Source organism: Hippopotamus amphibius, chromosome 7, assembly GCF_030028045.1.
Source record: "Hippopotamus amphibius kiboko isolate mHipAmp2 chromosome 7, mHipAmp2.hap2, whole genome shotgun sequence".
NCBI classification, from domain to species: Eukaryota; Metazoa; Chordata; class Mammalia; order Artiodactyla; family Hippopotamidae; genus Hippopotamus; species Hippopotamus amphibius.
In genome coordinates this window covers 73,936,746-74,073,354 of record NC_080192.1, presented here as the reverse complement: position 1 = coordinate 74,073,354, position 136,609 = coordinate 73,936,746, and the positions used below count along the sequence as shown (strand labels likewise).

At 43.3% G+C, this 136,609-nt stretch overlaps 2 protein-coding genes across 2 annotated transcripts; one reads left to right on the top strand and one right to left on the bottom strand.

Annotated features, from left to right (window-relative positions):
* Positions 1-6,936: 6,936 nt before the first annotated feature.
* Positions 6,937-43,209, bottom strand: BUB1 (BUB1 mitotic checkpoint serine/threonine kinase). Its single transcript, XM_057743444.1, has 25 exons — positions 43,121-43,209; positions 39,728-39,787; positions 39,510-39,648; positions 38,470-38,666; positions 36,592-36,635; positions 35,819-35,919; positions 34,305-34,357; positions 34,030-34,214; positions 32,603-32,754; positions 30,586-30,842; positions 27,794-27,852; positions 26,167-26,295; positions 25,958-26,068; positions 25,118-25,217; positions 24,151-24,232; positions 23,365-23,539; positions 18,921-19,008; positions 14,895-15,130; positions 13,607-13,750; positions 9,417-9,532; positions 8,959-9,120; positions 8,625-8,782; positions 8,345-8,519; positions 7,525-7,631; positions 6,937-7,152 (listed from the first exon to the last, which is right to left on the bottom strand). The coding sequence occupies exons 1-25, from the start codon at positions 43,144-43,146 to the stop codon at positions 6,957-6,959; spliced, it is 3,252 nt and encodes a 1,083-aa protein (XP_057599427.1). The 5' UTR covers positions 43,147-43,209; the 3' UTR covers positions 6,937-6,956.
* Positions 43,210-69,884: 26,675 nt separating this feature from the next.
* Positions 69,885-135,960, top strand: LOC130857636 (acyl-coenzyme A oxidase-like protein). The gene is made up of 11 exons (XM_057743364.1): positions 69,885-70,104; positions 97,396-97,492; positions 110,134-110,217; positions 119,228-119,314; positions 119,654-119,750; positions 123,452-123,462; positions 126,556-126,670; positions 126,980-127,066; positions 128,927-128,999; positions 133,469-133,601; positions 135,754-135,960. The coding sequence occupies exons 1-11, from the start codon at positions 69,980-69,982 to the stop codon at positions 135,958-135,960; spliced, it is 1,116 nt and encodes a 371-aa protein (XP_057599347.1). The 5' UTR covers positions 69,885-69,979.
* Positions 135,961-136,609: the final 649 nt, after the last annotated feature.

Below are 136,609 nucleotides of genomic sequence, written 5' to 3'. Positions count from 1 at the left end.
TTGTAGACAGCATATATATGGGTCTTGTTTTTGTATCCATTCAGCCAGTCTGTGTCTTTTGGTTGGAGCACTTAGTCCATTTACATTCAAGGTAATTATTGATATGTATGTCCCTATTACCATTTTCTTAATTGTTTTGTTGTTGTTTTTGTAGGTCCTTTCCTTCTCTTGTGTTTCCCACTTAGAGAAGTTCCTTTAACATTTGTTGTAGGGCTGGCTTGGTGGTGCTGAATTCTCTTAGCTGTTGCTTATCTGTAAAGCTTTTGATTTCTCCGTTGAATCTGAATGAGATCCTTGCTGGGTAGAGTATTCTTGGTTGTAGGTTATTCCCTTTCGTCACTTTAAATTTATCATGCTACTCCCTTCTGGCTTGCAGAGTTTCCGCTGAGAAATCAGCTGTTAACCTGATGGGAGTTCCCTTGTATGTTATTTGTCGTTTTTCCCTTGTTGCTTTTAATAATATTTCTCTGTCTTTAATTGTTGTCAATTTGACTACTATGTGTCTTGGCGTGTTTGCCCCAGTCCTGTGGAGGCCCTGCAATCAAATCCTGCTGGCCTTCAAAGTCTGGTTCTCTGGGGATCCCATTGCAAGCCCCCCAGGTTGGAAAGCCTGACATGGGGCTTAGAACCCTCACTCCAGTGAGTAGACTTCTGTGGTATAACTGTTCTCCAGTTTGTGAGTCGCCCATCTAGCGGTTATGGGATTTGATTTTATCGCGATTGCGCCCCTCCTACCGTCTCATTGTGGCTTCTCCTTTGTCTCTGGATGTGGGGTGTCTTTTTTGGCGAGTTCCAGTGTCTTCCGGTCTATGATGGCTCAGCAGTTAGTTATGATTCTGGTGCTCTCGCAGGAGGGAGTGAGCGCACATCCTTCTACTCCACCATCTTGAGCCAATCTCTCAATATTTTGCTATTTTAGTAAATGAATACTGTGCTACAATGTTACATGAATGCATTTAAAATATCTAAATATGCTAAAGGAACGCGTCCTAGAACAGTAGCTTTTAGATGCAGTGTTTATTCGAAATGAAGAAAAGTACCAATGTGAAGATCAAATTCTGTCACAATTGCTTCTTTTTCAAGGGAGGCTGTCAAAGTTTCTTTAATTCAGTTACAGTTATAACAAGATTTTGAGCAAGTTGCTCCCTGAGGTCACTTTCCCCAGCTGAAAATCTCTCAGTACAGCAACCTACTCCTTCTGGGAAATTAAAGGGATTTATTTTATTTTATTTATTTAAAACATGTTTAATTGTGGTAAAATATACAACAGAGAATTTGCCATCGTAACTATTTCCAAGTGTACAGTTTAGTAAGTTTACGTATACTCACATTTTAAGTATACTCAACAGACCTCCAGAACTTTTCATCACCCCGAATGACGCTCTGAACCATTAAACAGTAACTCCCTAACCCCTCCTCCCTAGCTCCTGGCAGCCACCGCTCTACTTTCTGTCTCTATGAATCTGGCTGTACCTGATCACAACTGCATTTTTGGCAAGTGAATCCTTTCCAGAGTTGTCAGGGTAGGACTCCTCGTTCCCCTGCACCCTGTCACTGGCCCTGCTCTGAGCAGAGGAATCGGGGAGAGCGCAGCTTCCTGTCCTGAGGTCTCTGAGGGCAGTGAGGCCTGAGTCACGCGTCATGTCATGTGCCACATGTCAAGGTGGCAACTGAACCTGGCCTTGGAGGGACCTTTGCTTGGTCTGAGGGTAACCTCTGGTGTAGGAGCAAAACAAAGGCTTCAGGGCTGGGACTCTGGGGTCAGGCTGGTGTCGTGCCCGGCTCCCCACTGACCATGCCACCTAACCTCTCTGCACACTCGGGGCAGATGGCACCTTCCTTCCAAGATCGTGGGGACTGGGGAGGAGGAGGGTTGATGAAATGCTGACCGTGCTGTTCCAGATGGCGCCTCCTGGTTTAAAACCACACCTGGTGTTTGGTGTCCATTGGTGTTTGGGATTCCATTACCACCACAATTCCCAGGAGGCGGGGGCCTTGCTGACCCATCTGATGGGATTTGTGGAGTCCTGCCATCCTTCCAGATCTCTCTTGTTTCTTTGTATATTTAACATTGATCATTATGTAAAGGATTAGGCTAAATGTGCTGAGTGGCAACTTACTGCTTTTAATTTGAAAATATGCTGGGCATTTATTGTTTAATTTGAAACCATGCAGTTACTGTAAAACATTCAATACAGAAATGCAGTAAAAAGTCAAAAATTGCTCTTTAGTCTTCATTCCCTTCACCCCTCCCCCTTCCATTCTTCCTCTCATGATCTGACACCCTCTTTCCGGTGGTAACTGCTGAGTTTCTTGTTTTTCCTTTTGGAACTAAATGACTACCATGCATATTAATAGTATATAGAATCATATTTTTTATCGTAAGTGGGATGACATTTATCATATATAGTTCAAGAACTTGTTTTTTTCATTTACTAGTAATTGTTTCACGTTGAGATAGAGATATGGATACAGAAACATAGATACACACACACTGCTGCCAAGAGTTCCATACCATCGATGTTTCTGGATTTATTGAAGAATTCACCTCTTCGTGGACCTATACATTGTTCCCCGTGTTCAGTGTTAAACAGTAGTGGAGGGAACTTTGTTATGTAATTTTTTTTTCAGGTGTGAGCCGGTCAGTAGGAGCGTCTCAGGGTCAGACTCCTGGGATCCAGTTACTACTCTCCTGCAGCAGCCCCGTGGCCACCAGGGGGCGCCCCCACCTCAGCCGCTGCACACAGTCTGAGGAGTGGCAGGAGCTGTGGCAGGATTGCTATCTTTCTCCAGGACTTCTGCTTTTTAGGGGACTGTTCGCCCCCATGATTTATTTTGGCACGTGGGCTCCCAGCTGGACACTTCATTCCTCAGTCTCCCTGGCAGGGGGATGGGGCAACGTGATGGTGTCTGGCCCGTGGGCTCGGAGCCCAAGCGGGGTCCGCACCTCCCAGGTCTTGCCGGTGGGAACGATGTCCACCTCTGCCGGAAATGGCAACAGTCAGAAGATCCTGGAAGCCTTCTGTTGAGGAGGGCGGGGTGGGCGCCAGCACAGGATTGCCCACCCCAGACTGTAACGGGAGATCGAAGCCACTTGTCTTCCCTGAGCTGCCCTGGGTGGGTTCTGTTCCTGGAGCTTAGCCTACCTGCAGCCTGACTAAGCCAGAAATTGGTTCATCTGAACCGTGTGGAAGGGAACCAACGGGACAGATGGATTTAGGGATGAGGGAAAAGGAGGACCAAGGATGCTGACTCCTGGGAGCAGTGGCAGAGAAGGTGTGGAGGAACAGCTCTGCAGGTGTATTTGCATGTCGTGCTGAGGCTCAACCACCTCGGAGTGCTATTTCTGACACAGCTGCTGCCATACTTGTGGTTTCTCACGTGCGTCTTGGGAAAAAATACATTTTAGAACCATTGCCTTAGACACAGATATAATCCAGGGTGAAAAGGGACTGGTAACAGGAGTCCCCGAGTCTCCGGGGTAACTGGCACTGTTCTTAGCTGGGACTTAGAACGTGGAGCAGGCGTGCCAAGAATGAATGGGAAGGGCCTTGACCCAAGGAGGTATGGTAGCTGAACCTAGGCTGAGTCTAGCTGGTATCTGGGCACTTAGGATGAGCTGGATGCTTGCTCAGCTCGAGACTTGGAGTGAATGAGACCCAGCTCTGTCCCTGGGGAAACTCCAGTCTTGTCAGTGCGTGAGCTGGAGGTTTCTTTGCCCCCCAACACTGATGTCTGTGGCATCCATCTCAGGTGCCCTTTGGATGCAGAGCTTTTTCCCTTGTGCAGATGAACTGTGTGTGTGTGTGTTTATGTGTGTGTGTGTGTGTGTGTGTGTAATCCAGACAACTAATTTATAATGAAATGAAGATGACCACTACAGTTTGTACCTGGAAATGCACTGAAAACAAACAAGCAAACCAACCAACCACCTACTTTCTCAAAGTGCGTGAAACAACTTCTTTCATTTGGACCAAGCCTTCTTCCCTGGGGACAAGGCTGTTGCTAGGAGATCTGACTGTGAAGTTTATGGAAGTGGAGTCCTTGGCATAGATCAGACACCAGATGGGCAGCAGCAGGGCTGAGATGACGCTGGTTAGGCTGAGGATGTTGGTGTGAATGGCATGGAGGGTATCTTGGGTGTGATAGGAGCTGAAGATCCAGTAACAGCAAACAGGCTGGCGGGGACACATGACACTTCACCAGGGGCTGGAAGCCAAGGCCCAGTGTCCTCCCTGCCCAGGACTGAAGGCACCCACAGCTGCCTTCCACAGATGGACACATTTAGCTCTTAGTTTAGTAAAACAGCACGCTTATCCTCTTTAGCCTTCTTTCCTTTGAAAACAGACATTTTCAAGAGGAAAAAAAATCCCACAAATCTGGCTTTATCAGTGCTTAGCTGTTTTGACACTTTAAGAGCAAATTTAGGGACTTCCTTGGTTGGCACAGTGGTTAGGAATCTGCCTGCCAATGCAGGGGACACAGGTTCGATCCCTGATCCAGAAGGATCCCACATGCCACGGAGCAGCTAAGCCCATGTGCCACAGCTACTGAGCCTGTGCACCACAACTACTGAAGCCCACACGCCTAGAGCCCGTGCTCCGCAACAAGAGAAGCCACTGGACTGAGAAGCCTGTGCACCACAACAAAGAGTAGGCCCTGCTCTCCACAACTAGAGAAAATCCTGTGCACAGCAACGAAGACCCAATGCAGCCAAAAATGGACAAATAAATAAATCTTTAAAAAAAAAAAAAAAAGTAAATTTAATGTTGGTTTGTCTGATGAGGTCCTCAGATCAACTTCCTTCCAGTTTAAGTGTCTGTGTGTAATTAATCAAGTAATTACATTCTTTATTTTCAAAATAAAAACATTTGGAATCCCATTCTATTATAATTTATTCTGCAGACACATTTGTACCTGCAGTCACTTTTTTTGTAGCAATAAAATTGTGAAACTAATTGTCCCTAAATAGAGAATTAGTTAACTAAATTATGGTATATTTGTATAGAGGAATAGCATATAGCTGGCCCAATACAGATGGAAAAATGGGCAAGAAAACTGTGAAACTGTATTCTGATTCACATTTGTAAGAAGTGGACAGATACTTCTTCAACATGATTAAAAAAGCCTACCTCAGGCCAGCCTCATGAGCTTACTGGGTAAACATGGGAAGCGCTCCCTCAAAAGCAGGAGACAGATGTCCTGTACCACACCCGTTTAGTCGTCTTCTCATGGTCCTGGGCAATGGCAAAGGCAAGAGAAAAATCACCAGCAAAAAATTGGCAAAGGTGTAAAATAAGCAGCATTTTCATAGTGATGGTTATTTACTTGGAAACTTCAAAAGAATCAGCTGAAAAGCTTTACAGAAATCAATAGACTTCATATAGTCAAAGTACCAGCTAGAAAAAATAGGAAAAAGTGACATCTAATTTAAAATAACAACCAAAAGTTTAGTCCTAAGTATTTAAATTAGTACTAGTACAAAAACATTAGAAGACTTTTTTTCTTATTCTCTCAATTGAAGCTGGCATTTTAAGACATAAAAGCCAAAAATGCCTTTAAAAAAGTTATAAATCAGAGTACAAAACAAAATTAAAAAAAAAAATCTTCATGGCAACAGAAATCTTAAGAAGTCAAGATAGATGACAAATTGGGACAAATATTTGTGCCTCAAATAGAAAGGTAACCTACAAGTTAATCTGAAAGAGAACAATGCAAGTAAAAAATGGACAAAGAATAGAGGTCATGGAAAAAGGAAAAAACACATAGCTCTTGAATATATGAATATATTTGGCCTAATTCAGAAGAGAATGCAAATGAAGACCACAAGAAAGTACCATTTTGTCACCTGTCAATGGCAAGGGTCAAAGAGCCTGACCTGTCCTGCTAGTGGAGGTGTGGGCAACAGACTTTGATCCCTGTTGGCACAGCCCTACGGGGGGACTCAGTATTGTTTCAATACTGAGACAAAATTTTAAATGTACTCACCTTTGACCCAGCAATTTCGCTTCTAGGATTTTATACTGCAGATTATGGTTATATATCATATAACCAAATATTACACAGGCATCACAAGAATGAGACCATTCTATATGTATTTAAATTCACCACCATACATTAGGTGAAGAAAAGCAGAATTATGCTAGCTTTGTCAAAAAACATTATATATTCATATGCATGGAATAATTTTTGGAAAAATTCAGAAAAAGGCTGAGGTTGTCTCTGGAATGGGGGACCTGGTGGCTGGGAGTGAGGGTGGGAGGAGGAAGCCAGTCACTGGGTCTTCGTGAATTGGGTGTCCCCTCACATTTACCTGCATCGTGTGCTAAGGGAAGAGGGAGGGATGGAGGAGGGAAGGTCAGTTCAGGTGATAGGAACTTCTGGCTTTAAAAGTCAATAAGTGCTAAGTTGGCTGCTATAATTTCAGAGCTAATTAATGATGTGTGGAGCTTATATGACTGTTTTCAAGATCTGAGACACTCTTTTGAATGGTATTTTTAAAAAACAAAGCTTAAGATTTATACCTGCAATATTTCCTATGGATAGCAATGAAGAACAGGTACAATAAAGGACAGGCACATTTTATTCATAAAAACATGAAGTCCGCTGGATATAATTGGGGAATTTTTGTTTATTTTACGCAAATATAAACCCTCAAATTTTGGGTGGAAAAAAAACTGACTTGGCTGTCTTTTAGCTTAAAGTGAACAGGTCAGTGTTTAACAAGTGCTTTTAGAGAATGTGCACGTCCCAAGAGCAACCCAATCAGCCTGCTGTGGCGGGACCTTACCACATTGTGTATTTTGTTGAAACATTTGTAAGAACTATGTTATAGGGATATACTTTGTGGGCTTTATTTTTAGCAAATATTTACATAAACAATAAATGTGGAAACATCAAGGTTCAAAGTGAGCAGGCCAGCATTTACAAAGCGACTTTTAGGGAGTGTCCATATTTTATTTTCGAGAACGCTTATATTCTAAGAGCAGTACAATTAGCCTGTTACGCAAGGTCTTAATCTTGTTTGTATAGTGTTCTTGAAATACTTTCTTCAGCTTCTGCCTTAACATATCCAAAGATGGAAGATGATGACAATCTGGTATATTCAACATTATGTGAAAAAACTCGTTCCACATGTCCAGATGAGGAAGCCTGGAGAGACAGAGCATAAATGAAAGAGAAGACGTAGCCTTCAGCGTGCAGGACAACCCCACTCTTGTATCTGACTTAACTCTCACCTAAACCCAACTTAACGCATCAGGAATGGAAATGCTGAATCTATTACACATAAGAGAAATTCAAGATCCAATTAAATGCCTATGCACACCTTGTTCCACAAAAGTTACAAATGGAGAAACAGAAGCACTTAAACCTCGCTCATTGCACCCAGGGCCCGGGACTGTGCTATTTCACATACTTCCCAAGGCGTGAGTTTTCCATGCAGTAGCAAAGATCCATTTTCCCCACATGGAACCCAACATTCTACTCTAATCTTTTCACTGTAGCACCAATGCTAATACTCACCTTCTAAAAAGACCTTCAGGCTTCCAGACTCCCCCTTCATTTTTCACTTTCATGTAAGTGCCAAAAAGCATGCAGTACACTGTCGCAGCAACTCCAAAGTAATCAATCTATAAAGACAGTATGGGTATATATGACTAAAATAGTAATTTACACGAGTGTATTACCATGTCCCTCTAAGTTATGCAGCAAATATGATAAATCACAGGATATAAACAGTCACAGGATTTCACTTTTAAAGGATTTTGGGGGGCTTCCTAGGTGGCGCAGTGGTTAAGAATCTGCCTGCCAATGCAGGGGACACAGGTTCAATCCCTACTCCAGGAAGATCTCACATGCCACGGAGCAACTAAGCCCGTGTGCCAAAAAACAAACAAACAAACAAAAATAAATAAATAAAGGATTTTGGAAGCCGTGTGTTAACCCCTACACTGATACGCCCTGTGAATGCCTGTGTAGGCTTTGCTGGAGGCTTCCACGCACAGCAGATCACCCACTGCCTCCTGGGATAGCATCTTGGGAAGTTCTGTTCTTCCTGCGCTACCATGTCCTCCATTTTGTCACACAGAGGTAAACACAACACTACCACTAATCTGCTTGGAAGCCCTCCCAGCTTCCCCCCGGCCACCGGGACTGGCTGTGGTTTTTGAACTGCACTCCAAGCCTCTCCAGGTGTGACATGTCCACCCTGGAGCGTGGTCTAAATCCAGGGCTAGAAGAAGACTAGACCAGCTCAAACTATCCAGATGCCCAAATTCATTTTGAAATTATAGTGAGTGTCATACAGGGAAATGTTTCCAAACCTCTCACTCTAGTTCTCTACCTGGTAGTTCCAGGGCTTGTTACTGAGCATCTCAGTACACTGGAAACCAGACGTTGCACACTTTGCCGTAAATGTGGTTCCTTTTGGGAAAAGTTTCATGTCTATACTCTGACCCAGGTCAATCAGTGCCAAGCCGGCGGATACATCATCATCTTCGCTGTCCTGTTCCAAAAATCTACATTAAACACAAACAAGGGCCAGGCTGCGTGAGCACAGATAAACGATAAAAGGCTGCTGGGGAAACGGTAAGAGAAGGAGCCGTGAAGGGGGCCACACTTGCCTGTTTCCAAGTATGAAGTTGTCTGGCTTGATGTCCCCATGGATGATTCCGCAGTTGTGGACTTGCTCAATCATGCAGAGCATCCGGACAGCAAAAGTGAGGACTAGCGCTTGAGGCATCACTTTTTCAGGGGTATTTTTATAGAGGTTAATGGCATTCTAGAAACAATGGAAAGTGGAGTCCTGAGTTGGCTGCACAGGATTAATGACATTTCAAGTCAAGAGTGTTGCCCCACCCACCCCTCCAAGAAGAAAAGCTCCAAGAGCAAAAAGTATGTGCAAGGCTCAAGCCAAAAATGTGCTTCGAATTCATGTCATGAAAGCAATACACTTACTAATAATGTCCCGTAGCTGTAGAGATCTCCCACTAACACGCTGCCATTCTGGAACAAGTGGGCGGAATAGAATTTGATAAACATGTGTCGCATACTTGGCTTTAGTCTCTCCATCAGCTGGGTCCCGATGTAGAATTCCCAGGGGTTGGCCGGCTTCTGGACCTGCAAATCAGGTATATGACATTCACATCCAGCTCACATTCTGGAAAATGATAGCAAGAAAGCAGCGTCATCCCCATAAAGGACGTGGGGTAGCAAGTGATGAGCTGCTGCGGCAGCGTGGGGATTGCTGCAAGATAACTGTAGTGGAGAGGCAATTCTGAATCCTTGTGGGACAGTTCTGTTTCTCAAGTGCTGACGATAGACCTAAACGAACTCACCATTATCTTTAAAAAAAAAAAAAGAGGCTGGCAATCACAAGTTCTAAAATTCATTTCTATATTGTATAGATCATTTACCTTCAAAATAAATTTCTGCTTATTTTTGCTATCGTTCACATCGCCGTGGGTAACTTCATAGACCTGGGCAAAAGCCCCTTCTCCAAGAAGGTGATCGACGTAGACCAGCAAAGAACCTGACGAGACAGATGTATCAAAATGAAAACAAGTCTCAAAACATTAAAGACTTTATCAAAATGAAGTATTTATAAATTCTTCTTGGTGCTTGAGTTGCTTTTATAAATAAAAAGGGATATAGCTCCCTTAGGAAATGTTCTTCCAGTCTTACATGAAAGTTAAACAAATACCTGCTGCAAAATAGCCCCCTTTCTAATGAAGTGACGGATGAGGGGCCAGAGCAGCTCTGCTGGGCCCAGGCCTGTCGCTGAGCTGCAGTCCATCCTCTCTTTCCCAGTGCTGTCATATTTAAAGGGGGAATACGTGTGCTGCCTACTTGGCAAGGCTGCTGTGATGTCAGAAAGGACATGTAGACATCCTCTACAAAGTGCTAAACAAAGCTCTAACATGCCTTTGCAAAATGCAAGCGTTTTACATCAGAATAGAAAGAGCAGAGTATAATTGTACTGATATTTCTAACAATTAAAAATTTTTTTTTGCAGTAAACTTTCTATTTTAGAACAGTTTTTGATTTATAGAAAAGTTGCAAAGGCAGTAGTTTCTGCATCCAGTACATTCTGCATCCAGTTTCCCCTACTGTTAACTTTTACATAACAAAGGTACACTGGTAACAAACAAGAACCAACACTGGTATGTTACTGCTAACTAAACTCCATCCTTTATTCAGATTTTACTAGTTTTCCCCTAATGTTCTAGGACATTCTCATCAAATCTCCTCAGCCTCTGCTAGGCTGTGACAGTTTCTAACTTTTTGTTTCTAACCATGACAGTTCCAAGGAACACTGGTCAGGTAAGCTGTAGAATGCCCTTCAACTGGATTTGTCTTGATATTTTTCAGTAACACTGAGGTTATTGGTTTTGGGAGAAAGACCACAGAGGTAAAGTTGTAATAGATTTTTAATTGTTTTAAAAAAATTCACATGTTTAAAATCAAATATAAAAATGTATCTGGTTTCTAGCTGGCATGTAAGGAGTCTGAAGTCATCAGTCTACCCTCATAAAAAGAAAAAGCTGAACAAATTGAAAATCAACTCTTCTTAGATCTGTTAGAGAACTGAGGTCCCAGGGAAAATTGCTTCTCCCCAAATTGAGGTGACAGACAGTTGAATACAGGGAATAACAGCTTGTCAGAGCAGAGCCCAGGAGCAGAAACCACCACTGGAGCCAGAACCAAAGTGGGGGTAGGGAGAGGTGTTACCACAGAAAGAACTGATGTCTCAGACTTTATTTAAGAACAAGTGTCTGGGGACACCCAAAGACAACAAGGGAGACAAATAAGGACACAAAGAGGGTTTTAGCCTTTGATACCTATAGCCACAGCAAATAGCAAACACAGCCTAAGCCCAAGCCAAACAAGCATAAACCTTACTCTGAAGGGCTGTCTATCTCAGTTCCTTTCAGCAGGATATCAGGTCTGGCTTTTAACAAAAATTCGAGGCATAATAAAAGACAAAAAACACAGCTTGAAAAGACAGAGCAAGTATCAGAACCAGACACAGATAGAGAAAAAATTTTGGAATTATAAGACCAGGAATCAAAAAAAAATTATGATTAATATGCTAAGAGCTGTAATGAAAAAGGTAAACAACAGGCAAGAATACATGAGTAAGACTTCCTAGGTGGCGCAGTGGTTAAGAATCCGCCTGCCAATGCAGGGGACACAGGTTCAATCCCTGGCCCAGGAAGATACCACATGTCGCGGAGCAACTGAGCCCGTGTGCCACAACTATTGAGCCTGTGCTCTAGAGCCCGTGAGCCACAACTATTGAGCCCATGTGCTGCAACTACTGAAGCCCACACGCCTAGAGCCCTTGCTCCGCAACAAGAGAAGCCACGGCAATGAGGAGCCCGTGCACCACAGTGAAGAGTAGCCCCCACTCACCGCAACTAGAGAAAGCCTGTGTGCAGCAATGAAGACCCAACACAGCCAATAAATAAATTGATTAATTAAAAAAAAAAGAATACATGAGTAATGGAAGAAGACATGCAATCTGAGAAAGAATCAAAAGGAAATGCTAGAAATAAAAAGACTGTGACATAAATGAAGAATATCTTTGATGGGCTCATCAACAGGCTGTATGTGGCTAGGAAAAGAAACTGCGACCTTGACAATATGCCAACAGAAACTTCCAACACTGAAATGCAAAGAGAAAAATAAAATGAAAAAGATAGAAAAGAACATTCAAGAACTGTGGGACAACTACAAAAGGGGTAACAGATGTGTAATGGGACACTAGAATGGAGAAGAAAAAGAGAACTGAAGACATAGCTCGGGTAATAATGGCTGAGAAATTTCCAGACGCAATGACAGACACTAAATCACAGATCCAGGAATTTCAGAGAACGCCAAGCAGGGAGAATACCAAAAAGCTACAGCTAGGCGTGTCATGTTCAAACTGCAGAAAATCAGACGAGGAGAAAACATTGAAAGAAACCAGAAGAACAAAACCACCTTATCTGCAGAGAAGCAAGCAAGAGCCACACTGACCTCTTCAGAAATCCTACAAGCAAGAAGAAAGTGGAGGACGTGTTGGAAGAAAAAAAAAAAGCCAAAAAAATCACAAACAGAGAATTCTTCTTTTAAAAAAGTGAAGAAGAAATAAAGACTTCATTTGTTTGACTTCTAGACAAACAAAAATTAAGGCAATGTGTCACCAGTAAACCTGCCCCGCAAGAAAGGTTAAAAGAAGTTCTGGGAGGTGGGGTGAACTGGGAGATTGGGGTTGACGTGCATACACTATTGATACTATGTATAAAATAGATAACTGATGAGCACCTACTGTATAGCACAGGGAACTCTACTCAGTGCTCTGTGGTGGCCTAAATGGGAAGGAAATCCAAAAAAGAGGGGATATATTGGTTTGGCCAAAAAGTTCATTTGTTCCATAAGATCTTATGCAAAAAAGCCAAACGAACTTTTTGGCCAAACCAATATGTATACGTATAGCTGATTCACTTTGCTGTACAGCAGAAACTAACACAACCTTGTAAAGCAACTATATTCCAATAAAAATTAATCTAAAAAAAAAGTTCTTCAGAGAGAAGGAAGATGATATAGGTCAGAAACTCAGATCAGAAAAGCAAAGGAAAAGGAATAAATGAAGATAAAATAAAATCTTTTATTTTTCTTATTCTTAATTGATCTAACAGATAACTATTCAAAATAATAATAGCAGCAACGTGTTCAGTAAGCACAGCCTGTGGGCAAGTGAAATGCCTGAGAGTAATGCCGTAAGGCGGAGGAGGGAGGGATTGGTGACATTCTGTTATAGGGCACTTGTGCTATTTGTGAAGCAGTATACTGTTACTGGAAGGAGGACATGGGTTACTTGTAACGTACATTGCAAACTCTGGTGCAACTACTAAAAATGTGTGTGTGTGCACATGTGTGCGTGCGTGTGTGTGGAAAGCACATTGTGAAAAGTCTCACTCCCATTGTTATCCACATCTACCCTGTTTCCCACTCCCACTAACAACCGTTTTCATTCATTTTGAGTACCCTTCAAGAGTTCTCCGGAAATATTATCAAATCTGAATATATATTATCTTACCCCTTTTTAAGAAGTAAAAAGCAACATAGAACAGTAGCCTGCCCTTTCACTTAACAGCATCTTTTAGAGATCACTCCCCACTAGCACAGAGCGAGCTGTATTTTACTGTAGAGATGTCCCGTAATTTATTTAAGCAGTCCCCTTAGATGCTTATGTTGTTTCTAATCTGCTGCTTTTACACGCACATGTCACTTTGAATATATGGAAGTGCACCTGAAGGAAATTCTTAAAAGTAGATGTCTGAGTCTAAAAGTATATGCATTTTTAATTTTGATAGATATTGCCAAATTGCCCTTTATAAGTTATAGTCCCAACAGCAATCAAAATCCTATAGTCCTGACTTAACAAAATGTTCTCATCTTAATACTATAGACAAAACTTTTTATTGGAAGTAGGAGAAGGGGTGGAGGGGTAGGGGTGGGGTGGTGCCAGGAGGAGAAACACGACACACACACCAGTTACCATCACCTTCCCATAGAGAAAAAAAGACTTTAAAAGTTTTATTACCCATATGGCTCTTACCCAATTGAAATTCAGTCTTGGGCTTGATGGCTGGAAGTTTACATTGCCATTCGTAAGTATTTGGATAGGAACTCACAGGTTTAGAAAGCCCTGATAAAAGTTTGAGAATCAACTCTTCATCCCAGGGATTCTCAACAGTGAAGTCTTAAAGGAACGGAACAAAAAAGAAAATGAATTCAATATCCAAGACTTTTATCAAATAAATTATAGATAAAGCAAGTGGAGACATTCATTAAATAAGCTTTCAAAAGCCTTATCTTTAAAGATCATTGATTCAAATAATAAAGAGCCATTTCCAAAAGTCAAAATGGGTACTTCTGCACAGTTCATTATCTGTCATTTTATATCAATAAATTTAGATCAATATTCAGTCATGACAAAGGAAATCAATACCAATGACTCTATTCTAGATTCTGCCTTTAACACACAGTTATGTGTACATGTCTTAAAGGCAAACTTGGAGATTAGTTACTTCTGACATGATCAGATATATATTCTTTAAACTGCTCTCCACTTCTATGTATAAAATGCTGCCTTTTAACACTTATACTACCTACGTGCAATTTGTTTGGATGAAATATACTTCGGGTCCACAAAGACACAAAGAGAAACCATTTCCAAAGGGAAGAAAAAAGTTTCTGCCCAATTTAGAATGCTATAAAATATTCTATTAGTGGCAGTTATCAAAGACTAAACCAACATGATTAATATTTACTAGTGCTAAGTAGCTGCAGGACCTTGATGTTTAGTAACTCACTGGTCCTTACAGTAAGACTCTTAAGTAGGTACTACTATCCCCTCTACTTTATAGAAAAGAGGGCCACTGAACTGAAATAATCTTGGCCAAGATCACATGACAGTCTGTGAGGGGAAGCTAGGATTGGAATCTAGCTAGTCTGTCTCCAGAGTCTGCTCTTAACCTCTGTTGAGACTGTTTCTGTGTAACCCTGGGATAGGGGTGGGGTCTTTAATCCAGAGCCTGTTTACTTTTCTGTAAAATGGGGATAACATTATTAGACTGAATGTCTGGCACATAATGGGCCCTCCAATTCCAACTGCTTCTTCCAACAGTAGTTATTTTGATACCTTTTAAGTTTAAAACAAATTAATTAGTCCTTCAAGTATGCTACTGCTGTATGCATGGTGATACAGCATGCATGCTTGTCTGAACTTGTGTTCTATTCAACGGCATTCAAGTCCCTGCTCTTTGAGCTTCTTTCACGGAAGAGCTTTTACCAGGTTACTGTCCTTATTCAGGGAACAGTTAAGACTGAGCATCTGTTCATACTTGGAGTGTCGACATTCCCCAGCGAGCCAGTCTGCATGGGTTCTGCCTGGAGCCTGGCGTTGGCATTTGCTGGACCCCCTGCAGTGGCAAAGTCAGGGTCTGTGAGTTTACAGGCCTCGAGGCCCCGCTCTGCCTCGCTGGTCAGCACAGCTGCAGCAGGTTGGCCCAGATGGAGCAAGGATGCCGAAGAGATGTCTGTGGGGAACACTGGTTCTGGGCTTTTCTCTTCAGTTGGACTGGATGTGTTAGAGGGATAAAGAAGAGGAAACAAGACACATGATTATAAGCCTACTGGGTCTGATCACATAAAAGTCCCCCAAAACAGTTTCTTTTTCATTCTAGGAATGACATTTCAAAACCAGTTTACAAAGAGTTGATTACACCATTTTCTTCATACAAACAAATATATGCAAATACACAATATGCAATAGCTCATACAATATGAATAGAAATAAAATAAAAAACATGGTAATAAATTAGATAAATAGGTGAGGTGACACATTGGATATACTTTAGTGGATGTTGGGAGGAATGGGTTTATTTTACCAAGTTGTCTTCCAAGCATCACTACTGTAACAGAGACTGAATATTTAACTTTACTCCAAAAATGACTTTTTATAACACTGAAACGGACAGAAAATGTCAGCCATAGTCGACAACCTAACACCAGTACATTTCCCCCCACACACATGCGCGCACACACACACGGGTGCACATGCGCACAGTTGGTCCTCATTACTCATGGATTCCATGCTTGTGAATTCACCTACATGCAAACATTTATTCGTAACCCCAAACCAGCACTCATGGTGCTTTACCGTCATCGCCAGCTATTCAGAACGGTGAACAGTTTGAGTCACCCAACATGTATGTTCCCAGGTGAGGTCGAGCAAGGTGACGCCCTGCCTTCTTATTTTGGCTCATACTGTAAAACAGTGTCCTTTCACAGTGTAGTTAGCGATGCGGGGTGTTTCTTTTCCTTGCGTTTTTGTGCTTTTAGTTGGTGATTTGGCTGTTTAAACTGTTCCCCAAGTGTAGTGCTGAAGTGCTGTCTAGTGTTCCTTAAGTGTAAGAAGGCTGTGATGTCTTATGGAGAAAATGTGTGTTGGATGAGTTTTGTTCAGGCATGGGTTATAGTGCCATTGGGCACAGGTTCAATGTTAATGAGTTAACAGTATATATTAAATAAGTGTCTTTAAACAAAATGTTGTGACCAGAGGCCTATAGGATCCTAACTGTGTATCTTCCCTAGAAGCAATGGGTCAGTGTTTGCTAATTCAGTGTTTGCAGTGACTTTATAGAAAAGAACCAATGCAAATAACAAGTTTCAACTGTACATACATCTCCACACATATTCTCTCCCCACCTTTAGATCCATGTATCTACAAACACATGCATAAGTACATATTTTTATACAAATTAATTCATGTAACTTCTTGTTATATTTTTACTTCTTGACACAGGCATTTTTCCTACTGTGAATTTTTTAAAAAATGAACTAATTCTGGAATATTTATATATTTATTTATTTATTTATTGGCTGCATTGGGTCTTTGTTGCTGCACATGGGTTTTCTCTAGCTGCAGCGAGCAGGGGCTACTCTTCATTGTGGTGCACAGGCCCCTCAATTTGGTGGCTTCTCTTGTTGTGGAGCACGGGCTCTAGGCACTCAGGCTTCAGAAGTTGTGGCACACGGGCTCAATAGTTGTGGCACACAGGCTTAGTTGCTCTGCAGCATGTGGGATCTTCCTGGTGCAGGAATCGAACCCGTGTTCCCTGCATTGGCAGGTGGATTCTTAACCACTGCGCCACCTAGGAAGTCCCTGGAATAATTTTATATTTAAAGAACCGTTGCAAAGATAATAGAGAATTCCCATATGCGCCCTACCCAATTTCCTCTGTTACCATCTCACATTAAAGTTGCTCTCTTCTCAAAACCAGTAAACCAACCTTTGTCATATTACTTATTAACTAAGCTCCAGACCTTTTTGGATTTCACCAGGTTTTCCACAAGGCTCCGAGTTTACTCCAGGATCCAATCGTGGACACCGTGCTGCATTTAGTGGTCAGCCTCCTTACTCTCTTCTCCTCTGTGATGGTTTCTTAGTCTTTCCTAGTTTCCTAAGACCTTGTCAGTTTTGGGGTGTACTGGCTAGCTATTCTGTAGACTGTCCTTCAATTTGGGTTTCTCTCTTGCTTTTCTCATGACTACACTGGGACTATTGGTTAGAAGAGAATATCACAGAGGTGACATGCCCTTCTCCTCCCATGATATCATCATGCATCATCACAGGTGACATTAGCCTGATCATTTGGGACAGGTGGTGTCTGCCAGGTTTCTCCAGTCCTCCTGTGGATTTTAATGACCATACACCATTTAATGCAGTGGATGTGTGCTCAAGTATAACAATTCCCTGGTTCTTAGGTATTGCACATATTTCCAATATTTTATATTACAGCAAAACAGATTTGTTTCCAAACCCATGTACATTGCTACTAGCAACGTGAGTGCCCAAATTACTGTGGTTACATAAATGGTTATTAAAAGCCGTTTCCTTTCTCCATAAAAACTTGAATTTTGGTTAACTTTTTAGCTATTCCCCTTCGCCACTGAAAACTGAAAAGGTAAGAGTATCACTGTCATCATTGCTTATGGTAAAAAATAACTGTATCTAGACTGGGAGAATTATGAACATGTGCTGGGAATCCAGAGTTTCAGGTGTGATGGTTCTCGTAATGGGCCCGTCCCTGGCGGGGACCCTGGAAACTAAATCTACGGAGTGCTGCAAGAGTCACTGACTCCCCAGGAATAAGGCTTGGAAGCTAAGGAAGCCTCTGTCCCTCCATGACTCCCTACATGAGTCTTGTTTCCTTGCAGCTTAACTGTCACATGGGGTCAAAGACAATAGTTTCTTGGACACTGTCACCCTGCTGGCAACAGTGATCTTTGTCTGATATACACCTAAATTAATCTTATGCCAAGTGTGGCTATGGTAGTCTTATGAGTCAAAAGTGTAGCTGCACAGAGGAAGATTCCTGGTGGGCAGTAATAGATTATACCCACTGAGTAAAATTTTAAAGTAAAAGGCAAAATCTATTTAATTTGCATTAATTTTATTACTAGCGAGTTAACTGTTTTCTACATGTTTATTCATTAATTTTTCTCTTGTAAGTTCTGCTCATGTCCTTTATCCAATCATTTATTTACTGGGGTCTTAGTTCAAGAAGAGGTTTTGCTAACAGGAGGTGGTACAGCACAGCGGTGAGAGTGAGGATTCTGAAATCGGGGATAGGGCTTCAGATCCCAGCGCTGCAGATTAGAAGCCACATGATGACTTCCGGTCCTTTATTTAGCCCTCTAGATCTGGTTTCCTCATCTGTAGTGGTGGAAAGAACAGTTCCTACAACTAATGTCATTGTAAGGATTAATTAAAGGGTGCAGTACATGAAAAGTGCAAGCGCTGTGCAGGAATATAAGAAATACTCAGAAGATTGTAGCTACTTTTAGTATTTATTACATTTACCAGACTATTCAAATATGGCAGAATTTTATTTCTGCAAAGCATTAATGTGTGCTCGGTAAGTCTGCATTTTGCACCGAAAACTAAGAGGCTTAAACATTCTGTCTTCCTCCTCTTAAAAGGAAGTTATTGACTTTCTCAATTATAATGGGTATAAAGAAGCAATTATGTGTTTGCTCAGTTCTGCAATAGTCTTTATATGCCACGGTCTTTGGCTGGCAAGAGCATCTGCAGTTTTGGTCCCCAAATCCGTGGCAGTCAGGCATAGGAATTGTTCCCCCAGGACTCTCTGCCACCCCAGCTGCTTCTCTCACTGCCCTGATGTACCAAGTGTCACCAAATTTATATCTACAGAGTACCTTCTAACCTAAAGCTTTGCATCAATAAAAACTGTGGCAGCCCTTAAAGAAGGGCTAGAATGAGGTAAGTCATCACAGCTTAAAAAGCAAAGCTAGAATGAAAATGGAGAGAGACAGAACCACACACCCCCACATCCCCACAATACCTGAACTTTCTCTCTTTCAAGGGTTCCACCTTGTTTCTTTCGCAAGAATCCAAAGTCACATGGTTGTACTGTTTTTCTACCACATTTTCTAAAATATACAGAAAAGTAGAGACAGACATTATACACACACATATGATTCTATATGGTTATAAAGTCCAGGATTCTTTTTTACACTGACTTTCATTATAATTTCAAAATAGTGCTCCATGGTAAAATGTACTACATTTTAAAAATGGGGGAAAAAAATCACTTAAAAAAATTATACTATTATATGTGAGCATTTCAACCTTATACATCCATTCCATACACTCTTTTAAGAGAAAAGAGTCCAGAGAGTAGCAGGTCCACTGTGGGAGGATGACCAGACCATGGGAAGTTAGGGGTGGCCATGCCCATGCTGCTTCAGGAGAGCCTGATGCCAAGGACCTGGAGAATAAAGGGCTGCACCCCTTCTGGAGGGCAGAGCTTTTGGTGCCTTTCAATCTAACCTGCCTTATTCAGCCAGCGTTTAGTTGACTGAACTGATTCAGAGTGTGTTTATACCAGAAAGCAACCTGGTGGTACTTACTAGCACTCCCTTTAATTAAAAAAAGAAATTTATCTATAGAGACAAACGATAGGCAGAAATACAGAGTATACTTCTACCAGTGACACTAATACAATATAGAGCCAAGTATTAAACTGGATTAAATTTTATCAGATATTGCCTCACTGAACAGGTGCTAATACTTTTTAGTACTGGAACATTAGCTTCTGTTTATACAACCAAAGTGGCAAATACACACTGAGTAAGCTCAATGTTGACTTTATAAAAGACTCTTGACTGTTAAACAGATCAAGTTTTCCAAATTGAAAAAGCTTTAAATTTTTAAAGTAGCAAGTCTGTGATAGCACTTGGCAATTGTCCAAGTTTCAACTAAACTCTTTTAAAATCCAGGACAGAAATATAACAAATTTGATTAGTACAGTGAGAAAAAATTTTTACTCCTTAGTTAAAAACTTTTAGGCCTATAGTCTCAGCCTTCACATTAAAGTAAGCATTCATCCAGGGGAATGAAATTCTTTGCCAGTTCTTTCACTGTGCTTCAGTGAACAACTGCTATTTAAAAACAAAACAAAACAGTGCCAGCAGTGATAGTGTTTGGCTAGTAAATTAGTAGAAAAAGGAACTATGGTCCCAGATCTCATAGCACAGGCAGACCTCAAGTAAGCTTGGATCCAGACCACTGCAGTAAGCACATATCACAATAAAGCGAGTCACACAAGCTTTCTGGTTTCCCAGTGCATATGAAAGCTACGCTTACACTGTACTGTAGTCTTAAGTGTGCAATTATGTCTAAAAAAGCACCATGCGTACCTTAATTAAAAATACTTAACTGCTAAAAAATTGCTAAATGCGAACCATCATCTGAGCCTTCAGTGAGTCATAATCTTTTTGCTGGTGGAGGGCTGCCTCGATGTCGACGGCTGCTGGCGCATCAGGGCGGTGGTTGCTGAAGGTCGGGGTGGCTGTGGCAATTTCTCAGAATAAGACAGCGATGAAGTCTGCCACATCGATTGAATTCCTTTTATGAACAATTCCTCTGTACCATGCAATGCTGTTTGATAGCACTTTACTCACAGTAGAACTTCTTTCAAAATTGGAGTCAATCTTCTCAAACTCTGCGGCTGCCGCTTTATCAGCTCTGTTTGTGCCATATTTTAAATTCTTTGCTGTCCTTTCAACAGCCTGCACAGCCTCTGCACCAGGAGTAGATTCTATCGCAGGAAACCACTCTGCTCATCCATAAGGAGCAACTCCTTATCCATTTAAAGTTTTATCATGAAATTGTAGCAATTCAGTCACACCTTCAGGCTCCACTCCTAATTCTAGTTCTCTTCCTACCTCCACATCTGCAGTTACTTCCTCCACTGAAGTCTTGAACCCCTGGAAGTCATCCATGAGTGTTGGGATCAGCTTCTTCCAAACTGCTGATAATGTTGATATTTTTGACCTCTTCCTATGAATCACAAATGTTTTTAGTGGCATCTAGAATGATGAATCCTTTCCAGAAGGTTTTCAATTGACCTTGCCCAGATTTAGCAGAGGAACCACTATCTATGGCAGCTACAGCCTTATGAAATGTAGTACTTAAATAATAAGACTTCGAAATCTAAATTACTCCTTGATCCATGGGCTGCAGAATGGATGTTGTGTTAGCCGGCGTGAAAACAACCTCATTGTACATCGCCATCAGAGCTCTTGGGTGACCAGGTACTTTGTCAATGAGCAGTACTGTTTTGGAAGGAATCTATTTTTCTGAGCATTATGTCTTAACAGTGGGCTTAAAATATTCAGTAAACCATGCTGTAAACAGATTTGCTGTCATCCATGTTTTGCTCTTCCATTTATAGGGCACAGCCAAAGTAGATTAAGCATAACTCTAAAAGGCCCTAGGGTTGATTGAACTTGGTGTACCCCCCAAAAAAATAATAAATAAAATTAAAAAATAAAATAAAATAAAATAAAAGGCCCTAGGACTTTTGGAATGGTAAATAAGCACTGGCTTCCACTTAAAGCCACCAGCTGCATTAGCCCTAAAGAGAGAATCAGCCTGTCCTTTGAAGCTTTAAAGCCAGACCTTGACTTTTCCTCTCTATTAAAGTCCTAGTCTTCTTTCAATATGAGGCTGTTTTGCCTACATTGAACATCTGTTGTGTAGTACAACCACCTTCATGAATGACCTGAGCTAGATCCTCTGGATGACTTGCTGCAGCTGCTACATCAGCACTTGCTGCTTCACCTCGCACTTTTGATAGGGAGATGCCTCCTTTCCTTAAAGCTCATGAACCAACCTCTGTCGCTTTTCTTCTGTAGCTTTCTCACCTCTCAGTCTTCACAGAACGGAAGAGTTAGGCCTTTGCTCTGGATTAGGCTTTGGCTTAAGGGGATGTTGTGGCTGGTTTGATCTTCTATCCAGGTCACTACAACCTTCTCCAAATCAGCAATAAGGCTGTTTTGCTTTCTTATCATTTGCATATTCACTGGAGTAGCACTTTTAATTTCCTTCAAGAACTTTCCTTTGCGTCCATAACTTGGCTAACTGGTGCAAGAAGTCTAGCTTTTGGCCTGACTCGGCTTTCAATATGCCTTCCTCACTAAACTTAATCATTTCCAGCTTTTGATTTGAAGTGAGAGACGTGCAACTCTTCCTTTCACTTGAATACTTAGAGGCCATTGTAGGGTTATTAATTGGCTTAATTTCAATATTGTTGTGTTTCAGGAAAGAGAGAAGCCCGAGGAGAGTGAGAAAGACAGGGAACGACCAGATGGTGGAGCAGTCAGAACACGCACCACATCCATTGGTTAAGTTCACCATGTTCTATGGGTGAGGTTCGAGGCACCCCAAAACAGTTATAATAGTAACATCAAACATTACTGATCACAGATCACCAAAACAAATATAACAATAATGAAAAAGTGTGAAATATTGCAAGAATGTGACTTGCAGTCACAAATGTGACTTGAGTCCAAAATGTGACTCAGACACAAAGTGAGTAAATGCTGCTGGAAAAATGGCTCTGATAGGCTTGCTTGATGCAGGGTTGCCACAAACCTTCAATTTGTAAAAACATCCAATATCTGTAAAGTACAATAAAGTGAAGTACAGTAAAACGAGGTATGGGGACTCCCCTGGTGCTCCAGTGGTTAAGACTCCATGCTCACAGTGCAGGGGGCATGGGTTCGATCCCTGGTTGGGGAACTAAGATCCCGCATGCCGCATGGCGTGGCCAAAGCAAAGCAAAACAAAACAAAACGATGTATGCCTGTATTGATTTTGCAGGTTGGTATTTAATAGGTTATAATTATATGTATTCAATAACTGTCAGTTATTAAGCTTCAGTTCAGACCTTTAAAGATCTTTGATATGAGAGTGTTATGTGTGGGGAAATAAGGACTATTTGTGAGTTTTATCAGATCACTAAAATTTTTTAAAATATGATTCTCTGAGTATAGTACTTGGCTACATCTCTAAAGTAATAAAAGTTGTAGCTACATATCAAGGATTAAAATTTGCTGTTTGTTACTCATCACATTGGAAAATAAAATGTTCATATTGTTAGCATTCAGGTCTGTGTGTAGTGGCTATTTTGTTTGTTGTAAAACATGAAATAGGCCTACACCCTATACAAATGGGTTGGACTCTGCACCTCTGCCTTTAAATGCTTCTGCAGATTCTTCTGCTGTTCAACCTATCACCTAAGTTATTAAACTTTTAAAACACACACAGACTTTATGAGGTCATTATACCAAAACAAACAAAATATGTCATAATACAGTGAATGGATTTTAAGTTTCCTCTTTATGATTTTCAAATTCTCCATTCAGAATTTTCCAGAAACTATAACAGTAAAAGAGCTGAAGTTGGCAGAAGATAAGATTCTAAGATAGTGTAAGGCACACCTTTATCTTCTAGAGGGTGCACTGAATCCACTGGAAGCCTGTGGAAGGGCGTAGACGCCAGCTGTGCGGCAGATGTGAAGTCTCCTGGGCTCTTGGGACTGGGCGCCAGGGTTTTGTTGCAGCGGACACCCCACACAGTTGAATCATCCAAAAACTCGTCGGTGTGAGGTACTTCCTACAATGAAAGATGAACTGAAAACAAAGCAGCAATATTCTTGTTTCATAGATGAAATTTAACACATTAGTACTTTTTAAGATTCAAAAAAGTGAGGAATTTTAATTCTTTCAAAGAAATGAATATAACCCCTGACTAATACACAGCCACGGACATCGCGGGTCTGTTCTTTCCCCCAGAAGCGGACACTTCATCTTTAACACACTCCAGTGGAGTTATATCACATGCAAGAGTCATGTTTTGTTTACTACTTTTTACTTTTTTTTTTAAATTTGAAAAGTCTAGATTTACAGAGGAATTAATAAAGATAGTACAGAGTTCCTATACAGCCTTTATCAAACTTCTTAGGTCTAGGAAAAATATATACGCCCCCAGTGGAAGGCTCTTAGAGGGCAAGAATCATATCAAACTCATTTTTCATAATGTGTGGCCCATAATACATTCGCAAATAATTATAATGTTCTAAAAAGCTTAATCTTCACATACTATTCTATTATTTCCAGCACAGTTTTTTAAATATACCATCTCATTTGATTGGCACAATTGTTTGGTAAAATGAAGAGAAAAAGGTTTCAGGACCCATTTCATGGATGAAGCAGAGATTTACCTACATTTGGTTTTGAAGGAAATCGGCTCATAGAGCGTTCTCCAAAGGTCCTGCCTCCTGTGGGCTTATTTTTAGGCTGTGGTAATCTAAGAAACAATTTGCAAAATTACAAACAGCAAAGTAAGCTAAGGAAATAAATTCTACCACTTAAGTTAGAGTCTTAAAAACATTCTCCACTTATGCTAGTTACTATTTATATACATATTCCTTATTTTTATAGCAAAACTGAGTGCAAGTTGAACTAATTTGAGTATGCATATAAAAGTAGATCTACAGTTACTTAAGCAAGGGTGGAAAATACAGAACTTTTTATTGCGCTGGGTTTTAAGTTTTGAGGACAAAAGGAGTTAGGACCGTGGCCAACAGAAATGGCATGGATGCTACATGTTTTATTTCTTATTCCCAGTGCTTGGTCTAGCTCTGTAACATGAATCTCTTCTACACCATGATACCTTTAGTTCATACCTCTCTTTCATGGTTTAAATTATTAACAGTGAAACTTCCTGGTGCTATACTATTCTACCCTGAGGGGGCTCAGCCTTAAAACAAATGTTCTCTGCAGCGTGACCCAATATAAGCCACTTCCTTTGTATGCTATCAATCCTGCAAATATATACAGAGCATGTATGGATACCTGTACTGATGAATTCATTTACAGCTAATACAATTTCAAATCTATAGGATCACTTGGTTCTCTGATGATTTATAACCACACTGTTTCATTTTGTAACTCATGCTTTCTTGTAATTCCCCCAGGACTCTGAAGATCTGGAAAAGAACTTCAGCAACAATCTCCTGGTCGTGTGGTCAAAAGGCTCATGAGTGGCAGAGCTGGGGCTGGGGCCCAGACCACTTGATCAGCAGGCCCATTCTCTCACCAGCTCACCGCCTGGACTCCTGGAGGCACCTCTGCACCATCCCTGTCACTGTGGCATCTCCCCCAGTGTTATCTTAACCAGATATTTCTTTACCCATAATTTTCTTTGTTTCCATCTTCGAACACAGGAAAAGCAGATGACAAAGAAGAGATAATCTTATTGACTCCCCAAGCCCCAGAAGATGCTGCATTTTCTGCAAGAGTAAAAAATTGCAATCAATTTTATAATAGGGCAAAAATACTATCTTTTAGGTGAAACTTCAACTACAAATAAGACAATGGAATAAGAGCTTACAGAAAATAACTGATGCCAGTTTTTGAAATACTAGGCAGTGAGGTAAGTCACTCTGCAGCGACATGAAGGGACTAACCACGGTCACGAGGGTCAGCGCACGAGCTTCCAGGTCTCGGGTTCCTGCCGCCCATTAAGCAGCATTCGCCATTCTCCCAACACACTGCTGTGGGCACTGACACTGACTACAGGTCCCCATGCCTTTGCTTTCCTACAGGGAGGACCGGACCTCTTAGCTCTACATTTATCTTCGTCGCGATCTCTCTCTGGCTCCCGGCACAAATCCTCCGACTCTAGGCGAAGGCGGGCTAGTCCTGGCCCCTAACACTCTGTCCTGAATGTTCCCCTGCCCCGCAAGACTCGCTTATCCCTCAACTGCTCAGCCCTTCCTGGCCACTCCTACCCTTTCAGAGTTTGTCCTTCTTTAGCACTTACTATTTGTTTTTGAAGAAACAAACCAAGTCTAAGACACACAGTAAGCACCCTGCCAAACACTGTTATATTTTTTATTTCACAAGTGTTATGCCCTTATATGACAGGCTAACCAAGGGCAGGACCACTTCTTGTATAATCCTTGCTGTTTCTATGGGCAACCAACCACAATGCTATCCACTTTGTAGCTATTAAACAAATAATTATTACTTTGAAACTGGGCTTCAAATGCATCTTCATTTTGACCTAAAGATGGCCATTCATCTTTGTCATCAGAAATATCAGGAAGTGTAGGAGCCTGAAACATATTCATGATGAAACCTTAAAAGAATAGAAAGAAAACTGTAAACATGGTAGTAAAAGAGCTTTCATTAATTTGCTGTCAGATGCTACACATTCAAACACAAGGCCTTATATACCTAATGCCTCTTTTGTGTGCACAGTGGGCGACGGCTGCACTTTGGATGGTGTTGCCTGAACCAGTCCCAGTGATGTATTTGGAGTTGTGTGAAAAGAACTCGTGTTAACAGCCTTCTGTGTTTCACACCCTATTAAAGAAATGGGGACAAAATGTAGTGACAGTAGAGAAATCAGAATAATTTAGAAGGCACACGATTTAAGAAACTTATTATACTTATTATACATTTTTATTATTGTTGATAATCCTCACTAAGGACTTCCATTATTATCGTGCTTTCATATCTTTCACTTTTATCTTTGTAATAGTTCCATGAGGTAGGTAAGGCAAGAATTATCCGTTTACAGAAAAGGAAATAAAAGCTCAAAGAGATGAAGTGGCTTGGTCTAAGATCATATCAAATTAGCAGCCTGGTCATAAACAGCACCCTCTGATCCACTGTACCCCAAGAAATAGTTAATAGTTACATCGTAACTCTTAGGATTGGCTTTCTATCTCACTCGGCTGGGGTCCAGACAACGGCATACAAGCCCGGCTCTGACCTCACCTTCCTCCTCCTCCTCCTCTTCCCCCTGCTCCCTGCAGCCACTGGCCGCTCTGCTGTGCTTAGAACACATCAGGGACAGTCCTGCCTGAGGGCTCTGCCCTTGTCGTTCCCTCTGCTTGAAACAGGTTTTCCACGCTGGCTGCATGGGCAGTTTCCTCCACCAGGTTTTTACCCAAATATCACTTTCTTTGTGAGCATCTTTCCCGGTCGCCTCTAAAATTTCGATCCCCCTCCCCAACAGCCACCCTTCCTTTCCCCCTCCAAGTGGGTGGGGATTTTTGTCCTTTCTGTTCCTGACTGCATCCCTCACTACCTAGAACAGTGCCTGCATCTATTAGTGCTCAGTTAGGTCTTGGTTAAATGTAGGTGTCACCTGCTTTTTCAAGTAGCTCTGCTCCCACTAAACTGTCATTGGAAAGAATGTCACAGTACATGGAGGGGCAGGGGGAGTGAATGCCCAATCCGTGTGTCTTATATTATTTATAAAACTGACGTTTATGCAAATACCTCTAACAAAGTAGTACCAAATAGAAGTATAACACTCCTAATTAAACTTTCAATCACCTTTTCTTCCTCACAACATGTTAAGGATGACTCTTGTTTTAGATTAATCTGCTGAGAAATTTAATGGAAAAGTTTTCACAAATCAAGTTTCCAAAGGATTCTAATTAATAAGATGTGACTGCTGTGACTTCCCTGGTGGTCCAGTGGTTAAGACTTTGCCTCCCAGTGCAGGCGGTACAGGTTTGATCCTTGGTCAGGGAGCTAAGATCCCACATGCCTCGTGGCCAAAAAGCCAAAACATAAAACAGAAGCAATATTGTAAGAAATTCAATAAAGACTTTAAAAATGGTCCACATCAAAAAAATCTTAAAAGATGTGACTGTCAAGTGGATTTCTACCTTTATTTGAAATGGTCCAGGGCTTACTTAACCCCTGTGTTCTAAGAACAGGAAAGCCGACACCCAGGTTCATTAAGGCCGAAAGCCTGCATGAACTGTAGCCACAAGACAGACCCCAGAGCCACCTGGAGAGTCTGGGCAAACAGGTTAGACGCAAATGTATTACAATGAAACGTTACCTTCTTTTATCTCTGCTCCACTCTGTGGCTTGAATTCATGAGTACTTTTATTCGCACACCTGAAAAAGAAAACTCTTGAGACACACTAACTCTCAAGAACGGTAAAAAATGTCAGCAATTACGAGCCTATTGTTAAAATAAAGATGAGACTGCCTAGGTCTATAGTGTAAGTGAATAAAATGTTTTATCTTTTCTTTCATTTTGTTTTGAGGACAATAATTCTTACAGACAAAGGCCATGTATTAATGTTTGCTTGATGTAGTGATTCTGTACTTTAACACCTGATAATCATGGTACGTGTGGGAGGGCAGGATAAGGGCTTCCCTGAGTCAAGCGATCTCATTTACTACACAGGCTAAAGGGCTAACTGGCAGCTCCAGGTCTGGGAGCCCAGCGCTGCTCTCCTGAGCTGTGCTATGGGGAAGCGCTGGCGCCTTTGCCATATGGGCCACCTCTCTCGTGATGAGCAGGTAGCCACAGTGTATTGTCTGCTAGACTTCAACAGTTATCAAGAGGGGAAAAACTGGTACGTGAGACACTTAAATCGCAGTTTGTTTTAAGTACAGTCATGATACTGGACCTCATCTGTCTATTCAACACTGCTTCCCTTAACAGACCCTGTGGGGATGTAAAGTAAGAAGTGCACAGCATTTTTAATTTTTTTTTTATCTTTCAAAGTTTTTTTAATTAAGTTCTTGAGCTAATTTTAGATGCACATGCAATTCTAAAAAACAACAGAGATCCAATGGTGCTCTTCACCCAGTTTTCACCAGCAGTAAACATCCTGCAAAGTTACAGTCTAACATACATCACAGCCCAGATGTGGACGGTGCTACCGTCAGGATATAGAACATTCCATCACCACTAGGACCCTATCTGTTGCCCTTTCGCAGCCAGACCCACTTCCGTTCCACTCCCACCCCCACCCCAGGCAACCATTCATCCGTTCTCCAATTCCATCATTCTGTCATTTGAAAATGTTGTACAGATGGGCTCACATATTACACAAGCTCATGAGACTAGCTTTCCCTGCTTAGCATATTTTTCTCTTATGTGTATCAGTAGTTCATCCCTTCTTGTTACTGAATAGTATCCTGAGTTGCGTGGTGTGGGTGTACACAGTCTGCTTAACTATTTACCTGCAGGGGCCTTCTAGGAGGTTTCCAGTTCGGGAATGTTAGGGAAAGAGCTGCTGTGAACATTTGTATAAGTTAGTTGCATCTATAGTCATGAGGGATACTGGCCTGTCATTTTTTTGGTCCTGTCTTCGTCTGCTTTGGGTCTTAGGGTAATACCAACTTCACAGAATGAACTGGGAAGTGTTCCCTCCTCTCCTATTTTCTGAAAGAGACTATATAGAATTGGTGTAACTCTAAACATTTGCTAGAATTCTCCAGTGAAACCACCTGAGCCTGGAGATTTCATTTTGGGAGTTTTAAAATACAAATTCAATTTCCTTAATATTAATGTAGTTATTAGAATTATTTCATATTGGTTGAGTTGTGGTAGCTTGTGTTTTTAGAGAAATTGAGAATTTATTCCTGATACTAGTAATCTCCTCTCTTTCTTTTTTTTTTGGAGGGGTGGGGTGGTCAGTCAAAGCACTTTTAATTTTACAAATCCCGATTAAACTGTCATAAAAACATGAGTTTTATGTGAGATATCAGAGAAAGATACCCTTTCTCTGTCGTGGTCAGCTGTCCAGGCCACTGAGAGTGTGAGGGGGGTCCATTCAGTCCCTTGCCTGGGCTGAGGTCAGGGTCAATCTGAACAGCTTCTGACTGATATCTGAATGTTCATTAGGTTAAAGAGTTTCCCAGTTTTATAAGGAATAGCTGGACACACACCATGTCTACAGGGCCTGTCACTGCTGCTGCTGTGACCATCTTATGGTCGTGTAAACTAACTATGAAGAACTAATTAAGTCACAGCCGCCACACAACAGTCCTCTTTTTACATACATGGTTCGATACAGGACACAGGTCTGAATTATTGTCCTAATGCAACTGAAAAAGCGTGATCATTTTAAATCTCATTTCCAGGAGAAATCATTAATAAAGGTTAACCTTGGACATTGAGCAGAACCAGTCCTTTAGAACCATAATCTGTGCTAAGGGGTTTAGACCAAGGGGAGGGTGTGAGTTAGATTGTAGCTTTTATTTTTCCTAATAGATCAATAAAATTTTTATGTTTAAAAAAGAGAGAGCACCCAAGTGACTGAATATAAAAGTATAAACAAAACAAGGGACACGACAATAATTGTAACTTCTGCAATCTAGGAATATCCCTCAGTTTTGGAAAAAAAACCTCCACAGCAGCGTATAGACAGATCTTGGCATATTTTATAACAGATATTGATCCCAAACTGCTCCCAGTGGGGAGACAGAAGGAATATGAGAAGAACACATGTCAAGTAACTATCTGGATTGTAATAACCCCTACATATGTTCAGTCAAAGCTGGCAAGCACAGGCAATTTGAGTTTAACAGCCGTATATTCTGCAGTTACAAAAAGATTACTAAGTTTCAGCCTAATGAAAAATTTTAATTCAAGACAGAAGGATGGAGTAAAACAAATACTCTAAAACAAACAGAATAAGTAAGGCTGAAAGATTTGGGGGTAATGTTTTGGTAACTTGGTTTTTCCACTACATGCCCATCTAAAAATTATTTTAATAAACAAAACAAGACTCATCCATCATTTACATGCTGCTCTTGATATTGCAGGTCCCATGAAGAAGTCATTGAACACCATTCACATCACTACCGTCTCTAGGGTTACCTTTGGCTTACCTGGAATCTTTGCTGCCCACTGTAAACATGGTGCCTATCACTGGCTGGGCTGCCAAAGGAAACGGGGGAGCTACACTCCGGGTGACGGCTGGGGACACCAAAGCAGCAGTGACAGCATTTGCCATGAGAGGAACAACAGATGCTTCTCTGGGTTTCTCTCCCGCACTCTTCAAGGTCTGCTGATGGCCGGCTGGAAGACTTGGAGGTCTCAGTTCCTGCTGGGAGCCTGCGTGTGGCCCCATACGTGCTGGATTGATCTTTCACGGTAAGCAAACAAACAAAAACAAAGCCACGAGGTCCAGACTGTTACTAATTAGGTTTTACAGCTTTTCAAAGAATGGCATCTGTCTTCAGTAGCTTCCTTTCCTCCTGAGGCAGCCCCTTACCCTCCAGATATTCTGAAATGAACAGTCAGCAACAACAAAAGCCACTCGGTGGTGGATGCTTCTGCAGCTTCTTAACCACAGACTCAACCCGAAGTTCATACTTCCAACCACTAAAATACCAGCCCTGACCATTCATTAAGTATTTAAGAATGGGCACATTTCTCTTTACTTAATTTTGGGAAAAGTAACAAATCAATGTTACCAAATGCTCATAATGGTGTTCCTTGTATTAAAATACCCTTGGTAACCATTTCCTCTGTAATGAGTAGGAAACATGAATATAAACTGCACTAACTGCCACAAAAGCATGGCTCACAATGGGAAGGACACACCTTTAACTTAAAACCTTTGCTTTTCTACTCACAAGTACTTAGACCGTACATGTACACTCTTATGTTACCAAGTCAAAAGACAAAGAGTTAATTCCTCACGGTATAAAAGTATTCTCACAAGTTGTTAAGAAAAGCACCAAATATCTAGGGCAAGAATAGTTATTTCACAGACAAATGGACAAAATATAAAAAGTTTATTCTCACTAGTCATCAAAAAACATAATTAAAAATGACCTATACCATTTTCTTACCTACCAAATTAGTAAAGAGTAAAAATAATCATAATATTCATTTTTGAAGAAATACCTTAAAAAGATAATAATCATTCTCCACCAGATATCAAAACATACAACAAAGCTACTGTAAACACACAATATGGAATGATCAAGATGAAACCTACTGACCAAAACAAAGAGATGGCTATTTTAGAAATGGATCTTATATGTTAAAATTTTAGTACGTGATAAAGATATTCTAAACCAAAGAGGGAAAGGCTGGGCTGGTAAGTAAATGGTTTAGGGATAGCTGGAGATCCATTTAGAACATGCATCCTCATAGCCACTGGCGTACAGAAACCAGTTCACAAAGAGAGGCTTCTGGTTAACGACAGTGGCTTAAACACCTGCTTCATCATCCATGTCCTCCCAAACCTCACCAAAATGACAGTTAGGATTTAGGAATCCTAACACCTAACACAGCAGTCAGAAGAGGCTGATCTCCAGAGAAGTTCAGAAATTTGAACACGTCTCAGGATGGACGTGAAGGTGGAGCTGAAAACAGGAATGTGGCCAGTGAGTCTGTAGAAAAAGCAGGTCCTGAGACCCAATCTTACAGGTGCATGCCAGCTTCTCAACACAAATGAATGAAATCATTATATTTGAATTTTCATTGTATAATACAGTCATTGTACCACCCACCCCAAAAAATGCATAAAAAGGACTGTATACACTAATACGTACGTATATAAGTATGTACCTACACACGCGCGCACACACATAAAAACACACTACACATTCTTTTCCGTAACTCCCTTTCTCATTCTACATTTTGAACATCTTTCTAGGCTGGTGTTGAGAAGCCCAGTGTTATTTTGACTCCTGGCTCTTTAAATGTGACCTCTGTTGTTGTTGTAAGTGTGTTGGATTGACTTTTCCTCCATTGTTGGGAGGGGAAAATAATTTGGAATGTTGGCAATTTAATTAACATCAGAATTAACTCTAAAAATAGAGCACAGGGAGGACAAATAGAAACAGGAACCCCTGTACTGGGCATGGGAGGCAATGGGAGGAGCACACATACCTCAGACCTCCCCAGGGAAGAGGGCAAGTTCTCATGCGACGTCTCCGCCACTTGGTGCAACTTCTTATGAAGCTCATCCATTTTCTGTTGTAATAGTTGTTCTTCAAAAGCATTTGCTTCTTTCCTTTTCATATAGTGCCTGTCTTCATTAACTTCAGGACAGACAAAATATGGTTTGCATGTGAAATTTAAATTCAGGTCATCAGAGGAATTCATGCAAAGTCAGTAAAAGGTTATTTTTAAGATGGCAAACTTTTTACTAGTCTTTTCCACACGTATTAGGTTATTAGAACCGAAATATGTATTACTCTTCAATAATACATATTTATAATATGTATAAATAATAATACATATTATTAAATATTTATTAATAAAAATAATGAAAATAATTTTTACCTACTCTCAGTACGGTTACTTTTAAGGTCAGGGCATGTAAGTTAAAAACATTTACATGATGAGCAACAACATATCTGGCAATCGCAAGGTATGATACTAAGCACTTCTGCTAGAACAATCACAACTGTGCAAATTATTTGAAAATGGAACAGTTTTTAAAAGATGTAAGTCCCTAGGTGCTTTCTAAAAAGGAATAAGAGTAAAGTGCACCGAAAGGCCACTGTGTCAAGTACATTGCTGTTGGTCCCACTTTCAACAACGGGTTAACACAACCACATCACGTACAAATCAAACCGTCCAGCTCAGACTTTAGCATCTGTGCAAGGCACAAAAGGGTCCTCCACGAGTGTCCATGGACTGTCCTCTCAGTTGTCAACCAAAAGAGAAATAACAAATGAACAAAAAGTGGCCTACGGAGTGGGCACAGCACAAATACTTAGATGGTGTAGAAGCCCTGAGTGCAACAGAGGTTCATTTTCCTGAGGTTCATGTTGTTACAGCAAAGGCAGGTGCCAACACTGGTGTTAACACTCAGTTTCCCCTGGGGAACACATCCTGATGCACTGTACAGCACAGCCATGAGTAACACGGCACTTTCATCAGAGAACTCCTGAATGTCTATTTACAGTAGTTGCAAATCTTGAAAAGTCTCAATTCCAGTTCCTAACCTAATCCTTTTACAGTACAAATAACTGACCCAGAGGCTTAGAATAGCTAGATACAGAAGTTCAATACATACAGATATTATTTGAAAGGTTAAAAATATCTGTTTCACTTGAAAGCTAAGTCAGCACTGGCGTGACTCCTTTAGTGCTGTTCCAGCTCTAAGCTTTGCTGTCAAGACATCAATTTAGCCTTTGCACAAACATGGTTGCTGCATTAGTATTCAACAAAGATTTCTAGGCTTCTGACAGAACGAGCCAGAGACTTTTTTTTTTTTTTTGCAGATTCTTTCAGCATAGTGAATTATCTGCTACAAATATAATTTGTTAAGTGACCTAGGATATCTCAAAGTGTAAGACTGCAAGTACCCCATTGTTCATGCTTTCTCCGTTGATTGTATTTCTGGGCTCTCAGTTCTTCAAAGGAAAACTCTGATTCTCCACGAATAAGCTTCTCCTTGCAATACATAACAACCTGCTGAATATCAGCTTTGGCTGCCACAGGTGGGTGTGCAGAATATGCTGATTTGGAAATCATGATCACCCTCTGTTCCCTAAAATGGGGGAAAATACGTTATTTACAACAATGCACTGAAGCAGCTCTTGAAGGAAACTAAGTCACAGATAAATGCACTTGTACTTGCATATTCGACTCTTTATCACAAGCTGAAGATGTTACTCCAGAAAGTTCTGAACCCTAAAAAGACAGAAAAGAAACACAAGCACTCACTTATCTGAAAAGACTCTGACATCAAATTACTTCACAAAACAATATGAAAACACTTGACGGTCTCTGAATCATCGAGTAGATTTATATATGTTCTTTCAAGTTACAGTTAATATCTGAAGTCCAGGTTTGCGTTATTACTTTTATGATAATTTTTGCAACTAGAGTCCAATAATAGATTGATTTTAAAATATCTGCTTGGTAGCAGAGAAAGGCACTTAATTCCCTTCAATCCAGAGTCTAGGAGCTGAGCCACAGCGCCCAAGTGTAATGAGTTAAATGTTCCAAATAGCTACATTTAAGAAAAAGATCATTAACATTTTCTTCTGGTACTATTCTACACTCAGGAGTCCCCAGTGCTAGCATTCATTCACTAGACAAGCATTTACTGAACATCCTATACACGTCAGGTCCTGAGCTAGGTCCTGGGAAGTGACCGTGAACAAGACCCATCTCTGCTGCCTAGAAGCTTACAGTCGGGTCAATGGGAAGCAATGAGACTGGCAAACGTGAGTAGGATGTCAGCTGGGATCGTCTGAGTCTTTGTCAAAGTTGGAAATTCATATTCTACTTCAGGAATGTGTTACAGTAATAAAACCGGCACATGTGCACTACGAACAGAGGCATTTTCATGGGATTTAGCTTAAAGGAGGTCCTTAGCAAACTCTCAAAGAGCAATGGTACAATGAAGAGGAAAGATGCTGGGAAACAAGAGAGAGCGTTTCCACATGCAGATGCGCCATCAGGGCAGAAGAGCCACCTTGCCCCACTGTGATGGCAGGGAAGGGTGCAGTTATTTATTGGTTGGTAGCAGAAATGGACAGATGTCATCTGATGGCTTCTGCTGTCTCACTGAAATAGTATTTTTGCCAGTTCCTGATGAAAAGGTTAGAGGTAGTCAGGTCCCAAGTTTGAAGAGTGTAAAAAAAAGTTTAAAATTGTTACAGTTTGGCATTATAATGGGAAATGTAAGCGGTACATAAAACATACAGAGTGAACTTGTAAATTGGAAGCATAATTGCCAGGGAGTAGGAAAGCCCTGGCTGAGGTCACAGTTCCAAGCGTGGAGTGTTTTAAGTGGGGCTAAGGTGCCTCCAGGTGGGTATGACCCAAGGTATGGAATCCTGGGCCTGTGACCCGCAGAACAGAGAGGCTGCCAGGAGGAGGTGAAGACCGGTCACAGGGCAGAGGTCGCTAGGTCAGACAGTGCAGGAAGTTATGACCAGTGAGTTACTTTAATTTTAATATTTGAAGCAGTGGTGGATGACGACAGGCCCAGAAAGGTGCCACAGGCACAGGTGGCTGACAGGAGGTTAGAGTCTTGGGAAACAGGGACAAAGAAATGAGATGCCCAAGCAGATGTGGAAGGCAGTCGGATGACCATTCAATGCTCTTCCCATTTCCCACATGAACTATAATTGTTATCACTACCTGATTCTTAGAAATGCAGGCTGAGCTATTTCCTGGATTTGATTTTGATGTTACCATTTGGTTTAAAATCTGAGCATCATGCAGAGGTTCTGAGGTTCTTGCTGTGAGGGGAAAAGGATGAAATAAAGAGAAATAAGGGTAAAATCATATTAAATAAAATCATTACAAATACATTCCCCTGAGCTTTCAATAAGTAGCATTAAAAAATAAACTCATTTACACTGTCTCAGAAAATGCAACTAAAACACTTTATTAATAAGAGAAATATGGTAGAGATAACTTTCTAATCAATTCAGAATGCCCAAGAAGTCCCTGAAAGACACGTAAACTCTAGTTATTTTACACAAGATAGTCAATGCTTAATGCTGGAATGTAACCTATATTAAAAAAAAAAATTACTACATTTCTTTAAAAGTTTCATTAAACACATTTGATTCAATTCAGAACAGAGGTATTCCAAAGTATTGTCCTCTATGTGGGCCAATTTTTATTTTTATTTTTTAGAAATCCTAAAAATACAATGAAATCACCAAGTTCGTGTGCGTGCGTGCGTGCGTGCGTGTGTGTGTGTGTGCTGGGGACAGGTGGGCGGGGGGTCTTTTAAAGTGCTAGGACAGAGCCCCTGCTCTGCTATTTGTCAGCCATAATTATCATCAGAGCACCTTCCCTGTACCTAAGATAATCAATAAATACTGGATAGTTTTTTTTTTAAGGAAAAAAAAAAGGCAGTGCAAATCAGACTAAATTACCAACACTTAGAAAGCATTATTTACCTTGAGTTGGTAAACGGGTTTCAGTGAGGCGTGTCTGAAACAACCTAAAAGATGGCAATAAAGGCGTCAATACAGATTATAATTTATAGTTCAATATATATTATATTAAAACTAAACATGATAGATAGCTTACTATGAGCTAGTAAAAACTGAGGTTAAGAGAGAATATAAAATTGAATTTTAGAGTTGCTTAAAAATTAAAAAAAAAAAATTCTGGGATTGTCTTCATACCCAATATACTTATATCAGAAAAATTCCTCCTTTTGCCTCGTTTATGTCAGTATTTCTTAAATTTATATAACAAACATACCCTCCTTCTCTCTGGGTATCAGGTATGTACATGTTACAAGTCATGGGGTGTTTGAACTCTCATTTTAGGCATTCTCTACATCTGGAACATAATGAAAAGTATAATGGTTTGAAGAAATATGAATGTACAAAACTACTTTAAAAGCAGATATATTACTGTTCATGCTGTGAGGACTTCCTAAAAATGTCATTTCATGGCACCTTTGCATGTTAATCAACTTATCAAGTAATATACAACCTCTAAGCCTGACATTTTTGGGTGATGTGAGCAGGAGTGCCTAGTATGAAGAGACTGCGAGATGTACAACCAAATGCTAAATGCCATTTGATTCTAAATTCAAACAAACCAATGGTAATAAAACAAAAAGAAACATTTTACATAATGAGGAATGACTGAAAATTAGATGATATTAAAGAATTGCTTTTCATTTCGTTAGGTGTGAAAATAGTGTAAGGTTCTGTAAGAAATCACCTTTCTGAGATGTTTATGGACATGTCTGGGGTAAAATATTTTGCTGTCTTGGATTTGCTTTCAATCCTTCAGCACAACGTGATCAAATAATAATTATTAAAAGCAAGTGATAAGTAAATGAAGGTTCATTATATTAATTTTTCTTTTCTTAATGTATACTTGAAAATTCTCATAATAAAGTTAAAAAGAACATGCGCACTGGAGCAAGGTTGAAAATAATGAGTGTATTAAGGGCGGCAAGGGGTGCAGTGAGACAAGCTGTCTCTATGCTGCTGGAGAGTGGACAGCAGAAACCTATACCACTTTTGAGAAGGTAGTTTGGTTACTTGTACCACAAGCCTGAACACTCTTCATACACCTTTTGACTCCACAGTTTCCATTCTGAGAATCTATCAGAAGGAACTAGGTAAAAATAGGAGATATATTAGGAAATACTTTTATGATGAAGAAAAAAGACACAGGGCTGTATAGGTACGTAAAACACTCCCGCAATCCTATTAACAAGTGGGGAAAAAAATGCCAACTAAAATTGCCAGATTTTACCTGCTTCATTTTCTATTAATTATACATCTATTAAGATGTGTATAAATACATCCTAAATGAGGTGTATTTAATCACTGAAAAAGTTAAAAATTGTGAAAAACAAAGTTATTCATTCAGATATTCATTATGTTGTTATTTATAAAAATCAAAATGTTGGAAACAACTTTTAAATGCTCCATCAGCGAACAATTAAGTTGTGAAGTCTGTCCCAGAACATAGCTCTGGGACAGACTTCACAACCACTGTATAAGTTGTATAAAAGTGCATAATTTCTTAAGAGCTGTATAAAGCTCAGTACATACAACCAGACATACAGTACAACTTACTATACACAGACACTAAGGCACAAACATAGGCGTCGGAAAAGATACTGGAAGGAAGTGCACAAAAATGTTAACAGTAATATTTCTGGGCAGTTTTTCTATTCTATATATCCACACTTTACCCAATGAGAAGGATTTCCCTGTTTAAACAGATAACAGTAAAAATCTTTTAAGAGCAAACATTACATTTCAAGGTAGGAGACACCGTGTGGAGTTTTATTTTCAAACTACCTGTACTGTTGCTGCAGCAGCTCTCTAGGTTCGGCCTGGTTCTGAATTCCTCTCCGAAAAACGGCACTGGAGTGCTGCCATTCCCCCTGGCCTTCCAGATGCCCAGCCCAGGCTATGTACAGAGGAGCGGAGCGGGTCCCGATCCCGTGGTTGTACAGAAACTCAAAAAACTGATGAAGGTCACTGTTGCACTTGGCCTGCAGAAACCCCAAGCAGACAGACATGAGAACAAAGGCACTGCCAGTCTCAGTGCAGCCCAGAGTCCAGCCAGCCCTCAGTGCCCGTCTTCATGGAGGCTGCAGGAGGTACTGTGCAGGGAAGGCCTGTGTGGTCCTCTGATGGCAAGCCTCAAAGTTAAGCTCGTCCCTTTCCTTAACATTCAATGTCCCCCAGATCACCCAGACTCCTTCCTGAGACAGCAGGTTCTGTAACATCTTATATAAAGCTATACTTGCTCAGATTCCACAGCGTGTGTCTAATACTCATATTCTAAAACTTAGTGAAAAATCCCTGTTTACCTTATCTACTCCATTCATGAATTTATTACCCCAACTGGTACCACCAAGCCTGTATTTCAAGATTGAAGAGACCCAACCTTTTAAAGCCCAACCTGAGGCAGCCTTCTCCTTTTGGACTAAATTTCGTTTCTGAGAGTTAATGTTTTCTTAATTATTCACAATGAATTTAATTTCTCCCAGGAAGCCTCTTAGTACCTGGGAGTGCCTGCTTATCTCCCCTCCCCCAAACACGCTTCTTTCTCATCCAACAAACCTTCTTTTAATCTAATGGTTTCTACTTCGTGTTGTCACATTTCAGACGATACACAGAGGAGAATTTTAAATTTAAATCACTGACTCCACAAAATAGAAGCCAAAAGGTTGTAAAATACATGTCTCTGGCCATACAACTTAAAAAAAAAATTATGACTTGGAAATATAAGGAATCAAAATGAAAGACAGCCTAAAATGATCCTAAAATCTGGGGTAAGAAACATAGGTACATGACTAGGGAGGTAATTATACATCGGAAAGTATACTTACAAATTTTAAACAATAATTGATGAATCTTGGGTCATTGTGGTATCTCTTCTTATCTAAAAATTCCTTCATTAGATGCTCTAATAAAGTTGTCAAATATTCTTTATTCTGAGGAAAATTCTCTTCTACCCATCGCATGTAACTAGAAAAAATATGGATAATATTCATTTTTCAGGGCAGCATGTAGTTTATTTACAGAAAAAAAAAAAAGAAATGCTAACCTTTCCCATTCACCAAGTGGGTCATCGCCCTTGTAGTTCTGCATATGGGCTTCAAACATTCTAGAACAGAGAAAAATATGCACGTGGGATTATCAGGACTATTTCCTAAAAGCAAAAGATTTATTTTATATTTATCATTTATACACCTTAAAATAGAAATCTTAAATATCAATTCAAATGCTATAATAAAAAGGAAAACAGCATTCACTCAGAAGTCAGAAAACTCAGAAGTAGTCAGTGTTTTTTTCAGAAGAAAGTAAGATGCAAGGCCCCTGAGGCAGTCTTATAAAGAAGCAGCTAAAAGAAGATCCCCAGGTCTATCCCCAAGAGTCTCCATCTCCTCTCACTGATTCCCAATGTCACTATCACCACCATGTGGGGCAGCAAGCAGAAGTTTGCTGTTCCTCCTCCTAATGTTGGGACCCAGGTGTGGCACTGACCTAGACCCCTCCCCTTGCTGCTCAGGTGCTTGGCTGGAAGACTTGAAGAGAGCTTATGAAGGTTGCGAGACAGCCCAGGGTCCCACCAATCAGGGCTTCCAGATAACAGTTTGCTTTCTGGGCCTCACAACATCCCTGAGGAAGAACACGTGATGGCAGTGCTCAGAAGTCAGTGGCTACAGCCCCCTGAGAACTTGCCCCTACTTCTGCATACCCATCCACAGCAAAACAACAACAACAAAAAACAACCAAGCCAAACAAAGTTCTTGAGGGGACCCCAGGTGCTGGTGGGGTAAACGAATGAACAAAAAGAAAATATTGTCAGGTGACATTAAGCACACAGGGGAAAAAAGACAAAACAAAACCAAAAGATGGGAGAAGGGGTAAGAGCGTGACAGGACTTACTGTTTTTAGGTAGGGTGATCGGAAAAGCCTGCCTTTCTGAGGGGGTGACATTTGATCTGTGCCAGGGATTCAAGCAGCTATTTAACAAAGCTGAGTTAGAAAAAGATGGGGGTGACAAGATCTAATTTGTATTTTAAAATGTCCATTCTGTCTCTCCAAGTGAAGAAGAGGGTGGGGTAGAGAAAAGAAGCTGGAAACCAGTTAGGAAGCTACTGCAGAGTCCCAGCGACGGGTGGTGAGCGGACCAGGGTGGGAACAGTTCAAGTGTGGAATTTGGGTATTTTGGAGAAAGAGACAATGAGACATGCTGATGGGACTGCACACTGGGTAAAAGAGAATCAAGCTAAGGAAGATTCCAGGTTTCTATCAGAGAAGTTACATGATTTTGGGGGGGCTGGGGGGAAGGTTTGAAAGTAATACTTTCTTCTGCTCTCAATTCATAATACAAATGAAATCAATGTTTCTTATGACTCAGAAGCAACAAAAGATAAGCTAGATAAAGTGAACTATATATAAATGAAAAGCTTCTATATGTCAAATAAACTAAACAAAACACTGAAGCAGAGTCAAAAGAGAAATGATTAACTGGGATAACCAAACAGAGCTTCTAGAAATTGGGAGGAAAAAACACAAACCCAACCCAATCTAAGAAATGAACAAAAGGCATTCCACAGAAAAATACTCAACCTCTCTCATAAGAGAAATTCACTTCACTGAGATATAACTTCTCACCCACCAGATTATAAAAATGTGACAACAGTGTGGAAGGGAAGCAAAGGCAACAGGCACTCTTACAAGTTGTTTGCAGGTGGGAGTGTACTCAGTCCCAGCCAAGGGAATTGGCAGTAACATCTACCAAAATTACAGATGGATTTACTTTTGATCTAGCAAATCCACTTCTGGGAATCTAGAGGACAGATATAAGCAAAATGTCACGTGTACAAGATTTTTCACTGCGGCACTATTTGTAATAGCAAAAGATTGCCCACAACCCAAGTATCCATCAATGGGGGACTTTTTAGATCAATTATGGTACATGAAATATCATGTAGTTGTAAAAAAGAATGAGAAAAGAATCTATGAATTGATAGAGTGAAATCTTCAAGGATAGCGTTAAGCAAAAAAAAGCAATGTATACACTCTGCTACTTTTTATGTGCAATAGGCAGGAGCTGTACACACATGCACATATACAGGTATAGATATGCTCATGTGTTATAATATAAATATTTATATTTGCAAAATAAATATAAAAATAAACTAGAAAAATGGTTACATATGAGGGGATTGGAGAGCAGTCAAGTATATTCTAACTTTTTTTAACCATGTAAATGTAGTACTTATTTTTAAAAGTTAAAAAATATTCCTACATTTTGCATCTCCCTCTCATGCATCATAGCAGATAAATCCCCACAATTTATAAGCAGTATAAAAGTTCCTAATTTAAGTTCTGAAATAACTTTCTCCTGAAATATATATAATAACAGCCTGCCCAAAGTTAAACATTTCTTGTTTGATACCAACCACATTTCGTAATATGGCCTAAATAGACAGTAAGTTAAAAACATCCAGTTCATTAGCACAAATTAGCCTTTGGAAAATACAAATAAGGTCAGAAATACCTGATTTCTCTTTTAAAATGGGGGAAAATGCGCCTCTAATATTGAATTCCTTTGCAGGCTGGGCTAAAGAAAAGGTCTTAAGGCAAACAGATTTCTGTTTTGACAGCACTTAACCATCTGAGTCTTCGGATCCCCAGAGAGTAAGATTACCCTGGTGCTGATAAAACTAACCAGTTTTACTTCCTGTCGCATATGATTTAACTGTTTTAAATGCTTTTTAAAACAGTCTGGATAAATCACCTAAGTCATAAAAAGCAAAGGAGTGGGAATTTTAAAAAGTGTTAGCAGGTTGACATAAATGACAATAAACACGGGGGAACATTTTTCGCCTTAAAGTGCACATTATTCAAAGACGTTTAAACATTGACTATGGGATTATGGGTTAGAGCAATTTTAAGTTCTCTCGTAGAATTTTAAAATAAGTGGCTTTGAAAGTTTCTCATTGAAACCTACACGCAAGTGTTAGTCTTTTGTTGGGTTAGACGTTTCACTTCCACAGCGGCGATCTGCCCAGAGGGGATTCCTTACAAAGAATCAAGGAGACCTGAGAGCCCCAGGAACCGCCCCATCCCCGCAAACTGCCCCTCCGGCCGCGGCTGGCCGAAGGGCCGGGGTCTCAGCGGAGAGTTCGGACTGCAGGGTGCGCGGTCCTTTCCACGGCTCCCTAGGGGCCCACAGCCCAGCTGGGGTGGGGTGGAGTGGGGGTGGGATGGGGTGGGATGGGGGGGGGGGTTGGGGCGAGGGGGGAGGGGACAAACTCCGGAGCCAAGGAAAGGGGCAGGAATGGCAAAGGGAGGCAGGTCTGAGGCGGGCCGGGCGGGGGACCTGCAGACCTCCAGGCCCGAACTCAGGTACCCCAGCACCCTGGCGGCAGGCGGCCGGGGATCACGCCCCCGCCGGCCCCCCTCCCACCAGACCCACACTTACTGAAAAACATTTTCCGGGTTATCCATGGCGAGAGGACGCTAGCCAGCAACAGCCACACCTGCGCCGCCAGCGAGGAGCCGCCGCCGATTCAAATCTCCCGCGCAGCCGCAGTTGCCTAGACGAGCGTTTGCAAGGCGCCTGGCCATTGGCCTCGGCTGCAGACGAGCTGGCCAATCGCCGGGGCCGTTGCCGGGAGACCAAGCCCCGCCTCCCTCCCGCGAGCTGGCTGTTCCTCTAGCTTCCCTCAACGCTGTTGAAGCAGGAGCTCGCGGGGACCTGAGCGAGGGCTAGGATTCGGGGTGCGGCGTGGTGGGGGCACCTTAGGTTGACTCAGGAGTAGGGAATTTTTTTTTTCCCTTAGTCGTCCAAGCTGCAGCCGGCTTACGTGATTACACGATTAAGGCATCATCCCAGGGAAGGCATCGTAGGAGAAAAAAAGTTTCCCGAGGTAGAAAAAATTGCGCCTCTTCGACTCTTTGTTTACAGATATAAAGCAGAATCGTTATGCCTGGTTTATGCAGAGAAGAAAAATAATCCCGTTTAAAGAGTCGAGTCTGGTTTAAGATCGCAGAGCCCAGGGGGAAATGCCTGCCTTTGGCTTAGGAAATAGGCTGGTGGGGCGAAAAACGAAACCCTGCAGAACGGCACACCTCTCCATTTCCCGCAGTCTTCTGTTCCGCGTCCTCGCTGTAAGAAAAGCACCTAGATGCTGAAGCCCGTGAAATTTTGGTTCCAGACCCAAAAATGCTGTGTCAGAGAGTTAGAGAGTGATTCATCAAAAGCCCGGGGAAAAAACCTGTGTTTTAGCTTAGTGGCTGCAACGTGAAGGGGTCGTCAGTAGGCACTTCAGGGTTGGTTATGTAAATTATATTGACACATGGCAAACGAAAGCGATGGGTTGGTACCCTTGGAGACCTCCAGGCTTGATTTAACTGATCTGAAAGGCTCTGTAAGTGCTCTAGAGCGAATGAGGGCTCAAGAGACTAGAGGCTGTTCCTACATCCAACTGGTAATTAAAAGAACAGAAGTTTGGAAGAGTATAGAATGGCGGCAAGAAAGCTTTCACCATTTTCTGTGGAACTAGGAGCTCTGGAGACCAAGGATTTACGAATTAGAATATCAAAAATAAGAGACATCATCGTAAAGGAGCCCAGATGTCTAAGAAGTAATATGTAATACGCTTGATACTTCCTATCTGAGAGTGAGTTGGAAAAGAGTCAGCCTAACCTTATCTGCCCCTTGCTCTTTTAATAACTTCCCATTCTACTTCTCAACGTTCTTTCAAGAGCCACTTGACAATGCAAGTAAAATATAAAGAGCTATTCATGTGATTACCTTACTTTTAGAAAAGCTGTGTGGATATTTTTCTCTCTTAGGGCCCTTAAGTTAAATACCTTTAAAAAAAAATTAGCAGCTTCTGGAAATCCTGATGCTCTCAGAGTCCAAAATTTCTTTCAGGGCATTGATTAATGATTTGGATCTACCCAAGTATCCAATTTGTAGGGTTGTTAACTCAGAAGGTACTCACTCTGAGGTGTTCAGACAAGTTTAGGTTCTGCTACACGGCACAGGAATGAACACATTTTAGGCCTCATAACTCAGGTTTTCAACTTGTGTCTGATAGCACCTCAGTCAGTCAACAATTAGGAAATGCTGACTGGGCATCCACTGCTATTGGATTTATACCTAATTACAACCTTATCTGACTCAAACAGATCCTATCCTTAAGAAACCAGTGGATTATCCGGGAGATGGAGATACAAACATAGAAAATATTAATTGCTACATTAATGTGTATTAAGTTCTAAGTTAATACACATATGACTTAGACTGTCTGCTAGGAGAATCCAGAGGAGGGAGGGGACATGGGGCCCCTCTGTCAGAGAAAACTTCATGGGGAAAGGAGGGCTTAACTTTTGACCTGAGCCTTAATGGGGGGGGAGGGAGATGGGGGGGATCTGGGTTGGGGAGAGCCTGGGGAGGTCATTTGTGATGTAAATCAGGGTTACTGAAGAAAATCACCATTGAGGACTCCCGTTAATGAGCAGCGGAGATTCTTTTTGATTTTTTGTTTTTTGGGTTTTTTTAAAAAATATATTTAAAAGTTTATTTTATTTTTAATTTATTGGCTGCTTTGGGTCTTTGTTGCTGCTCGCAGGCTTTCTGTAGTTTCGGAGAGCGGAGGCTACTTCATTGCAGTGCATGGGCTTCTTATTGTGGTGGCTTCTCTTGTTGCTGAGCATGGGCTCTAGGCACGCGGGCTTCAGTAGTTGCGGCTCGTGGGCTCAATAGTTGTGGCTCACAGGCTTAGTTGCTCCTCGGCATGTGGGATCTTCCCAGACCAGGGCTTGAACCTGTGTCCCCTGCATTGACTGGCAGATTCTTAACCTCTGTGCCACCAGGGAAGCCCTGGAGAGTCTTTTTGAAAGACTGGTTTGATAGTTCGATGTCTAATCTTAAATGCTAGATTAAGAGTTTGTACTTGATCTTGATAGTAAACTGGGCCTTTTGGGAATGAACAGCACTGTGGTCATAGGACCTCATGGTAGTTTTTCTGAGTTCTACCCTGTTTTCTAGAAGCCACAGAGATTGTCCGCTGTCCTTCCTTTCTCCTACTAGGAACTTCTTTCCTGCCAGGCTTGTTTGTGGAGCAGGGTAAAGTATTATGGGTGCCTCTCCCACACTGCACCTTGAAAAGGGTACAATGACCCTCTAAAAAGCCCTGGCGCCAGTCATTATGGGTAAATCTAGGAGTAACAGAAGTAAGTACTAGGGTTTTCGGCAGGTATTAGAATCTGACGTGTTTCTGGGAATAATTTTCTGGCTTAGTCAATGCCTTCCCATTGTCCTTAATGGTGGACGTCCCTCTCTGCCATTCTCAGGGACAATTACAACGACCCTCCCACACAATGTGTTCATCATAATGTCCCTATGGGTTAATTGACCCTGTTCCCAATAAATAGGGATTTACTGGGGACAGGGGGAGGGAGAGGTGGGTAGGAGAAGCAGAGAACAGTGATTTGCCGGCTTTAAACTGGCGTTGGAGGCAGAGGGAATGGAAGAAGGTAAAGTAGGGAATCAGATCTCAAGGAGGGAGAGTTCTCAGAACACAGATGTCTTCAGCATGTAAGGAAAAGAAAAAGATAATTTGGCAGCCTAGAACCGTTGACAGAAGCAGGCCATTAAAGCCGGGGAAGGCTGCTGCTTATTTTCAGATGTATTGAGTTGGAGGGGTAACCAGGCGTTTGACCTTCCTATGTAACAAGACTGGGCACCGTGGAAGGAAAGCAGAGACAGGCCTTGTTCAGAGGCTTCAGAAGCTCGTTGAGGGGAGTTTCATGTGCTGTTTCCTAAGCCTAGAATGATTGTTTTTTTCTAAGAGCTTCACATTATCTCTAAAGGTCAGGAATAAAGGAAGAACTTCCAAATAGTTTGATAAAGAAATAGTGTGATACTTTGATAAAAAAAATCTATAAACCCCAAAATGCTGGCATTTACATAAATCAATATAAACAGAAAATACCAAATGGCTCGCAAATATGTTGCTCATTTAAAAAAAAAAAAATTCACTAATTTGAAGCTCCCGCCACTGACAGCATTTCCAGTTCCACCTGCTCTGACCCTGATCTTCTTTAATCTTCTCCCTCTGCCCTTTTTCCTCAGGTTTGTGTTGAGAGTGTAGCGATTGCCATGGAATATCTGAAAATCTGTTAAATAATAATCCTTGCTTCACTGATCTAGCCCTCCCTGTCATTTTTGGCATTGCTATTGCCTTAGTGCGTCTGTTACTTTATCTCCTCAAACCCACCCCAGAGTGTGAGGGGCGAGGCTTGTTTTGATCTGGGTGGGAATAGCCGGTCTGCCTCTGAATTCTGCCTTTCCTGCTTCTGAGGCAGAAATGTGCAATTACAACTCCCTCTTCCTTTAAAACTCTAATTTACTTTATCTGCTAATTTCAATATTAAATGTCCACCTATGTAAAATGACCAATAGACTCTCTAAATTATTAGGAAGGCCAATGGGTAACGTATTTTTATTCGTATTTGGGCTTCAAGTGACTTCTTATTCCAAAATCATAATTTCCAAACTTATTGGAGATGGTAAACCAGGCTACATCAAGGACATGAGCTTCAACCTTGACTTTCCCAAGAAGCAGATAATGAGCAAATGACAAACTCTTAATCCGGGTGTCAGTTTCCTGATATGTAAAATGAAAAAAAGGAAATCTGCCTCCTTGTCTTCATAATGGTCTCTGAATTCCATTTATATAGCCTCAGAAGGTTCTCCACTCAATTTCTTGGGTTGTCACATGATATCAAAGTTAGTGCTCTATTTAGAAAAGAAAAATGATTTCTCTGGTACTGCCTGTTTGACAGATGCAAACAATCACAGATACACATATATCTTCCTTCCACTGGGAAATTTAAAATAATTTAGAATAACAGTAGATATGTTGCTAAAACATCACATAAGATTAGAAATTTATAACTAAAGTGGTTACAGAAAGCTGACAAGTGATTTAAGAAGCTGCAATATATTAAGAATAAAGTTGATATGAAGAAAGGAAGAAAGAAAGCCCTATTCTAGAAATGTTTTTCATCTGAGAGTGTTTTGTGCATTCAGAAGATGCCTGTGTGGGTCAAAACACAGAAGGTACTCTTGTATCCCTGCAGCCTGAGAGGAAGCATGGGAATCTCAGCTCCCTGCCCCCATCAGCCTCCCCAAGAATCTTTAGTAGAACGTTCAGTCCTATATGCTATCCTTGTATTTGTATAAAGGGCTTTAGTGATACCTAGATGTTATTTCCATTTTGAGCCTGGTTCTAGAGACCAGAGACCCTATCCCTTTCTCTTCTCTATTCTTCCCTTATTAGAGCCTCTCAGGTCTGCATAAGCTTAGTCTTGCATCCTGATAAATGGCTGCTTGTCTTCTCTCCAAACTGGCCCACCTTAGCCCTTTGCATCTCTTCAGAATGCATCCCTCCTGTCAGCTACAGAGCTCTTTCTTCAGCTTCTGTACTTGAACATTGGTTGTATCCTTCCATTGCTGTGTAAATCGTGCTGTCTTGGGGACTTCCCTGGTGGTCCAGTGGTTAAGACCCAACACTCCCAAAGCAGGGGGCACGGATTTGATCCCTGGTCAGGGAACTAAGATCCCAAATGCCACACAGCGGGGCCAAAACAACAACAACAACAACAACAACAAAAAACAAAAAACATTCTGCTGTCTTGGATTCTGGGGAAAGCTGTTCTCCTAATACTTAGGAAAGCTGATATAGCAAACTTCAGTCTTGGAACAAAAAGCGTACGTGGAACATATTACTTCCCTTCATCAGAGGCACTTTCCTAAGTTTGTAGGACTCAGTCCCCTCCATTTAGGCTTCTCCAATCCTAATTGAGTGGGATGACTTCTGTGATCAATGTCGGGGACTTACAGCTGTTCTCCAGTTTCCCTCTGTCCCCTGGTATCTAGGATAGAGCTTGTCTTCCTTTTGTCTTCATAGCTGCTGTCACCCATTCCATCTCTCATGACTTACTCACAAAATAAGATGGATAAGAACAGTGACTTCAGATCCCACCATTTTTCCTTTGGATCCCTGAGAAATGGAGGCTTTTGTTTATTTTAAAGTTTACCCAAATGGATATATTAAAAACATTTTGTAAGGACTTCCCTGGTAGTGCAGTGGTTAAGAATACACCTGACAAATAGGCAGGTCATGTAAGCAACCTAAATGTCCATCAACAGATGAATGGATAAAGAAATGTGGTACATATACACAATGGAATATTACTCAGCCATAAAAAGGAACGAAATTGGGACATTTGTAGAGACATGGATGGACCTAGAGACTGTCATACAGAGTGAAGTGAGTCAGAAAGAGAAAAACAAATATCGTATATTAACACATATATGCAGAATATAGAAAAATGGTACAAATCAACCAGTTTGCAAGGCAGAAATAAAGACCCAGATGTAGAGAACAAACATATGGACACCAAGTAGGGAAAGCAGTGGGGGGGAAGGGGTTGGGGTGGGATGAATTGGGAGATTGGGATTGCCATATATACATTACTAATAAGAAAAAAATATCAAATTGTACATTTTAAATATATGCAGTTTATTGTATGTCAATTGTATCTCAATAAAAGTTCTAAAAAAAAAAAAAAAAAAAGAATCCACCTGCCAATGCAGGGGACATGAGTTTGATCCCTGGTCCGGGAAGATCCCATGTGTCACAGAGCAACTAAGCCCCTTTGCCACAACTACTGAGCCTGTGTGCCTCAACTACTGAAGCCCGTGTGCCTAGAGCCCATGCTCTGTAACAAGAGAAGCCTGCGCAATGCAAGGAAGGGTAGCCCCTGCAACTAGAGAAAGCCCGTGCACAGCAACGGAGACCCAATGCAGCCAAAATATTAAAAAAAAATTAAAACATTTTGTAGAGTTCAGAGATGTTTACAGATCTGTATTTTCTGCCTTTTCCTTTACATGCTCTCATAAGTCTTTTCTTTCCTTTTTTGCTGACTGATGGTGAATTTCACCTCATTCATTTCTTCCATAAAAGAATCTTTTCACCTCACTTTCTTTTTTTTTTTAATTTTATTTATTTTATTTTTGGTTGCACCACACGGCTGTGGGATCTTAGTTCCCCAACGAGGGATTGAACCCATGTGCCCTGGGAAGGAAGCACAGAGTCCTAACCCCTAGACCACCAGGGAATTCACTTCATCTCACTTTCAATAGAGAGATTACCTGTTAGGATGGACAACTATTAGATCATATAACAGACCCCAGAACCAAAAGATTCTTAGACCAGAAATATTTTCCTCTTGAAAATTTATTTCAGAAGTGCTTACAGTGGTTAAATCACATTTAGTCTAAGTATAATCAATCACCCTTATTGGAAAAAATAAATAGATGGAAAATTTTATATTGAAAAATAGAAAGTTGGGCAAAACTGCCAGATGTCATTTCAAAGACTGGGGGTCAGGGGGGATTTGAATTGCCTAGGAATTAGGGCTATGAATAGAGTAGGTATAGCCTACAGAAAAGTTTTGTTGCTGAAATACCACCCTGAGTTTAATTAGAAGAAAGTAGTTCTGGCTTCTTGGGGAAAATTACTGCTCAAAAAAGTGTCAGGCTTTTAGGAAAAACTACACTATCATCAGGCCCTGGCCAGCTTTATCTTAAAGCTAGTGGTTTGGCCATATAGGCAGTGACAGCTGACCACAGCTCTCTCGAGTAATGACGGACCAGTCCATCTCCTGGTTCTTATAGAAGTGTTTTATTTCCACCTTAACTGCAGTTCAACTTTGACACTAGCCACCTGGGAGTTAGTCAGAATCCACAGGTTTAAGGGCACAGTCCCCAACAAGATCATCCTTACTCCTGATGCGTCACAAGTTCTAGGGGTTCCCAGCCACCCACACTTCTGATGCACAGGCTACAATTTCAGAGGTTCCCACAATCCTGTCCAGGTTTGACAATTTACCGGAATGACTCACAGAACTCAGGAAAGTGCTATGTGGATGATTACAGCTTTACTATAAAGGATACACGTAGGGCAATATCTAGGAGACTCCTGGATGTGGACCCTTTCTCTGTGGAGTCAGGGTGTGTTATTTCCCTGGCACATCAATGTGTTCATCAACCAGGAATCTCCACTGATCTTCAGTGTCCAGAGTTCTTAATGGTGCTTCACTATGTAAAAGCAATTGAGTAAATCATTGGTTACGTGAGTGAACTCAATCTCTAAGCCTCCTTCCCCTTTCTTGACATTGGGAGGTCTGACTGATGTTAGGAGTCAAAGCCCCAACCTTTTAATCACATGATTTACCTTTCTTCTGACCAGTCCCCATCCTGAGGCTATCTAGGGATCACCAGGAGTTATGTCATTAGTATAATAAAGACACTGTGATCTCTTAGGAAATTCCCAGGGTTTTTGAAGCTCTGTGCCAGGAACCCCAGTCAAAGACCAGACTGCAGTCTGGTCTTTTTATTATGCTGGGGAGGTGATCTGCATCTCTGAGCATAAGCTCAAAATTTCATTAGCATTAATAGCCTATCTACCTTTTAGCATTATCTATACTTTCAGGACAGCAATCCTTCCCTCTTATCAAGTTGCTGATAAGAGTCTTTAGTAGTCTCACTCAGATTGGGTTGCTTCCCCGTCCCTTCAAAGACCTGAACACTTCCTGATCTAGAGAAAAGAACTAAAATCAAGGTTCAGACTTGATTACTTAAAAACATCAACTTCTAGGATCGTCCTGACAGATGTTTGCATAACTGAGCACTAATACAATTCTTGTCTGTGTATCAAAGTCTGAATGAGGTCCTTTAGCTTGTCCTTTAGGAAACAAAGGAGTGATGTGATGATACCATGAGTTACCTGATGCTTAGTTTACGGTACATTATTTTTTTTTTTTACAATAAACTGCATATATTTAGAGTGTACAGTTTAGTATCCCAATCTCCAAATTCATTCCCCCCGCAATCCTCCCCGCTTTCCTCACTTGGTGTCCATATGTTTGTTCTCTACATCTGGGCTCTATTGAAAACCGGTTGATTTGTACCATTTTTCTATACTCCACATATATGTGTTAATATACAATATTTGTTTTTCTCTTTCTGACTCACTTCACTCTGTATGACAGGCTCTAGGTCCATCCCTGTCTCTAAAAATGTCCCAGTTTCATTACTTTTTACAGCTGAGTAATAATCAATTGTATGTATGTACCACATCTTCTTTATCCATTCATCTGTTGATGGACATTTAGGTTGCTTCCATGTCCTGGCTACTGTAAATAGTGCTGCCATGAACATTGGAGTGCATGTGTCTTTTTGAATTATGATGTTCTCTGGGTATATGCCCAGAAGTGGGATTGCTGGGTCATATGGTAGTTCTATTTTTAGATTTGCAAGGAACCACCATACTGTTTTCCGTAGTGGCTGTATCAATTTACATTCCCACCAGCAATGCAAGAGCGTTTCTTTTTCTCCACACCCTCTCCAGAATTTACTGTTTGTAGATTTTCTGATGATGCCTATTCTAACCTGTGTGAGGTGATACCTAACTGTAGTTTTGATTTGCATTTCTCTAATAATTAGTGATGTTGAGCAGCGTTTCATGTGCCTCTTGGCCATCTGTAGGTCTTCTTTGGAGAAATGCCTACTTAGGTCTTCTGCCCATTTTTGGATTGGGGTGTTTGTTTTTTTGATATTGAGCTGGATAAACTGTTTATAAATTTTGGAGATTAATCTTTTGTCTATTGATTCATTTGCAAATATTTTCTCCCATTCTGAGGGTTGTCTTTTTGTCTTGCTTATCGTTTTCTTTGCTGTGCAGAAGCTTTGAAGTTTCATTAGGTCCCACTTATTTATTTTTGTTTTTATTTCCATTATTCTAGGGGATGGATCAAAAAAGATCTTGCTGTGATTTATGTCGAAGAGTGTTCTTCCTATGTTTTCCTCTAGGAGTTTTATAGCATCTGGCCTTACATGTAGGCTTTAATCCATTTTGGGTTTATTTTTGTGTATGGTGTTAGGAAGTGTTCTAATTTCATTCTTTTGCATGTAGCTGTCCAGTTTTCCCAGCACCACTCATTGATGAGTCTGCCTTTTCTCCATTGTATATCCTTACTTCCTTTGTCATAGATTAGTTGACCATAGTTTATCCCTGGGCTTTCTATCCTGTTCCATTGATCTATGTTTCTGTTTTTGTGCCAGTACCATACTGTCTTGATCACTGTAGCCTTGTAGTATAGCCTGAAGTCAGGAAGCCTGATTCCACCAACTCTGTCTTTCCTTCTCAAGATTGCTTTGGCTATTTGGGGTCTTTTGCGTTTCCATACAAATTGTAAAATTTCTTGTTCTAGTTCTGCAAAAAATGCCATTGGTAATTTGATCAGAATTGCATTGAATCTATAAATTTCTTTCGGTAATATAGTCATTTTCACAATGTTGATTCTTCCAATCCAAGAACATGGTAAGTCCCTCCATCTGTTTGTGTCATCTTTGATTTCTTTCATTAGTGTCTTATAGCTTTCTGAGTACAGGTCTTTTACTTCCTTGGTTAGGTCTGTTCCTAGGTATTTTATTCTTTTTGTTGCAATGGTGAAAGGGATTCTTTCCTTAATTTCTCTTTCTGATCTTTCATTGTTAGTGTATAGAAATGCAAGAGATTTCTGTGTGTTAATTTTGTATCCTGCAACTTTACCAAATTCATTGATTAGCTCAAGTAGTTTTCTGGTGGCATCTTTAGGATTTTCTATGTATAGTATCATACCATCAGCAAACAGTGACAGTTTTACTTCTTCTTTCCAATTTGGATTCCTTTTATTTCTTTTTGTTCTCTGATTGCTGTGGCTAGGACTTCCAAAACTATGTTGAATAGTAGTGGCAAGAGTGGACATCCTTGTCTTGTTATTGATCTTAGAGGGAATGCTTTCAGTTTTTCACCATTAAGAATGATGTTTGCTGTGGGTTTGTCATATATGGTCTTTATTATGTTGAGGTAGGTTCTCTCTATACCCACCTTCTGGAGAGTTTTTATCATAAATGGGTGTTGAATTTTGTCAAAAGCTTTTTCTGCATCTATTGAGATGATCATGTGGTTTTTATCCTTCAGTTTGTTAATATGATGTATCACATTGATTGATGTGCGTATATTGAAGAATCCTTGCATTCCAGGGATAAACCCCACTTGATCATGGTGGATGATCCTTTGAATGTGTTGTTGGATTCTGTTGGCTAGTATTTTGTTGAGGATTTTTGCATCTAAATTCATCAGTGATATTGGTCTATAGTTTTCTTTTTTCGTAGTATCTTTGTCTGGCTTTGTTATCAGGGTGATGGTGGCTTCACAAAATGAGTTTGGGGGTGTTCCTTCCTCTGCAATGTTTTGGAAGAGTTTGAGAAGGATGGGTGTTAGCTCTTCTCTAAATGTTTGATAAAATTCACCTGTGAATCCATCTGGCCCTGGACTTTTTTTTGTTGGGAGATTTTTAATCACAGTTTCAATTTCATTACTTGTGATTGGTCTGTTTATATTTTCTATGTCTTCCTGATTCAGTCTTGGAAGGTTATACCTTTCTAAGAATCTGTCCATTTCCTCCAGGTTGTCCATTTTATTGGCATATAGTTGCTTGTAGTAATCTCTTACGGTGCTTTTGATTTCTGCGGTGTCCATTGTAACTTCTCCTGTTTTATTTCTAATTTTATTGATTTGAGTCCTCTCCCTCTTTCTTGATGAGTCTTGCTAGAGATTTATCAATTTAATTTATCTTCTCAAAGAACCAACTTTTAGTTTTATTGATTTTTGCTACTGTTTTCTTTGTCTCTATTTCACTTATTTCTGCTCTGATCTTTATGATTTCTCTGCTTCTACTAACTTTGGGTTTTGTTTGCTCTTCTTTCTCTAGTTTCTTTAGATGTAAGGTTAGATTGTTTATTTGGGATTTTTCTTGTTTCTTGAGGTAGGATTGTATCGCTATAAACTTCCCTCTTAGAACTGCCTTTGCTGCATCCCATAGGTTTCGGATTGTGTTTTCATTGTCATTTGTCTCTAGGTATTTTTTGATTTCCTCTTTGATTTCTTCAGTGATCTGTTTTTTATTTAGTAGCGTATTGTTTAGCCTCCATGTGTTTGTGTTTTTTACAGTTTTTTTCCTGTAATTGATTTCTAATAATTGATTCTCATAGCATTGTGGTCAGAAAAGATGCTTGATACGATTTCAATTTTCTTGAATTTACCAAGGCTTGATTTATGACCCAAAATGTGATCTATCCTGGAGAATGTTCCATGTGCACTTGAGAAGAAAGTGTAATCTGTTGTTTTTGGATGTAATGTCCTATAGATATCTATTAAATCTAGCTGGTTTATTGTGTCATTTAAGGCTTGTGTTTCCTTATTAATTTTCTGTCTGGATGATCTGTCCATTGGTGTAAGTGGGGTGTTAAAGTCCCCCACTATGATTGTGTTACTGTCGATTTCCTCTTTCATAGTTGTTAGCATTTGCTTTATGTATTGAGGTGCTCCTATAGTGGGTGCATATATATTTTTAATTGTTATCTCTTCTTCTTGGATGGATCCCTTGATCTTTATGGAATGTCCTTTCTTGTCTCTTGTAACATTTTTTATTTTAAAGTCTATTTTATCTGATATGACTATTGCTACTCCAGCTTTCTTTTGATTTCCATTTGCATGGAATATCTTTTCCCATCCCCTCACTTTCAGTCTGTATGTGTCCCTAGGTCTGAAGTGGGTCTCTTGGAGACAGCATATATATGGGTCTTGTGTTTGTAACCATTCAGCCAGTCTGTGTCTTCTGGTTGGTGCATTTAGTCCATTTACATTCAAGGTAATTACTGATATGTATGTTCCTATTGCCATTTTCTTAACTGTTTTCTTTTTGTTTCTGTAGGTCCTTTTCTTCTGTTTCCCGCTCAGAGAAGTTGCTTTGGCATTTGTTATAGGGCTGGTTTGGTGGTGCTGAATTCTCTTAGCTGTTTCTTGTGTGTAAAGCTTTGGATTTCTCCATCAAATCTGAATGAGATCCTTGCTGGGTAGCGTATTCTTGGTTGTAGGTTTTTCCTTGTCATCACTTGAAATATATCATGCCACTCCCTTCTGGCTTGTAGAGTTTCTGCTGAGAAATCAGCTGTTAACCTGATGGGAGTTCCCTTGTATGTTATTTGTCATTTTTCCCTTGTTGCTTTTAATAACATTTCTCTGTCTTTAATTTTTGTCAATTTGCCTGCTATATGTCTTGGTGTGTTTCTCCTTGGGTTTATCCTGCCTGGGACTCTCTGCACTTCCTGCACTTGGGTAGCTGTTTCCTTTCCCACATTAGGGAAGTTTTCAACTATAATCTCTTCCAGTATTTTCTCAGGTCCTTTCTCTCTCTCTTCTCCTTCTGAGACCCCTATAATGCGAATGTTGCTGCGTTTAACATTGTCCCAGAGGTCTCTTAGGCTGTCTTCAGTTCTTTTCATTCTTTTTTCTTTATTCTTTTCCGCATTAGTGATTATCACCTTTCTGTCTTCCAGGTCACTTATTCGTCCTTCTGCCTCAGTTTATCTGCTATTGTTTCCTTCTAGTGTATTTTTCATTTCAGTTATTGTGTTGCATATCTCTGTTTGTTTGTTCTTTAATTCTTCTAAGTCTTTGGTAAACTTTTCTTGCAACTTTTCGATCTTTGCATCCAGTCTTTTTTCAAAGTCCTGGATCATCTTCACCATCATTATTCTGAATTCTTTTTCTGTAAGGGTGCCTATCTTCTCTTCATTTAGTTGTTTTTCTGGTGTTTTATCTTGTCCCTTCATCTGGTACAAAGTCTTTTGCCTTTTCATTTTCTCTGTCTTTCTGTGGCTGTGATTTTCAGTTCTACAAGATGAAATACTGCTGATACTGCTTGATTCTGCTGTCTGCCCTTTTGTGGAGCAAGCTGTCTCGGAGGATCATGGGTGCTTCCTGATGGGAGAGACTGATGGTGGGTTGGGCTGGGTGGGTGGAGCTCAGTGACACTTTAATCTGCTTGTCTGCCAATGGGTGGGGCTGTGTTCCCACCCTGGTGGTCGTTTGGCCTGAGGCGACCCAGCACTGGAGCTTACAGGCTCTTTGGTGGAGCTAATGGTGGACTCTGGAAGGGCTCACGCCAATGAGCACTTCCCAGAACCCCTGCTGCCAGTGCCCCTGTCTCCTCGGTGAGCCACAGCTGCCCCCCACCTCTGCAGGCAACCCTCTAACACCAGCAGGTAGGTCTGGTTCAGTCTCCCATGGGGTCACTGCTCCTTCCCCCTGGGTCCTGGTGAGCACACTTTTTTGTGTGCCCTCCAAGAGTGGAGTCTCTGTTTCCCCCAGTCCTGTGGAGGTCCTGTAATCAAATCCTGCTGGCTTTCAAAGTCTGATTCTCTTGGGATTCCTCCTCCCGTTGCTGGATCCCCAGGTTAGGAAGCCTGACGTGGGGCTCAGAACCCTCAGGACTTCTACAGTATAACTGTTCTCCAGTTTGTGAGTCACCCACCCAGCATTTATGGGATTTGATTGTAACGCGATTGCGCCCCTCCTATCATCTCATTGTGGCTTCTCCTTTGTCTCTGGATGTGGGGCGGTTTTTTTTGGTGAGTTCCAGTGTCTTTCTGTCGATGGTTGTTCAGCAATTAGTTGTAATTCTGGTGCTCTTGCAAGAGGGAGTGAGCACACATCCTCCTACTCTGCCATCTTGATTCCTTCCTCTGATGCTTAGTTTAGGCACATATGTGGTGCTAAAAAAAATGAAGACAATTGATGTGATACAAACAAAATTTATTTAACAATTCATGAGCAGGTGATTTCTGTTCTCAAGAGTCCAGAGAATTGCGAGGCAGGGGAATAAGTGGCAAAGTTTTATAGAAAATGAACAAGGAAGAGACAAATAAAAAATGAACAAAAGATAAGGAAAACATCCAAGTTAGTTGGTGATTGGGGATTGGTCTCCTGGATGGTGTGACTTCTGAGCAGATGGAATCCTTACGAGAACATGAAACTTTAAATATAAGGTTTTGGCTTGCTGATGTGATCATGAATGAATATTAACTGTTAACTGAGAAGAGGTCATTGTTAGGTTAATTAAAGATTTCAACAGCAGTTAATTATTATATATACTACATGGGCATGCTTCATGTTTAACTGATTTCTTTTCCACAGGGAATGACAAAAACTTCTAACTAACCCTGGGCAACTAGAGGCACAGTGTGACAGCCTTCTACTCAGCAACATTGGTTATCTTTTCATTTATTTAGGTCTTCTTTTATTTCTTTCAACCTGTGGTTTTCAGTGTACAAGTCTTGCACCACCTTGATAAATGTATTCCTAAGTGTTTTATTTTTAATGCTATTGTAAATAAAAATATTTTTATTAATTTCATTTTTTGATTGGTTATTGCTAGTGTGTAGAAATTCAACTGATTTTTGTATATTGATCTTGTATCTTGAAGTTTGCTAAATTTGTTTTTTAGCTCTAATGGTTTTGTGGTGGAGTCTTTCTTATTTCCTATATATAAGATCATGACTGCAAAAGTGCAGACTGCAAAGAGTGATAGTTTTACTTCTTCCTTTACAATTTGGATGCCTTTTATTTCTTCTTATTGTTTAATTACCCTGGCTAGAATGGCGATGGTCACTGCTTGAGTGTGTGCCACACACTAGGTACTGTGCCAAGCCCTTTATGTGACACAGTGACATTTGCTATTTGCCTGTGTAGTTTCCAGTCTCCAATATTCTGACAATAATTTTCAAGTCCTTTAGCAGAGAGAGCTACCCCTCTCTAATTCTCATTCCCTCAGTGGTCTACACACACACACACACACACACACACACACACACACACACACACCCCTCTCCCTCTTACCACAGGGAAGCACACCCCACCTGTACCCCACTACCTCCCCTCCCAGAGGAGATGACTGTGTCAGATTTGTATAACAGGGGGTGAAAATTGGTCTCTAATTGTGGCAAGTAAGGGAGAAAGGTGAACTCAGGAAGCCCAGGCCCAGTCAGGACAGGTTGCAGCTGAGTGCCTGTGTGTCTCATTGATCTTGTATGTGTATGGGCGTGCTCTCCTAGTGTGTGCATGCCATGTTTACAGTTTGGATTTACGTGGGAGGGGTGGTGGTATTAGGTGGGAGGAATAGGGTCTCATAACCCACCTATGTACTTCCTCATAAATTACTGCAGTATGTGTAATTACTGGATGTGGTGCCCTTGTGCAGTGTATAGCCTAAACAACTGTACCTGGTAGCCTTGCCCTCTTTCCTTCTGGTCTTTGATTCTGCTAATCCCACTGCTGGGAACACTCTCTTGCCCACTCTTTGCTTGGTTAAGTTCTTAGCCTTCAAGTATCAGTGTCCCCAAGTTGGGATTAGGGGGGCTTAACCCCCATGCATTCATATACAGACTGGCTTTCACTTCGTATAGGACAAGACACCCGGAAATAGAAGCTAGACAAACCAAAAACAAACAAATGGGACCTAATCAAACTTATAAGCTTTTGCATAGCAAAGGAAAGCATAAAAAAATGAACAAAAGACAAACAAAACCTGAAAAGACAATTTACGGAATGGGAGAAAATATTTGCAAATGATGTGACAGACAAGGGCTTAATCTCCAAAATATACAAACAGCTCATACAACTCAACAATGAAAACAAAACAAACAACCCAATCAAATAATGGGCAGAGGACCTTAATAGACATTTCTCCAAAGAACACATACAGATGGCCAGTAGGCACATGAAAAGATGCTCAACATCACCAATTATTAGTTAAATGCAAATCAAAACTACAATTAGGTACCACCTCACACCTATCAGAATGGCCATCGTTAAAAAGTCTACAAATAACAAATGCTGGATTCATCAGTACCATTTTTCTACATTCCACATATGGGGGTGAGTCAAAAATTATCCACACTCTGGTTATATTAAAACTTCTGTTGACCACACTGTCTTATCAGAGCTTTCCGTTCAAGGCTACTGTCTCCCCAGTCGCTGCTGTGCAGGTGTGAACGTGTTACATCAGTTCATTTGTAACTGTGGTGTGAGCAAAAATGGATGCCCTACTTGTGATGTGCAAGAAAGAAGAGCAGTGTGCAGTGGTTCATTTTTTGTGGTCTGAGGGTGTACCTGGTGCCGTTATTTATGGAAGACTTTGTCTGCACACTTCTGCCCACACTGTCGACACTCTGCAGAAACTTTGTTTTGAGGTGTTAAAGCATCCTCCTTATAGTCCTGATCTTGCTCCATTGGACTTTCACTTGTTTGGTACCCTGAAAGCAGCCCTACGAGGACGAAGATTCACTTCTGATGAAGAAGTAAAGACAGTGGAGCATTCGTGGCTCGCAGCTCAGCCTCAAACATTTTTTAATGAGGGACTACGAAAGCTTGTTGACAGATGGACAAAGTGTATTGAAAAGCAAGGAGATTATGTCGAAAAATGATGTATTTGTCTTTTCTAAAAGTTACTTAAAATAAATTCTACAGCCAGAGTGTGGATAATTTTCAACTCACTCTCGTATATGCATTAATATACGGTATTTGTTTTTCTTTTTCTGAATTACTTCATTCTGTATGACAGACTCTAGGTCCATCCATCTCACTACAAATGACTCAATTTCATTCCTTTTTATGGCTGAGTAATATTCCATTGTGTATATATACCGCATCTTCTTTATCCATTCATCTGTTGATGGACATTTAGGTTGCTTCCATGTCCTGGCTACTGTAAATAGCGCTGCAATGAACCTATTTGCAGGGCAGGGATACAGATGTAGATGTAAAGAATGGACCTGTGGACACAGGTGGGGAAGGGGAGGCTGTGATGAATTGAGAGATTAGCATTGACATACATACACTATCATGTGTAAAATAGATAGCTAGTGGGAAGTTGCTGCAGAGCACAGGAAGATCAGCTTGGTGCTTTGTGAAGACCTAGAGGGATGGGATGGGCAGTGTGGGAGGGAGGCTAAAAAGGGAGGAGATATATGTATATATATAGCTGATTCACTTTGTTGTACAGCAGAAAGTAATACAACATTTTAAAGCAATTATAAAGATGTAAAACAAACAAACATAAAGCAAACAAATGCTAGAGAGGGAAGAAAAGGGAGTCCTCCTACAATGTTGGTGGGAATGAAAGTTGGTATAGCCACTGTGGAAAACAGTATGGAGGTTCCTCAGAAAATTAAAAATAGAATTACCATGTGACCCAGCAATTCCATTTCTGGGAATATATCTGATAAAACTGTAATTCAAAAAGACACATGCACCCCTATGTTCATAGCAGCACTGTTCACAATAGCCAAAACATGGAAACAATCTAAATGTCCATCAACAGATGAATGGATAAAGAAGATGTGGTAAATATATTCAATGGAATACTACTCAGCCATAAAAAAGGACAAAATAATGCCATTTGCAGCAACATGGATGCAACTAGAGATTATCATACTAAGTGAAGTAAGTCAGACAGAGATAGACAAATACCATATGACATCACTTATATGTGGAATCTAAAATATGGCATAAGTGAACTAATCTACAAAACAGAAAGAGACTCAGATATAGAGAACAGACTTGTGGTTGCCAAGGGGGAGGAGGGAGGGAGAGGGATGGACTGGGGATTTAGGGTTGGTAGATGCAAACTATTACATTTAGAATGGATAAACTACATAGTCCTACTATATAGCACAGGGACATATATTCAATATTCTGTGATACACCATAATGGAAAAGAATATAAAAAAAAGAATGTATGTATGTGTAAATATTAACTGGAAAAAAATAAAGTAGATGAGCAACAAGGGAGAAAAAGTTAAATAAACCATAAAGTCATACTATTACCAATTCAAATTTCAGGGAAGGATTTAAATTTAGGATTTTGCCTTAATTTCTTCAGTTTTGTTTTTGTTAGTTTTTAATATTGATGATCTTGGACTCTAATACCATTTATCTAGTTATTTATTTGTTTTATATTACAGCATACACAAAACAGTTTCAAAATAACACCAATATTACTACTACTACTAAGACAATTAAATATAGTATAATGTTTCTCTGTAGTTCTTTTTTACCTTTATTGGGCTGTATTCCTAGCGGGCTATTCAAAGCAATGGATTTAAAGTTAGTTGAATAGTTTTTCCCTGGTGGTTAGGCCACCAACTTGAAGTAGAATTGAGCAAATCTGTTTCAGTTTGTTTTGATTTTTAGGTACTACTGTATTTTGCCATTAGATTTACTTTTTAAAAATTATGTAAAACATTTACCTAGCTCTAAAGTAAAAATTATAAAACAAGGTATAGTCAGAGAAGTTTACCTTCTATATTTACTCCCTCCCTCTTCCTATAGGTAATAATTTTTATTAGCTTTTGGTTTATCCTTGATTCTTTCTGAAAATATAAGTAAATGTGCACATACACACAGTCCTCCTATTAGACAAGAGGCAGCAGATTTTACATAGAGTTCTTCACTTGCTTTTTAAACAACAGTACATCATGGAGACCCTGTGTGCAACGTACAGAGATATCTTGAGAGTGTTAGTCCATGGACTTCACAGTGGGAAGCTTGGCCTTGAACCAGGATTTTGCCTCCTGGAGGAGGGATATGGAAAACTGAGTTGGCTCAAAACTGGCTGATCTTGCTTTGGTGAGACAGGGAAAGGCAGCCTCACAGTTCACAGCCTAATCAGCCTGATTGTTTCCAAGAATGGGAGTCCATGGGAGTCCCCTTGGGAACCCCTGATGCCAGACTGCCCTCTGTGGGCATTCCCAGCACGTGCCGCTTGTGCCTAGTGGGGCTGGAGTGTGCCCGTTGGAGTCCATTTGCCAATGACTCCATCCTGGGGAGAAAAGGAGGCAGGCACATCAGGGGTGACCCTGTGATGAAGCTATGGCTGTTTGGAGAGGAGGGTACTCCTGAGGACGATGTGGTGGCTGTTTCTGGAATCTTCCCCTTCCTTATCCCTGGACGCATGTCTAGCTTCTGGGATAAGGGAGGCAGTCAGCAAAGGCTGTTGAGTTTTCTCAATGCAAACTCTGCTGGAGGGCCCTGTTCACAAAGTGACATTATAATAAAGGGACGCCATGTCTCCAGGCTCCCTTGTCCACACACAGCTTCTGGCTGCAGCTCTGGGCTCCACGTGGAGTCAGACTGTGTCCCGTGGGGAAGGCAGCCGACCTGCTCATGATCACGGGGGAGAAACTTCTCAGGGCTCCTAGCGACCGTAGCAAGATGGGAAGCAGGTGCCGCGTATACAGGGGCTAAGGCTCTGCGTGGACAGGTGAGGCAAAGGCCAGGTAAACCTGAGCTATTATCATCACTGGGACTCCTGAAGTACTCAGACTGGGGGGTACTGGCAACCATGGGGGCCATTATAACTTAGTTTCCTAAGTTGCCCCATTTCCCTCCTCAAACCCAGCGCAGTGGCCAGACAGAGCCTTTAGAGGCTCTGCCCTGCAGATTCCTCATCTGGAAAGAAGGGACTGACTGGACAAACTCCAGGGTGCTCCCCGCTCTGACATTTTATGGTCCCCTGATTTCCACAAACACACCGCAGTCCCCTGAGCACAGGTTGTGCCTCATCATGGAACCCTGAGCCCTGGGCTGTAGTGTTCGTGCCCAGGCCCCCATGAAAGCTGTGTCCATAAAGTTCGCCGAGGCCCCCAGGACAGTCCTGCTGGGGAGTGTGATGTGGGCCGGGACCTGGAGTCACGAGAGGCCTGGGTCCTCTGCCTTGGAGAGCCGGGAGCCCTTAGGCAAGTCATTAATGTTGCTGGTCACTCACCTGCAGAAGGAGCTTAGAGGACTCTTGCCTGCCTGATGCGCACGGCCAGCCACCCGGGGAAAACGCTCTCTCAATGTCCGAGCGGCGGGCCCACCTCTCCAACGAGGCCCAAGGCTCTAGAGGCAGCGCAGAGTGAAGCCAGGAGCCATGTTCGGCCTCCCTGTTCTATGGAGGGCCTAGGGGTCTAGGGGCAGCGCACAGTGAAGCCAGGAGCCATGTTCGGCCTCCCTCTTCTGTGGAGGGCCTAGGGGTCTAGGGGCAGCGCACAGTGAAGCCAGGAGCCATGTTCGGCCTCCCTCTTCTGTGGAGGGCCTAGGGGTCTAGGGGCAGCGCACAGTGAAGCCAGGAGCCATGTTCGGCCTCCCTCTTCTGTGGAGGGCCTAGGGGTCTAGGGGCAGCGCACAGTGAAGCCAGGAGCCATGTTCGGCCTCCCTCTTCTGTGGAGGGCCTAGGGGTCTAGGGGCAGCGCACAGTGAAGCCAGGAGCCATGTTCGGCCTCCCTCTTCTGTGGAGGGCCTAGGGGTCTAGGGGCAGCGCACAGTGAAGCCAGGAGCCATGTTTGGCCTCCCTCTTCTGTGGAGGGCCTAGGGGTCTAGGGGCAGCACACAGTGAAGCCAGGAGCCATGTTTGGCCTCCCTCTTCTGTGGAGGGCCTAGGGGTCTAGGGGCAGCGCACAGTGAAGCCAGGAGCCATGTTTGGCCTCCCTCTTCTGTGGAGGGCCTAGGCTGGGCACAAGCCCGGATGCCGGGCCCGGTCCCCTGTGAATCCGCACACCCTTCTCAGAGGCCTGTGACTTCTGGGTTCCTTCATTTCCCTTATGAGGCCCCACCGTGGGGACGCTGGTTCTGACCCCAGCCTTTCTCTCCAGGACAGACCTAACTCCTCCACCAGGCATCTTGTTGGGGTATCTTGTTGGAGAGGGTTTTCTGAGCCTGGCCCAGAGGAAACCGGCAGATCTATCCTGTGTCCTTTGACTTCTCCTATCCTATTGATGGCCTTGAAGGAAGAGAATATTCCAGCAAATGCCTCGTTGGGTGTTACTGTCTAGGACAGTCTAGAGGTCCCTCACAGGTTCTGAAGAGGATGGAGGTCCTGGCTCTGTTACCCTGTCTGTCGGGGCTGAAGCCTTTATGGGAAAGGGCTGGGGAAGGATTTCAGGAAGAGGGAGAGGAATCTGTCAAAATCAAGCCCCAAGAGGCAGCGCGATGGGCTGGCCCCCCGCCCCCTCCACCAGATCCACCTGGCCCAGGAGCAGTCACCGTGCTCTGACATCATTTCCCAGGACACCACTCCCTCCCCACACCATGTTGTTTGGTCAGATGACCCACACTCAGCGAATCAAAGTCCTTTCCTACAATTGTTGTAACTGGAAATAAGAAAAAATAAAGCTGAGGAGCTTGAGGTTTGGGAACTGTTGGTCTCCATATTTTCTGCCTGGTGGAGGAGGTAGGTTTGCCCTGGGAGCCAGCTGCTGGGGAGGGGAAGTGGGAGGGGGAGGGGGAGGAAGCCCAGGTGGACTTGGAGCAGCTGGTCCCAGTTGTTTCTTATACTAGCCACACCCCTGCTCTTCCCGGATTAGGAAGGCCAAGGTTTCCTTCAATTTTGTGAGCAGATGCATTTCCATTTGGCTGAAGAGGGTTCATATTGGTTTTTATTACTTAGAACTGAGAAAGTTCTGGCTAACACAGACAGTTCAGGGCAGCCACATTTTATTTCTTCTCCTTCGTCTTCATTCTCTCTCTCATATATGTGTGTGTGTGTGTATATTTGTTTCTCTGACTCATTTGGAATAAGTTGCCCCTTTACCTCTAAATACTTCAATTTGCATTTCTTAAAAACAAGAACATGCATTCATCTAGCCACAGCACAACTATCAGACTCAGGAAATTAACAATGTTACAATAATCTGTAATCCACCTTGTTTAAATTTTCCCAATTGTCCCAGTAATGTAGCAGCCACTGTGCAGCAAGGTTGAAAACAGTGGAGTCTAAGGCTGGCTGCACGTTAGAATCACTTGAGTTAGGGGGGTTCCTTTTTGAAAATATGGACGCTTAGGCCCTACCTCTAGAAATTGGATTTATTGGCTGTGTGTGTGTGTGTGTGCGCGCGCACGTGTGCGTGTGTATGCCACTGAGCAGGAAAAAAAAGAAAAAAAGAAACCGTAAACTAATCTAATATGCAGCCAATGTAGAAACCACTGATTTAAGCCAATAATGATGATTTCCTTACATTTCTTTCTAACTTGTTAGTGACTGGATTGAATGGTGTTCCTCAAAAGTTCATGTCTACCTGGAACCTTGGAATGTGACCTTATTTGGAAACAGGGTTTTTGCAGATGTAATCAAGTTAAGATGAGGTCATACTGGAGTAGGGTGGGCCCCAAACCCATTGACTGATGTCCTTATAAGGAGAGGGAGATTTGAAGACACAGAGAGACGCAGGAAGAAGGTCTTGTGATCACGGAGGTAGAAATTGGGGCAGCGTGGCTCCAAGGCAAGGCCCATCAAGGATTGCCAGGAGCGGCCAGAACCTAGGAAGAAGCAGGGAAGGATGCTTCCCTGGAGCCTTCAGAAGGAACGTGGTGCTCCTGACACCTGGATTTCAGACTACTCGAGCCTCCAGGTCTATGAAAGAATACATTCCTGTTGTTTTAAGCTACCCGTTTTGTGGGAATTTGTTATGGCAACCCTAGGAAGCTAACACAGTGGGCATGGGGCCCTAGTTAAAGCCAGGAGACCCAAGGGCACTTCTATTGGGTCATTTCTTTAACAATTTGCCCTGAAAAGTTCCCTGAAAGATGCCCAGTTTCCTTGAAAGTATCCCTAGGGCTGGCTGGCAAGCACTTTTGGTTCTCCCCTCCCTGGGCTCCTGGGAGGATTACACTTCTCTGTCCCTTGGAGTTGGGTGGTGTATGAACAGAGTGGTCCTTGTCCCTTCTGGGGTAGCTTTGTGAGCCTGGGGGCGATTTGACCCACTCTCTTGTACTCTGATGCCTGTGATGCTTCAGATGGGCGTTGCTCGGTCCAACAGGCCTCAGAGTGAGAGGTGACTTGCTAGCCATCCCCCAACTCTATTCAGAGATCTTAACTGGGGTGTAAGTCAGACTCTTGATTCTATCCTTGCCATGAGGGGCAAAGAGGTAGAGTGTGAGATTCCTGAGCTTTCATTGACTGTTGTGGCTCAAAATACTTCTCAGTTTTATCTTTTACTGATAGGTCTTAGGAAGCAGTTACCTCTTCTAACTCTGAAAGTCTCCGAATTTGTGGACTCTCTAAACCCTTTCAGGCCTGCTTGCAAACTGGATATTTCTTCTCTAAGCTCATCTCTTATAATATCTTGTTCAACACAGCCAATGGCAGGCAACATGCAATGCTAATATTGTGTTTTCAGCATCTCCTGGAGTGATGAGTTCCTTAGCTGTGTCGTCTGTTGGTGACAGTGTTGTCAAATGTTTGCCACTTGATAACATGAACCTCCTTCCACCCAGCTTTGATTAATGTCATCTTCACTGCCCTCTCCCAGTCCCTAAGCCTGTTGCACGTACTTTGGTTTTTTATTTCAGCAACCAAATTCTTCCAGGATCTTCTAGGATAGGTTAGGTTATGGTTGCTTAGTAACTTATCTTTTTAGCTTTTAGGTCTCTACATCGAGAGGAACCACATCCTGACGATGCAGAGACTACTGTGCATCCCTCGGGGGCCTTGGATTTGATATTGTGACAGTCAGGGACTTTGGTTGTCTCCCTGGGGAGTGGAGAGAGCATATTGCCTGCGGGATAGACAGCGAGCCAAATGTTTGGCTACCAGCGGGGCAGATTTAGTCGCCATGAGGACTGCTTACAGATTATTTTGGCTGTTGGCCTGCTAGTCATGTCCTGGATGGTACTTCCCTTCCTCCACACAGTCAGGAGTCAACTGCTTTGGCCAATGGATTGTGAGTGAAATGTATACAGGTCCTTTCCAGCTGGAAGCTTGAAAAACCTGTGTGGCAACACAATGTTGGCTGTTCTGTCATCTGGGACCTGGAGGTAGAGCCCCCAGGTGAGAAATAAAGTCTTATCTTTATAAACCCTAAGGTTTGGGGTGTTTGTGACCATAGCATTGGTGGAGTCATTTTGAGGTTGTTTCTTACAACTGTCCTATCCTGACTGATACAGAAGGAAAAGCCCCTCTTCTGCTTGGCACCACGTGGTGCTTGGAGCTACAGGATCCATCTGATGACTGAGAGGAGACAAGTTTAAACAAAAAATTAAAGATAACGTACTGAGAAAAGATGCTGCAGCAGAAAGATGGAAAGGGAACCTGGTCCCTGGGATAGAGCCACTGAACTAGCCCTCGGGCTTTCCTACCCCCAGGCTCCCTGTTATGTGAGAAGACAAAGTCCTTATTCATCGCGTCTGGTTGGGTATTGTTACCTGCAGCTGCACAGATGGTGCAGTGGACAGAATGATGGCCCACCAAAGATGTTCATGTCCTAATCCCAGAACCCACATGCTATCTCACCTGGAGAAGGGGATGTTGCTGGTGTGATTAAATTACAGATATGGAAATAAGGGGATTATCCTGAATTGTCCGGGTGGGCCCAATGTAATCACCAGAGTCTTTCTAAGAGGGAGGCAAGAACGTCAAAGTTAGGAGACGGGTGAGGAAGCAGAGGTTGTTGGGATACACTTTGAAGATGGAGGAAGGAGTTGGGACCCTACAAATGCAGGCAACTTCTAGAAGCTGGAAAAGATGAGGAAAGGGATTTCCTCCTGGAGCCTCCGGAAGGGATTCAGCTCTGACAACACCTTGAGTTTTAGGCCTATAAGATCCATTTTGGACTTCCGGTCTCCAGAACTACAACAAGTCTAGGAAGCGCCGAGAGTCCCAGGCAGGATAAACCCAAGGAGAAACACGCCAAGACATATAGCAGGCAAACTGACAAAAATTAAAGACAGAGAAATGTTATTAAAAGCAACGAGGGAAAAACGACATATAACATACAAGGGAACTCCCATCAGGTTAACAGCTGATTTCTCAGCAGAAACTCTGCAAGCCAGAAGGGAGTGGCACGATATATTTCAAGTGATGAAAGGGAAGAAACTACAATCAAGAATACACTACCCAGCAAGGATCTCATTCAGATTCGATGAGGAAATCAAAAGCTTTACAGACTAGCAACAGCTAAGAGAATTCAGCACCACCAAACCAGCCCTATAACAAATGCCAAAGCAACTTCTCTGAGCGGGAAACATAAGAGAAGAAAAGGAACTACAAAAACAAAAACAAAACAGTTAAGAAAATGGTAATAGGGACATACATATCAGTAATTACCTTGAATGTAAATGGACTAAATGCACCAGCCAAAAGACACAGACTGGCTGAATGGATACAAACACAAGACCCATATATATGCTGTCTACAAGAGACCCACTTCAGACCTAGGGACACATACAGACTGAAAGTGAGGGGATGGAAAAAGATTTTCCATGCAAATGGAAATCAAAAGAAAGCTGGAGTAGCAATAGTCATATCAGATAAAATAGACTTTAAAATAAAAAATGTTACAAGAGACAAGAAAGGACATTCCATAAAGATCAAGGGATCCATCCAAGAAGGAGAGATAACAATTATAAATATATATGCACCCCCCATAGGAGCACCTCAATACATAAGGCAAATGCTAACAACTATGAAAGAGGAAATGCAAGGCAGAAATAGAGACACAGATGTAGAGAACAAACACATGGACATCAAGTGGGGAAAGTGGGGAGGGTTGGGGGGGAATGAATTGGGAGATTGGGATACCAAATTGTACACTCTAAGTATATGCTGTTTATTGTCTGTTAACTGTATCTCAATAAAACTTCTTAAAAAAAAAAAACACACAACAGAAGGAGGGTCCTGGGAGAGGAGTTAGTGTTTGTTCATTGTCTTGTTCTGTCTGCATCTCCCAGCTGCCCTGCAGGTCCGGGCCACCCCCAGATTACAGTAATATTAAAGTTCACTGGAATGCCCAGTTTGGGGTTGGAAGGGATTTGAGCTGTGCTGCAGCTGAGTTGGGGCCAGAGCGTGGACTGGGCCGTCTTGGATCTTGGGAGCCCAGCAGAGAGGCTGGCACAAGAGGCCTGCTGAGTAAGATGTCACAGCTCTGAGCAGCCAGGACCCCAGTACCCACAGTGTACCCGGTGTCTACTTGACCACCCCCCTCTAGGATGCTAATACTTCGCTTCTTGTGGGCCCACCGCCTGGAGGGACAACTGAACTGAGGGCATGGGCAGCAGAAACTAAAGTCCCAGGGCAAGGCGGTAGAGTTTGTTGGAGGGGAGACCATTGCAAGAGTCCAGACTCCCTGGACCGTTCTTTCTTCACTTTGTGCCCAGGGAGCAGAGTCGGGGCAGGGCCAGCGCCGGGGAGGGAGGGGACAAGCAGTTGAGGAGGGAGGAGACTGGCAGGCTGCGGCGTGGGGATAAAAGGGCGTGCGCTCCCGGGTCCCACGTGCGGGCAGCTGGAGGAGGCGCGCAGGGAAGCGGCCCCGCGAACGCGCCAGAGGCCGGGTGGCGCGATGCAGCCGGCGCAGGAGCTGGGGCTCGGGGACTCATCCCTGCACCGGTACCTGGACGGCGAGTTCTGGAGCCTCAAGAATGAGCTGCTCCGGCTTCTGGGCGGCTGCCAGCTCTTCCGGCACAGGTACCGGCCGCGTCGCCACTCTGCCCCGTGCGCCCCGCCGCCGGCCGCGTCGCCGCGGTCCCCGCGCGTCCCTTCCGGGCACCGCCCTCCTGGTGCGCCCTGGGCGAGGGCGAGCTGAGGGGTGGGTGCTGCGCCCGAGAAGCAGGGCCCTTGCGACCTGGCAGATGGTGAACTGCTCTCCTCAGTCCTGTGGGCGCAGCAGAGCCCGGGACTTCATCGACCCCCGGGAGGTGTCCTCTGCCCGCCGCGCTCCCTCCTACGTGGAGAGTCGGGGTGAACGGGTGGGCCCCGCAGCGGCGGGCAGGGTGCTCGGCCGAGAGTGGTGGCTGGAAGGGTCGGCCTTGCTTCTAAGCCTGTTTCTGGAGTCCTCGCCTCTGGGTGTCCCACCCTTGGAGGGAAGAAGGGGCAGAAAACCCGGGATGGGGCGGGAGAGGAGCGCGCCCAGGGCCGCTGGGCAACTGTGCAACTGTGTCCGGAACAGGCGCGCGGAAACGAGGGCAGAACAGCGTCATCCCGGGGCGTGCCTGTGGGGAAGTGAGGGCATTTTCCTGGCACAGGGATGGACTGGCCCTGCCCAGGGTGTATCTGGTCGTTGGCATGGGACAAGTTTCCAGGGGCTCCGCGGAGTCCAGGTGTGCAGCAAGGCAGCCTAATAGCAGCTGGGGTGCTTGGGTTGCAAGGTGACCTCAGGTCCACGAGGTTATTTGTTGCCAGGACAGCCGTGAGAAATGCGCAGAGAGCTTAGGTCAGCCTAAGTGTGCAGACGGAGAAAATAACCCAGGGACCGGCCAGTCAGGACCGGGACTCAGCCCTTGTGTGTCACTGGGGACTGTTTCTCCTGTGCTCCTCTGGGCGACTGACTCCATCTCAGGCCGTCTGATAAGCCCACGTTTAGAATCAGGCTTTGGAGTTTTAGTTTAAGAAAGCCCCAGTTAAACACCAGTGTGTTCTGAAAGAAGATTAACTAGTTAGCCCACGTTTAGTTTACATCTCAAGGATGAGCTAGGCGGAGAGGGAAGGGGGAGCTTGGAGTAAAAGCAGGGTGTCCTTGGGGAGGAAGCTTCGGTTTCTGCACTGGCGGTACCTAGTGGGGGGAGGGGAGCTTAGGGAAGGTGAAAGGGGACAGGTGTGCGACGGTGAGTGTGTCCTTATCTCCCCACCTTCTCTTTCCCTTTCTCACACACCTAGTTCTTTATGTCATGGTTCTCAAAGTATGGCCCAGGACCCAAGACTGTCCCAGGAGCTTCACAAGTTAGAAATTATTTTAGTAATAATGTGAAGCAGTTATCGGCCTTTTCATTCTCATTTTCTCACAGTGGTAGTTTCCAGAGACTACGTGCAGAAGCAGATATGAGAATCCAGTAGTTTTAAGGCACACATTAAAGAGGTTTGTAAAAATGCAAACCAATGCCACTTTTCTGATTACATTTTTTGGGGAACGTATAATTTTTTCCCATAAACATTTAATGAGTTTAGTACAATCATTTTCAAATGATTTAATAAATATTTGAACAATTTTTCTGTCATAATTTCTAAGATGATAAATACCAATAGATGTTTGGGGGCCCCAATAATTTTTTAAAGACACATTTAAAGGGCAGTTTGAGGCTTACAACCAAATTGAGAGGGAGGTGCAGAGATTCCTATATACCCCCCGTCCCCACACAGACTTAGTCCCACCACCTGGCCTTATGAACATCACTCACCAGAATGGTACTTTTTTTTTTTTTTTTTACCAAAAATGAATCTGCATTGATATATCATAATCACTCAGAGTTCACAGTTGACATTACACTTCGCTCTTGGCGTTGTACATTCTATAGGTTTGCACTAGTGTATAAGGACATGTACCCATCCTTATGCTATCACACAGAGTATTTTCACTGCCTTAAAAATTCTCTGTGCTGTTTTTCTCTCCCCACCACCCGCCCCTGGCACCACTGATCTTTTCACCGTTTCCATAGTTTTGCCTTTTCTAGAATCATATAGTTGGAATCATACAGTATGTAGCCTTTTCAAATTGCCTTATTTCGCTGAGTAATATACATTTAAACTTCCTCCATGTCATTTCACCGCCTGATAGTTCATTTCTTTTTCTTGATGAATACTATTCCATCGTCTGGATGAACCCCGGTTTATTTATTCATTCACCTCCTGAAGGCCACCTTGGATGCTTCCAAGTTTGGGCAGTTACGAATAAAACTGCTATAAACATCTGTGTGCAGGTTTTTGTGTGGAGGCCTCAATAATTTTTTTAATAAATTTATTTATTTATTTATTTATTGGCTGTGTTGGGTCTTCGTTGCTGCACACGAGCTTTCTCTAGTTGTGGCGAGCGGGGGGCTGCTCTTCGTTGTGGTGCGTGGACTTCTCATTGTGGCGGCTTCTCTTGTTGTGGAGCATGGGCTCTAGGTGCGTGGGCTTCAGTAGTTGCAGCACATGGGCTCAATAGTTGTGGCTCACGGGATTAGTTGCTCCGCGGCATGTGGGATCTTCCTGGAGCAGGGATCGGACCCGTGTCCCCTGCATGGGCAGGAGGATTCTCAACCACTGTGCCACCTAGGAAGCCCCAGAGGCCGCAGTAATTTTTAATAGGGCAAGGAGGTCTTACTGCTTTAAGTCATACTTGGTTCTGTTATATCCCTTTATACACATCCCTTTCCTATCTTCCTCTGTCTTTTCAGTTTAGTTCCTGGGCTGTCATCTCTTTGCCTTTTCAATTTAGATAATTGCAGTTTATTTTTATTTTTTATTTTTTTTATTTTTTGGGGGGTACACCAAGTTCAATCATCTGTTTTTATACACATATCCCCGTATTCCCTCCCTTCCTTGACTCCCCTCCCTCGAGTCCCCCTCACCCTCCCCGCCCCAGTCCTCTAAGGCATCTTCCACAATGATGGATACGAATGCTAATATCCAAACTACTGACCTGGGCCAAGTAGAAGGTTCTTCGCTGTGAATTGCAACTGTCTGCTTAGGAACAGAGGGAAAGGCAGCCAGGGTTGGAAAGCCAGCCAGCAGCGCACAGCTTGAGTGACTGTGATTTTACCTTCCTAAGCTTACATTTGCTGATTCAAAAGAATGGGGATGATATCTGTGCTGCTGGGTTGTTGGGACGCTTAGATAAGAAACTGTTGAATGGCTGTTTAGTAATGCTGGCTGTGGTATGACACCAAAAACCAAAACAAGACAAACAAAAAAAGAGAGAGAGAGAAAAAGATATACATCCCATTACCCTAACAAACACTTTTCCATTCTCTCAAATTCTTGCTTATTGACTTTCTAATTTCAGAGTTGTAATAAGAGCCTAAATTTCATATTGTTTTCCTCCAGGGATTAAAGATTCTGCTATCTGCTTGAAAGTTCATGGTGTACTATCAGATTTGATCTTACCCCGTGTTAGAAGACAGTGATCCCGATGTCTCGATTTTTTTAACATCCTGTCACAGTAAAACCTCCAGTGGAGGCCAGAAATAAAACTCCTCTAGCCACAGATTCACTGAGGCAATGTGAGGCCTCCTGTGGCTGGTCTCCCCTCCCCAGGTCTTTGAAGTTCAAGTAGGTGTGGAGGGGCTGGAGGGGCGGGGTTCCTGAGTGTGAGTGCTGTGTGTATAGCGGGAAGTTTGTAGAGGGTCGGGCACTCCCAGGACACAAGAGCCCAGGGAACAGTTTGCTTCCCCCCCAAAAAAAAAACCTGGTTGTGCAATTTTCTGTGCACACCACAGCTGCCCTCAGCGCAGGGATTCATCCCCTGGTCTGCTGCCCCAAGTGTGCTGTGAGCACAGCCCAGGTCCCCCTCTCTCCCCAAGACTAGCTTGCCAGGCTGAGTCCCCCCATCTCCTCTGGTGGAGGGTCCCCCAGGCTCCACGCTAACTGAGGGTCCCACCTGCACTGTGGTGCATAGGACAGCATGCCCTCGACTGGCACGTTCTGGGCCACTTGAGGCTCCTCCTGGGGGCTGGCAGGGAATATTTAAAAGGAACATCTGAAAGGAGATAAGCTTTCAAAACGTTTTTGAGGGTGTTTCATGGCAAACCGGAGCTCTCTCCTGAGGGCCTGGCTGGTGAGCAGGTGTGCACATGTAAGGTTTACAGACCCCACTAGACGTTTCTGGGCCCCCAAGACCTCCCCACTGCCCTTCCGCAGGGCTCCCCTCCCTGACCTGGCTGTGCGGGGCCGGCCTGGTTCCCCCTCCCCCTTCTTTCTCTTCACTGACTTTTCTTTCCCTCCCTGGAGCAATGCACATTTCTCTTCCTTACCTTTTGCAGAGGTTTAGTTTTTTCCCTCAGCCTTATTTATACATGCAAGTATTTCATGAAGACCTTCTCATTGCAAAGAGTCAAATAATATGGACAACGTGAACGCTTCCTAAACTGTCCCCTCCCCCAACCGCTTTTTTTTAAATTGTGGTGAAATACACAGAAAATAAAATTTACCATTTTAACCATTTTTAAGTGTGCAGTGGCATTAAGCACATTCACAGTGTTGTGCAACCATCATCACCGTCTACCTCCAGAGCTTTGGCATTCTCATAAATTTGAAACTCTGTACCCTAAAAACAATAACGCCTCCTTCCTTCCTTCCCACAACCCCTGGCAACCACCATTCTACTTCCTGTCTCTGTGAATTTGACTACTCTAGTTATGTCATATAGGTGGAATCATACAATATTTGTCCTTTTGTGTCTGGCTTATTTCACTTAGTAGAACGTCCTGAAGGTTCGTCCATGTTGTGCCACGTGACAGAATCTCCTTCCTTTTTAAGGCTGCGGAACACTCCATCGCCTGGCTAGACCACATTCTGTTTATCCATTCATTCACTGATGGGCACTTGGTCCTCCGACCACTTTGAATACTTTAGTGTGTCGGAGGGTTTTTTCCTACCTTTTCTATGAGTTCACATATACATGTGAACATTTTCTTATATAAACAGGATCCTACTAAGCGTTTTGTTCTACAGCTTGCTCTTTTACAATTTAATTTTTATTTTCATGATATAATGTATGAACCTCCTTAATATAAAAAATACTATGAGGTTTGGAGTGAAAAACATCCACCCCTGTTCCCCTTCCTTCATCCCTCATTCCCTTTCCTCATTGGCAAACACTCACTGGTCTTTCACCAGATTCTTATGTTACTTACCTCTATGTTCCTCAAAAACATGCGTAAACAGCTACTTCTTGATTGTATAATGACTTACTAGTATAGAAAATGAGGATTTTGACTACTGCAGCACTTTCTTGCCTTATTCCCCCCAAAGCAGTGCATCCCCATTTTTACTTAAATCAGCGTCCAGTGCTTTGACTCCATAAGTGTTATAAGTTTCAGCCATGCCCTCTAACGTACCATATTTCATTACCTTTCTTTCACAACTTTTGGTGTTCTCTGAGATAACAACTGTCTTCTTTATTCATTTGCTGAGCTTTGTATGAACTCATGACTCACTGGCCTGCATGCTTTTCGATAGAACAGTTACACTCCTCTCAATTTGGTTAAACCTGTCAGGTAACTGGCAGTCCGCTCCCCCTGGCCCCCATGGACACGTCCATCCAGGAGGCCTCCTTCTGGGGCTTTAGGCTGGACTGGTTTTACCATCGTCTTCACTATTATCTTGGGAATTTCCTTTGCAACTCCTCTGTAGTCAAGTCACTGTTTTCCTAGGCCTTCTTTTTCCTGGTTACCCTTTGTGGAGGATTAGAGATGGCCACAATTCTTTAATGCTACTCCCACTGAGAGGTGTGGTTTGTGTCCTGTCCTCTTGAATCTGGGTGGCTTTGTGACTGCTTTGACCCATAGGATGTGCCTGAAGTGCCAGTGTGCCAGCATCCAGACTCAGGCCTGAAGAGACCGGTACCTTCCACTTCCTGTCTCTTGATGTCCTGGCTTCCATGTGAAAAGTTCTACTAGCCTGTGGCTGCCGTGCTGTCAGGAAGCCCAAGCTGGTCCATGAAGATTGCTGCCCCATGGAGAGATGCTGGCCATTCCTGACTGCTCCAGCCCCCGGCTGCTCAAATCATCTCAGCTGGGACCCCAGACACTGTGAAGCAGAGACATACCATCTCTGCTTGATCCTGTGTGTCCAAGTTCCTGACAGAAAGATTAGTGAGACAGAGTGCTAATGAACTGTTGTTTTAAGCCACTATGTTTTGGGGTACACTGTTACCCTAGCCATAGATAGCCAGGACAGTCTCTCATCTAATAGCTTCTTGAGAAAGGATGCCAGAGAATTAACTTTTTGAGATTTTTGAGATCTTCATGTCTGAAAATATTTGCTATCAAAATCAGCTGAATATTTGTACGGGTGTAGAATTCTCGGCTGGAAATAAAATTTCCCCAGAATTTTTAAAGGCACCATGCCATTGCTTTTAAGTATCCAACATTGTTATTAACGAATCTGACCCCTTCTGCAGTCTGGCATTTTAATATATAAATATATCACTTGTTTTTTCTTCCTCTCTTTTGGAAGTTTCTAGGACTTCTTTTTTAGCAGTGGTTTTATGGAATTTCACTATGTTGTGGCTTGATGTGGGCCTCTTTTTCTTTCATTTCTTTCATTACAGGGGGCCTGAGATGGGCTTTTTTAATTTGGAAACTTGTGTTCTTCAACTATTTGTGCTGCTCTCTTATCTGGACTCCTTTCGTTCAGATGTTGGGCCTCCTGGGCTTGTTCTCTAGTTTCCTAATCCTTTCTTTCTTGTTTTTCTTCTCTTTACTTTTTGTTCTAATTCCTGGGAGATTTTCTCAACCTTACCCACCAACTTGTTCTTGAGTCATTTTAAATATCTAGTATTGTATTTTTAATTTTCAAAAGTTCTTTAAGTTTTTGTTCCTTTTTTTTTTTTTTAATAGCATCTGTTCTTGTTTTCTGGTTGCAGAGTCTCTTATTTCTTGGGAATAGTCGATGGTAATTTTTGAGATGTTTCTTTCTCGTCTCCGCTTTGCCTCTAGTTCCTTTGAGGTCCTTTTTTTTCCCGTTTGTATTTTTGACCTCTGGCTTTCATGTTTGAGGCTTCGTTAAATATCTAGTCAACCTGGGATGTTTATTCAAAATAGGAGTGAAGTGAGTAATATAAGTGAAATGCTGACTGTAAACAGGCAGGGTTCTTGGCCACAGGCTTTCTTGATCAGAGAGAACCTTCCTTTCAGTGGCAGGACAGTATTAGTGTTTTGTTTTGGTCACGGTTAATCTCTCCAGAGATGAATCTTTTAGTCCATGAGGGATGGGTGCATGGAGAATGAAGGACAGGTCGTAAGCCCAGGTGCCTGAAAGGATGGTGAGCAGGACTCCTCTATATATGACTTCAGGCTGATTAGAAAATGATGCTCCTCTTATGTGTGAAATCTAAAAAGGCTGTGAACTCATCAAAACAGAGTGGAATCATGGTTACCAGGGGCTTGGCGGTAGGAGGAATAAGAGGGATGTTGTTTAAAGGTACAAATGTGCCACCAGTAGATAAAAAAGTCCTGGAGAACTAAGGCACAATAATATTGTATTATAAACATCAAACTTTTGCTAAAGACTGGTTTTTTTTTTCCTATTGAAATATAGTTGATTTACAGTGCTGTGATAGTTGCTGGTATACAGCAAAGTGATTCTTATATATGTATGTATATATGAATATATATATTCTTTTTCATATTCTTTTCCATTATGGTTTATTACAAGACTTTGAATATAGTTCCCTATGCTGTACAAGTCCTTGTTGTTTATCTATTTGATATATAGTAGGGCATATCTGCTAATCCCAATCTCCTAATTTATCCCCCCACCCCACCCCTTTTCCCCTTTGGTAACCATACGTTTGTTTTCTATGTCTGTGAGTCTGTTTCTATTTCATAAATAAGTTCATTTGTATTAATTTTTTAGATTCCACGTGGAAGTGATATATAATATTTGTCTTTCTCTGTCTGACTTACTTCACTTAGTATGATCATCTCTAGGTCCCTCCATGTTGCTGCAAATGGCATCGTTTCATTCTTTTTTATGGCTGAATAATATTACATTGTGTATATGTACCACATCTTCTTTATCCATTCCTCTGTCGAAGAACACTTAGATTGTTTCCATGTCTTGGCTATTGTGAATAGTGCTGTTATGAATATTGGTGTGCTGATTCCTTGTTTGTTTTTTTTTTTTATACAAAGTTAGCATAAACAAAGCCAACAATATACTCTTTAGACATACCTGGATATGTGAGATACTCTACAGGATGAAAGTAACACTACCTGGATATGTGAGATACTCTACAGAATGCTGAACGAAGATTCTAGAGGATTGGAGGGAGGGGGCAGAGAAATGGCAGGGGGACACACAGGTGTGGTTTGAGGTTACTGTCATTGTGCAAATTCTCCCACTGGGTGAGGGTGTTTATCATGGATTTGAAATGATGGCTTAGTCTGTGTTGCTTCCCAGTTATGGTTGTAGGAGGCAGAATTGTTTCTTGATTGGACCAACAGTTGGAAGAAAGAAAAAAACTAACCAAGGGTCCCTTTGCAGGATACTGGCAGAGAGAGAGACAGGAAGAGACCGAGAGAGACTGAGAGAAAGAGAGATCTAGAGAAAGGAACTAAAACCCCTGCCGGTAAAAGGGCAGGAGACTCAGTGGTCCTACTTCCCCCTCACAGGCCTCTGTGCGATTGGTTGCACTCTTTTTGTATTTGAGTGCAGTTTGTTGCACACTTTTCATATTTACTCTCTCATTTGACTCTCAAAGGTGATAATGAGGAAGTTTGAAAAGGGAATAGTTCTGGTGAAAAATGTAGAGAGGAGAGGACAGAGACAGTGAAGAGGTGGGATCTGCAGGATTTGATCATTATAAATTCTGTTTACTCATCTAATGTGTGAAATTCCCTTAGAGAAGATCAGGATGTATCAATAAATACATGGGTACTTCTAAGTGCCAGCTTTATTGTAACATTGGTTTGTAACTCCGCTTTTTGTTTTCTACGTGCTTTAAGGGACCAATACAAAAAGACAACATGCATTGGCAAGGATGTAGACAAACCAGAATCCTTGTACACTTTTGGTGGGAACACAAAATGGTGTCGCCCCTATGGAAAACAGTATGGGAGTCTCTCAAAAATTAAAAATAGAACTGCCAGGTGCAGCACAGGAATATAGCCAATATTTCATAATAACTTTGAAGGGAGTATAATCTAGAAAATTTTTGAGTCACTATGTTGTACCCCTGAAGCTAATCCAATGTTGTAAATCAGCTATATGTCAATTAAAAAAAAATGATTGGGAAATAAAGAAATAATACAAAACTAGAACAAGGGGAAAAAACCATAAGGAAGACACAAACCTAATATAGTAGTACTACTTAAGGTAAAATGTTTTGGTGATTACTGGTCAGTGAAAACGACAATAACACCTAACATTTATTGGCTGGCCAAAACGAACTGTCTTATGGAAAGATGGCACCATCGTATGGCCGTAACATCTTATGGAAAAAGCCAAACCCATTGCCGTTGCCTTCCTTGAAATTACCACTGGGACGGGTCACCCACCAGAACTGTGTGGGTGGGGCAGGCTGCTAAAGACAAAGGCGGGTGGTGTGGCCCAGAAAAGCGGAAACGCATGCCGGACGGACAGAGCGCTGGGCACACATCCTCAGCTTCTTCCTGAGTCTCTGGTCACTGCAGTGAGTGAAGGATGTCTCAGAAGAGCACCTGGGAAGCCAGGTCAGGCATTTCCCCCTTGAATGGAGCACCTAACACTGCCTGGTAAGTTCCCTCTACCTTCCTCTGGCCGTGACTTTGATCTGAAGCTGGGCAATACCTTGGCTTTTCTGGGCAGAGACTTGCTGATTGATTCCCAGAGGAAATGTTATGCACGCAAGGGACCAATGTCTGTGTAGAGAGACTAGGGGTCATGGGTGCTCATTCCTCGCTACCTGGGGGCAGCTGCACTTTCGGAGGAAATGGGGCTCGTTTTGTAACCAAAGCCATGCTGACTGTGTCATGAGATCTCAGAACTGGCGCTGTTCTCGGGGTGCCGACCCATAGTCTTCTGCCCCCTTCTCTCCCTGCTGAGATTCTCCTGTGATCTGCTGTCAGTGTGGATGTTTTTATTTTTATTTACCTTATTGCACTGAGCTTCAATAGCATCTCTTGTCTTTCTAAGTTCCCTTCTATCCATCCTCTCCCTTACGATGACATCCAAGCTACAACATCTGTACTCTGTTCTCCCTCTGTGAATAAGGTTTTGCAGGTGGGTTGATTCCAGGAGCTGAGAATGGTTCTTATGTGGTTATGACCATGACAAAAGGCGACTGCGGGGCCCCTGATTCCTCACTCTTCTCTTTACAGAGACAGCTCTATGGACTATGTGCAAACCTCTGTTTCTTTTGAACTACCTATGGGCTTATTCTGAGAACTCAGACATCATGGGAGACTCCCCTGCCCCAGACCCCCAGGGTCTCTCCCCATCCCCTTCTGGCAGTCATGGGAGAGTGTTGGCCTCCTCTTGGCGCCTCAGGGATCCCAGGCCTTGAAGTCCAGGTCATCGTTGGTCCCTGAGGGAATCTCCATGACCATCTTCCCAGTTCCCATTTACCTGTAAATGGACAAGTAAGTGGACAGGTAGCTCTCTGGGTCTAGGAGGGAACCCTGGCTCCTGTGCATGTCTGACCCACTGAGGGTGCCTCCTACACACCCGGTAAATGGATTTGTTGTTGAAGATGATAGATTTCCCCACTAGATCTTCTACTGCAGAATTTGTGTACAGTAATGTGCCACCAAAGACATCCTTTGAGTCACCAAAGGTGTCCCTACAGTTGGAAGCAAGAAGCCCCATAAGCTGGCGGACTCCACCATCCCATGGTCAGAGCATGGCCTTAGGAGCGAGTCAAGGCTGGGCATCCTCTAAGACCCTGAACTGTCGGCCGCAAACCCATTACTGCTTTCTTAGCTAGTCTCTCAGGTACCACTCCCCTCTTAGCACCTCCCACACACGCCCTAAAAAGTAACCCCCCTTGTTTGAAGCTTCAAGTCTCATTTCTAAACCAATCACCATCCTGGAGGTTGAGATCCCCGTGGTGATCTGGACCAATCAGGAGCCGCCCCTCGGGCTGAGCTGATGCAGCATCCCCAGGATACTGGGTGGGGAGGAAGAGCCAGCCGCAGTAATTGTCACACGTGCCTTCACCTAGTGAGAGACATGCTCAAGTTTGGTGACAGTTTGTTTTTGTCTTGGGAGATTGTATCTGTACCTATCCCCTGCTCACTGGGCCCCATTTCCCCCTTCGCTTCCTTCCTGCTCACCCTTCCACCCTTTTCTTCCTTCCCTCCCACCCTGCTCTCTCCCTCCCTCCCTCCCTCCCTCCCGGTAACTTCCTCTCTCTGCCCACAGACACCCCAGTCCTCAGCGGATCCTGCAGAGAGACTGGGTTCTCACTGCTCTGCCTTCTCTCGGCTCCTGCTGACCGAACCAAGTCAAGGTAACTGCTAAACCAAAGGCTTTCCATTCCAGAAAACAGCCAGGCCACCCCTGGGAGGTGGCACCCGTCCAGCCACTTGAGGTCTAATGATAACATATGAACATTGTACGGGGCCCCACTTCCTCCTGCTCTGTCTTTCATGCTGGACTCCAAGCCCTTTGAAGGTAGGAGCCAGAGTGGCTTGTTTTGAATCCCTAGCGTTTAGATGGTGTAGGGGCTTAATGAAACCTCAAGGAAGGAAGGGGAACAGCAAGCATGGTTTGGGAATCTTCCTTCTCCACAGTCCCTCGGTCCCTCACGGGGGCCCAGGATGCAGGGATGGGGTCTGGAACTGCCTCCTTCAGGGACTCCTGGGAGCTTTTTGTCTCTAGCGAGGGATCTTTCCTTCCTTTTCTTCCCTTTTCTCTCTCTCTTCAGAGCCTTTCTTCCTGCAACTTTTGTAGATTTTGCCCATTAGCCAAGGTACATCTCCCCAGCTGAGGGAACCTCACAGCTAACATGAAACCGTAGCACTTAGAAACCACCCCCTTTGCATCTTCTCAGGCGCCCACTGGCTCAGGGCCTGCAGCCTTTGACAGTTACCGCAACATGATTCAACAGTTTCTCTTTCATTCGCCGTCTACTCATCTAGGCTGTGTGTGGGGTTCACGGGGCGGTGCTGAGGTCTGGGGCGTCGGAGGTTGAGTTGTGATCGCGGTGTTTGCTAGAAGGTGGATGGGTCCTGTGCTTGCTGCCTGTGGGGAGCCATGAATGCTGGCAGCGGGGTGCACCTCACTTTTTAATGGAGATGGAACATTTTTGATTCTTGCTGATTTCAAAGAGAAGAGGGAGTGTATCCTGGACTGAGCTGGAGGTGTCTCCTGAAGCAAGTTACCAAAAACACCAGGACCAAGGTGCGGGTTTACTGAAGCAGAGCCTGCTGGGAAACCAGGGTTGGTTTTCAGGTTCTTGTTGGTACTTTATCCCAGAACGTCCGTGCTGCCAGGAGTCACGTGGTGGTCCAAGGCTTAGGTGCCAAGGATGTTCCTCGTCATGAGGGCATTCACATTTGGTCTCTGAAGATGTGCTTTCCTGTAGAGCAAAACTGATTTTGATTTAGAGTCAGAGAAAAACAGAATTTTTTGGAAAAATTCTATTTATTTATTTGGCTGCATTGGGTCTTTGTTGCTGCGAGTGGGCTTTCTTTAGTTGTGGTGAGTGGGGGGCTACTCTTTGTTGTGGTGCGTGGGTTTCTCATTGTGGTGGCTTCTCTTGTTGCAGAACATGGACTCTAGGTGAGGAACATGGGCACTTGGTGCGTGGGCTTCAGTAGTTGTAGCACGAGGGCTCAGTAGTTGTGGTTTGCTGGCTTAGTTGCTTTGCGGCATGTGGGATCTTTCCGGCCCAGGGCTCAAACCCGTGTCCGCTGCATTGGCAGGTGGATTCTTAACTACTGCACCACCAGGGAAGTCCCCACCACTGCTTTTTTTTTTTAAGCTCTTTATTGGAGTGTCATTGCTTTACACTCTTGTGCCAGTGTCTGCTGTACAACAAAGTGAACCAGCTGTATTTACACATATATCTCCATATCCCCTCCCTCCGTATCTCACCCCTCTAAGTCATCACCCATCATTGAGTTGATGTCCCTGTGTTATGCAGCAGCTTCCCACTAGCTATCTGTTTTACATTTGGTAGTGTGTATATGTCAGTGCTACTCTCTCACTTCCTCCCAGCTTCCCGTTCTCGCTGTGCCCCCGCCCTGCCACCCACCGGCTCTGTGTCCTCAAGTCTGTTCTCTACATCTGCATCTTTAATTTTGCCCTGTCACTGGGTTCATCAGTACCAGTTTGTTAGATTCCATATTTATGAGTTAGCATGCAGTATTTGTTTTTCTCTTTCTGGCTTACTTTACTCTGTATGACAGACTCTAGGTCCATCCACCTCACTACAGATAACTCAATTTCATTCCTTTTTATGGCTGAGTAATATTCCATAGTATATATGTGCCACATCTTCTTTATCCATTCATCTGTTGATGGGCATTTAGGTTGCTTCCATGTCCTGGCTATTGTAAATAGTGCTGCAGTGAACTTTGTGGTATATGTGTCTTTTTGAATTATGGTTTTCTTAGGGTATATGCCCAGTAATGGAATTGCTGGGTCATATGGTAGTTCTATTTTTAGTTTTTTAAGGAACCTCCATACTGTTTTCCATAGTGGCTGCACCAATTTACATTCCCACCAACAGTGCAGGAGGGTTCCTTTTTCTCCACACTCTCTCCAGCATTTATTGTTTCTAGATTTTTTGATGATGGCCGTTCTGACCGGTGTGAGGTGATACCTCCTTGCCCACCACTGCTTTTTAAAATGGTGTGTGTGTGTGTGTGTGTGTTTTAACACACAAAGTTCTTTTTTGATTTTGTTGTTGCTTTGCTTGCCGTCTCTTTTTAAAATGGACTTTTTATTTTGGAATAATTTTCAATTTGTAGAAAAGTAGCAGAGATAACACAGAGTTTTCTCATCTCCCTCTCACCAAGTTTCCCCTGTTCTTAACATCTTACAGATCCATGGTACATTTGTTAAAACGAAGAAGGCAGCATTGGTCCGTTGCTATGAATTAAACTCTGGACTTTACTTAGGTTTCCTCAGTTTTCCCGAGGTGGCCTCTTTCTCTTCCAGGGTCCCATCCAGGACACCACGTGTTTTGTTGTCACAGCTTCTTGGTCTCCTCTGGGCTGTGACAACTCCTCTTCCTTTCCATTTTTCATCATCCTATACTTTAGAAAAAATTTTTTACGTATGTATTTATTTATTTATTGGCTGCGTTGGGTCTTAGTTGCGGCACGCGGGATCTTCCTTGAGGCATGCCATCTTTCGTTGCAGTGCGTGGGCTTCTCTCTAGTTGTGGCATGCAGGTTTCTCTCTTTCTAGTGGTGGCACGCAGGCTCTCTCTCTAGTCATGGCACGCAGACTCCAGGGTGCATGGGCTCTGTACTTCACAGCATGCAGTTGAGGCGGGTGAACTCAGTTGTGTTCGCAGGCTTAGTTGCCCCGCGGCACATGGGATCCCAGTTTTGTGACCAGGGATCAAATCTGTGTCACCTGTATTGGAAGGCAGATTCTTTACCATTGGATCACAGGGGAAGTCCACGATCTTGATACTTTTGAAAAGAATTGGTCAGGTATTTTGTTGAATTTTCCTCAATTTGGGTTTGTCGGATGTTTCTCTCATATTTAGGCTGAGGTTATGGGTTCTGGGGAGGCACATGAGGGGAAGCTCCTTTCTCGTCACGTCCCATCACGTCATGTCACATCACATCACATCACATCATATATATCATATATCATATACCATATCCTATCATATAATAGCATACATCCTAAGATGGCTCAGATTTTTTTCTTTTGCTCTAAAGTACAACTGAATACAAAACAAGTGTACACTCTCAGAATTTTGGCAAATGTATTCACCTGTGTAACCCAAACCCTTGTCAACATAGAGAACATTACTAGCATCCCAGAAAGGCCCCTCATGCCCTTCCCAGGCCCTGCTCTTACTCTCCCAGAGGTAACCACTCTTCGGTTTTTGTTCCTACTGTATTTTAGTTTTGCCTGTTTGGGGATTTAATATAAATGGAATCACACAGTATGTTCACACAGCCTATTTTGGGTAGTATATTAATTCAATTGAATCCCACACAGCAATGAAAATGCATGGAACACAGCTACAGTAGACACCAGAGATGACTCTTATTAGCCACGTTGAGTGAGAGAAGCCAGACACAGGAGAATACATAGTGTCTAATCCCATTTCTTTAATATTCTTTAATATTCAAAAGAGTAAAAGTAATTTATGGAGTTAAATGTCAGGACAGCAGCTCGTATGGGCAGGAGAGAGGGAATGATTGAGGAGGAGACCAAGGGGAGAGTCTGGTGATGTAATGTGATTTCCCTGCCCTTGGGTCCAGATCGTACAGGTGCGTGTAATCTTTGTAATAATTCATTAGGCTATACTTTTATGACTCTTGCTTTGTTCTTGGTGTGTTACATATTGTTAAAGTGTTTTTAAAATAAGATACTAGTTCATACCCATCAGTCCTGTGTGTGTGTGTGTGTGTGTGTGTGTGTGTGTATGTGTGTGTATGACAATGCCACATGTACTCCTTATCTGTTGATGTGTAGCAGATTACCTCAAAACTTAACAACAGTTTGTGGGGGTCAGGAATTTCGCAGCATCTTAGCTGGGTGGCTCTGGGTCTTTTATGAGGTTGCATTTAGGGTGCTGGTTGGGGCTTAAGTCCTATAAAGGCTTGAGTGGGGTTGGAAGATCCACCCGTAGGTGGGGTACTCACATGGCTGTTGGCAGGAGGCCTTAGTGGTTCCCTGTGTGGACCTCTCCATGAAGCTACTTGAGTGTCCTCTTATCATGTCAGCTGGCTTCCTCCAGAGCAAGTGATCCCAGAGAGCCCAGTATAATGTTTTCGCGATTAATACATGCCATTTATGTGTACCAGTAGTACATTCCTTTTTATTGTTAAGTGATATTCCATTTTACGACTAGACCGTAGTTTATTTATCTGTTCTGTTAGTGACGGATGCCTTGGCTGTTTCCAGTTTGGGGCTATTATTGATAAAGCTGATATGAACATTCTCCTACAAGAATTTCTGTGAACAGTTTGCTTCTCTTGGGTAAATACTGAGTGTCACTGTTAGGTTGTAGAGTAGGTATATGTTTAGTGTTATGAGAAGCTGACAGAACCTTTCCCCAAGGAGATTGCACTGTTTTACATTATGGCAACAAAGTATGAGAGTTTTAGTTGCTTCACATCCTTGTTAGTGTTTAGGTTTGTCATTAAATCCTTTTTTTAGCCATTCAGGTGGTGTGTAGTGGTATCTCCATGTGGTTTTAATTTGCATTTCCATGGTGACTAATGACAGTGAGCGTTTTCTCTTGTGTTTACTGGTCATTTGTATATCGGTCATTCTTTCCTGAAGTGCCTGTTCGAATCTTTTGGAGAACATCTGTGTGTGTGTGTGTGTGTGTGTGTGTAGTTCACGTGTATAGTTTTGTGTCATCAACCACCGCAATCAGGATACAGAACTATTCCATCCCCACAGAGAAATTTCCTGTGTTTCCCTTTTAGAGTCAGATTCTCCCCACGATCCTAACCCCTGGCAGCCACTGATCTGTACTTCATTACTATAATTTAGTCATTTTGAGAATGTTATAAATTTGGAATCCTATCATATGTGACTTTTTGAGATTGGCTTTTTTCCACTCAACACAATACCTTTGAGATCCATCCCAGTTGTCGTGTGTATCAGTTGTTCATGTCTTTTTATTGTTGAGTAGTACGTATGGATGGATGTACCACAGTTCATCTATTGCGTGGACGTACCACAGTTCATCTACTCTGTGGACGTACCACAGTTCATGTACTGTGTGGATGTACCACAGTTCATTTATGCCCCAGTAGAGGGACATTTGGGCTGTTTCTAGTTTTTGGTGATTGCAAATAAAGTTGCTATAAACATTCATGTATAAGTGTTTGTGTAAATGAGGGGTTTCATTTCTCTTGGGTAAATACCCAGGAGTGGAATTGCTGAGTTGTAAACATAAGTGTGTATTTAGCTTCATAAGACGCCGTCAAACTGTTCCAGAGTGCCTGTACCATTTTTTAAAAATTCCCATCAACAGTGAACGAGGGATCCAGTTGCTCTCATCTTCTTAACACTTGGTGTTGTCAGTATTTTTTATTTTTGCTTCTTTAGTAGGTATTTATGATTTGATTTTTAAACTTGGTATCTTGTGGTTTGGTCCTAGTCACACGTGCGAAACTTCCCTGTGAGGATTTCATCTTACTCGTGCTGAATGCCCACACCCTGCACCTCTCTGAGGGAAGGTGAAATTTGTATCATTTGCTTTAGTTCTTGCCTAGTTCAGAGGTTTTCAACCTTGTTTTTTTGCTTTTCAAATATCTTTTTTTTCCCCTTTAGATCTTTATTGGAGTATAATTGCTTTCAATGCTGTGCCAGTTTCCTCTGTACAACAAAGTGAACCAGCTGTATTTGTACGTGTATCTCCATATCCCCTCCCTTGTGAGCCTCCCTCCCACCCTCATTATCCCACCCCTCTAAGGCCATCACCAAGCATCGAGTTCATCTCCCTGTGCTATGCAGCAGCTTCCCACTAGCGATCTATTTTACATTTGGTAGTATATATATGTCAATACTACTCTCTCACTTCGAACCAGCTTCCCCTTCCCCACCATGTCCTCAAGTCTGTTCTCTACATCTGCGTCTTTATTCTTGCCCTGCCACTGGGTTCATCAGTACCATTCTTTTAGATTCTATATATATGCGTTAGCATATGTCAACATTATTCTTAGTAATGGAACCATTTTTTTTTCAAGCTAAGTCTGACACAGACCACCAATAGGTAAGTCAGATGATGGTGGAGCTGCTGAGTGTGGAGCAGGGCCCTCTCTGTACCCCATCACCACCCCACAGCTGTATCTCTTAATCTCGACATTCACACCATCCACCCAGGACCTGCCAAGTCTCTTAATTCCATACGGCCTCCCTCTACCATTTCAGGCACAGAGATAATAATATTTGCCAAATCTTCATGTCTTACAGACCCAAGAAGACAGAAAAGAGAAATTATATCTGTTATTATAAAATACCAAAATCCATTGTTGCTCATGATTTATACTGTATTGTTATACAAAGAGTATTTAAGGTGGCCTATTAAGATTGCTAAATGTGGAGGCTGATACTTAGAGAAAACGCACAAACAGATATGCATGTTGCATAGGAGTTGGGAGGGCTTGAGATGTTCCTGAAACCCTGACTTTTCCATCATGGAGATGGTTACCATTTTGCTTGAAAAGTGTTAGGAATTTAAATGTTCATATTATGCTAAACGGATGTTCAAGCTTTCAGGGGGACAGTTTCTAAGACTTTTTCATCCAGTTTTAATTTCTTTGTTAAATAAGAATTCCTTGGCGTGGCAGTTGAAATGAAGAACAAGCGCCATCTAGTGGTTATATTTGTATTCAATTAAAATGTTTTAAAACATCCGTTTTTGTAGTAGGTGTTATTTTAACGGTTCAAAAGTCAGAAAGCATATAAACAGTAGAGTGCTGTTCCCTCTCTACCCAATCTCCCCCACCCCCACCCCACTCACACAAAAGGTAATACTGTTATTAGTTTCTGGTTTGTCCGTTAAGAGATTAAAAACAATAACAACGTATACCAAGCAAATATGTAGTCTTCACCCAGTTTTCAGAAACATGTAGAACAGCAGTAAAAGCGATATATTCACTGGTTTGCACCTTGACTTTTTTCTTTTAAAACATATCTTGACAATTTCTCCATATTGCCATAGAAAGAGATTTTTCTTTTGGCGTAATATCCCATTGTATGGCTGTACCATGTTTTACTCAATCACCCTTCTACTGACGGTGTTTTAGATGGCTGCAATGTTGTGCTGTTACAACACTGCAGTGAATAGCTATTCACGCCCACATAACATTATGTTTATCCCCAATAGTGCATTTTGGGAGTGGGGGTGGGGAATGTGACAGACCTATAATTCAAATGTCTAACTTGTCTCTGTTGAGAAATTTCTTTAATGTAAAGGCATTGGGTATTAATAGTTGAGAGCTGTTTAGTAGTAATTCAGTTTTCTTGGGGTATGTTTATTTTATTGGCTCTAATAATTTCTCAGTTCCTTTGGCCAGTGCATATATTATCTGTCCATTAATGGTCCTCACCTAATCTTGTGCTGTGTCTTATTTTTCTACGTAGACTGACAGAAACCATTACTGAAATTTGACTCTGGTGAGATGCTTGGTGCCATATGAGTAAGAAGCTTAATTTAATGTGAAAATAAATGCAAATTAGGGATTTTATTTTATTTTATTTTTAATCTTAATTTTTTTTTTGGCCGCACCACATGACATGCGGGATCTTAGTTCCCTGACCAGGGATAAACCCAGTTCCTCCTGCAGTGGAAGCTCAGAGTCTTAACCACTGGACCGCCAGGGAATTCGCCCTGAATTTGGGATTTTAAAACAGATGAATAACAACCATTTTATCAAAAAATTACTGGAATGAAAGTGTAAAGAGAGAGCTATCAGTAGTTACTTATGTTTTAGAACCTTGTCTGTACAACACACACCAAACGGCATTCCCATAGGCTTTGCTGTCTGGTCTTTGCAGTTTGATGTTTCTCTTGATCCACATTTTTCTTTTTGGATTACAAAATTTATAATTGATAAATATTATAGTTTATATTAAAAAGAGGATCCGTACATCATATTACTCTATAACTTACATCTCACACGTGTGAGGATGTCCAAAGGATAAGTTTCTAGAAGTGGAGTTGCTAGGTCAAAAGGTAGATTCGTTTGTAATTTTGAGAGATTTTGTTTAATTGCTGCACACGAAGATCGTACCAATTTGTACCCGCCCTCCTTCAGGCTAGTGCATGAGAGCATTGTCTACTCACATGTTGCCAACGTAATGTGTTATCAGACTGTCTGGATTTTGTTCATATAATAGGTAAAAATCGGTATTTCAGTGTAGTTTTAATTTGTGCTTCTCTTACTGCATATGAAAGCAGAGATTTAAAAATGTATTTGTATCTTTTGTATTTCTTATTCTATGGCCCATGTGTTCAAATCTTTGCCCCCGTTTGGTCTTTTTTTTTTTTTTAATTGAGATATAGTTGATTTACAATATTATATTAGTTTCAGGTGTACAGCATAGTGGATTCAGTATTTTTATAGATCGTGCTTTATTAAAAGTTATTACAAAATAATGGCTGTAATTCCCTGTGCTGTAGAATATATCCTTGTTGCTTATCTCTTTTATGCATAGTAGTTTTTATCTCTTAATCTCGTACCCCTATCTTGCCCCTCCCCTCTCCCTTTCCCCACTAGTAACAACTAGTTTGTTTTCTATGTCTGTGAGTCTCTTTCTGTTTTGCTAAATACATTAGTTTGTTTTATATTTTGGATTCCACAAATAAGTTGGATTCCACAAATAAGTGATATATAGTATTTGTCTTTCTGTCTGATTTATTTCACTAAGCATAGTATTCTTACTGGATCCATCCACATTGCTACAAATGGCAGAACTTCATCCTTTTTTATGGCTAATATTTTCTTGTGTATACACACACACACACACACACACCCCATCTTCTTTATGTATTCATCTATTGGTGGATACTTGGGTTGCTTCTGTATCTTGGCTATTGTAAATAGTGCTGCTGTGAACATTAGGACGCATGTATCTTTTCAATTAGTGTTTTTGTTTTTTCCAGATATATACCCAGGAGTGGAATTACTGGATCATATAGTAGTTCTATTTTTAGTTCTATTTTTGAGGGAACCCCGTACTGTTTTCCATAGTTGCTACACCAATTTACATTCCCACCAACAGTGTATAAAAGTTCCCTTTTCTCCACATCCTTGCCAACATTTGTTATTTGTGGTCTCTTTGTTAATAGCCATTCCGACATGTGTGAGGTGATATCTCATTGTTGTTTTGATTTGCATTTCTCTAACAATTAGCAATGTTGAATATCTTTTTATGTGTCTGTTGGCCATCTGTATTTCTTCTTTGAAAAAATGTCTGTTAAGGTCTTCTGCCCATTTTTAAATTGGGTTGTTTGTTTTTTTGATATGAGTTGTCTGAGCTGTTTATATATTTTGGATATTAATCCCTTGTTGGTCATATCATTTGCAAATAATTTTTGCAATTCAGTACATTGTCTTTTCGTTTTATCGATGGTTTCCTTTGTTGTGCTTGTTGGTGTGTTTTTAATAAATTATAGGAGCTCTGTAATTAGGGAGCTTCACCCCTTGGCAGTGACATCAGTAACAAATATTTTGTCCCTGTTTGTCATTTGTCTTTTTGCTATTCTTAAGGTGTTTTGGTCATGCAGAAGTTTTTGTTACTATATAGTCACATTTATCAAATTTTTCTTGATGGCTTTTAAATGTTATATCATATTAGAAAGTGTTTTTTTGTATTAAGATCATGAAAGAATTCCTTATATTTTATCTTAATACCTTGTGGTTTTGTTTTCCTCTATGTAAATCACTGATCAATTTGGGATTTATTCTAGTATACGATGTAAGATATGGATTCAACTTAATTTTTTCTTCCAGTTGGCTACCCAATTAAAACATCTCAATATTTTGTTTTCCACAAGGTTTCATATCCTAGCTTTCTCTGAAATATATTAATTTTCCATATGTATTTAATTCTGTGTCTTGACATTCTGTTTTATTACATTGGTCTATCTGTCTATTTTTGTTCCAGTTGAATTACAGAGGCCTTATCACACAGATCAGAGCTCCTCATTTTTAGAGGTTTTCTGGCTGTTTTTGCTTGTTCCCTTTCATATGTGAATTTTAAAATCCCTTGTTGGAGTTTTTATTTAGATCATATTGAATGCATAAATTAACTTAGGGAGAATGGATTTCTTTGTGGTGTTTCTTCCTGTTAAAACACATGGTCCATGTTTCTATTTGTTCAAGTTTTTGTTTGTGGCCTTTAGGAGTGTTTTAAAGTCTTCTTCATATAAGTTTTGTATATTTTAAAAGTTTATTCTTTTTTTTTTTAATTGGCCATGTTGGGTCTTTTTTTGCTGTGCGCAGGCTTTCTTTAGTTGCGGTGAGTGGGGACTACTCTTCGTTGTGGTGCGCGGACTCCTTATTGCCGTGGCTTCTCTTGTTGTGGAGCATGGGCTCTAGGCGCGTGGGCTTCAGTAGTTGCAGCACATGGGCTCAATAGTTGTAGCTCACGGGCTCTAAAGCACAGGCTCAGTAGTTGTGGCGCATGGGCTTAGTTGCTCTGAGGCATGTGGGATCTTCCCGGAGCAGGGATCGAACCTGTGTCCTCTGCATTGGCAGGCGGATTCTTAACCACTGCGCCACCTAGGAAGCCCAAAAGTTTATTCTTAAGTATATTTGTCTTTTGTTTTATTACTTTTGCAACAGGGATCTTTTCTTTCATGTACTTCCTGATTGTTTATGTATCTGTGTGAAAGCTATTAACCTCTATTAATTTTGTATCCTGCCAACTCTTATTGTTTGTAGTGATTTTAGTTGGTTGTTTTGGGGGCTTCCAAGTATATAGGACTATTGTATCAATTATCTGTAATGCAAATTTAGTGGTTCAAAACAATAATTGATCAATAGTATGTATCATGAGTTGGGTGTGGCTGGGGGGTTCTTTTAGTCCTGTCTGGGCTCATTCATGAATCTGTAGTCAGCTTTAGGTTAATCATGACTGGCTTTTTTTCACACATTTAGGAGTTGCCTGGAGGTAGGCTAGTCTATGATGGCTTTGGCTGAGACAACTGAACTCTCCTCACTTGTCTCTCACTTTAGACACTCCCCGCCCCGCCCCCCCACCCCCACGAGGCTAGCCCAGGCATGTTCTTAGATTAGTGCAAGCATAGTCTCAGGGGGATTTCAGAGGCGTAAGAGAGCAAGGAAATGCACAAATTTCGAGCCTTTGCTTCTCTCAAAGATACCAATATCTTAATGGCCAAAGCAAGTCACATGGCCATGCTCAGATTCAAGGGTTGGGGAAGCAGACTCTGCCTCTTTATGAGAACTGCAGGGTCAAAGGACAGGGATTAGGAGAGGTCAAGCAGCAGGGCCATCAATATAATCCGTCTAGCACATGCATCATCTGTAAACAGTGGTAGTTTTACCCGTTTCTTTCCAGTTTCGATTTCTCTAATTTTGTTCTCGTGTTTAATTGCGTTGGCTGACTACCCCAGTACAATGTTTAACAGAAACCCTATGGTGGTTGTTTTCAGAGAGCCAGTTTTTGGATTTATTAGTTATACTTTTTGTATTTTGTAACTGATTACTCTTCTGCTTTTCTTTTAATACTGTATTTGTTTCTCTTTTGCTTTAGTTTAATTTGTTGTATTTTTCCCCTGACTGCTTTAGTCAGTTGTTGTAGCAGTAACTGTTGATACCCTACCCTGATGCCTTTCCCAGGCCTCTGCACTCATCTCCTAGCTGCTGTCAATGTTGACTGGTATCAACTCACAGCTGAAGCTCCTTGGAATTGTCCTTGCCCAATGGGAGCGACCTTCCCAGGAAATGCCTAAGGTTATGCTTTCTCCCTGGGAATGCCCGTGACCATTGACTGACAGAGTGGGACAACTCCATGGTGCCACTTATGCTCCAGAGCTCCCCGCTCTGAGGCTAGATTTCAGCTGAGCCCACGTCTCTGCAAGCCCCCTGGGGGCCCATGTGATCTAAAGGCCTCCTTGTCCCAACTGATGCCGGAAATCCTGCTGCATGTCCACACTGCCGGTTCTGACGGCCTCCTCCCTGCCCACACTCCCAAAGTCGATCTGTCCTTTGCCCAGCAACTCCAGACCCCTTCGCATCCTTCAGCTAAGGAGAGCAGCTTCTCTTGGAGTCCTTTTTGTCTGTGTCTGCTGGAGATCCTGGGTTGGAAGATTCTGTAGCGTCTTGTCCAGCATGCAAACATGGGAGGCAAATCAAGAAACCCAGAGAATTTGCTGGCGTGGCGTTCCTCAAGTTCTGAGTTCTCCCAGGCAGTCTGCCTTCTTCTTTGTGCTTTTCAGAGTCGTCCTATGCCTGTTTATTGTGCAATGTCTAGGGTTTTTTAGTTGTAAGAGGGAGGATCTGGGAGGAACGGGGCTATTGCACCTTGGAAGAACCAGAAGACCTCCATTATATAGTATTTCCACCAATAGACATAAACAACCCGAAGAGCATAGATAATAGTAAAATACTCATATAATAACATAATTAGGAAGGGATGAGCTTGAGTATTACTTATATCTTTAAAGTCTATTTTATTTCAGTGTAACTTTGTATAAATTAATTTTTGATAATGGCTGTGTTTAAAAACCAGTTCACAAAAATTCTTTAACATTTAACAATTGTGTCTCATGAGCTGATTTAAACTGGCTCTAACACACTGTTGGTTTTATTTAATATGTAGTTCATATTTGGTCACAATTTTTATTTGCTCTAAGTTGACTTTTTTTTCCCCCTGATGAGTGTTTTCAGTTTTTTAATAGATTTGCTGCTCTTTGTAGGGTCATTGTTTCAATTCTATGCTAGTTTCTGTTTATTACATATAATTGAATGATGTGAGTGAAATTGAATGATTTCTAGCCTGGATTTTCTAAGGGGTTTCAGGGTTGGGGAGCTGGGAAAAGCTTGGATTGTGATCCAGGGTGGATCCTTTTCATAACATGGAAACTTTTTCCCTCCCCGCTGCTACTGAGATACACTACTTCTCTCAAACGTGGCCTGTGTGTGTGATTCTTCATGTCACCCTGACCCTAAACCTGTAGCTCAGGGACCAGAGGGCCTCCTGCTATGTGTTAGCTCAGTGCCAATCCTATCCTGCTTTCCAGATAAGAGCTAAAGGTTTTACATCTCGGTGTGCACATCTTCCATTTAGGAAGTGAATTTTTACCAGCATTTCCTGAGATGGGTCACCAGTTGGCCCTTGTGCCGTGAGATCTCTTTCTGTGGTTCTTCTTTTCACTTCCTTCTGCCCAAAGCCTGCTCAACTCAGATGCTTTGGGCAGCCCTTTCTTGAATGTTCGAATCTGGAGATTTTTCCAGGCTCCCATTTTATTGAAATTGGCAGTTTCATTTTCTGTTCTCTTTAGGGAGAATGCTGACTTCATGCAGTAATATTTCTACTGAAATCCCCACCAGTGGTTCTGTCTTAGAAAAAGAAAAGTGTAAGAATGGCCTGTCCTGTCTCAAGATTTGTTGTTGTTGTTGGGGAGTTTCTGTGTCCATTTGGCATTTTGTTGTTGTTGTTGTTTTGTTTTTTTGTTTTGTTTTTTACTGTTGGTTTGTTTTATTTTTATTTTTTAATTTTTGCACTTCTTTTTCTTTAAGAACTTTACAATTGACATACAATAAACTGCATATATGTAAAGCGTACAGTTTGATTTTTTTTTCTTATAAGTAATGTATATATGGCAATCCCAATCTCCCAATTCATCCCACCCCAACACCCCCGCCCCCCCCCCCCCCCACTTTCCCCACTTGGTGTCCATATGTTTGTTCTCTACATCTGTGTCTCTATTTCTGCCTTCATTTGGCATTGTTTTAGGGGGGAAATCTTTTACATTCCAGGATGCGCAGTGGGTCCTCCTGGATTTTTCAGTTACCTGCTGACTGGATGCAAGAGAGAAAGTCAAGATGGTCAGGATGGTTCTTGTTTGGTCTGGGGCAATTGGCCAGCAGGTATTTAGGGAAAGTGTTTAAATGTGAGATGCTGGGGCTTCCTTGGTGGCGCAGTGGTTGGGAATCCACCTGCCAATGCAGGGGACACGGGTTTGATCCCTAGTCCGGCAAGATCCCACATGCCGCAGAGCAACTAAGCCCATGTCGCCACAACTACTGAGCTTGCACTCTAGAGCCCGTGCTCCCCAACAATAGAAGCCACCACAATGAGAAGCCCACGCACTGCAACGAAGAGTAGCCCCCACTCACCACAACAAGAGAAAGCCCGTGTGCAACAATAAAGACCCAATGCAGCCAATAAATAAATAAATAAAATAAAATGATAAATGTGACCACAGGAGTTTAAGACACAGACTCTATACCCATGCAGTTGGCATTCTGGGTGGGAATAAACTTGACATCAGAGTGTGTAGTGGGCATGTCTTTGGGGGCATCCATGGGAACACCGCCTCCAGGATCTGGTCATGAAACTAGAGGACCCAGATACGTTTAAGTTCAACCACCATTTGAATGGGACCTCCTGTGGGCTAGGACGTGTAGGGGTGCTGGGACTGTAAAAATGGATCTGACACAGTTCCTGCCCTTGAGAAGAAGGAGATGGGGTAACTAAGAGCGTGAATGGCAGTTACCATATATATGCAAGCCCTGGTATAAGCATTTGAAATGCCACTCCTCTGAGTTGTGCAAGACTCTCATTCCCATCTTACAGATGGGAGGATGGAAAGGCACGGGGATGGCAGGCCACTTGATGTTGCTCACGCAGTTAGTGACAGTCAGGATGCTAATCTGAGTGAGGTTTTGCCCAAACTTCAGCTGTGCTTTGTTGTTAAACCTCCCCTCCTGCGTCAGTCAAGGTTCGTTGAGAGACAGACACAGAGATGGGAATAGATGTGCAAGCGACTTACCAGGGAAACATCTGGAAGGGTTACGGGGAGGGAGCTGCAGGAGGTGGGGGAACCTTCGGAACATATGTGGGCAAAGCTGACACCATGAAATAAGGGAGAAGAAAGGGCCCTGCACCGTAGTGAGACAGTCTGAATGGGCCCGTGGGGATTCTCGGGCAAAAGTCTCCTGTTGGGCAGGAATGGCCTGAGTCTAGAACCTTGCCATGCTCATCACCAGTGGGGAGCGGCCTGAGGGCAAGGCAGCCTGGGGTCAATGCCAAGGTTAATTCCAAGGAATGGCAGCTTCAGGTTGCTGGGAAACAACTCCCCACTGTGGGTTCTTTCGAAGGAAATTCTAGGTGACATGCCTGGGGCCACCACAGAGGTCTCTCCCATCTTCCCCATCTTCCCATCCCAGACATTTGGGTAGAGGAGGAAATGTTGGAGTGTGGTTTTAAGATCATTGTCGGGAAACCCTTCTTTCTTTCCTTCCATTTTGACCCCTCCCCCTCCACCCCCGTATTGACCACACAGTCTGTGTCACATACACGGTGGCCTCTTTTGATGCATAGCATCAAACAAGAGCCACAGAAAGACCTAGCAAAGATGTCTGTTCTGTTAGATCTCTGGGTCCAAAGGCTCCACTCCCGGTCACCATCAATCCAACATCTTAACACCCATTTTGTATCCGTTTGTCGCAGGTATGACTTGAGTCTGGATGAAATGAGAGCTTTGACGTTTCAGAGAGTAACTTTTACCATGGGTCTACCTCTGGTAAAACATGCAATGCAGGATCAGGTAAGTTTCATTGTTATTTTGGTGTAATGTGTGTGTGAGTGAATGAGAGAGAGACAGAGAAAGAAAAATATTTTGTTTTGTTTTGTTTGCTTTTGTGAGTTGTGGAAGGAAGCACATTAATTTTGCCCTGGGGGTAACAGACAGTGTGGTCGATATGGGGGAGTGCTTCATTCACCTTCCTTTTCTGCCCCCTCCCTGTTAATCTAATTGACATTCATTTCTCCCAAGCCCACAGGCCAGGGAGTAGGGGAATGAGCAGAGGTAATGAAATATTTGTTCACAACACAAATATAATTTGGGGTATAAAACTCAGATATCTGAGAAGTGTAATGAACTCATTTTACAGGCTTTTCAAGCATTTTAGACTTGTCCCGAATGGATGAGTCTTGTTTGCTTAAAATGGCCATTCTCAATGCAGTTATTTTAGTCAATTTAGCCTCATTAAAAAGAGAGAAGGAAAGAAAGAATATGTGATGAGAGGCGTCCTTTGTGATGCTAGCATTAGGAATTCTATACTTTAGCCATTCATGGTGTCATAGCTTCCTTAAACCTAACACTTTACATAGGAAAAAAATACCCCCTGGTGAGACCCCTGGGGGAGGGCCCTGAACTGGGAATGTGCTTCAATAGATGCTGAGGAGCTGAACATATTCTGCAGGGAGCTCGGCCTCCTTCCCGCCCAGCATGGCCTGTGAAGAGAGAGCCCTGAGGAGTGAGGGGGTGGAGGTCTTCCCCATTTGGGAGACCACAGGGGCTCATTTCTTTGCAGAACGTGGATCAGAGCTGCTGGGGGGCAGGGGCAGACTCAGCACCTTCTCTTCAGGAGGCAGTTACAGGCAGAGCTTTGGCACCTGCTGGTGAGCTCCTGCAGCCCCTCTGAGGTGACAGGGCATGGCATCCCCTCAGAGAGTGTGTGCAAGGAAGTATCCACAGAACAGGGTGAAGCGTGCTGGCAAAGTCTGGAATATCATTTCGTACCAAGCGTATTGGCAAAGGAGACGTTCAAATTAGTAAATTGCCTCTCAGTGGAACGTACATTTAGAGGTGAATACAACCAACCAACCAACCAAACAACCATCCAACCAAATAATCAACTAACCAGCCAACCAACCAACCAAGCAAGCAACCAAACAACCAACCAAACAACCATCCAACCAACCAAAAAAGCAAGCAAGCAAGCAAAAAACCAACCAACCAATAAACCAACCAATCAACCAAACAGCCAACCAACCAAGCAGCCAAGCAAGCAAGCAAGCAACCAAACAACCAACCAACCAACCAACCAAACAACCATCCAACTAAACAATCAACTAAACAACTAACCAACCAACGAACCAACCAACCAATCAACCAACCAACCAACCAACCAACCAACCAACCAAACAAACAAACCTAAAAACCCCAGTCCCTCTTTCTTTCAGCTACTTTCTCCATCAGAGTCTGGCCTCCAAATGTGTCTGGCATGGGGCTGGCAGGAAGGTGAGATTCCGACATGGGGGCCAGTCTCCTGCTCCCTTAATCAGCGTGACATGTCTAAGGCTTAACTTAGTGTCAAAAATCAAGATCCGGATGTGAGGGTTGATCCTTTCATGAAGTTTACCAGTTGTGGCCCGACACCCCCCTGCCCATGTCTGAAGGATTAGCCTGGGTTCTCTCACTCCTGATGAAGCGTGTTAAACCCTGGATCCAATTATCTCCCTGTTTTTATGGCTCCCTCTGTGGTCATCAGCAGCCTGGACAGCTCTGTCCTGGATGATTAGGTGTAATTCCTCCGGGAGACACAGGATTGGCCCTGGATGATCCCTCCAGCTCATTTCCGTTAGTTATTTCAGCCTGTTGGGTGCTCCTCTCTTTGTGAATTTGCAAAAACCAATGAACCTGAAGGAAATTGAACCAGTCTGTCATCACTGGGGCTGCAGGCTCATCTCATGGGGTGTCATAAGACTCAGCAGCACATCTGCATGTGAAAGCTCTCAAAATCCCCTCTGTGAACAGCTGGAGGAGCTGTCCACATCCAGTAATTGTAAAAGCGTTGCATGGTTCATCCCACCTCTTCATGAACATATATTGAGTCATGGCTTGACTGCCCATTCAGAGAGCGTTTCAGGTCCTTCCATCTTTCCCTGGCCCTCGTGTTGCTTTTAACTTTGGGGGATGATTGGATAAGCCTCCAGGCAGAGTGCAGCGTGTAACATGTGACGATGATGTCCTTGAGGACAAACGAAGAGTGAGCCTCATTCATCCCAGGGCTCGGCGGACAGCCCACAGGCTGAGAATAAGCCATTAAAATGTTTCCACTCTGTCTTTTCCCCTCTATCATCTGCAATAGATTTGAGACGTTCCAATAATTTAAAAAGGAAAACAGTATCTCAGCCTGACTACAGAGTGCACACACCACACACACACACACACACACACACACAGTGTGAATAATCTCATTGCACCTTTTCACCTCCTCCTGCACCTGTTTCCAGCAATATCACACTTGTGCCGCCTGGCCAACTCTCTCCTCTCTCCCTGAGGATTCAGGACTGGGTCCTGGGTAGGGGGAAGTCTCTGACTCCTGGAATTTCCAGATGAGGAGATGGAGGACCCAGATGGGACATCTGCTTTGTGGCACCTTGGGTGCCTGGTCCTGTCTGTGTGGCACTCTCCTCAGAGACACCCACCCCTGGAAGCCAACAGAGGCTGATGGCCAGCCCCAAAATCACCATAAGCAGTAACAGCTCACGCTTACTAGCTACATATTTTATGCCAGTCACAGCTCCAAGAACTTTAATGGATGATCTCGTTTAACATTCATGGCATCCCTAACGGTATTCCCATTTTACAGATGAGGAAACTGAAGCTCAGTAATTGGCCAGAGGTCATACAACTGGAGCTGTATATGTAACTAGTGGAGCATGGATTCAAAGTCAGGCGGATTGCTTCCTGAGCCCACTCAAATCTGGTGGTTCTTACCGAAGGAGGCACATTAGAATCACCTGGAGAGCTTTCCAAACTCTTGCCTTCCAAGCTTTAGGTCAGGCCAGTCGGGTCAGCATTTAAAACTTGCAGGTGATGCAGTGTGCATCCTTGCCTGAGTACCAATGCAGTGTCCTCTCCCGGTACCCTGTACTGTTTCTCCTGATTCCAGTTCTTCTGAATTGTTCCCATTCAGCATTTGGTCCCTGCCAATCACGGTTCAGGGCTGACTCATAGGGATGCTCCATCCCAACATTACCTTTTCTCAGGAGGGAGCCAGCGGGCCTCAGGCTATTCCTGGCCAAGTGTAGAGAGGCATGGGGACAGATATCTGGATAATGAAGCCTCCCACTCCATCCGTGACTGGTTCCCCCACCCCTGCCCCTAACCATCTTCTCTCCCATCCTGAGCTCCTCTCGCCCTCACCCCTGTGATCCACATAGGCTGTGGGCATGGTAGCATCATTACCTAAACCAGTGGTTCTCAAAGTAGGATCTGAAGACCCCTGGGGGTACCCAAGATGCTTTCTGTTACTACCTGAAAAATAGATGTCCAACTACCTCCGTGCACGACACCAGGTTTTCATCAACTTCGACCAAAACGACATAAGGCTACAGACTGAGTGCAGAAGCAGACATGAGAGGCCAGCTGTCTTTTATTAAGCCCGATGCTAAAGCAGTTTGTAAAAATGCAAAACAATGCTATTCTTCTCATTAATTTTTTTTGGTTTGAAAATTATGGCTATTTTTCATAAGAATTGTGTCATTTACATTAACATGTAATAGGTTTGTTATTATTATTTTTACATGAATAAACATTTTAGAAATTCCCAGCTTTAATTACTAGTGTGGTAATTTGATAGATACAACCTGCAAAAACAAAAGCTCTTTGGAATCCGCGATAATTTTTAAGAGAATAAAGGGGTCTAAAGTTTGAGAACTGCTGTTCTCAATCATCCGCTGTTTTCTCGAGCCTCCATTTCTGATCAGGTTGGAGGGGGATTGGTGGCTTTATATTTATATTATATTTATTATACTGTAATTATTTCCATCAGAGGGGAATAGATAGTGTCACTTTGAGATGGTTTTGGTTTTTGTATTTAGAGAAATACCAGGGGGTGATAAGGTCTGGAATGGAGTAAGATTCGAAAGTCAACTCCCTGGGACTTCCCTGGTGGTCCAGTGGTTAAGAATCCACCTTCCAATGCAGGGGACACAAGTTCGATCCTTGGTTGCGGAACTAAGATCCTGTGTGCCGCGGGGCAACTAAGCCTGTGCACCTCAACTAGAGAGCCCACGTGCCACAACTACTGAGCCTGCATGCTCTAGAGCCCACACTTTGCAACGAAGAGCCCCCGTGCAGCAACTAAGACCCAATGCAGCCAAATAAATAAATATTAATGGACTTCCTAGGTGATGGACTTCCTAGGTGGTGCAGTGGTTAAAGAATCTGCCTGCCAATGCAGGGGACACAAGTTTGATCTCTGCTCCAGAGGATCCCACATGCCTTGGAGCATCTAAGCCTGTGTGCCACAACTATTGAGCCAGAGCTCTAGAGCCATCAGCCACAACTATTGAGCCCACGTGCCACAACTACTGAAGCCCATGTGCCTGCAGCCTGTGCTCCGCAACAAGAGAAGCCACCACAATGAGGAGCCCATGCACCACAATGAAGAGGAGCTCCCACTTGCCACAACTAAAGAAAGCCCATGTGCAGCAGTGAAGACCTAATGCAGCCAATAAATAAAATAAATAAATAAATTTATTTAAAAAAAAAACGTCAGCTCCCCTTCGAAGGCATCAGGGAATGGGGAACCTTGTTGCTTTCCTCATGAACCCCAAGAAAAGGAGCAACCTTTCCCAGGAAGCAGTTACACTGAAGCCACTGGCATATTGCAGAAAAGAACCAGAGCAGAGGATACACCAAGAGGCTGAGGATGTCCACCCTGCTGCTGGTCCCACCCAGGCCCGCCCTGTTGCTCACCAATACCAGCGCCACGGCCAGGCACACCTCCCCCGCCACATCCCAGGGCTGGTTCCTGCCCTACTTTGAGCTCTTGGCTCCAACACCCTGACCTTGGCTCTGCCCTTGGTCCTCTGGCTTCTGTTTGTACTGGAACCCAGGCTTTTCCTAGTGGGCCATGACAGACTGCCCCTGGCTCTGCCTTGTGTGCTGCCTTTGGCAGGATCCCCTGTCCCAGCTCCAGCTCCATGACTTGGACCCCAGCCACCTGGCCAGCACTCTGGTCAGGTCAGCCTTGGCCCCATGGGATGCCATGGAGGATTTGAGCAGAGATGACAGGACAGAGTGAATGCCTGTTTATAGAAGTTCCTCTGTGTAGGTTGGCGCCTGGACTGAGTTGTCATCTGTGACGGCCACAGGGATTACTTGAAAGGGCGTGCCAGGGAGTGAGTTAGGACCCGCGCAGAGACTCTAGTGCAGCTCTAGCCCTGGTGTTATTTATTTATTGCACTGGAAACCATTCTGCATAATGGAAACTTCTCATTTTAAGGCAAAATCATATATTCTTTTTAAAAAATATATTTATTTATTTATTTATTTTGGCTGAGCCAGATCTTAGTTGCAGCATGCGGGCTCTTCATTGAGGCATGTGGGCTCTTAGTTGCGGCATGCATGCAGGATCTAGTTCCCTAGAGGGATGGAACCCAGGCCCCCTGCATTGGGAGCATGGAGTCTTACCCTCTGGACCACCAGGGAAGTCCCAAGGAAAAATCATTATTTTTGCATTTAAATATATGGTTAAAAATAATGATAATTATTATCCATTATCATTTGCTAAGTCACTTCTAAGTGCCAGGCATGGTGATTCATTCATTTTACAGTTATTCATTGAACACCTACTGTGAGGTAGTTCAAGAGGCAGTGAAAAAGGAGGCAAATAAATACCTGGTTTATGAAGCTTACATTTTAGGGACAAGGCAGGGAACAAACATTTATGTCAGATGGTTGTCGATGCCAGGGATAAAAATGAAGCATGGTAAATTGGAAAAGAAGTAAACCTATCTCTGTTCACAGATGACATGATTTTATATGTAGAAAACCCTAACGATGCCACCAAAAAAACTGTTAGAACTGATAAACAAATTCAGTGAAGTTGCAAGGTACATGATCCATCACTTTTTTCCATTAAAATGAATGTAGGGACTTCCCTGGTAGCGCAGTGGTTAAGAATCCGTCTGCCAATGCAGGGGACATGGTTTGATCCCTGGTCTGGGAAGATCCCACATGCTGCGGAGCAACTAAGCCAGTGCACCACAACTACTGAACCTGCGCTCTAGAGCCCATGAGCCACAATTACTGAGCTTGTGTGCCACAACTACAGAAGCCCTCTCACCTAGAGCCCGTGCTCCACAACGAGAAGCCACTGCAATGCACCACAACTAGAGAAAGCCTGCGAGCAACAATGAAGACCTAATGCAGCCAAAAAAAAAAAAAAAAAAAAAAAGAATGTAAAATAATGCACTTCCTGTTAACAGCAAAGTGAGCTCATGCTGGTGATGTCAATACAATACATTCATCATCATGTGCTGTCCATATTGATAAATTATGTGATTACACTAATAATCAGAAAAATTTCCAAGGCAGCTAGGAATTTGGTAGGAAGCACGTGCTGCCAAGCAAAGAGGCATTAAATTTAAGGCAAAAATTTGGAAAGTCTGAAACTGTCAAAATCCTGCAATAATGTTGTGACAGATGAAAAACGTCTTTGGACGGAGCTGTGGGAATGTCACTTTTCATCATTCCTCTATGGGGCTTTCCTGGAGTAGTCAAGGCCCCTGGGGAGGACAGAAGTGCAGTGGCCACAGACAGCCTTTGTTACAGAATCCTCCCAGCATTCTGCTCAGAGACCCCACAACGTGGCCCCAGGAGAGAATCAGCACAAAATAAGGAACAGCTAAAGGGTCAGGCGTGGGGGCCACAGTGAGAAGTTTGGGTTTTTTTGCAAAGGTAACTGGAGTCATTGGAGGGTTTTCTCAAGTGTGGATGGGGAAGAGGAAATAGGGAAGCACAGTGAAATGCTTATTTTAAAAGTGTTTTAGTTCCTTGATCAAAAATTATAAGGAATTATATAATTTCCACATATGGAAATGCAAAAGGCCTAGAGTTCTTAAAGCAATTCTAAAAAAGGACAAATTTGGAGGACTCTCACTATTTGATTTTGAGACATTAAAAAGCTACTCAGAATTATGTCATATTGGCATAAGGATAGACACATAGATTAATGGGACAGAATGGAGAGTCCTGAGATAAATCCACACACACATGTTCAGTTGATTTTTGGACACTGTGGCCAAGGCAATTCAATGGGAAAATAGAAGTCTTTTCAATAAATGGCGTTGGAATGACTGATAAACCTATAGAAAAAAAATTTAACCTTGGTCCCTACCTCACACTACACACAAAAATAATTTGAGCTGTATTATACATCTAAACGTAAATTCTACAATTACAAGGTTTGTAGAGGAACAGAGGAGAAGGCACAGGTTTTTTTAGCAAGGATCCCAACATGCTAAACATGTGAAAGAAAAAAATTGATAGTTACCTTTATCAAAATAAAAAGCTGTTGTTCATCAAAAGACATCATGAAGAGAACAAAAAGGCAATCTACAAACTAGGAAAAAATATCTGCAATGAGTATATCTGAAAAAAATTATGTCCAGATATAAAGAGTTTGTATTCGGAATATATAAAGAATTCCTAGCGCTCAATGACAAAAAATACAAATGACCCAATTTAAAAATCAGCCAGAGACTTGAGTAGACATTTTATAAAGGGGTCGAAATGGCCAATAAGCATACAAAAATGTGCTCAGTATCTTTAGTCATCTGAGAAATGCACACAAACCTTAATGAGATGACATTACAGTCCCTCGAGAATAGCTAAAGATGGGAAAGACTGACCGTACTGAGGAGGATGTGGAGAAACTAGAATTCTCACACACTGTTGGTCAGAGTGGAAAATGGTACATTTTGTAAAAGTGTTTGGCACTTCTTTACATTATTAAACCATAAACCTAATCTTCAACTAGCAGTTGCATTCCTGGGGGTTTGCAAAAGGGAAATGCAAACACATATTCACAAACAGATTTGCACCTGAATGCTTGTATCAACTTGATTCATAACCCGCTAGAAACAACCCGAATGTCCATCAATAAGAGATTGGACATATTGTGGAATATTCAGAGATGGAAAACCACTCAGTCATAAAAAAGAATGAACTACGGATACACAAAACTACATGGATGCCTTATCTGCCTGGAAGAAGACAGACATGAAAGAGTCCACACTGTACGATTTCACTTATGTTCAAGAACAGGCAAAGCTAGTGAATGTTGATGAAAAGAGAACAGTGGTTTCCTGTAGGGGTGGGGACTCTGAAAAGGAGCACGTGGGCACTTTCCGGGGGGCATGGGGACATTCCATGATCTTAATTGGTGTGATGGTTACACAGGTAGATAATCGACCAGAACTCATGCATTTATGCTCTGTGCATTTTGCCGTATGTAAATTTTACCTTAATAATAAAAATGAGATCACCATGCTTTGATGTTTGGGGCAGAATGGAGCAGGAGGTCAGCCGGGAGGCTGTTACAATAGTCCAGGCACAGGATGGTGGTGGGAGATGTAAGATGTGGCCAGACCTGGGGTCCCTTGGAGGGAGGGTCAGGACCGGATAGCCCAGTAAGCAAGAATCTTGTTTACAACAGGCCCCAGATGACTAAATCCCTGAAGCCCATTTATTCATTCTATTTGTATTTTTTACTCTGATTCCTTCTGTTTCTAAAGTAATTTAGGCTCATTATAACAGAGGACATGTTTTCAGTAAGACGGAGAAGACGTAACTAAAATAGGGAAATTGAAACCAGAAGATAGAAGAAGCAAATATGCCAGTTTGGGGACTGATGTTAGTAGACTAAGGTCAGGAACCTGTTTTTGCACAGTCCTCTTGGAAGGGCTCCTAACAGGGTCTGCTGACGAGTTATAAAGTGGCAGCAAGGGTCTTTAATATCAGAGGGAAGACAGCTCAGATTATAGACACCTAAGCAGCGTTGAATCAAGTTGATTTTAGCTGAAGAAGATTTGTCTTTTAGAGATTCTCTGGGCTTATAAAACCAAAAATATACATTTTTGTAGAATTTGATTTGTAACAGAAAACTGCATGCCGAAGGTCTGATACATCAAATGCTCTACAAAGGAAAGGGGGTTATTTTAGGGAAAACTACCTTCCTTCTGTTCGAGACTGAATTTATTAAGCAGAAATGTAAATAGCATGGGGTATAATTTAGGATAAAATAGAAGTTTGAGTATATTCCCCATACATTTATGGAATCATTATCATTTAAAATTACTATAAACCAGCAGTCTGGTGTGGGAGTTGAGTTTGGCTTAAACATATTCAGTCCAAATGAAGGCAGCTGATTATACAGTAGAAATACTGCAAAAAGGTATGCCCCAAATGCGTTAATTATTGACTGATCACAATCGGTATGGACAGTTCAATATGTTGGCCATTGAATGTGAGAGGAACCTAATCGATACGAGGCATTCTTTTTTGTTGTTGTTAACTCAGAAAGGTTGTGCTTTATTCTAAGAACCCTAGTTCAGGACAGTTTCTGCTCCATACTCTACCTCCTGTTTCAGATTCTCTAGGGAACAGTGTGTTTCAGAGAACATACAATTTTTTTTCTTGATTCTTCCTTCTTTTTTCTTAATTTCAAACATAAAGCATGCTCTATGAAGAAAACATCATCCACACAGAAGAGTATAAAGGAAAAAAACTCAACCATAATTTCACCCACCAGAAAAGTGCCGTTATTATTTTTTTAAACAACAGCAATGTTGTCAGCCTTTCTTACTTATCTGCATAGCAGATCATAGATTTTTTTTAAATTAAACTTTTAATTCATATTTAATTTTTATTTTTATATTTATTTATTTATTTATTTATTTATTCATTTTCGGCTGTGTTGGGTCTTTGTTGCTGCGCACGGGCTCTCTCCAGTTGCAGCGAGCGGAGGCCACTCTTTGCTCTGGTGCACAGGGAGACATTCTTTAATTGAGAACAATTAGCAGATCAAAAATGAAAGAAGAACTGAAGAAAAGGGGGAATTTACGTGTGGAGAAGATGTTAAAAATATATGCTAGTAAGGAAATCTGTCAAATGAAGCCTCGTGTTAGTTCTGGAACTTTGGCTTGATGTCTTGAAATGGACCAGCCCAAATGAATGCTTAAATCAACATCACAGCATTAGTGGCAAAATCCTATGGTATCACCCATCAGATCTAATAGCAAAGATCGCTGTCCCATGCAGAGACTCATGAAGGAAAAGAACTGTCATGGACAACTTATAATGCTGCAGAATGGCTGCATTTGGGATTGGTTCTTTAGCAAATGTGATTGCAATTTATTTCAAGCAGCTGAGTAAAAATGATCGCAGTTGGATACCACCAATGACAAAGTCATCCTCCCACATCCACAGTGTATGGAGAGAATGAAATAGGAAGAAAACCATGACCAGTTGGAGATTCTGAGGGATTTGCTTAGTCCTAATGGTTTAGGTTTGACTCCAGCAGAGCAGGTGGCTTAAGGTGAAGAGGGGGTTATTGCGATGAGGGGCTGGGGTAACTCTTAGCAAGGTCACCTGGGCACTGGGACGTGTTGGTGTCAGGTGCTCTCTGGGGACGAGGCTGGTGGTACAAAAGAGGGGTGGGCTGGCGATAAAGACTGGGCCACCCAGAGTCCCGGAGCTCCAACCAGCTTAACACTGAGGGGCATTGAGGGCTGGGGACAGGAAGTCCATGTGAAGAATCTAAAGATCTGGTTTCTGGCCCCTTTTCTACCACTTACTAGGTGATCCTGGTCGGACAAGTCTTTTGACCTCCCTGAGCCTAGACTTTTCCATCTGTAACACAGGGTCAGCACTTCCTGTCCTGCTCAACCCCTCCTAGGGATCCACGGGACAGAGGACCCAAGGGCCCTCTGAAAAAGCCTGCAAGTATCCACTACAGTTGTTTTATGATATTTGCTGAGAATAAACCCTCCCGTGTGAGCCGATGCTGGAGCCAGGCAGTGGTACGTGCTCCAGCCTTGGAGGTATTTTAGGAAATAATCAATACAAGATGCACTGGGTTGGAGCCACCAAAAGAGTCATAAATCTTGACAGTCTGCTGCTTGATAAAATTAATGATGCTTGAGAGCAACATTGTGAAAACCTACAGGAGGGGAAACAGAGTGTGTTTGGGGAGAGAGTCTAAGCTAGTGTGGAAACTGAGAGTCATCCAAAGAAGACTGGCTCCTTCCGCTGCTGGCGGGGCAGTTTACATGCACGTACGCACATGTACACACAGGTACACACACCCACACACGTATACACTTGTGCACACGGGCAATAAGCCCCAGCTTTGTTGGCTGCGTCCCAAAAGAGACTGGCGAATTGAAAAGGCTAGCAGTGGGGACTTCCCAGGTGGTCCAGTGGCAGAAAATCTGCCTTCCAATACCAGGGATGCGAGTTCGATCCCTGGTCTGGGAACTAAGATCCCACATGCTGCAGGGCAACTAACTAAGCCCGCGCGCCACGACAAAGAGACTGCACTGCAATGAAAGATCCCGCCTGTGGCAACTAAGACCCAATGCAGCCCCTCCCCACAAAAAAAGGCTAGCATCAATTCCAACAACAGGTAATTGGAATATACACACTCCGGGGCCCATTACCTTTGGAGGAAATGCCACCTGCCTCTGAAATTCTGAAATAAAACAGGCACAGTGTTGTTGCCCCATCTCATTTCTCGCTGGAGAAGAGGGTGCTGGCGTAGCTTTGGGATTCAAGGCTGTTGTGCACAGCAAGGGAGAAGAGGGTGTAACAAAGGGGGACTGGACCTCGTGGTTTTTAACCAAAGCCCTGAGATGGGCTGTGGTTAGAAAGGAAAGTGAAGAATATTGCTTTTCCTGTGTCCAAAATGTTCCCAAACCTTCCAAATCCTCTGTCTTGACATCAAGATTGTCGCCTGGACTTGCGCCAGGCACTCGCTATTGGTAGAAGCATTAGTGCAGAGATGCTGCAGGTTTGAGTTGCTACGTAGAACCGTGGTGGTGGGGGCGCCCAGGGACAAACTTGGTTAAGGCTACGCGAGGCCAAAGGGGAGTCTGTCGGGGGCTGGCCTCCATGCAGATGCAGTTGACTTCTTATTATGTGAGAAGAGAGTCATTAACTACTGCGTCTGTGGTCAGAGACCAGATGACCCCATAAAAAGGGTGAACAGATTCACACCACCACATATAAAAGAGATAAACAGGGTTTCCCGTATAGCATAGGGAACTATATTTAATATCGTGTAATAAATTATAATGGAAAATAATATAGATATATACATGTGTATATAACTGAATCACTTTGCTACACACGTGAAACTGAATCACTTTGCTACACATGTGAAACTAACATAATATTGTAAATCAACTATACTTCAATAAGAATAAAAAAAGAATGAAAACCTTGACTTCAGTAGGGTGATGGGATTATTTCTTGATTTAAAAATTGCTTTTATTATGTTGAATTTTTTTATTGTCAAAGTAACATCTGTTTATTATTTAAAAATGTTAATTTTATGGCCAGAAAACCGTAAATAAATCTTGACATTGCTTCTTTCATCTTTTCAGGCAGAGAAAACAAAGAATTTTGTCAGTTGGAGACTAGTCATAGGAGAAGTCATCTCCATAGCGGACGTGGCCACAGGAGTAAAGGTGAGAGGCACTGGGCATCCCTCCCTTCATGAACTGATAGTTTTGAATGAAAAGGAGAAAAAAAACCAAAAAAAGAACCCAAAAAAACCCCCCAGACAACTCTGTAGACGTCAGTCTATTCTTGCACTAGATGTTTATAAAATGGTTCACTTCCCAACCCCTCCCCTGACTTCCTCTTCAACCATTATATTCAATCCTGTATTTGTTTTTCTTTGCTTTTCTTTCTTTTTTTAAAAATAAATTTATTTATTTATTTTTATTGGCTGTGTTGGGTCTTCGTTGCTGCATACAGGCTTTCTCCAGTTGTGGTGAGTGGGGGCTACTCTACATTGCAGTGGCTTCTCTTGGTGCGGAGCATGGGCTCTAGGCGTACGGGCTTCAGTAGTTGTGGCACATGGGCTCAATAGTTGTGGCTTGCGGGCTTAGTTACTCCGTGGCATGTGGGATCTTCCCGGAGCAGGGATCGAACCCATGCCCCCTGCATTGGCAGGCAGATTCTTAACTACTGTGCCACCAGGGAAGTCCCTCTTTGCTTTTCTTTTTGTATAGTTTTATTGCATTTATGTTAATCAATTGTTTTCCTTTATTTTAATTTTATACAAATAGTATCATAATTGTTTGTGGTGTACTTTCTTCACTTAAATATCATCACTAAGATTGATTTATATTGTTGCATGCCACTGTAGTCATTTATGTTTATTTTTTAAAAAGTCTTCATATTTAGAAATAATAAGGCTCACAGGAAGTTACAAAAGTATCACCTAGAGTCGTGTGAATCCTTCACCCAGTTTCCTTCAGTGGTGACGTCTTCTGTAGCTGTAATGCAATATAAAATCAGGAGATCAGCATTACTACAATACTGTTAACTAGACCATATAACTTATTCAAATTTCACTAGTTTTTACACGCACTCCGCTGTGTGTGTGTGTAGTTCTACGCAGTTTGGTCCCATATATAGTATCATGCAACGACCACCACCGTCGAGATACAGAGCTGTTCATCAGCACAAACAAACTTAAAGTGGTGCTCATTTTCAGCTGCATCCAGCCCCCACCCCATCCCTGTCCTCTGACAGCTACTAATCTATTTGCCATCTCTGCGATTGTGCCATTTGGAGAATGGCGTGTAAATGGAAGTTCATTCGTCTTTGACTCCTGAATGATGTTCCTTTGGGTGAATGTACCACAGCACTTGGAATTCTTAGCCTTCTCCATTTTTGCTGATCAAATGGGTATAAAATGGCATCACACTGTGGGCCTGCTTTGCATGTACCACCTCACCAAAGATGGTAAACAGAACAGCTGGAAAGGTGAGACTGCCATGGCCCCTCCCTGTGCCTTACGTCTCCCAGCAGGCACGTGGCCTTGCGTGTGCCCTCTTTTCCCTCCCTGGACACCACTGCATCTCCAAATAAGTCCCTGCGTGCAAGCACCCAGGCCTGATGTCCCCAAAGGGGAGAAATTATAATTAGAAAATGATGAATGAGTGATCAGACGAGAAACCAGGTCAATCATTGATGAGTCCAAGATGGAAACTCTTTCTGTTCTGCAATGTAGACATTTAAAAATGGGTAGGAATGGGACTTCCCTGGGGGTCCAGTGGTTAAGACTTTGCCTTCCAATGCAGGGGGTGCAGTTTCGATCCCTGGTCAGGGAACTAAGATCCCACATGCCTCGCAGCCAAAAAACCAAAAACATAAAATCCGAAGCAATATTGTAACACATTCAATAAAGACTTTAAATATGGTCCACATCAAAAAAAAAAAAATCTAAAAAAAAAAAAATGGGTAGGAATTAAAAAACAAACAAATCTGTGAGTACCATACAGGGGTGAAGTCTTTTTGGGGAAACTGGCTTCCCTACGATTTCAGCCAGGCAGGGTCTCTTCTCTCCAGGATGGGGTGGCTGTAGCTTCCAGAGAGACGAAAGACAGCTGAGATGTAGCAGATAGATCCTCCTCTTAGAAATCCTAGAGGGTCCTGGTCCAGTCTTATGATCCTCAGTTGGTGCTTTTACCATATAACTCCCACCTGCCTTTTCTTTAGCAAACTTCTGTTGGGCTGTGACCATGGAGAAGTCTGCACAGGGTATTCCAGCTCTCTGGGCAGGGAGCCTACTCCTCTGCACCTCCAGGGTCTTGCACAGAGCCTGGTGCACAGAGTTGCATAGGGAATGTTTGAGCAAGTGAGGGAGGGGCAGCTTGCAGTTTTAAGCAGACTTAAGAAACATTTCAACGCATTGCAATGTGTGGAACTCATTTAGATCCTGGTTCAAACAACAAACTGTAAAGAAAAATTAGATGTCAGTTGGGGGAAATTTGAACATTGACTATTTGGCAATATTAAAGAATTATTATATTGGAGGTGGAATAATGGTTTTAGAGTCATGCTTTTAAAAACAGTCTTTTGTAGTGAGTTAGATGCACCTAGAGTCTGTCATACAGAGCGAAGTAAACCAGAAAGAGAAAAACGAATACCGTATGCTAACTCATATATGTGGAATCTAAAAAAGTGGTACTGATGAACCCAGTGACAGGGCAAGAATAAAGATGCAGATGTAGAGGATGGACTTGAGGACATGGGGTGGGGGAAGAAGGGGAAGCTGGGACGAAGTGAGAGAATAGAATTGACATATATACACTACCAAATGTAAAATAGATAGCTAGTGGGAAGCTGCTGCATAACACAGGGAGATCAACTGGATGATGGGTGATGACTTAGAGGGCTGGGATAGGGAGGGTGGGAGGGAGTCGGGGGAGGGAGGGGATATGGGGATATATGTATAAATACAGCTGATTCACTTTGTTGCACAGCAAAAACTTGCACAACAGTGTAAAGCTATTATATTCCAATAAAGAGCTTTAAAAAAACCCAGTCTTTATCTTTTACAGATGCATAGGTAAGATTGAGGGATGAAATGATAGGATGTCTGGGATAAACTTCGAGATCATTTAGGGTGTAGAGAATTGAGGGAAAGATGAATGAAACGGATCATGAGCTGGGCATCGCTGAGTTTATGACACTCTTCTATTTTGTTTGCAATTTTCCACAGTAAAAAACTTTTTAAAAACGTTTTACTCCTGAGTCTCATAGAAAGAAACTTGAATACATTTAAAGGAATAGATCTTTAAAAACGCTTTTCTGATCACATCAGTCCTCTGCTGAAAACCCCTTCCTGTTATGCTTTAGAGAAACCCTCCAACCCTTGACATGGCTCACTGGTTCTCGTGTGGTCTGGCCCTACGCTCACCTTCCCAGACATCTTCTGTGCCACGTAGTCCTACCTGGGAGATCTGCTGTGTCTTGGCCTTCTTTCGGTCCCTCATTTCCATATTTGGACCACTCATGCTATCATCCTAGAACAATCTTTTCCCCTCCTTCTCCTGCCTGACACCTGCTCATTCTTCAAGTCCCAGCTCAAGTGTCCTTTCTTCAGGGAAACCTCCCTCAAGCCTGCAGTTTTAATCCCACCTACATGTTGTCAACTGGCTTTGTACATCTGTCTTACAGTGTTCTGTCATGGTGTGTACCCATTTGCATTGATTAATTTATTAACGGGTCTACTGTATGTCTATTAGCACCACTAGAGGGCAAACTCCTTGAATACTGTCTCTGTCTACTTTCTTGGTATGGAGGGAGTCTCAATGCATGCATATTAAATAAATGCATAGAATCAAAACTGTGTGGCAGTTACGCAAAAGGTTAAATGTAGAATTACTGTATGATCCAGCAATTCTGCTCCTAAGTATATACCCCAAAGAATTAAAACAGGGACTCAGATAGATACCTGTATGCCCATGTTCACTGAAGCATTATTCACAGTAGCTAATAGGTGGAAAGAAAGTGTCCATCAACAAATGAATGGATAAACAAAATATTGTGTATGCGTACATACCATGGAATATCATTCAGCCTTAAAAAGGAATGAACTTCTGGTACATGTTACAATACAATAAGTCTTAAAAATATGATGCTAAGTGAAATAAGCCAGACCCACAAGAACGAATGCCGTATGATTCCATCTATATAAAAATTTGAGAATAAGTGAGCTTATAGAGATATAAAGTAGGTTACAGGTTCCCAGAGGCTGGGGGAAGAGGAGAACAGGGGTAGTTATTGGTTAACGGGCACAGAGTTTGTTGGGGGTGATGAAAAAGTTTTAGAAGTAGTGGTGATGGTTGCACAACACTGTTAATGTAGTTCACACCCCTGAACTGTACGCATAACAATGGCTAAAAATGGCAAATTTTATAAGTATTGTACCACAGTTTAAAAAAATGCTGGAAAATTTAGCAAAAATGATGGTTAACCCTGTTTGCTTTCCCACACATCAGTCGTTGCAGGGGAATTTTTTTCTTATGCTTGGACACCCTAGACAGTTAGCGGAACGTGTCGGTTGTGGCTCTGGTCCAGCCCAGGAGGCCGTGGCTGCCTTTCCTGTAGGTGGTGGAGGGAGACTTCCAGGGGAGGTGACACGGTGCCTGGGGAACGGGTTGGGGAGCCCTGGATTGGTCACGACCCCCCCAGATCTCGGTGCCAGCCTAAGGCCCCTGCTGCTCTCCTGGTCATCTTCGCGAGAGCTGGCCATCGACTTGAGCATCATCTGTGCCCCGCAGGCCTGAGCACCTTCTCTCCCCCTCCGGTCTGTGTCACCCAGAGGCTCCCGGTGTCCCTAAGTGCTTTGGACAAACATAATTATCTTCACGCAGCCAAGTGCTGGCCGAGCCAGGGCTGCTTGGAGAGTGACTCGCAGCAAGGGGGCGGGAAAAGGAGAGAGGAGCCAGGGAGGGAGACTTACTCTGCTGAGGGCTTTGAATCCCCACACTAGATCGGGAGCCAGCCCAAGGTCTCCCACCAGGCAGGCTGATGCAATCTGGACGGACTCTCTGGCCCAAAGAAACGTGAGCTGCTTCCTTTTCTTCTTCCCCATGACGGCTCCCTTTCTTCCTTATTTGAGTCACCTTACTCTGTCTTAGTTTGCGCGGGCTGCTGTGATAAAGTGCTATAGAGCTGCTGGTTTAAATAACAGCAGTGAATTTTCTCACAGTTCTGGAAGCTGGGAAGTCCAAGATCTAGCTGCCAGCTGATTCATTTCCTGGTGAGGGCCCTCTTTCTGGCTTATAGACAGCCAGCCACCTTCTCGCTGTGTCCTCACATTTCAAGAGTGGAGAGTGGGGAAGACAGAGAGAGAGAGAGAGACAGAGAGAGGGAAAGAGAGCGCTCTGGTATTTCTTGTAAGGGCACTGCTCCGTCATGAGGGCCCCATCCTCATGACCTCGTTTAAACCTAATTAGTTCCCGAAGATCCCATATCCTAATACCACCACATTAAGGGATTAAGCCTTCAGTATATGATGAAGGCTTCAGTATATGATTATGGGGCAAGGACCCAACTTAGTCCATTGCACTATTCTTAATGGGGTCCCCATTGTCTCAAAAACCACTTGCAGCACCTCGGTGTTTCCCATCTTCTCTTGGAATGGAAAGAATCTGAATGCACTTGAAGGCTCTTTAGGGGACCAGCTGATGGACCATCAAGTGGGAAGGACCTGGCTTCGTGCAGGTCCTGGTGGGTCTGTGGCGGCAGGGAGACCGACAGAGTGATGTGGGTTCATGTCCTGTCTCCGGGACATCTCCATCACAGTTCTGGCACGTACTCTCACATGTCTGCGGCTTCTCTCCTCTATGAAGGTGGTGCTGATGCCCATTCACAGGCTGGTTCACATTTAAGCTGATGGTGCCCAGGAGGAGCTCCAGGCCATGCCTGGCAGAAGCTCAGTAAGTGGTGGGGACTGCAGCCCCTGAGACATGGCTGGAGTCCTTCCCAAACGGTCTTCCAGGTAGTGGCTCCGTTGGTGGGTGGAGGTGGGACCGACCTGTGTTCCCAATGCCAGCCCACCCGCTTGCCCTGCCGCTGTGGGACGGCCCTCCTTCTAGCCACTATTTGGAGGCTAAGAGGCCCGGCCGGAGACCTCATCCTCGGGCCCTGTCAGCCTGTTCCGACTGCTGTTCCTGGCCCCCACATAGCTCCGACTGTGGCCTCTGGAGGCTGCTGCCAGGCCTCCCCGGGACTATGGTGGTCATGATCCCACACTCCTGACCTTGTAGCTGTCCCTCTGCCCCTCCAGATACGTGAGAAAGGAGAGAGGGAGCTTTCCCAAACAAACAGGACAAGATGTGTGTGCGTTTAGAGTTAGAATTTTCCTTAGGTGTCCCTCCCCTCCTTTCTTTCCTTGCCTCTGCTTTTCCCAGGCTCTCTCTGTGTCCTGTCCACTGAGGTGGGCCAGGGGCCAGGGCGCTCGCCGGGCAGTGATGGTGGCCGTGGACCCGGCGCCCTCTCAGGGGGACACCTTGTGCTGCTCCCTTGTGATGGGTCGACACCCTTCTCCATTCCAGCTCAGCATCCCTGTCTTAGCGAGTCAACCCCTTTCCTCCCTGGCTTTCCTGCAAAGCTCCCCCCTTGCAGCTAATGAGCCTCCATCCATCGGAAGACTCAGGCCAAAGATCAGGTGTCACCTGGAGGCCTCTCTTGCACTCACCTCCCAAGTCCAACCCATCAGCTCTGTTTCCAGAATCTTCCCCGAATCTCTCCGCTTCTCACCCCCTTTACCGCAGTCGGACCACAGCCCACCGGCTCACCATGGAGGCTGCTTGCTGGGCACCTCCTGTCTGCCTGCAAGGCTGGGCTCCGTGCTCTCTACAGGAGGCATCTGCTCAGAGTGTGCGCTGGGCCGAGGGGCCATCTGCTTGGAGTCCTCCAGGGGCTCCCCAATTTGGTCCGATTCCCTGCTCTTCGGAGAACGTGGCTTTGGCAACACACTGGTCAGCACGTGGGGGCAGAGGCCCACGTTTGGACAGACCGCGGGGATCAGGGTCCCCCAGGCGCTGCCTCGGTTAACTCCTGTAGTTTTCCGAAAACCTGTGGGTTTCCCTCACCCAGCCCAGTGCTCCTACTAATAACATTTAGTGAATGGAGTCTTTCAAAAAGTGGCTGAAACACTCGTTGTCTTCCCCTTTCTAAGGAGGAGGAAAACATGTAAAACCTAGGAAAACAATATGCTGTAAAGAACACATTAGCTACCAGCCAAAGAGATTTAAGGGTGGAAAATCCAACCTGCTTTAGTTTTAGAAAAATATTTTTCTTCCACTTGATTTCCAAGAGGGTTTAGGGGAAAAAAAAAGTTACCATCTGGATGGGTTCCGTTTTCCTGGGTTGGAATTAGTAACGCAGTTTGTGGGGTCGGCAGTGACTCCGAGGAGCAAGGGCGCTGAGAAATCAGGGCGTTAAGCATCTTCCGAGGATACTTGACGATTCTCCAAATGAAAAGTGCCTCCTGTGTCAGATGTGATTCGTGAAATTCATCCGTCGTGATGTCAGAGCGTTTCAGCTGGTCAAGGGGTTCAGTGTGAGTTGATGGAGTGGCCTTTCTGGAAGCTAGTGTCAGGCTGATCACACACGTGTGGGGCAGGGACTGGTCCTCACCAGAAGCTCAGCACAGTTCTCAGACAGGAACATGTGAAGATGCCATTTCTGCCACTTCCCTGCAAGGTCTTGCTTGGAGTCACTGAGTCCGCTGGGGCTCATTCCATTGCAGTGACCCCAGAAAAAAAGGCACCTATTGGCTGCTGCACCCAAAGAGTCCAGGGTGCAGCTGGCTTCAGGTGTGGTTGTGTGGGACCCGGTCTCTCTCATCGCTTGGCTTCACCTCACCTGACCCCCGTGTATTGGCTTCCTTCACCAGCTCCCGCGATGGCGAGAGGAGCCGCCAGCCTCCATTCTTCCAGGTTCCATTGCTTCCAAAAAGAGCTTCTCTTCGCCAATAGCTGACTCGTGTGTCCCAGTGGCTGCTCTGATTGGACCCACCCAGGTCACGGGTCTATACTGAAGCCTCCCCGTTGGCCATGATGTTATACAGATTGGCCAGTCCTGGGTCCTGGGTTGACGGCTCACCCTAAAGCTGGGCTGGAGGTTGGCATTAACCACGAACCACGTGGGCTGACTCTGGGGGAAGAGGGCTCCCCAGAGGAAAACTGGGGCTGGGTTTCTAAGAGTAGGGGGATGCTGACCGGCAGGTACGGTGAATGTCTGTACACCTGAGCTCTTCTGTCTTTGCAGTCAGTCCCCTGCTCCCTTCAAACGGCCCTGCTCAAGCCACCCTTCCTTCTCTCTTGAATCCTCGCGGCAACCGCTGTTAGGTATCAGGCAGCTGGGGTTTAAATCCCAGCCCTGCATGCCTTCTGAGGCGCAGCTGTGGGCGGGATCACTTCCTTCTCCTGAATCTCACTGTCCCCATCTGTCAAGTGAGGGGGATGGTGTTTTCTTCCCAGGGTGGTCGCGACAGTGAGTGAGTGTGTGGTGCTCAGAGTCTGGAAGGCGGGAGGGCTCAGGAAGTGGGGGCTCCTCGAACCCTGCATTCGTCAGATGGGGAAACTATGTCACTGTCCAAGGTCCCACAGCCAGCGAGTAGCTGAGCTGGGATTTGAGCCCAGCCTGTCTCATCCCGAGACGAGCGCCTGCTCGTTGTGCAGCCTCGCCTCTTCCATTGACCTTCCTGTTTGCAGACTGTTTCTCATGGTGCGACTCACCTCTGTAGGCACCTGGGGTTGGCACCTGGGGTTGGCACCTGCGGTCAGCACCTGGGGTCGCTGCACAAACGCTGTTGCACGTCTTCAACGCACCAGGCAGTAATCTGGACCCTGAGCAGACAAGGCAGAGGGAACATTCAGAGCGGTCGTTTGATGGGATGAACGGGGCAGCCCGAGGATGGAGGATGGCTGCTCTGTGCTGTTGAGGTGACCTTTCCAAGAGAGGGAACCGTGAGGCGTGTCTTCACAGAGGAACCGGGGCTGGACAGGCATTGTGGGGAAGGGCGTGGATGCCTCGCCGCTTGGGGGGAATATGTAAAGCTTGATGAGCTGATGGGGTTCCTTGAATGGAGTTTGCCCAGGGGGTTTGGTCGTCATTAAATTGTCAACTCTTGCTAACAATGGTCTGTACTCGCCTTGTTTCCAGTGTGGAATCATTTACTGGCTGTTAGGTGGTGCCGTCGGGAACCTCGGGAGCCCAGCACATGTAGCTAAATGGCTTCAGCCACTCCAGGTATGGCGTGTACCTCCCCAGAGATATTCTATGGAGAGTCTTCAAAATTCACAGTATTCAGGGGTGTGTGTGTGCATGTGTGTTTGCAGAAAAAGAAAATAGAACAGAGAATTAGTGTCAGCCAGAACTTTGTTTGGAATGAGACTTTCAAGACTGCTTGTTTAAATTACACTGAGTCTGTCATATTGTTGTCACATTAACTGTCACCAGACTGAATTTTTATGATTATCTCCAACTCACCGCTCCCTCTCTCGCCAACATTCTTGATGATCTGAGAGGTTGGCAATGAGAGCGGCCGTCTGCCTAGCTGATTCCCTTCTAACATCCTGTAAACTCCAGGAGCAGAAATACACGGGGATGTTTGCAATGACCGAGAGGGGCCACGGGAGCAACGTGAGAGGGATCCAGACGGAAGCCACCTTTGACCTCTGCACAGGTGAGGATTCTGCCTGCGGTTCTGTGGTTCAGGGCAGCAGACTTGTACACAGCAGACTCTCCTTCCTCCGGAGTCCACCTTCACCCCTGCTGTGTGTGCTCTCGGGCTGGGAGTGCTTAGATTCAGAAGAAACATCTAAAGGCTTTAGTGGACGTGTATGCTCAGCCTTCCTGAGTATAACACCTGCCAACACTTACACAGCACCTACTGTGGGACGGGGCCCTGCTCCCGGCACTTTGTGTGCACTTGTTAACTTAATGCTTTGGAAAAACTCAGTGAGCACAGGACCCAAGTCATTTTGTGGTCCTTCCTAACAGGAGCAGGTAGATGGGTGGAGGAGCGGTCTCTGTTGGTGTGCTCCGTCGCACCATGTGTGATGTGTGTGGCAGGAGGGCACTGTGTGTGCTGGGGCCTCCTTCTGGGAGCCAGGTCCTTGGTGCTGGCATGATGCAATGTCTGTAACTGTGACCTGCACACAAATCCACATGGCATCTGCAACAAAAGCTCACAATCTGACATTATTATATGGGATGAACTCTAAAACGTTGGTAAGACCCTCTAAACTGACATCTCTCCACAAATGGTTCACAGCAAAAGCCCTGCTCTGTAAATCCTGCCCCCCCATCTCTTTAGCTTCTACTCCCTCCCCCCAATAAAGAGAGCAACTACCTATTTCATTCTCCTCTCTAGTTTCTTGTTTGATATTGGGTATTCCTAAGAACCACAAAGGAATAAGTACATTTTTCAGTTTTTTCTAGAAATGAGTATGTGTGAATATGTGTGCAAGCGTGTGTGTGTGTGTGTGTGTATGTGGCCATGGGCTGTGGGTGTGGCCATGTGCTATGGGTGTAGCCATGTGCGTGTGGGTGTGGCCACGTGCGTATATGTGCGGTGACTCAAGTCTTTTCTTCATTTTGGCTGAGTTTGTCCTTTGGAATCTGGAGTTTTGTTCCCAGGATTTTCTGACCCAAGAATGCTAATTGGAGGTGTTCAGCGTTTAGAATGACAGATGCAGGTGAGAGTTATGTTGGAGGATGTTCTGCCTTTCCTCTTGCCCTGATACTAGTTCTCTACAGCAGCCAGTGATGTCCAGGGTCCTAGTAAGAACCAGAATAAGGACGGCACTTATTGAATGCTTGCTCTGCTTCAAACTCTCTGTATAGTGTAGTGGACCACACTCCCTCACACCAGCAATCCCATGAACGGGATTATAAGTCACTTCTGTTCATGGAGCATGTGTGTGCTAGGTGCCAGGCTAAGCACTCTGCATGCAACATTGTGTTAAATAGTCTATAATCCTATAGAGAAATTCTTGTCCCTATTTTACAGGTGGAAAAACTGAGGCTCGCAGAGATTAGGAAACTGACTATGGCTATGCAGTTAACGAGGGAATCTCAGGTTCAAGGGGGATTGCCCTTAACAGCTGAGCTTTCCTGCCAGTGATGGGACACTGACCAAACATCTCTGGGGTTTTGGCTGCCCCATTTTTTCTCCCGAAACCATGCCATTGAGGTCACCTTGCTGTCATTAAAGGGAAAAATCCCACCCACAATTCTTATTTATTTATTTCTTCTTACAATTATATTTTTTGCACAAAATATCATTTCCCTGTGTTGGTCTCATTTTCCCCAAACAGCGTAAATGATTTAGCTACCTAGTGTGCTTCGGCAGTTGCCACTCTCTGCAGGGGAGTTGCAAAGTTGAAATTGTAGTGAGGAGAAGACTCTGGTGAACACGCTGCTTCCCGAAGGAGTGAGAGAGGGAAGAAGCCCATCATCAGCTCAGGCCACCGAGGGTTGGCTTAGCAAGGAATGGCTTTCTCCTACATTGGTTTCTGTGTTTTCCCCTTCATTTCCCTTTTTAAACGTTAGAGCATGTCAAATGAGCCCTTTCTCCCTCCAGGGAAGTTTCAATCTGTTATATTTTTTGGTTGTGCATTCCTGTGGGTTGGTTGTTTTATTTTTATTTTTGGATGGCTGAGTAGCAGCATGGAGAGTTTCAAGGTAAGGGAGAGTTTTATTTTTACACTTTATGCGAAATGGCAAAGATAAACAAGGCTAAGGGCTCTCTGGCCAAAGCCATCTCTTTTAATGCTTGCGGGACTGACTGTTTGGTTGGCGTTCAATAGCTAATTATAATAGGAACCGACACACATGGTGTGCATTATTAAATCCAGCTTTTAATTTTTTTAATTTTTTTAAAACATTTATTTATTTATTGGTTGTGTTGGGTCTTCGTTGCTGCACACAGGCTTTCTCTAGTTGTGGCGAGCAGGGGCTACTCTTTTTTGTGGGGCGGGGGCTTCTTATTGCCGTGGCTTCTCTTGTTGTGGAGCACAGGCTCTAGGTGCATGGGCTTCAGTAGTTGTGGCACATGGGCTCAATAGTTGCGGCTCACAGGCTCTAAAGCACAGGCTCAATTGTTGTGGTGCACGGGCTTAGTTGCTCCGAGGCATGTGGGATCTTCCTGGAGCAGGGATCGAACCTGTGTCCCCTGCATTGGCAGGTGGATTCTTAACCACTGCACCACCTAGGAAGCCCCTAGATCCAGCTTTAAAAAAAAAAATTTATTGGAGTATAATTGATTTACAATGTTGTGTTAGTTTCAGGTGTACAGCAAAGTGATCAGTTATACCTATGCATATATTCACTCATTTTTTTTTTTACATTCTTTTCCCATATAGGCCATTACAGAGTACTGAGTAGAGTTCCCTGTGCTGTACAGCAGGGTCTTATTAGTTGTCTATTTTATATCTACTAGTGTGTATAGGACTGACATAGATCCAGCTTTAACACCAGCGTTTGGGCTGAGGCAGACTTTCCAAACCAAGTATTTTTGCCAGAAGTGACAAATCTCCTTTCCCAGAATGGATCGGATGCTGATGGGGATGGATGGCCTCCTGTCTCCTCCCCACCCCACCAGATCTTCTTGCCAGGCCAACCTTTCTCTGCTACTTCCCTTCCCACCCTTGAGGTGTTAGCATCCTCTCACCACGTGGGTTTTGTTGTTTGTTGTTGTTGCTGCTGCACCCACCAGCTTCACAATAACTCCTTTCTTTAAGAAGTCCTGGCTGGCATGATGAGACAAGGGCAGCAGCCAATAGAGACTTCTCTATAAAAAGATTCAGCTCCTTCCCTGGTGGAGCAGTGGTTAAGAATCCGCCTGCCAATGCAGGGAACATGGATTCAATCCCTGGTCTGGGAAGATCCCACATGCCGCGGAGCATCTAAGCCTGTGTGCCACAACTACTGAGGCTGCATGCTGCAACTACTGAAGCCTGTGTGCCTAGAGCCCGTGCTCCGCAACAAGAGAAGCCACTGCAATGAGAAGCTCATGCACCGCAATGAAGAGTAGCCCCCGCTCGCCACAACTAGAGAAAGCTCACGCGCAGCAACAAAGATCCAACACAGCCAAAAAAAAAAAAAAAAAGAATCAGCTTATCCATTTATGTTCTGAAAAGCCCTTACCTATGTTAAAAGTTTCCCTGTGCGCACTTGTGTCAGAGAATGTTTTCTTGGGCTCCAAGACTGTATTTCTTGGCCAGAGGGAAAGTGCAGTCTATATATTTAAAAATCTGAAATCTGAGATGATCTTTACATGATCGATAGCTTGTCGGTTTGGTTCGGCCACATCTTCGATACTGTCAGCTTGGATTAAATTTGCATTTCTGCTTTTCTGCCATTTCCCTCCTGGACTCTCAGACCTGTCCCAGGTACCCGGTATCCAGAGCTGGCAGTTACGGTCTGTCTCTGCTTAACAAGAGGTTGAAGGGTATCCCGAGTGGTGAGCTGAATGAGAGAGGACCAAGAAGTGAAAGGGGGCATTTCCGTGGTGATCCTGTTCAGGCTCCCAGAAAAGAAGAAAAAGAAGGCAGAGTTTTTCTGTTTTGGAACTTAGCACATTTTATTTAACCCAGCATAGCAAAAATATTATCACTGTAACAGGTAATCAACATTAAAATTTGAAGTATTTAGTATATTTTATATATATACATATAGTATATTTTATATATATATTATATACATATATTATATATGTATATAATATATATATATATTTGGTGTCAAGTCTTAAAAGTCTGCTGTATATCTTACACTCCAGCACATCTCAGTTCAGACTAGACATCTTTCAAGTACTCAAGAGCCACACGTGGCTGGTCACTTCCATACTGGACAGTGCAGAGAGGAATAATGGAGGTTCTAGTTAGAGGTAAGGGTCGAACTAGCAGGAGTCTGAATGCCAGAATCAGGTAAGTGGAAAGCCTATGAAAGATTGAGATGATAAACCAGGAGTTTTTTTTTGTTGTTGTTGTTTATTTTTATTTTTTGGCCATGCCGTGCGGCATGCAGAATCTTAGTTCCCCAACCACGGATAGAACCCGTGCCCCTTGAAGTGGAAGCGGGGAGTCTTAACCACTGGACTGCCAGGGTAGTTCTGATAAAGCAGTTTTTAAAAAGTTAACCCAGTGGTGCTACACAGGATTAAAAATGGATTAAAAATTGTCCTTAATTTTTATCACTGTAACAATACTTCCTTCATTCTGTGACAGTTTCTCCCTATCAAGAGCTTATCAGTGATGGTGCAGACTGCCTTCACAAGCACATCTTCTGTATATCTAGCAAACAACAGGTTTGCTAGATGGTGAGGCTTGGGAAACTGGGGCACCGGAGGTATGCAGATGCTTTCCTTTAGATAACATGCTCTCAGATGGTAAGGCCACATCTCTGTGGGGTGTCAAAGCATGGCTAGGCACTAAAAAAAGACCTCTTGACAATGCTGAGGAAAGTTGAGACTCAGCTAGACGCTCAAACACTGCAGACGGACATGCCATAGGCATATCAAGGATGACTCAGCTAACAAATGATTTAGAGTCTTCTCATGACAGTATGCGCCCCAATGGATTCCTATTTTATTATTTGTCAAAATCTGAGGTAAACTCATTGCTCCTTAAAAATATGCCTCCCAATTTCAATGCTCCCTTCCCTTCCCAACTCCCCGCTGCTTCCTGAGGATCCACGTCAGCCAGCAACCAAGCCACAGACCGATTTGCTGACATCTTCCTTACGTCATTCCTCAGGCATTAATCCTAGGCTGAGACAATTTTCAGAATGCAGCCTGCCTGGTTTTGGCAGAATGGGAAGCAGTTATCTGAAGACCCCTGAGGGCCTCCAGGGCATAGCACCTTCATCTTCCAACTTAGCACTTTAGAACAAATTGTCCTGATGTAATAAACAAAGGACATAGGAAATTAACTATGATACCCTCACTAATAAAGCATCTATTTGCATGGAAGGCAGAGTTTTGAGCAGAGACTAAAAACAAAAAACTACATTTTTTCCCCCTGCTTTTTCCTGACCACGTGTTAACTTCAGGCTGTTTGGGGCTGGAATCCTTGGCCTTATGAGCGTATTGTGGAGACGAGCTGGATGGCATGTTCTAAGATTCTTTCCCTTATAAGAGTTGTTGACAAATGCTTTTTGGTTTAAGGGCTTATCCATATAAGCTTTTCAGGGAAGCTTTTATGATTATATTCATTGATCAGGAAAATGGAGAGGCAGCTTCCGAAACAATCATCTCAAGGCTTAAATTAGGTATTTCTTTTTATAAAGATCAAAATTGTCTGGGCTGAGATTCTGAGCGATGGCAGGAAGAGGTCACGTTTGCTTAGTAGTCTTGTTTGTGTCCAGGTGTACACATTTAACCTTTGGTTAGTTGGTTGCTGTTTAGATAACAGACTAGTACCTTAGAGGCAGGAATGTTCAAGGCCCAGGACACAGTGGAGGACACGAGGAAGCAAGTGGTTGGTCCAGAAGGGGCAATGCCCAGTAGACAAAATGAAACACATAGACATGGGCTCATCTGACGAGGGGCCCCACATCACTGGATGTTTCATTTTTTCTTGTGAACCTTGAAGGTGGAGTGTTTGGGGCCAAGGGGCGTGTGGAGAGCTGAGTACATGACAACAGGGCTTTTAGGGGTTTTGGTGCTGGATTATTTAGAAGTCAGAACCTCAGTGTGGAGTAATCTAGAGAGAAAGAAGCACAATGAAGAAAGCCTCTACACATTAAAGCCACAGGCTCAGACAGATAGTACACGTGGCAGCTCAGCATTGCAAAGACCAGAGACGAGGAAGAAGTGAATGAACATTTTTCATCCACTTAAAAGTGGCAACATATGTTCCTGATTGGATTATTCATTGACAAAGCACTCTGTTTTTTATTTTTGTTTTTTAATTTTTAAAAGTATTTATTTATTTATTTTTGGCTGTGTTGGGTCTTCGTTGCTGTGCGCGGGCTTTCTCTGGTTGCAGTGAGCAGGGGCCACTCTGTTGTGGTGTGCGGGTTTCTCATTGCGGTGGCTTCTCTCGTTGCAGAGCACAGGCTCTAGGGCGTGTGGGCTTCAGTAGTTGTGGCTCGAGGGCTCAGTAGTTGTGGCACATGGGCTTAGTTGCTCAGCGGCATGTGGGATCTTCCTGGACCAGGGATCAAACCCGTGTCCCCTGCATTGGCAGGTGAATTCTTAACCACCACGCCACCAGCGAAGTCCGACAAAGCACTTTAATTTGCAGTCGTTTTCAAAGTTAAGGTGGCGGTGAACAGTGTGCGTTGCAGTGATAGCATGGTGGTGTTGGGTTCACGAGGTTGAACTAGGTGACTTTGGGTCATCTGCTCCTGCTTTCCTGTGAAATCCCCAAGTGGGTGGAGCTACGCGGTATGATCTGTTTCACAGTGTTTATTGCACTGAGCCCAGGAGTTGAAGTGAGCCATAAGAAAGAAAGCTCTGTTGCTGTGCTGTTTCTTTGTAGGAGTTTGTAATCGACACACCGTGTGAAAATGCTGAGAAGATGTACATCGGAAATGCCATGTACGGGAATTATGCAGCGGTCTTTGCCCAGCTCATCATAAACGGAAGATCTCAAGGTTTGTCACGGACAAAGAAACCCAAGATATTACCCTTTACTAATACTATTCTCCTGTGAGTACTTTACACGGAAAACCCACCTCACAGGGCTGTTTTTATCTCGTAAAAAATTCAGCGCTAACTTTATCTGCTAAATATACACGATGAGACAAGTTATCATTACATTCAACATTAGACACTGTTATAGGCAGTGCACAGTCATAGAACAGAGTGAATTTCAGGATCATCATAATTGTACACTGTCCCAGGAAATGAGCAGAGCTTTGATCATATCTTCAGAGACTTTCGTGTCTCTTCACCTTCCTTAGGGCCTCACTGTTTCATCGTTCCTGTCCGCGATGAAAATGGAAGCTTGTACCCAGGAGTGACGGCTATTGATATGATGTATAAAGAAGGTGAGTCCCCAGGTGATCCTTCCCCCACCCTCCTTCGCACTTCCTGCCTGCTCCCCACCTCACCCAATGCGAGTCTAAGCTAACTCACCAGAGCAGCGAAGGCAGAGAAGACTCTGAATTTGGAGCCTGGTTAGCCTTCTGTGTGCGGCAGTTAGAAGGTTGCAGACCGCTGTTTGTGAACACACATTGGTCCTGTTTCTCCCAGCCTCTCGTGTTTCCTAGCAATGAGCCAGCTCTGTCCTGAGCTGTTCCATCTCCTCTCTCTCTCTCTCGGACTTGTGGGCCCTCAGAGGGCAGGTTGACGTTCTCTCTTTCATGGCCCAGAGCCACCAGCTTCAATGGTCCTAGGGACTGACTCTGGACTAGCTTGCTAGGGCTGTTGGACTCCGACTGAGTGGCTTTAACAATAGAAATGCATCATCTCACAGTTCTGGAGGCTACGAGTCCGAGGTCAAGGTGTCAGTGGAGTTGGTGGCTTCTGAGGGCTGGGATGGGGAGGGTGTGCTCCAGGCCTCTCTCCTTGGCTTGTAGGAGGCTGTCTTCATGTTCACACGGCATTCTCCCTTCATTCTTGTCTGTATCCAATTTCCTCTTTTTCTAAGGACACCAGTCATTTGAATGAGGGCCCACGAATGCCCTCATTTTAACTCAATCACCTCTGTAAAGATGCTTTCTCCAGAAAAGGTCACATTCATTGGTACAAGGGGTTAGGACCACAACATATGAATCTTGGATCGGGGGGGGGGGGCAGGGCGGGACACAATTTAACCTAGAATGCTGGGTGAGAGCTGCCCATGCCTGTGGGCTCCACTGGTTGTCCCTAGCCAAACGAAGCCAAAAAGCAGGTGAGGGGAGAGGGGGAAAAAAGAGAGGATAAAGTGGAAAAAAAGGGGGAGCAGACGGTCCTTTGGTGGAGGGGGTTGGATTAACCCTGATCCCTTAGGTATATCGACCACTGCCTGCCTGCAGGAATGGGCTGCAAGTGCTTTAAGTGTATCTCCTAGGGTGACTGAGGCCCTGGTCCCTTAAAAACACCTGACGTGCTAAGGGCTGTTGAGAGCAGAGGGTTTGCCCAGCTCTCAAGAAGGGGTGCCAGACATTTAAGACACCGGCAAACCCAGAAAGTCTGAGCTGGTTTCCTTGTAAACTCATAAGTACAGCTGTGTCCTTGTCAAAGGGTGATGTTCTAAATAAAGACCTGTACTAAAAAAAGACATTTCCTCCCAGATTAAGGCTCCCTAAATGTGAGATGAACAAAAAGTAAACCCCAGACTCTGGCAGGTGTCGTGAGGAAACGTGCCTGGCAGATTTCAGGAAACGTCCCAGCAGTCGGTCAACCCTTCCCAACCCCTGCTGTACCTCTGGCCATTTTCCAGTGTCTTTTAAGCATTTGCTGTCACAGATTCACCCCGTGTTCTGGAGAGGAAGCCCTTGGAGGGGGGAAGAATTTGAGTTCTGTGTCACCGGAGGGGTGTAAGGGGCTTTCCTCCTGCTGTGTGTTCAGTTTGACATTCTTTCGGTTGCCTGGAATTCTCCCTTTTCTAGTCACAGAAACTGTTCAGGCGGGCAGCTGTGTCCCCAGCAGGACCCTCCCCCCCCCCCGCCCGGCCCTGGAGCAGGCAGGCTACACAGAAGCTCTAGCAGTTTCTCCTCTATCGTTGTTGGAGAGGAAGGGGCTGGAGAAACAGGCACCGCTCTTCAAGGAAACAAGCAAATGGCATCCCCACCCCAAATAAGAAAGTAGCAACAATTCTGCAAGCGGAATGAAGGGCTTTGCGCTTTGGTGGTGACAGACCTGGTGAGTGGCAGGGCCACAGACACGTGCCCCCTGCAGCTCTGTTTCCCGTCTGCTCCCTCTAGGTCTGAATGTTGTGGATAACGGGATCCTGAGATGTGACAGGGTTCGGATACCAAGGGAGAACCTGCTGGATAAGTGAGTAGTTGTCTCCTTAACTCAGGTTTGATGTGTGTGATCTCCTTGTTCTCCCTCCCAGGCCTGGTTCCTGGGTCTCGTGGGCCGTACGTCCACACTGTCTTCTCATAACCACTCCTACCATTTTACTGACAGCTGATTGGGAAACATAGATAAGCAAATTGAAAAAAATCAAAATTATCCCAGATGCTGTCACCCAGACACCATGTTTGTCATACTTTCATGTATGATACTTTAGACTTTTCTCCATGAGGTTATATCTAAAGAGAGAGAGAGAGAGGTTTGATTTTCACTGAATGAGATCCACTTAGAAATTCTATTTTTTATAACTTGTAATTTCTGTTTAACATTATACATCTGATGTTTCTGTGCAAGGATAAACACACACAAGCATCATCATTTTTAATATTGCCATAGCTGACTGTTAAATGAGCTGTAAGTTATGTATCGATCCCTTATTGTTGGGTATTTAGGTTATTTCCTTAAAAATGTTCTTTTTTGGCTATCATAAAATAATTAGTGTTATTGCCTTCGTTGTGGATGACAGGAGATAAGGTACCATCTTGCAGCTTCAGAAGCTGTTCTAACCAGTACAGGTTGGGGGAATAATGTCAGAGGTGCTTGGTGTCATTTCCCAGCACCCCTCAGTGAGGTCAAGGTGGGTGAAAGAATGATGTGAAGGTTGCTTCTACAAGTGCATTCCAGAAGTGGAGCCCCAGGGGTTGACAGTGCTTTTTGCAGAGGCTAAGAAACACCAATTAATTTTGCTTTTCTCAGCAGCATTTCATATATCCAGTAAAAATCCTGAATTACAGTGATATTTAAATCTGCTAAAATGCAAGCCATCAGGCTTGCTCCCTGCTTTCCTATAGATTTTCCCTTAACACTTTTCTCCTTTTTATTTTTTAATCAATTTTTATTGGAGTATAGTTGATTTACAATGTTGTGTTGGTTTCTGCTGTACAACATAGTGAATCAGTTACACATATACATATATCCCCTCTTTTTTAGATCCTGTTCCCATATAGGTCATTATAGAGTGTTGAGTAGAGTTCCCTATGCTATACAGCAGGTGCTTATTAATTATCTATTTTATTTATAGTGGTGTGTATATGTCAATCCCCATCTCCCAATTTATCCCTCCCCACTTTTCCCCCTCGGTAACCATAAGTTTGTTTTCTGCATCTGTGACTCTATTTCTGTTTTGGTTCATTTGTACCATTTTTTAAGATTCCACATATAAATGATACCATATGATGTTTGTCTTTCTCTGTCTGGCTTACTTCACACAGTATGACAATATCTAGGTCCACCCATGTCACTGCAAATGACATTATTTTGTTCTTTTTTTATGGCTGAGTGGTATTCCATTGTATTTATGTATCACATTTCTTTATTCATTCCTTTGTCTATGGGCATTTAGTTGCTTCCATGTCCTGGCTACTTGTAAATAGTGCTACAATGAACACTGGGGTAACTGTACTCCTTTTTATTGCCTGCAAGTTCTTGCCAGTAAGTAAATGCCAAAAGTTTAAGGAAGATATGGGGGAAACAAACTTAAAATGGACCAAATTCTGGTTATTGACTTTCCCCCACTGTGAATGGTAGGAAATGAAATAGAAACAACAAAAGCATCTTTGTAGGTGTCCTGGTGGGTGATGAAGCCCCCAGGCCCCCTCAGGAATGACCAGTGCCCATGGCAGCAGGCCTGAGGACCACTAGCCTTCCCCAGAGGTGTGTGCATGTTTCCTGGTCACTTATCAGCATCACTCCACTCTTGGAGATGGGGAAGAGGGAAGGAAAGCCACGGATGTGGAGCTCCCCATTTCTCACCCACTCTAATAGGATCTTAGTGCACTGGACAGCCCTCTGCCAGAATCTGGACCCACTGGCTTGGCATTCATCCAGTGCACTAGGGTTTAGAAAGTCAGAGTCAATGAGAAAAAAAATGATAGGGAGCTACATGGTCTGTAGAAGATATGAGAATATATAGATTATTCTTTGATAAACAAGATTTGATTTTTTAAATTTTCTTTCTTAAAATTTTTAAAAATATTTATTTTATTATTTATTTATTTATTTATTTAATTTTTGGCTGCATTGGGTCTTCATTGCTGCACACGGGCTTTCTCTAGTTGTGATGAGAGGGGGCTACTCTTCCTTGTGGTGTGTGGGTTTCTCATTGCGGTGGTTTCTCCTGTTCTGGAGCTTGGGCTCTAGGCGCGTGAGCTTCAGCAGCTGCGGCACATGGGCTCAGTAGTTGTGGCTCATGGGCTCAGGCTCTAGAGCACAGGCTCAGTGGTTGTGGCACACGGGCTTAGCTGCTCCATGGCATGTGGGATCTTCTCGGACCAGGGATCAAACCCCTGTCCCCTGCATTGGCAGGCAGATTCTTAACCACTGTGCCACCAAGGAAGCCCACAAAATTTGATTTAAAAGCCATTCCACTGGTATATTTAAGCTGCCCCCCAAATATTATGGAGCAGCAGAGACAATACACTTTGGGGTTTTGGCTTATCGCTTGATCAAAAATGGGTCTATAAGTAGATGTACAGATTTGATGAAATCCCTCTCAAAATCCCAGCTGCCTTTTTTTGAAGAAATTGAGAAACTGGCCCTAAAATTCATATGGAAATGCAGGAGACTCAGACTGGCCAAAACAATCTTGATAAAGAACAAAGTGGGAGGACTCGTATCCCTGGTTTGAAAAATCATTACAGACCTACAGTTATCAAGATAGTGTGGTATTGGCATAAGGCTAAAAGTATGGGCAGTGGGATAGAACAGAGGCTCTAGAGATAAATCCTTGCAGTTATGGTCAATTGATATTGAACAAAGGCGACAAGATAATTTAATGGGGAAAAATGATCTTCTCAACAAATGGTGCTGGAACAACTGGATATCCACATGCATGAAGTTGAACCTTTATCTCATATGATGTACAAAAGTTAACACAAGATGGATCACAGATCTAAATGTAAGAGCTAAAACTATAAAACTCATAAAAGAAAACATAGGTGCAAATCTTTGTGATCTTGTTTAGGCAGTGATTTATTAGATGTGACACCCAAAGCAGAAAGAACCAAATTAAAAATAGATAAATTGGACTTCATCAAGATTTAAAAAACTTGTGCAGCAAAGGACACTATGAAGAAAGTGAATAGACAGTCCACAGAGTGGGAGAAAATATTTGTAAATCATATATAAGAACCTAGTGTCCAGCCTATAAAAGGAACTATATTACAGTTCAACAATAAAAAGACAAATGACCCAATTAAAATGGGCAAAACTCTGAATAATTTATCCAAAGAAGATATAAAAATGGCTAATAAGCACATGAAAAGATGTTCGACGTCACTGTCATTAAGGAAAGGCTAATAAGAAAACCACAATGAAATACCATTTTGCACTCACTTCACGGCTATAATAAAAGAGACAGATGATAAGGAGTGTTGGTGAGGATGGGGAGAAATTGGAGCCCTCATCCATTGCTCGCGGGGATGTAAAATGTGTTGTCAATTTGGAAAAGAATTTGGCAGTTCTTCAAAAGTTTAAAATCTTCATAGGACCTAGCAGTTCTACTTCTAGGTCTTTATGAAAACATTGTCTACAAGAGAATTGAAAATAAGTATCCACACAAAAACTTGTATACAAAGGTTCATAACAATTATTCACAATAGCCAAAAAAGTGGAAACAGCACAAATATCCTTCAGCTGATAGTGGATAAACAACATAAGGTATATCCCGACAGTGGAAGATCATTTGGCCATAAAAAGGAATGAAGTACTGATACATGTTATCACATGCATGAACCTTGAAAACAGTGGGTCAAGTGAAGGAAACCAGACACAAAGGCCATGCATTGTACAATGCCACTTACGTGAAATGTCCAGAATAGACAAATCCATAGAGTTAGAAAGTTGATTAATGGTTGCTGGGCTCTGGAGGGTATGGCAGGACTGCTAATGGTATGGGGTTTCTTTTTGGGGTGATAAAATGTTTTGGAATTGGATAGTGGTCATGGTTGCACAACTTCGTGAATCTACTAAAAACCATCGAACTGTACACTTTAAAAAGGTGAACTTTATGGTATATGATTTATATCTCAGCAACAAAAAAAGTGAATTGATGCTCCGTCTTTACCCCCAGGCTCCAGTGCTTGTTTAATGATGGCAGTCCTCCTGCCTCTCCTTGTGCGGGTCCACTGCTGAGTCACAGGACAGTAGTGGTGGGGAATCTGCTCTTACTTTCCATGAGTTGAGCCTCTTGCAGCATCTCCTGGGGAGGCACTTGTCCTGCTCCCCACTCACTCTGCTGGCTCACGAGGGAGGTTCCAGGCTGGGGAACCCTGTGCAGCTTCCCTGTGTGTGCCCTTGGGGGCCACCAGACTTCATTTCTAGGTGCCAGGTTCTTCTCTTACGTTAACCACACCTCTCTTTTCCACCTGCCTCCCCCACCCCACACACAGGTTCGGTTCTGTGGCTCCAGATGGGCAGTACCACTCCCCCATTAAGGACAAGAGTGCAAGACTCAATGCAATGCTGGCAGCGCTGACTCCTTCAAGACTGGCCGTGACTTTCCAAGCTATGGGCTCTATGAAGGTGACTGACTCTGATGTTAATTTCCCTTGCTGTTTATTCTCTGCATGTTCCAGGGGTGGGTAACAATGTCAGGAGCTGAGCTTCTTGAGCAACGGTTGGTGTAAGGTGGCCTGGGTTGCTGGGGAGATGGTAGTGAGTGCCAGTTGGCCCTACGCAGAGAACCTTTCTGCAGCCTTCTTACCATGGGGTCCCATCCACCTGCATCCCAGGTGTGTGCTGCTGATTGCGATGGGTGGAACATAGGTGTTGCGGCAGCAGGGCCCGTAAAGATGGTCCTGGGAGAATGGGTCACTTGGAACAAGCACATTTGCTGGAAAGGCAGCTAAGAGCTGACTCGTGGATAAGGGCTGGTGTGTCTTGGCTGCACTTATTGGGGAGCATTGATGCTCACGTAGCTGTTTGGCACGTGACAGTCACCCTCACACAGGCAGGAGTCCACGAGGCCAGACCTTCAGAAGCCAACTCTGCCTCCCCTTCCCCCACCCTCTCCTATGTCTTGGTTTGGAAAAAGCAGCCAGGAGAGAAAAGCTCTGGAAGGCTGCCTCCTCCTCAGGGTGCAGCACTGCCTGCTTTTTGGCCCCTCCCTGTCTCTTTCCATCTCTTACGTTCCACTGAGCTTGGGGAAACTGGAAAGAGAATTAAGCTACTTGTGAATGTATATTTGTGTCTTGAACCCAGCTTCTCTATTAAGAAGGATTAAGTTTCATTCACCTGACTCCAGGCCTGACATCAGCGCACAGCCGCCTGAAAGCAGGAAAATCCTTCCTTACTTCCTTCTGCAGCATCTGCACTTCTCACAGGAAGCCTGCCTGACTGAGCTCTCCCACGCGGTGCCCTTCCTTCCCGTGGGTGCAGCTGTGACGCTCAGTCCTGAGCCAGTGACAGCCCGCCCATGTGTGGCTACTGCTTTATGTGCTTGTTTTGGTGGCTCTTTAAGTGGGTGAGGTACATATTCAGTTCAGAAGATCCGGGTGCAGAGTGGCTCAGCGGGTCTCAGCTGAACCGGCTGAATCAGTGAGGCCCTAGGAGAGCCTTGGGGTGCAGGCCCAGGGGTGAGGCCAAGGTGCTGGCATAGCAGCGAAGGGCGGAGGAAAATACTTTTCCCAAGTCTGAGACAGACACCGTTTCAGCCTTTTCCAAACTCCAGAAGGAGGCAAAGGGAGAGAAAGCAGACGAGCCTAGAATTGCACTGTAGAAAAGATGGGACAAAAATCTGATCAGGGTTCTGTGAAGCCAGGACAGCCATGTCTGCACAATAGCCCCTCTGATCACAGCAGCCTCAGGGCCCCTCTGACAAGAGTGCTGGTGAATATTAAAACCACATGCTGGTTCGTGGCTGTAAAGGTGCCCTAGAAACCCTGTGCTGTTATGTTTCAGAGTGGGTGATGTCCTGTGGAGGACGTCCACACTGCTGGGGGGCTGTCAGCCCATCCAGGCCAGTGGGAGAGTCCTGGGGGGGGGGGGAGGGGGGAGGGGGCAGGCATAGGGTGGTATAGATGGCGCATGGGGGGCCTTCTGGGAGAAACTTGGTTTTTAAGTATCAGTAGATCTGGAGCAGTGGGGGTGGGGGGAGAGGACACAGAGTGGCTGATTTTTTAAAAGGTACCCATTTTCCATTTTCTGAGCGTGATCAAGGGGCAACCCCTGCTGACTCTGGAGGGTATGGGGAGGGGCACACATCCGGACCAATTCCTTTTTGGGCATCTGACACACACACACTTCGTTCCTGGCAATGTACAGGCCTTGTCACGATCATGGGCTCTAAAATCAGAGAACCCTGGGCTCAAACAGCAGCCTGGACGTGACCAGTCATGAGGCTGTGGGCAAATCAGTAGCCTTCTTTAAGCCTCGGTTTCTTCTTCTGTAAAATGGGCCTGCTGATAATGGTGAGACCTGAATGGGGATGTGTGTGGTGTTGGCACAGAGCAAGTTGCTGGTGCGACGGCCGCTCCTGCTGCTGTTACTGGGGAGATAAGCGTTGGCTGTGGGAAAGGAATAGATGGGCTTTTCCATGAAACAAATGCCTGGAGTCCTGGCCTCCAGCAGCTAGGCAGTCTGGGATGTTTTGCAGAGGTGCATGGTGTCCCTTGGATTCCTCAGGATCTGAAGCAAAACACAGTGGTCGTGAGTTGACACCTGTCCTGTTTGGGAGGCGGGTTTGCCAGGTGATGGGGAGACCCCTCGCAGAGCCAGACGGGCCTCAGACCCGCATGGTCCAGATACGGCCAATGTGTCGTGCCTGACGGACCCCAGCCACTGTGATCTCATCGTGCGCATCTCTGGCGAGGATGATCTCACCAACCCCTTGGCAGCCTCCCCTCCTACGGCTCAAGCACAGGACAGATGCTTTCTCAGCTGAAACCAGAGACGGCCCTGCTCATTCTGCGCTCGCTGATGAGTAGAAAACAGATCCTTTTCTCCGACGGGCATTCCTCCTGTGTTAGAAAACTGTCACTGCAGCTCCCCATGGTGGCATTTGCTCAAGGCTGAGCATGCCTGGCCCTTTTAAACTCTGCCCAGATGTCTCCCCCACCCCCACTACGGTTATCTCTCATTTTCATCACGTTTCTCAGTACTTTCAGATTTTCTCTTAAAGACTTGCCATAATAGCTGTGCTCTTGTTTGTGCCCCAAATGCCATGTCCAACTAAATGATTAGTGGGGACAAAGGAAGAGGAAACTAAGACATCTGGCAGGGATTGGCGGGGGGTGCATTGAGAGAACTCTGCAGCCAAAGTTGGGGGGCTGGGAAGCCTTTTCTGAAGGAGGAAGGAAGCTGGAGAGAGTTGCTGTGAGTTTGGAGGCAGAAGTAGATAGAAGGAGTGTGAAACGTACACTAGCCCTGAGTTTTGGGGCAATTTTGCCTGGAAGTAATATTTTAGCATAAGACAAGCTGATCTCCACTTTCAAAAGAGTCCCCCTACTCTTTTACGTGGGTGTTACTCAGTAGCCAGGTCCCACCCGTGGGGTTTTGGATGCAGCAGTTCTGGGGGCGGCCAGAGAATCTGC

What these genes read in the sequence shown, in the direction of transcription:
- LOC130857636 (XM_057743364.1), top strand. Translation starts at nt 69,980, where the DNA reads ATGCAGCCGGCGCAGGAGCTGGGGCTCGGGGACTCATCCCTGCACCGG. An exon ending in TGATATGATGTATAAAGAAG is followed by an intron (nt 127,067 to 128,926) that starts GTGAGTCCCCAG and finishes TGCTCCCTCTAG; the next exon opens with GTCTGAATGTTGTGGATAAC. An exon ending in AAGCTATGGGCTCTATGAAG is followed by an intron (nt 133,602 to 135,753) that starts GTGACTGACTCT and finishes CCTGTTTGGGAG; the next exon opens with GCGGGTTTGCCAGGTGATGG.
- BUB1 (XM_057743444.1), bottom strand. Translation starts at nt 43,146, where the DNA reads ATGGATAACCCGGAAAATGTTTTTCA. An exon ending in TGTGATAAAGAGTCGAATAT is followed by an intron (nt 34,215 to 34,304) that starts GCAAGTACAAGT and finishes CCCCCATTTTAG; the next exon opens with GGAACAGAGGGTGATCATGA. An exon ending in GGGGAATGTCGACACTCCAA is followed by an intron (nt 13,751 to 14,894) that starts GTATGAACAGAT and finishes CGTTCCTTTAAG; the next exon opens with ACTTCACTGTTGAGAATCCC.